Source organism: Lagenorhynchus albirostris, chromosome 20, assembly GCF_949774975.1.
Source record: "Lagenorhynchus albirostris chromosome 20, mLagAlb1.1, whole genome shotgun sequence".
Lineage (NCBI taxonomy): Eukaryota > Metazoa > Chordata > Mammalia > Artiodactyla > Delphinidae > Lagenorhynchus > Lagenorhynchus albirostris.
Window position 1 is genome coordinate 30,164,626 of NC_083114.1, and position 107,409 is coordinate 30,272,034.

The following is a 107,409-nucleotide window of genomic DNA, read 5'->3' on the forward strand; positions in this document are numbered from 1 at the left end:
TAGTAAATTCCAGGAAAACTGGAACCTTACCTGTGTTCAGTGCTTTAACTTCAAGGTTTAAAACAGTGTTTGTTGGGACGTCCCTGGTGGTGCAGTGGTTAAGAATCTGCCTGCCAATGCAGGGGACACGGTTCGAGCCCTGGTCTGGGAAGATCCCACATGCCGCGGAGCAGCTCAGCCTGTGCACCACAACTACTGGGCCTGCGCTCTAGAGCCTGCAAGCCACAACCACTGAGCCCATGTGCCACAACTACTGAAGCCCACGCGCCTAGAGCCTGTGCTCTGCAACAAGAGAAGCCACTGCAATGAGAAGCCCACGCACCGCAATGAAGAGCAGCCCCCTCTTGCTTCAACTAGAGAAAGCCCGCATGCAGCAACGAAGACCCAACGCAGCCAAAAATAAAATTAAATAATTAAATAATATAAAAATTAAAAAAGAAATAAAAGTGTCTGCAAACTAGCAGATGCTTAATAAATATTTGTTAAGTGAATTCTTCCAGGACGATGATTGTGCTCTATCCATTCCCAGCACTTACTATAGTGTTTGGTGATTACAGGGGTTTCAGCATTTGTTCAGTGCTCTATCACAGGCTTCCTAGAGTACAGAGCTTAATTCGTACTACATATCCCTTTTCCCAAATCAGGGGAAATACGAAGGCTGCATGCAATTAATGCGATGTTTTCTCGGGGGAGATATCAAAACCTAAACTTCTATGGGGTTGTCAGTACTGTATGTGATAAAGATGAGAGGGGCTCCATATAACAGAGGCAGGAGAGATACAGTCAGGAGGATGGACAGGCCAAGCTGGATTCTGGGCACGGACTGAACCCTGTCATGAGAGGGGAAAGTTTTCCCCACTCTCCCTTCCCTACTAAAAGTCAGAAGCCAGCACCCTCCTCCAGCAACCTTTCAAAACGGGGTCCTAGGATCTTCTTGGTTTCCCTGAGATGGTAAAGATACAGACAGTGGGCTTCGCTGGTGGCACAGTGGTTAAGAATCTGCCTGCCAATGCAGGGGACACGGGTTCGAGTCCTGGTCCGGTAAGATCCCACATGCCGTGAAGCAACCAGGCCAGTGCGCCACAACTACTGAGCCTGCACTTTAGAGCCCACGAGCCACAACTACTGAGCCCCCATGCCACAACTACTGAAACCCGTGTGCCTAGAGCCTGTGCTCCACAACAAGAGAAGCCACTGCAATGAGAAGCCCGTGCACCGCAACGAAGGGTAGCCCCCACTCGCCGCAACTAGAGAAAGCCCGTGCACAGCAACGAAGACCCAACGCAGCCAAAAATAAATAAAATAAATAAATTTATAAAGATACAGACAGTGACACCAGAAGCCACCTACAGATTTGTTAAACTTTATTTCCTCTGAGTCTCTGGGGAGGCAGCAGGGATGTAAGGCGAAGTGGCAGTAGCTGCAGGGGCCTGAGCAGAGCTGGTGCTGGGAGGGGCTGGCATAGGCAGGACGAAGAGGCGGCGTTTAAATATTCAAGGCTGAAAGCCAGCTAATGGGTCTCCTTCATCTGTCTTTGGATTTTGTGCAGCATCTCCTGCATCCGTCGCAGCTGGAACAGGCACATGAATCAAAGTGGGGCCTTTCAGAGAGTCCTATAGATTTAGAGAGGTGCCCCCAACCTCTAATCCCTTCAGCCAGGGCCTTGGTAGCCCCGAGGTGTGATGGAGTCTCTGGGTAGAACCACTAAGCCACCAATCCAGGATCCAGATATGTACCAGGGCCAGGGATATTCCTATTCCCAAACCAAGAGATACTGAGGGTTGTGATTAAGCAGGGGTCCTCTCAGGCTGGCAACTCCTACTGCCCCACCCAACTCTCACCTCCTCATCTTTCTCTCGGATCAGCCTCTCGGTTTCTGGATCTGCCACTGATGGGACAGCAGGAATGGGGAAGTCGGTACCACTCTCTCGAGTCAGTTTGCTGAGGGGGAGGGGAAAGGGGGGTTGGTAAGGCTAGGGAGACCCCAGCACCCGCTTGGATTGAGCCCAGAGCCTATAGAACAAAGGAAGGGCTTTGTCTCACCCAAGGCTGTGTCCCAAACCCCACCCCTGCCAGCTCTGTCCTGGCCTTTGGCCATACTTGCGATTCCGTTCTTTCACCACCAGGCGGGTCATGCTCTGGATGCACTGTGCCCGGTAGTTCTCATAATGTGTCTCCCGGGTCACGTCCTTCAGGTCCTGCATGTGAGTACGCACCAGCATTGTCCGCAGCTTCACAAAGTCGCAGTGCCCTGGGTTTTCCACTGCACAGCAAGGCTAGGGGTCAGCCAGGCGCATGGGTACAGGAGAACCATTGAGGGCAAGGAGATACCCTGGTCACAAGCTCATTGCTTTACCTTCCACAATGCCCCAGGGGTAGAGCCGGCCCCGAACTCGCCGCCCTCTGGCCTCTACGACAGTGTTGCTGCCAATTACAGCAAATGGGATGCTTTCCTGGAAGAAGTTAGGGGTGTCTGTCAACATCGCCATTCTCACCTGTTCCTTTCCACCTTTATCTTCATCTTCTCTGGTTCATGCTAGGAAACCAGGGTCCTCTTCCACCCCAATAGCCCACCCTTATATAGAATTCTACTTCTCTTTTCTGCCCAGAAGAAACAAGATGGGAAAGGGATGCCCTGGGGTGGCCCCACCTTTAGGGCTTGGTCCTGTAATTTGAAGTCCTCATCCTCGTCAGAGTCACAGTCTGGGAACTGGTAGACCTTGATTCCAAAGTGCTCAATCTCCTCCCGGATCTGGCAAACACATGAGGGGCCCATAGTTCTGGGGACCCCATCCTTTCCAGAAGCCCACCTGCTCCCCTCCCCCACCAGCTTCCCTCACTTTGCGTTTCTTGCGCTCCACTTCCGGAGGTGTCAGTGTGTCCGCCTTTGCCAAGATAGGCACGATGTTGACCCGCTGATGCAGGGCCTTCATAAATTCAACATCCAGTGGCCGGAGCCTGGGGAACAGGAAACTGTGACCACCTGCTAGTGGCAGCCCTGCCCCTGGTGCTCTTGGCCTGTTCCCTTGGCAACACCCGGTGATGCCAGGAGCCTCAGGCTCAGACCATACCCGTGGCCGAAGGGCGAGATGAAGTACAGGCAGCAGTGCACCCTGTTGTCTTGGATGTTCTTGCGGTTCAGGCCACTCTCATCTCGGAAATACTGCTCAAACTGCTGGTCGATGTATTCTGCCACAGGCTTCCAGCTGGGGCAGGGACAGAGAAGCAGAGAAACTGGAAGTGAGGGCTGCCTAGTGAGCTCTGGGCCTGCAAGGAGCCCACGCCCCGAGCAGTCTTTTCAAGACTTTGCTATTCCCCGACTTGCTTGAGTACATCATCGGGGAGGTACCTGGGTGGGTCAGGGGTGCATCTCAAACACCCTGACAGAAAATCAGACTAAGCACACAGACAGAGGTCAATAAATACTAGCTTGATGAAAGGAAAAGAGCCCAGATGACCAAAGAAAGCAATAAGACTAGCAAGGTGCCGGCAGGTGAAAACCAACTGGAGGCCAGGGCAGCCCTAAGTCAGGTTCGCAGTTCAGCCTCAGAGCCTTTGTTCGTGTGGTTCCATCCTCTCCTCCACCTCTCCAAGCCCACTCCATCCTTCAAAGCCATATCCAAGAACCATCTCTCCCATGAAGGGTCCTGTGACTATAGCAATGCACACTGCTCTCCCCTTCCCATCACCACACACAGAGGTTTTATATATATATATATATTCAACAACCTCAATTTTCAAGTCTCTTGCTCTTCTGTTCTTGAGTTTCATCCTCACTGATAGGTGCCCTGATGGGTGGCCATTATGAGCATCATTATTCTCATTTTATACGTGAAGAAGCTAAATCCAGAGCTGCGAAGAGACTTAATCCAGATCACTTTAGCTAGCAAACTCTCTACCCACTCAGGCTCCTGGCCTTCTGACTCCTAGTTCAGTGTGTCTGCCACCACAATGCCCAACCCACTTACTAAGCTAAGTTTTTACCTGATTGACACGTTAGAGACCTGCTGCGCCCCCCACTCCCCCACTCCCATTGCCACTAGACTGTAAGCCTCCCAGTGACAAGGATTATTTACACTTGTTCTGCATCCCTTAAAATGTCCAGCACAGGCTGGACACCTCATCTGCTGCTTCACTAAATGAGAACACGTGGTGGTGCCCTGCAAACTGTGAGGTGCCAGGCAGGTGAAATTATTATTATTATGAAAGGCAAGAGGAGGTAAGTAGACTGATTGAAGGAGGGAATGATACTTGCTACAGTAGGAGGCAGGTGCTGGTTGGGGCTCGAGTTTCAGGGCGAGCCCAGTTTGCTGAGACGTAGTCCCCGATCCGGAAGGGTGGTGATGACTGGAGACCACCTCAATCCAGCAGGACTATTTACAGAGACCATGCACCATGTACCAGCACAGTGTGTGGCAAGAATATAAGAAGTGGCCCTCCCCTCAAGGCTTAGATCATGAAGTTGAAGATGAACCAATGTGCTGAGCCGAAAGTCACATGTTGTGATGATCAAGCACAAATGGAGGGGATAGTGGTTCAGAGCACAGAAAGGTCCGTAAGGGTCTGATCAGTCTGTGAGGCAATTATCCAGGGTCAGCTTCCTGGGCGTGTGACCCGTGCAGTCATACCGGGGCCCTGCGCTCAGAGAGGCCCATGTTTGGTTTATTCTCTGCTGTGGCCATGCTGAAATTCTTAATCATTTTGAACAGGGGACCCCACACTTTTATGTTTCACTGATCCTGAAATTATCATCTTAATATTCATGAGTATAATGTACACAGCCCTGTAAAAACTGTATGCTTTTTTGTTGTTGTTGTTGTTTTTGCGGTACGCGGGCCTCTCACTGCTGTGGCCTCTCCCGTTGTGGAGCACAGGCTCCGGACGCGCAGGCTCAGCGGCCATGGCTCACGGGCCCAGCCGCTCCGCGGCATGTGGGATCTTCCCGGACCGGGGCACGAACCCGTGTCCCCTGCATCGGCAGGCAGACTCTCAACCACTGCGCCACCAGGGAAGCCCAAAACTGTATGTTTTTAATGCATATTCACATGCATCTTTCTGGGTTGATTTTCAGATCAACTGGGTGAGGTGGTAAGGCCAGCATTTTTCAGTTGAAGAAATGGGAATGTGGTCATTTGCTCAAGATCACGCAGTTCCTAAATGCTGCATCAAGATCTGAACTCTCAGTCTAGGTGTCTGAGCACCACCCTGCCTAACTCCCTCATCAAAGGCATCACCATTTCTCTTGTCCTTATCACCCATTCTCCTCCTCATCTACTCAGGTCTGTCTGACTGACCATTATCTAAGCATCCTTCTAGTTCCTGAAAAAAATGTCAGGGATGATTGCGGTGGGGCTGGTAAGCCACCTTTTATTTTGGCAGGTGGCCTAGAGGGTCCCAGGAGTTTAAACAAAGTTCCACCCATGCTCTCCCTTTGCCTCTTATTTCTCCCCTCACCCCTCCCTCCACGCACTCTCACGTCTTTCATAACTTGCTTGTAACACCTAAAATGTTGCTGGTGAAAGGAATGGAAGGAGGGAGGGTGACAACTACTGACCACCTACTATGTGTCAGGCACTGTGCTACACGTTTTCACATGTGTTTGCTTTCTTGAGGCTCTTCTTTCCTATCTGTGTCCTCAACCCCATTCTAGAATTGTGGGTCAAATCAACGGAACATTAGAGATCATCTGTTCCAAGGCCTTCCCTCTCACTTTACAGAGACAGCTGTCCGGTAAAGGGCAGTGGCACGCTCGAGGGCACAAACCCCTTCTTCTTGACAATTGTGGGTGTGTCTGAGCCTATGTGCGCCCCTGTGTGTGTGTACGGAGTTGGTGGGGGTCGGGGCAGGGGCTGTGCTTGGTCAGACATACCACTCTGTGTTGTTGACCGCATCCCCAAAACCCGGTGTGTCCACAATGGTGAGCCGCAGCTTCACACCCTTCTCTTCTATGTCCACTGCATGTTTAGTGATCTCCACTGTTTGCATGATCCGCTCTGGAGAAGGGGGAAACTGAGGCCAGGGCAAGGGCAAGGGCCTGCCCAGTCAGGACACATCACCCACCCCAGCCAGTGCTGCCCAGACTGCCTCACCCACACTGCCCCCCTTCCCGCCCCCAGGGGCTGCCTGGGGGCCTGTTCTCTGGGAACCAGCAAGGAGCACATTTCCCAACACAGGAAATGCCGGTGGCTGTTGGCTCTGGCCCCAGCCTCTTCTCTGCTCCCGGCTCTTTTCTCGGATTCCTGGAATCCTTTGGGGGTCAGAGACTCACTCCAAGAGCAGGACTCTGGTCCCTGCCCTGCTTCGGCACCCAAATCTTTAGGGAGCTGGCTGGTGGGCTTCCAGGCCAAATAGGCCTACAGAGAGATGCCAGCAGTCTCTCTAGGAAGCCATGGCTTCCTGCGTGCTGGGGAAGGTCCCATCCCTCAGAGCCTGCAGTCAGTTCGATTTCCCAAGTCAGCTCTGCCTGCCTGTCTCCATGCTCCTCTCCTTTCCTCACCTTCAGCACTGAGGAGTTTCCGGTCCCGGTACAGATCAGTGAGGAAGAGGCTATTGACGAGGGTGGATTTCCCCAGACCAGACTCTCCTGACAGAGGAGAGAGGACAGAGGCACCAAATCAGATCTGTAACCAAGAGGCAACCCCGCCGGACCAAGGTGGCGGGGTTGCGGGGGCAGCTGCTCTCTCATCTAATTGGGAAGAGACTAAACTACAGCAGAGCTGGAAGAGCTCGTCCAGCCTTCTCATTTGGATGAGGCCCAGAGAGGATAAGAGATTGCCCAAGGTCACACAGAGAAAGGCAACTACTAGAAAGCTGAGGGTTAAATATTCTTTGTACCTTGTCACCACCCCCTCTCCTGCAACATATACATACTTTTGGCCACCCGCGTCTCCCAGCTATTTTGCAAAAAGGCACAGCCCCTGGTTTTCTCCTGCCCTACCCATGCCCACTCCCCACATATAGACCATCCCCACTTGAGACACCTCTTGCCCAGCCCTGCCCTGCCCCACCCCTGCTCTACCTGCCACCATGAGGGTAAAGTCAAAGCCTTTCTTCACGGACTTTCGGTGGACTTGATTGGGAAGGGTCGCAAAGCCCACATACTCCTTGTCATCCTAGTGGACGAGAAGGCAGAGTGCATCAGGGTATAGGCGGAAGAACCCCAGGACCCAACGCCAGCCTTAAAGAGCAGAGTCAGCCTCCTTTGAGGCCCCACCTGGTGCTACCAGCTGGGCTCCCGTCCCTGCTGGTATTGTCAGTTTCCAACATACCTGGGGGGTGACACCACAGAGTTGGGGCCAACACAGGACAGAGAGGGGCTCCAGCTCAGCACGCACATGCGTGCGCACGCACACACACACACGTGCACGCACACACACGCTCGGGCTCCCTCTCCTCCCTCCCTGGGTCCTCCTGCACCAGCCCACTGAGAGGCAAAGGCAGGGCTGGACGCTCTACCTCAGAGGAGTCATAGGGATCGAGCTTGCCCCACGGGCTGCGGGGCCGGGCTGAGGGGCTGAGAGGGGCTGAGGCAGAGATGTACTGCTGGCTGTCAGAGGGCTGGGGCCACGAAGGGGGTCTGAACTCCAGGTCATCCTGGCAGAGGTCCGAGGCCTGGGGCCTCGGCTCCAGGATTTGGGGCCTGGACACCCAGGTCTTGGCCTCTGGTTGGTGGTAGGTCTCGCTTCCTGGGAAATCCTTCACGAACTTGTTCAGTTCTGCATCATCCGCGTCCTCCAGAAAGCGCTTGATCTGAGGGTTCGGGGTGGGGGGAGGTAGGCGGGCAGGTGGCAGGAAGGGAAGAATGAAGGAGGAAGACAGGAGAAGGCGAGAGGGAGAAAGGAAAGCACTTATGGTTACAAGGGAAAGAAACTGCACAGGCGGCCAAGCCAGAGGAAGCGCTCACCATCCCTCCCGCAACTGCTCACATGCCTCCCTGGTGCAAGGGTCCAAGACGTCAGGAAAGGCCCTGGGGTCCAGCAGCAGCCCTGGGCAGCCCCCAGAGCCCTTGCAAACTGCTCCAGTTTGGGAACTGAGTAGCTCCAGTCCCAATGGTCCCTCTCAGCAGGGTGCTTGTTGAGGCTGCCCTTCCAAGCCAGGACCAGGGACTGCCCCAAAGGCCAGGAAGTCAGGCTGAATGAGCGGGAGCAGACAGAGGCATCAGAGCCGAGAGGAGACTGTGGCTCAGGACTCAGGAGAGTGCAGACAGCCAGAATGGGGTAGGGGCAGGAGGGAGCGAGGGAGGGGAGAAGGGAGCTCCCAGCCCCAGGCAAATCAAGAGCCAGCAGGGGTCTCTTCACCTCCTGTCACTGCAGGCGCTGAGCTCTGGGACTGAGGTGCGGACTCTACTGGAGGTGCTCACTCCCCAGGACTCACTGCCCAGAACTCAGTACAGCTGACCTGACCCCCCTTATTCCAGACACTGAGCCACACAGAGCCTGAGCCTGGGCCCCAGGAGCGAAGGGGAAACCTGCCAGTGGATGCTGAGTGTGGGGGAAGGGGAGCTGGGAGGGACCAGGTGAGGGAGGACGGCAGCACACTTCTGACAGCCCCCAACTATGAGGGATGTATAGGGGGAAGCACCTGCAGCTGCCCCTTGCCCCCTGTGCCCAGAGATAGGCTTTAGCCTGCAGTGCGGGAGGGGGTCTGGTCTCAACTGTGAACCGCACGGGTGGTAGGCAGCGAGGGGCTGGCTCCTCTGTGGAGACCTGCTCCACTCCATCTCCAGCTGGGAAGGCAGGTCACTGCCCCCTGCCACTCTGACCCTCAGCTCCAGACCCTAAAGCTTCCTCTCTCTCCTTTGGGGCCAGCCCCCTTTGCGGAGTGCCTGGCGGTGCTGGGCTCAGCTCGGGCTCACAAAACCCACGTGCCTCCCCCAGACAACGGACAAGGGCCGGCTTCACAGGCTGACTCACCCTCTGGGAATCAGCCAAGCCAGCGGGGGCTACCCCAGACCACGGTGGAGTCCCAGCCAGGGTGAGGGGAGATAACACGGCCGTGGTCTTCCTGCAGGCCCTCGTTTTAACAAAGGGAAGAACTGAGGGATGCAGTCACGCCGACAGGTTTATGCAGAGGGAAGGGACTAGAGGGGGAGGCTAGAGGGGAAAGTCCCCTAGGAGCTACTTCCAGGTGGTCGCCTCTCAAGTCCCCATACCTGCTTATAGCCGTAGTCTCCAGGGCTTGCCTAGACAGGAAAAGGGGCCTTTAGACGGAAACTGGAAACAGCAGGTAGGGGCCAAGTGGCCAGAAGAGACAGTCCTGAGGCAAGCCTGACCCAACAGGCTTTTTCTTACCCACAGTATTTGTGGGGGCCGGTGGGGTGACCACACATCCCAGTTTATGTTTGTTGTTCTGGCATAACTGCCCCTTTTCACTCTGCAAAGTGTCCCAGCCTGGACGATTAATTATATGGCAACAGAGAAGGGATGGGGCTGGGGGTGGCAGCTGAAGAGTCTGGGGAATTCGGGGAAACCCTGCCCCTCTGCACAACCCCACAGTGACGCAGCAGTCGGTCTGGGGGTCAGGCTGAGGGTGGGAGAGAGAGGACTGCACTCCGCCTGGTTTCCCCAGGGGCACTGAGCGGCGGGGCTGCAAGGAAGGGAGAAAGGAAGGCACTGATGGAGACCCCCAGCCCTTGCAATCTTCAAGTAGAGTCGCCAGGAACCCAGTACCACTCTCCATGCCAGGGAGCTGCTCATCAGCACGGAGGGGCCCACAGGGGCTCTAGACAAGGAGTTAGGACACGAGGGGCCTCACCTCCTGTCTGTCCTTCCCTGCCCCCGGCTCCGCCAGTGACCAAATCATTTTCTGACTTTGAGCCCCAATCCCAGACAATGCAGGGGGAAGACAGGGCGGGTCCACCCATCTCCCAGAGCAGCACCTTACCCCAGCTTCAGTTCTGTCCTCAGGGACAGAACTGCCTTGCCATCCCAGTGAACGGTCCATGTCCCACGCTTCAGACTCCCTGTCAGCAAGCTCTAGGTCTAATTTTATCTCCCAAGAAAAGTTCCTCACACACAGAAACAGCCTGGTCTTGATGCTCTTGTTGGAATCCAGCGTCCTGACTTGCTCCTTTCCCTTTCTCTCTGACCCCCCTGTGTCTGTCAGGGGCCAAAAAAGCCTGTGGAATGTCCTTCCCCAACCCCTCCTCCTCCCTTCCCGTGGCTCCCACCCTCCAAGGACAGCTCAGCTGCAGCAGGATCACTCGTTTTTTCTGCAGTCCCCTCCTCCTCTGATTGGCTGCTCCGTGATGCCTGCCCGCTGCCTACCCCGATGGGCAGAGCACCAGCCTCCCAAGTCTGTCTGCAACACAGGCTCTTGATCCACTTGGCCTCTCCTGTAACCCCCAAGGATACTGAGGCCTGTCAGAGGGTTGAGACCTGTCACCAAGGTGACCTGGTCCATCAGTACGTGGGGCAGCTACCCAGGAGACTCCAGTCCCAAAGGATTCCAATCTCTTTCACCTTAACTTCAAGCAGTGCTGAAGTAGTGTGGGGTGTCCTATAATCCCCTGGGTGTATGTTCTCTTAGGAATGGCCCCACTTTTCTTCCCAGTGTCCCTCTGTGTTCTCTCAGTGGAGAAGCGCACTGCCTTAGAAATCCGCCCCTAGATTTCCCTGCAGAGAGTCCCAGCCACAGAGAGGCCTTTGCTGCAGGGATTCCTTCCATCCTAGGATACCTGACCTCTAACTCATGGGGACCTGTATCACTTTCATCACCCCATCACTTTCAGAGAGTCAGCAGGGGAGCTGCTAACACTTGGTCTCTGAGGGGCATGAGTTCAGGTCAAGGAGAGGCTGGGATCCCAGAGGCTTCCAAGTTGCCGATTAGGTGGGAGACAAACTGAGGGACCTAACTGGGAGCAGATGGAGCACTTGACTAGGAGTCAGGAGGCCAGTGTTTCTGGTTTGGCTAGAAATACCCTTTGTGATTTTGAATAGTATCTTAATTTCAGGGCCCTAATGTCCAATTGTGAATGGCCCTTCCTTGCCTCCCAGGAAGGCTGGGGAAAGAAAGCACTCCCAGATGACAGATACCTCAAGCTGCTTTGAACCTGGGGAGAGAAGGTACATCTCAAGTCACAGGATGGTTATTCATGTTAGCCAAGTCCTTCTTTTTGCATGCCAATTCAAAACCCCTGGGGCTCCTGGGCTGGGGAGCTCTCCCCACTGATCTCTGAAGCAGCTGGATGCCTGATCTCCTTTCACGAAGTGACCCTCATAGAGAAGTCTGGCTTGACATGAACCCCGTCAGCTTAAGGACTGGGCTGGCCTGAGGCAGGGGCCTGAGGCTGAGGACGCTGGTGCTGACAGGGTGCCTTTAAATACAGAGGAACAGGGTGGCCTCAGCCAAGCTGAAGCACCGAGACCTCAGCTGAACTGAACTTAGTGTGTGGCAGAAGAAGCCCCTCTCGGCCCCTGCACTAGGGACACTTGGCACTAAGAACAATCAGCGCTCCCCCAGGCTTCCATCCCTGGGACAATCAGTCTGTCCGTCCCCATGTGAGGAGAAGGATGGGGGCAGGGATAAAGGCAGGCACCACTTGGCCTCTCCCAGGAAACCCCCCTTTGGGGAAGGTCACAGTGTCACCAAGACTTCCTGGCCAAGACTTGGGCCTCGGCCTGGACACAGCTTGAGAGAGAAGAGCCCTAAAGGCTGGCCTTTCTAGACCTGGAAGCTTCTGATTCCACAGGGCCCGGGGAGTTCCTCTCTGGAGGCTGCCCACAGCCAACATCCTGCCCCACAGGCTGGTCACGGATCTCCTCCTGCTGTAAACAGCCTGTGCTTCCCAATGCAGAGGGCAAAGGCTAGGGGGCTTCCAGACTGGGAGGAGAAGCTGGCATAGGGCCTGGAGGCCCTGACACTCAGCATAATGTGCTTGTGGCAGGCTCTGGCAATGATGGCAGGAAAAGAGCTTACACCCTCACGGCCAAACATCAAAACTTCCTACCTGGGGGGTCTTCAGGGTGGTTGGCTGGGGTTACTGTTTCTCCTCCCACCACAGGCAGGTGGCAGGAATGAGTTCCCTCCACCCTCCATCACTGCAGAGGGACCTGGTTTGGGGGGAGGGGGGAGGATGCAGCAGGAGGAAGATTCCCCATGGTTCCTGTCTCAGAGGCAGAGGGATATAGCTGATTCCACGGGATAGGATGGTGGCTGGGCCTCCCTCTCTCTGAGGTCCCTGGGCAGATGGTGCTGTGGGAAGGGAGGGCCCAAACGTCTCACCATCCCTCTTGGCGAGGCAGGCAGTGTTTGCGGGCCTCCTGTGTGTGTTTTCCAAGGAAGTTGGTGCTGGTCCCTGAGCCTAGGGTAGGTGGGCGAGGAAGAGTCACCCAGGTAACAGCTGATCTAGGCAAGGGTGGGGACCCTCACCTCCGCCCCTGCCTGACTCACTCACCCCAGCCCACCAGCGCGTCTCGGCCGGCGCCCCCTCCCCACCCAGCACGGACCCACCCCTCCGTCTAAGAACGGGGCAGCACCCCGGTGGCCGGGGCCCACTCCGTGTCCGCTCGCATCAGAAGAAGAAACTTGGGAGCAGCGACGCAGCGCCGTCCGCCAGCCTGCCTGTGCCCGCGGCAGGCGACAGCGCCTCCCGCCCCGCACAGCCTGGACTGCGGCGCCGCGGGTCTCGGCGAAGCCGCCCGGGAGCGGCGGGCCCTGCGCGCCCGGCCCCGCCCCGCGCCCGCCAGCCTTACCATGGCTGCAGCCCGGGCCGGGCCGGCTCCGCCTGGACAGCGCCCGAGCGACCCGCGGCCGGAGCTGCGTGCCGACCTCACCACACCGCCTGCCCCCGCCCGCCGCCCAGAGAGCGGACCGGCCGGGGGCGGGGCCCGGCGGCGGGGGGCGGGGCGGCGGGGGGCGGGGCGGGGCGGCCCCGGGGCGGGGCCTGCACCTCCGCGGCGCGGGGAGCCGGCGTAGGCTGGGCAAGGGGTGGCCGGCCCGCCGTGGGGCTTTGCAGCTCTCGACCCCCGGAGACAGAGCGCGGAGAGGCGTTCGAGACAGGGCTTCTCTGGTCACTTGGCTCTTCCTCACTCAGGCCCTAAAGAGTGGCCTGCCCAGGCAGCGCAGCACCGTGGGGGCTTGAGCCAGTCCCCAAAGAAAAAGGAAGGGCCCACCTGGTGTCCCCAGGAGAAGAAACCTTTGGAAGGAGAGGGGGGTTTGCCTCACAGGTTGGGGAGAAACGATCAGTTACCCCGGAGAGTCCACAAGGTTTGTGGGAATTGAACCCAGCTGATGTCCAAGTTACTGATTGTCCATACCGTCTGTACACCTCCTAAGGTGGAATGTCAGACAATCTCCACCTCCAGCCAAGCTGTGAGGAAGAGACAGGAGGTTCCCTTCGTGCAAGAGCCTACATTAAAGATTAAAGAGGATTTGCTGCATAAGTTATCCGGGATCATCTGTTGGAAGAATGGAAGGGAGAGGCTGAGTGGCCTTTCCGGGGAAGTGAAGCCTTGCCTGTGGCTGTGGAAGGCGGTGAGGGCCTCAGGAGAGGCCATGCTGGGCAAGCAGGTGAGATGCTGTGGGAACAGAATCCCCAGCAGCTTTAGAGGCATTAGAGGCTCAGAAGGGTCAGCAGCAGCTAGGAGAACATAGATGCTTAGGGGGTGGGGAGTTGGTGGGGATTTCCTGAGCTAATACAGGTCTGAGCTGGTCAGGCTTCTGTGGAAGTTTCCAGCAGCATGCCCCTCCCTGACTTCCAAGAGTCCTCTTCCAGAGCAGACTGACTGGCTTGAATACCTTTTAGACAAAACTGAGGCCACAGGCATGGCCCCCTCCCTCTATTGGTAGAAGTGCTAGAGGCCTGCCTACACTATTTCAGTGTGATCCGTGACCCAGTGGTCTTGGTTGGGATCTGTCAAAACTCGGCAGAGAGAGGGAGGGGGCCTGGGTACCACAGGTGAGATCAGGTTCAGAAAACATGGGACTGCTATTGAATATTTGGCAATGGTGGGCTGGAGGATAGAAGGGGTGTCATTGCTTAAAGAAGTGCAGGGAGCCCGGGTTCGATCCCTGGTTGGGGAACTAGATCCCGCATGCATGCTGCAACTAAGAGTTCACATGCTGCAACTAAGAAATCCGCATGCTGCAACAAAAGTCCTGTGTGCCACAACTAAGACCCAGTGCAGCCAAAATAAATAACAAATAAATAAATTAAAAAAAAAAAAAGAATACCTCTTGGATGCTTCAGTCTGCAAGGCCTGGACTGTGAGTGCTGGGCCCAAGGGAGAAAGCCTATGTCAAGGAAGACAGGCCCTATCACAAAGGCTTATTTTCCACAATCATAATGTCCCTCCTTCCCCCAGTTCTGGCTGCTGCTCAAGTGTAGACACAAACACATCTCAGCTAGCAGCTCATCCTCAGCTGCAGCTGGAATCCCAGCTCTGCTCAGGCACCTGCTGCCCAGACCCCAGAGAGCCCTGTGTTTCCTAAGGCACGTTGGTGCCAGCTTGCTTTGAAGGAAGTGAGGCCCCAAAAGAGGGAGGGACCATGGAACTCATGGTCTTGATGGTCACAGGCCCAACATGAAGCATGGGCTGGGCAAAATAAAAGCCTAACGTAGACTCTGGGTCACTCTACCTATACAGCCCCGCATGCTAGCCCTGTAGCAATTCAGGGGTCTCCGTGAGAACTTGGCCCGGGAGTAAGTCCCCATGCCAGCTCTGGCAACTATCTCACTGCCTGAAAGTCCCTTCCCCTCCCTGTGCTTCTGTTTCCCCCGTTGAGAGAGAGGATTGTGCTACCCTCAACTCCAGCTCTCATGTTCTGTATTGGGACAGGTAGAGTCTGACACTTGGTCAGAAGCAGGGCTGAGATATAGCAGCCCTTGTGTGAGTCACTGATCACTGTGTGCTCTGTGCCACCACCAGCCAGCAGGTTGTCTGGCCAACCTTACCTCAGTGCCCCTCAGCTCTTGGAGTTCTGGTTCTCTCTTGAAATTCAACATCCCAGGAGTTCCCTGGTGGCCTAGTGGTTAGGATTCCAGGCTTTCACTGCTGGGGCCTGGGTTCAGTCCCTGGTTGGGGAACTGAGATCCTGCAAGCCATGCAGGCAGAAAAGGAAGGAAGGAAGGAAGGAAGGAAGGAGGGAAGGAAGGAAGGAAGGAAGGAAGGAAGGAAGGAAGGAAGGAAGGAAGGAAGAAAGAAATTCAACATCCCACCAGGCATTGATGTCCTTGACTAGGGTACAATTTCCGGGGCACTGCTGGGGTCGGGTATTCAAGCCAAGCGTCTGGAGAGTCGACACACACCTTGCACAGAGGGTGATTCTTCTGGGAAACTCATATCAGCAACCACGGCCCCAGTCTGCTGTCCTGGGCCCCCTCTACTTAGATCAGGCTAATATGGTCTTTACGGAAAACCTCCTGGCCCCCCCTCCACTGGACCTTTCCTGCCCGCGCATGGGTGAAGGGTATATGGCACAGTGATGGCAAACAAGGATGCTGCACTTGGGCCAAGCCAGGGCCCAGGTCCAAAGTCAAGAATAAAGAGTAATTACCACCGGAAATCAGGACTTCAGATCTGCCTGACTAGCAAAGGCCACATTTGCCTCTCGGTAGCAGTTTCCCTTAAGTGGTGCAAGAGCTAATAGTACCCCTGCCCCAGAGGTGTTGAGTCAGTGATGATACAGTCAGAGAGCCCTGGTGGAGCCAAACGTCTATCTATCACTGGCTTGTGTCTTTCAAGGAAACCTTAGCCAGTCTGTCCGGCAAGGTCGGTGCAGAGGCAAGAAACCAAAATACCCTAAGCCTCACTCCTTCCCTTGTTGCTCCCCAGTGTCCCATGATCCTGGGGCAGGCACGAGATGAGGGCAGCAAGGTCAGGGAACACGGTGTTTCCTGGCACCTGCTGAACGGCCGCAGCAAGGGACAGTTCCAGAGCCAGCAGGGTGATAGAAGCCAGCCAGAGGGCCCTTCCAACATCCTCTCTGCGGCAGGACAGGGCACAGGAGGCTCAGGGATGGAAGGGACTTACACACCTCCTAATAACACTACCCCCTGCGTGTCTGACTCCCTTCAAGTCCCCCTCCCTTGACCTTCCAGCCTCTGCTCGAATATCTTCCATGGCCAAAAACTCATTGGCTCTAACAGCTGCCCTTCAATCTTTGGGTGGTGAGTTACCACCACCTGAGCCAAAGTCTGTCTCCCCCTGCTGTTGACCCTCCAAGGGCCTCCATGCTGGAAGCTTCGCTGACTCGTTGCCCTGGACTTTGTTTGTCCTTTGATATTCACTTCCTTCCAAGTGATCCATCTGTATACTTTTCTCTCCAAATTAACCACAAGCCCCTCAAGGATGGGGAGTATGTTTTCTATTTTAACCTCTACTCACTTCAACTCAGTGAATATGTCACCAGGCCTCTGCCCCCAAGAGATGTCTGATCGATATGGATTGACCAAGAGGAATCATTGCTTAGTTTCCACTCTAATTCTGGAGTACAGACAAGCCTTGAGGCTATGGGCTTCGCTGACCCATAACCTGCCCTTCATTCTGGCTGTTTACCAGCTCACGCTGACCTCCCAGCCTCTCAGTTCAAAGGCAGAGACCCAGATGTTACCCCCACTACAACCTTTCCTCTCACAATTCTTGATATCTAACGGTGCTACTGAAATATCAGGAAGTTATCTCCCAGGAATATGTGACTACAGAAAAAGAGTTTATACACCACACAGAAGAGTTTATGAACCCCTGGGGCAAGATGCTCCCTAGAGCGCTCCAGGCACTGATGAGCAAGCCCTGGGCCTCGGTGTCTTCATCTGTGAAATAGGGAGAAAAAGTCTACCTCATAGGTTTGCTGTGAAGATTCACTAAGGCGATACACTTAGCGCAGGTATAATCACTAAAATGAATGGCAGCTATTATCTCAGCTAACACCGAAATGATCAACACCAAACTAGCAACTGTCAACTGTGACTATTTCAAATGCCTTCCCTCCGAAGAATGAGCATGTGCATGTGTAATGGGTGTAGAGGGATGGGAGAGAAGACTTAGTCTAAAGTGACATTGGAATGACCATGCTGCCACCAACTGTGGAGTCAGCTTCTCCAGCTAGACACCACTCTATCTCTAGAAAACAGGTCTTGGTCTCAGACTTATTGAACCCAATTCCCCAACACAGCCACTGTTGAGAGCCCTGGAGCTAGATGACTTTGCCGGTGGTAGGTGTGCCAAGGAAATGACTGGCTGACCCAGTCCTCCCATCTACAGTGTCAGGGTCTGAGCTTCCCTCAGGAGCTGCCTTGCATTCTGTCCTCCTCCAGGCCTGCATTCAGCCCCCAAGGTGCAGCTGTCTCTTGCTTCTCCCCTCGTGGCAGCTGGGCCAAAGGCAGCTGAGCAGAGGAGGGTGAAGGGACATGATCATTTCTGTCACTCAGGACAGCCTTCCTCTGGCTGAGCAGCTGTCAGATGGCTTCTGCATTACAGATTTTCTTTCTCATCTGCGTATGCACCTGCCCTCTGAGGCCAAGCTGCCCAGTCTACTCAGGCCCACTGTCTCTCTTCTTACCTGAAAAACCCACCACTTTAAACAGCACCGAACTACTCTGATAGAAATGTGTAATGTTGGAGATGGGTTCCTGGCAGGGAACCAAGTAGCTTCTGGAAATACACTAGAAAGTCCAAAATGGATGTGGCTGGTTCTTCCCTATGTGTGCTCATGCTGGGCAGAACAAAAAACTGAAGGGATTCTGCCATCAAGCTCGGGAGGAAGGCATAGCATTTTCCTGCCCTCATTGTACGGACAGAGGGAGCAATCTGCCCAGGTCTCCCGGTGGAGGTAGGACATTACCCCCCTGCCCTGTGCTTCCAGAGGCTCTTGCTGAGGCATACCACACCATCTGCCCTAGGGTGGCCAACTGTCCCGGTTTGCTCAGGACTCAGGGAGTTCCCAGGATGCAAGACTTTCAATGTTAAAGTCAGGAGCACCCGGGGCAAACCCTGATGAGTTGGTCAACCTAGCCTGTGCCCGAAATAGCAAGTCTGGGCCAGAGGTCTCCAGCCTCCCATCCTGCTCTGGGCTTGACTGCCCACGATAGCTGCAGTGAACAAGGTACCATCTGACAGGAAAAGCAGCGGGGTAGCGAGGGTCAGGCTGCTGTGAAAAGCCTCCCAAGGTGCCCTGCCCCATTTTCAGCAGCTCTGCTCCATCCTTTCAACAACCCCCTTCCCTTTCAACTATGAGCCTCTTTACAAAGCAAGAGAAAATGAGGGGGTAGGAAAATGATTCTGGGGTTCCCGCCAGACAGCCCATATCCTAGGATCCTGTTAACATCCCCAGGAATACGGAGCCTCCCTGTGCTGCTCCTAGGCTCTGGGTCCTTCCTTGCCAAGTTAGTCTACCTGAGCAAAACTTCCCCGTGACTCAGGAGCCAAGAGGAGGCTGGCCGTCCCATCCCCCAGGGACAAATGACATGTCACCCTTAGGATACTGAAGCGTGCCTTAGGTATCACTGAAACAGCCTCCTCTTGTTCCTGGCCTGTTTTCCAGAGTTGATTCCTTGCATAATTGATAGAGCAGGGAGTAAACCACCTTGTCCCCTGACAGCACATCCAAGGGTGAGTAGGTTAGGTGCCTTGAGGACACAGGATCTTGGGACCAGGGCAGCCCCTCCCAACAAGAGCTGCTTTATTCCAGGGAATTCCCCAGGGTTGTGTGAGAAGACAGCCCCCGCTGACCGCAGAGGGCACCCTCAGGACCTTCCTATTGAGCTTCTGCTAGTTCTGGTACCAAAAAAAAACCCACCAGGAATGTTTCCCTCAGTCCAGCATAACCTCCTCCGGGAAGACTCCAGTCCCTAATGTCCCAAACCAAGGATGAGAAGCATCTGTCTACCCTGCTCCTTAGACAAAAAGGTCTTGAGGGGCCGCCTGGGAGGAGGCTGAATCACGCTGCGTCCCCAGCTGTGGACCCAGAAGGGCTTGTGAGGCTCAGCAACAAACAGGCTGCCATCCACGAGCCAGGCGCCATGGCTGGGCCACCAGAGAATTCCTGCCGGGAATGGAATCTGGACCAGACTCCACAGTCAACCATTCCTAGATGAGAGGAACCAGAGGCCTTGGACACCAGCACCACAGAGTCTTCATCCTGGGACTGCCTGTGGGCCATGCAGCCTAGGGAGCAGTCTGAGGAAAGCCTAGCTCTTGCACACCCTGTGAGGAGAGTACCGGGCCCACCTCCATGCCACCCACTTCCAGAGATCCAGAGAAGACCAGCAGGCCCCGCTGCCTGGGAGTCTTCTCTTCCCAGCTTCTGGGGAGCAGCTCTGCTGCTGAACAGGCTGGAGAGCTGCAATTATCGAGACAGGATAAGAGCTATTTTGAGAAGGAGCCGTCCTGCTGCCAAGGCTTTTGACTTCCTAAACTAAAACAAGATGCATAAAGAAAGAGGGCAAGCTGGAGGAAAACAGGGAGGAACTTGCTCTGTCAAAAGCATCACATCCTGAATGAGGGGAAATACTAATCCCTTCCCAAAGGTATAGGTTTGCATCAAGGGGTGAACAAGAGGCTGGCTGTTAAGATATCCCCCACCCCGCCGGCTTTGGGAAGGAGTGGGTAACCTGACCGCCTCCCCGCAAAGTCCCTGCTGACTCCCTCTCTCCTAAGACCCTCCAAGGGCACTTATTCAGTCTGTTGCATTCATTTGAACATTTGAGCACGGACTATTTCATACTGTTGTTTCAATGTTTCCTGCCCATATGTCTTATCTCCCCATCCAGATGGTAAGTTTCTCAAGGCCAAAGAATGTGTGTGCGAGGCTTCAATGGTTTCCTCAATAGTGCCTAGCAGAGTGCTAAGCATCTGAATAAAAACTCTTTATGGAAGGAAGGGAGAAAAGGAGAAAGGAAGGAAGAGAGAAAGGCAGGAGGGAGAGAAGGATTTACTGTCTTGCATGGAGATAATCTCTAAAAGTAGCTGCTCCCACCCACAGCTGAGCCCAGGGCCCAGGGCTAGACAAGCAGCCATGGCAGAGGGGGGTGGCAGCCGCATTTCTGGCACATCCCCCGCAGCTGTTCTGGCTGTTGTCCCCTGCCACACGCACATCTCATTTGTCTTTTGCACCTGTAGTCAACTGTCCATCCTGGGCTAGTCCATTAGAGGCCATGCTGGACTTTGGGTAAGGGAGAGATATGGCAAGACAAAGAACAAAGGCAAAAGAGCTTGGACTATCTTATCAAACATGGACCAAGAAGAATGAAAGTACTTATAGGAACAACGCACTGTGAAATCAGGACACGCTTTGCCAAATTCAGGACACAGGGCTGCCGAGAGCAGAGTTCACCTTGTGCCTTTCCAAGTTGAGGACTCAAATAGTGTGTAACCCAGAAAAATGTCCCCTTTCTGGAGTGCCCTAGGCTGGAGAGGGGAGAGCCAAGCGGGATGGGTCCAGCCTATGGCTTCCCAGACAGCCTTCCCACAGAGCACTTGGCAGGATTCATCGTTTGCCAAAAGGTGTCTACTCCTTCTCTCCAGCGTTGCAACTAGCTCTGGTACCTTCATGTAAATGCCCCTCTGGGGAGATGCAGCCCCACAGGTGCACAGCTTGGCAAGTGGAACACAGGCTAGATTTCAGCCCCTGCTTCTCTGCCAGGTGCCCTTGTGCAGTGAACAACCTGCCCAACCATAGGGAGCACCTCTGTCTGTCTCCTTTCACATCTGCTTCCATTAAAGGGTAAGAGAGGCACCTGGATAAGGGGGAGCACGGAAAGACGGGAAGTAACTTCCCAGGGGCGTTCTTACCTCCTCATCTGTCATAATGGAGAGAGTAGAAGCCAGGCATTCCCAGGGGGTCAGCAAATGGAACTCAGAGAGTGCCAACAGGAGGGGAAAAAGAGAATTTTACTAAAGATGTCCAGTGAACTTGGGCACAACCTGGCCCAAATCCCTTCCTAGTCCAAAGTGGCCCAAATAACAATGGCTAGCATTTACTGTGTGCTCACTGTTGCCAGGCACCATGCTAAGTGCTTTACGTGTAATAGCTTGGTGAGTCCTTGCAGGAACCTTAAGAGGAAGCCATTGTTCCTAATAACAGATGGGGAAACTAATGATTGGAGAGGTAAAATAACTTACCCAAGGTCACAGTCAGAAAATAGTGGACACAGGGCTCAAACCCAATAATAAAATTCTAAAAACCTCTCCTTTATGGATCTTTGCTCCCTCTGAGGGGCAGGACTGCTGGTGGGGACTGGACTGCATTCCCAGGGCTCTCTCCTCTCTAGGAACGTCCTCATCTAGAGCCCTGGCCTCTCTTGTGCTCATAGGGCTGGAGCATGTTTTGGTCCATAACGCTTGAAGCAGGAATTCCTTGCCACTAAGATGCTCTGTATTAGGACTGGTTCCCACCTTCCCTCCTATCAGAGAGGTCAAGAGCACAAAGTGAGTGTGGGGGGAGGGGGGTCAGACCCTGGGGATTCTCAAGTTGGCTGGCTGCAGGACCCACTGATATCCTCACCTAGACATCATCCCTGGAGAGCCTGCCAGGGCGGCAGCCAATAAGTACCTCCCAGATCCTGGGATGGGGGCTTGAAGAGGGTTCTGAGGAAGCAGAGACACACGTGGGGATACCCCCTCAACCTGAATAAGTTTGGAGTTAGCCCTGATTGAGACCATGAAGCAGGTCACTTGTGTTAACGGGGCTTTTGATGTTTGCTTTTTATCACATGGTAGGTAAAGACCAGCTAATCTGAAAGGCCATGGGCTTAAATCGTTCTCCATTCCAAAAGTGACTCCTTCCCATTAAAAGGAGACTCTTGAGAATGAAAAAAGTTTCCAAGTCCCAAAGGAATGACTCTAATGGTAGAATTTTAGGCAAGATGAGACGTTCCTCTGCCCCTTCAAGTCAGAATCCCAGCACGGGCCATCCTAACAGATCTGGCTCTGCGGATACAGAGCCACCCTCCCAACTGTCCTCCTGCCTCCCAGCCCCCCAGAGTGGACCCACAGGAGGGAAAAGCACAGACCTTTTAGCCACCAGATGACACGATTGTACATTTCCTCAGAGACATCTGAAAGTAACAGAGATTGTTGCTCTTTTTTTCTCTCTGTGGGATACACGCCCCCTCCCCTCACTGCTTAACATCTCCCTTTCTAGCTCCACGTTTCTCCACACAAAGGTGCCCTCAGCGCTTGATGTCTCCAAGAAGCTCCTCCAGCCTGAGACTAAGTATCACATTCCCACCCTCCCTCTCCCTTTTTCCCCACCCTCTCTTTGTGCCACTGTTAATGCCTCTCCCCCCTTGGAAGTCTAAGTCCCAGCTCATTTATGGCCCACTTTGTGGCCAGAATATTTACCTGAGGACCCTATTCTCTTTACCAGCTCAGTCCTTTATCTTCACTCTCGGGAAGTAGCTTCCCACCCTGCAAACCACTCTCTACTACCTTCCATTGAAAGGCTAAGCAGCGTTGCCTGGAAGAGTCAATGCCTGACTCTGGCCCAAGCATCGTCATCGATGTCATTAGCTTGGAGCTCAGAGAAGCTGGTGGGGAAGGAATGGAGCAATGGGCTCAAGGAGGGGTCTAACTTTGGCTCTGAAAGGAGGGCAGCTCTGAGGCCCAGAATGCAGAGGGAGAACTTCTTGCCCACCCCAGCATCCCACCTCACTAAATTGGGGCTGCACCTGGGTAGTCTGCTTCTTCACATACCCAAGAAGAAAGCACTAAACCTTTGAATGGGTTGTTTGGAGGTGTGCTTGCGGACCTGTGACACTTCCCTCAGCGGTTCCGGGCTTGGAGACTCCTTTGGTGATGGTGGTGGTGATGGACTTGGCTTCCCTCTCGGGGACATGAGATCCTCACAGAAAGGGCTTGATTCCATTTCAAAAAAGGACATTGAAGGGTCTACGGGAGAAGGGGACTTAGGCTCGGAATCAAGTGTTATTGGCTGGCTTTGGGGCATTTCAACTTCAGGGTTGAGTAAGGCCCACCATGAGGAGTCTGGCCCATATCTCGGTAAGGACCGAGGGGGTAAGGGCCGAGGGGTCAGTTCCAGTTCTGCATGGACAGAGGGCTTTCCAGAGGGCTCTGGATGCCTAAGTGTGGGTCCTGAGGACACATAATTACTTTTTGAGGGTCTTGTGGTATGCTGCTTATAGATGGGCTCTGGAGTGACAAACGTGGAAGATTTGCAGGGGCTCTCAGACATGGCTTGAGATGTCACACGGGAAGCTGACTGTCCCCCGGGGGAGATGGTGACCTTGTGGCCACCCTCACTGTCTCCTCGGATTGAGGACTTCACGTTGGGCTCCACTTCTGATGATATTAAGACCTTTGGGAAGGACTTGGTTTCAGTGTAGACAGAATGCTTGCGGATAGACTCAGGCTCTGGGAGCATAGAAACTTTGCGTCCACCATCCAAATCTTTAAGGAAGGAGAGTCTGAGGGATGATTCCAAGTTCGTACTTGTATGCAAGGCCTTAGGGTCTGTGTAAATTGAGTTTTGACAGCCCATTTCAGATTCTTGGCCAGGGGTTCGTCTCTGGGTCGGTCGAGAGACCGTACAGACGCGGCTGCCGCTGCGTTCCGGGCTAAAGGGTCTCCTTGGAGATCTGATATTAGCAGCAGTCAAACTCTTTCGAGTGGGTTCAGTTTGGACTGCTTCATCCTTTGGATAAACCAAAGGCCTATGGGGAACTCTGACCCCTTGTGGGTACTGGACCTTGGAGGGTGGGTCTTCTTCTAAGATTGTGAAGTTGTCCTTCTGGTTGACAAAACTCAACCGGCGAGAGGATTTGGCCTCTGGAATTAATGAGTAGCGATTATTGTTATCACGCCCTGGTTTGCTCTCACCCCATCTTCTAGCTGCTTGCTCTCTGGATGTACTAACATTCTGCTGGATCTGGACGGCATGGCGGTATGCTTCAGATTTTGATCGGATCTCGGTTCGACAGCTGGGTGCTCCGGAGAGGCCTGGCTCTGAGTGGGGGGTGATAGATCCAGGGTACTCTGAGGCTAAGTGGGGAATGGTGGAATGCCCAGCTTCTGATCTTCGATGGGCTGAAGGGATCATGGAGGCCGTGCCACGCCGCTGGCTTGAGGCAAGATCGTATTCGTGTCCTCGCTGAGGGGTTGTGTTAGTAACCTCGGCCCCTTTCTGTGCTGAAACTGCGACCTTGGACCCACCTTTATTTGTCTTGACCATAGGATAGATTGAGCCTCTGTGGGTAGAGCCCATATTTTAACGGCTGGCTTGTATTCAGGGTCCTGATGAAGCCTGAATATTTACCCTCAGTTTTAAAACCTGCTGTTCTTGCACTCCCACAAAGGTGGCTGTTGCTCTCCAAGTGTCTCCAATAGTCCCCTTAGCTACCTGCCTGGTGATGTCATAAAGGAAGGAGCCTCCTATGAAATATTCTGGGATACAGCCACAATTCTTCAGATACTCTTACGTAGTAACTGCAAGGAAACTGTGGATTTGTCTTTGGAGCTGACACCACCAAAGCTTTGACCAAGTTCTCAGCAAAACAAGGATTCCCTGGTGTGTATAACGAAGGCTGTAGATCCTCCCTTACTCTCCCCAGGTTCTAGGAATTCCCAGAGACTCATCCAGAGAGAAGGAATCAGCCTGAACATGCTACTAAGGCAAGGCTACTCAAATCAATCACGCTGTGTAGCCCCAGTTTTAATAAGGTGCAAGGTACAAAATTGTCCCAATTTGGTTTGGAACTGCACTATATATAAGGCAAAAAAATAGAACTCCAGCTTTTTACAGGTTTCATGGGTGATTTGGTTGGTCCTGGGGTGAAAAGCCGGGTTGCTCAAATCCTAAATTCTCACACATTCTTGGCCCAGGAGTGAGTGTAGGATTGTAGAAGGGATTTGGAGTCAGTCATCGGTTTCAATCACAAACGGCTACTTGTGTACCTTGGACAAGTTACTTGACTTGCATGAGACTTGGTTTCTTCATCTGGAAACCATTGCCTGGTAGGTGCATGTCCCACAATAAATGTTAGTGTCCTTTCTCATGATTCCCTCCTTTCAGCTATCATGATCAGCTGGACTCCAGTCCTTTCTTGATTTGAAGAGTGACTTTCCAACTTGGATGAGCATTTTGGATAAGAGAGAGACACTGTCATCTTTCTCTGCCTTTCACACACTGGTTCTCCCAGTCTCTGACACAGACCCTACCGTATCCAGCATTTCACAGTTGACCCTGAAGGGTCATGGCAGTTATGGGATGTTCAGAATCACTGTTTCTGGATCTTTATATTCAGACTTGATTAGAGACATAAAGTTAAAATTTTTAAAAATCCACTTTTTTTTTTGGACGCAATGTGCAGCTTGCGGGATCTTAGTTCCCCAACCAGGGATTGAACCCAGGCACCGGCAGTGAACGCACCAAGTCCTAATCACTGGACCACCAGGGAATTCCCGGAAAATCCACGTTTTTATGTATCAGGAATCTCAATAGATTGAGAAACTATGAGTTACTGACACAGGGCCTATTTAGCCTTCTCTCGCTCCCGAGTCCCAGGTCCTTCTCTCACTTCTGCTCCCTGATTCCCACCTGCACCCCAGACTCAGGAAAGAGCAGCAATGTTTTGTAGTACATAGTTTTCACAGTGCAAGTGTTTCATCGTCTTGGTTAATTCCTAAGTATTTTATTCTCTTTGATGCTATTATAAATGGAATTGCTTTTATAATTTCCCTTTCAGATGGTTCATTGTTCATATATGGAAATGCAACATATTTTGGTATGTTGCCTTTGTATCCTGCTACTTAGCTGAATTCATTGATTAGTTCTAATGTTTTTGTGTGTGGACTCTTTAGGGTTTTCCACATACAAGCTCATACCATCTGCAGAGATAATTTTACTTCTTCCTTTCTAATTTGTATGCCTTTTCTTTTTCTTGCCCAATTGCTCTGGCTAGAACTTCAAGAATTATGTTGAATAGAAGTGGTGAAAGCAGGAATCCTTCTTTTCTTCCTAATCTTTGAGGAAAAGTTTTCAGTCTTTCCATACCATGGAGTATGATGTTTGCCATGGGCTTTCAAATATAGCTATTATATTGAGGTAATTTCCTTCTATTCCTAGTTTGTTGAATGTTTTTATCATGAAGGCTGTTGAATTTTCTCAAATGCTTTTTCTGCATCAATTGAGATGGTCATGTGGTTTTTTTCTTTCATTATATTGATACGGCATATTACATTGATTGATTTTTATATATTGAAACATCCTTGCATTCCAGGAATAAATCCCAGTTGGTCATGGTGTATAATCTTTTCAATATGCTGCTGAATCCTGTCTGCTAGTATTTTGTTGAGGATTTTTCCACCAATGTTCATAAAGAATATTGGTTTGTATTTTTTTCTTGTAGAGTCTTTGTCTGGCTTTGGTATCAGGGTAAAACTGGCCTCAGAATGAGTTAGGAAATGCTCCCTACTCTGTAGTTTTTTAGAAAAGTTTGAGGATTTGGTATTAGTTCTTCTTTAATTTTTTTTAATATATATTTATTTATTTGGCTGTGCCGGGTCTTAGGTGCAGCATGCAGGATCTTTGTAGCAGCATGTGGGCTCCTTTAGTAGCAGCATGCAGGATCTAGTTCTGCAATCAGGGACTGAACCCAGGCCCTCTGCAATGGGAGTGTGGAGTCTTAGCCACGGGACCACCAGGGAAGTCCCTCTTCTTTAAATTTTTGGTAGGCAGTCCAGTGGTTAAGATTTCACACTCCCAATGCAGGGGTCATGGGTTCGATCCCTCGTTGAGGAACTAAGATCCCGCATGCTGCACAACATGGCCACAAAAAAAATAATAAAATAAAATACAAAAAAAATTTTTGGTAGAATTCACCAGTGAAGCCATCAGGCCCAGGACTTTTTTTTTTTTTAACATTTACTTTTTTTTTTTAATTTATTTTCTTAATTTTTTTGGCTGTGTCGGGTCTTAGTTGCAGCATGTGGGATCTTCATTGAGGCATGCGGAATGTTTCATTGCGACGCATGGGCTTCTCTCTAGTTGTGGTGTACAGGTTTTCTCTCTCTAGTCATTGCACACAGGCTCTGGGGCTCATGGGCTCTGTAGTTTGTGGCACGCAGGTTCTCTCATTGAGGTGCGCAAGCTCAGTAGTTGTAGCGCACGGGCTTAGTTGCTCCATGGCATGTTGGATCTTAGTTCCCCTACCAGGGATTGAACCGGCATCCTCTGCATTGGAAGGTGAATTCTTTACCACTGGACCACCAGGGAAGTCCCCAGGACTTTTCTTTGTTGAAAGATTTTTCAATACTGATTCAAGCTCCTTACTAACTGTAGGTCTACTCAGATTTTCTATTTCTTTGTGATCTAGTCTTGGTAGGTTTTCTGTGTCTAAGAATTTGTCCATTCATCTAGGTTGTACAAAATTTTCTTTGTTGCATATAATTGTTCATAGTATTCTCTTATAATCCTTTTTATTTCTGTAGAATCAGTAGTAATAGTCTCACTTTAATTTCTGATTTTAGCAATTTGAGACTTTTTTTTCTTAGTCCATCTAGCTAAAGGTTTGTCAATTTTGTTGATCTTTTTGAAGAACCAACTTTTGGTTTCACTGGTGTTCTGTATTGTTTTCTATTCTCTATTTCATTTATCTTTGTTCTAATCTTTATTTCCTTTATTCTGCTAGTTTTGGGTTTAGTTTGTTTATCTTTTCCTAGTTCCTTAAGTTATAAAGTTACATAGTTAACTTGAGATCCTTACTTTTTAATAAATATTTATAGCTATAATTTTCCCACTTAGTACAGTTTTTGCTGTGCCCTGTAAGTGTTGGTATGTTGTGTTTTTGTTTTAATTCATCTCATAGCATTTTCTAATTTCTTGTGATTTCTTCTTTGATCCATTGGTTGTTTAAAAGCGTGTTAATTTCCACGATTTTTTGAATTTTCCAGTTTCCCTTTTTTGTTTGTTTGTTTTTTGTTTTGCGGTACGTGGGCCTCTCACCGCTGTGGCCTCTCCCGTCGCGGAGCACAGGCTCCGGACGCGCAGGCTCAGCGGCCATGGCTCACGGGCCCAGCCGCTCTGCGGCATGCGGGATCCTCCCGGACCGGGGCATCGGCAGGCGGACTCTCAACCACTGCGCCACCAGGGAAGCCCCCAGTTTCCCTTTTGTTATTGATTTCTAACTTCATCCCAATGTGGTAAAAGAAGAGACTTCGTATATCTATCTTTTAAATGTTATTGAGATTTAATTTGTGGCCTAACATATGATCTATCCTGGAAAATGTTCCACGGGTACTTAAGAAGAACGTGTATTCTGTTATTGTTGTTGGGTAGAGTGTTTTGTATATGTCTATAAATCTACTTGGCTCGTTGTGTTGTTTAAGTCCTCTGTTTCCTTACTAATCTTCCGTCTGGTTGTTCTATCCGTTACTGTGAGTGGGTTTTTGAAGTCTCCAATTATTATTATAGAATTGTCTATTTCTCCCTGAAGTTCTGTCATTTTTTCTTTATATATTTTGACAGTCTATCATTAGGCACATAAATATTTATCATTATTATGTCTTCTTTCTGCATTGAACCTTTTATTAATATATAATGTCCTTCTTTGTCCCCTGTAAACTTTGATATAGTCAACTGTCTGATAGTATAGCCACCCCTGCTCTCTTTTGGTTACTATTTGCATGGAATACCGTTTACCATCCTTTCACTTTCAACCTGTTTGTGTCTTTGGATCTCAAGTGAGTCTCCTGTAGACAACATAGAGTTGGATCATGTATTTTTTTTTAACATCTTTATTGGAGTATAATTGCTTTACAATGGTGTGTTAGTTTCTGCTTTATAACAAAATGAATCAGCCACACATATACATACATCCCCGTATCTCCTCCCTCTGCATCTCCCTCCCACCCCCCCCATCCCACCCCTCTAGGTGGTCACAAAGCACCCAGCTGATCTCCCTGTGCTACGCGGCTGCTTCCGACTAGCTATCGGTTTTACATTTGGTAGTGTATATATGTCCATGCCACTCTCTTACTTTGTCCCAGCTTACCCTTCCCCCTCCCCATGTCTTCAAGTCCATTCTCTAGTAGGTCTGTGTCTTTATTCCTGTCCTGCCCCTAGGTTCTTCATGACCATTTTTTTTTTAGATTCCATATATATGTGTTAGCATACGGTATTTGTTTTTCTCTTCTTACTTCACTCTGTATGACAGACTCTAAGTCCATCCACACCTCACTACAAATAACTCAATTTCATTTCTTTTTATGGCTGAGTAATATTCCATTGTATATATGTGCCACATCTTCTTTATCCATTCATCTGTTGATGGACACTTAGGTTGCTTCCATGTCCTGGCTATTGTATATAGTGCTGCAATGAACATTGTGGTACATGACTCTTTTTGAATTATGGTTTTCTCAGGGTACATGCCCAGTAGTGGGATTGCTGGGTCGTATGGTAGTTCTATTTTTAGTTTTTTAAGGCACCTCCATACTGTTCTCCACAGTGGCTGTATTAATTTACTTTCCCACCAACAGTGCAAGAGGGCTCCCTTTTCTCCACAGCCTCTCCAGCATTTATTGTTTGTAGATTTTTTGATGATGGCCGTTCTGACTGGTGTGAGATGATATCTCATTGTAGTTTTGATTTGCATTTCTCTAATGATTAGTGATGTTGAGCATCCTTTCATGTGTTTGTTGGCAATCTGTATATCTTCTTTGGAGAAATGTTTATTTAGGTCTTTTGACCATTTTTGGATTGGGTTGTTTGTTTTTTTGATATTAAGCTGCACGAGCTGCTTGTAAATTTTGGAGATTAATCCTCTGTCAGTTGCTTCATTTGCAAATATTTTCTCCCATTATGAGGGTTGTCTTTTTGTCTTGTTTATGGTTTCCTTTGCTGTACAAAAGCTTTGAAGTTTCATTAGGTCCCATTTGTTTATTTTTGTTTCTATTTCCATTTCTCTAGGAGGTGGGTCAAAAAGGATCTGGCTGTGATTTATGTCATAGAGTGTTCTGCCTATGTTTTCCTCTAGGATCATGTGTTTTTATCCATTCTGTCAATCTCTGTCTTTTGATTGGAGAGCTTGATTCAATTACATTTGAAATAATTCCTGATAAGGAGGGTCTTATTTCTGTCATTATGCTACTTGTTTTCTGTACGCCTTATAGCTTTTTGTCCCAAATTTCCTGCATTACTGTCTTTTGTGTTTAGTTGATTTTCTGTAGTGAAATGTTTAAATTCCTTTCTCTTTTCCTTTTGTCTATTTTCTTTAACTATTTCCTTTGTGGTAACCATGGGGATTACATTTAGCATCCTAAAGTTGTAACACTCTAAGTTGGATTTGTACCAGTTTAACTTCAATAACATACTAAAACTCTGCTCCTTTACATCTCCATCCCCACTCCTTTCAGTTGTTGATGATACAAAATTATAAACTGCATTTAAATGCATTAGTCCCTCAAATTATGTAGAAAGCAAGATATGGAGTTAACAAACCATAGTTACAGTAATACTAGCATTTACACTAATAACTGCTCTTTTTTCCCTTAAACGTATTAGTGTCTTAAATTATGTAGAAAACAAAAAGTGCATTTACAAACCATTGTTACAATAATACTAGCTTTTATAATTACCCATGCATTTACCTTTATTGAGATCTTTATTTCTCCATGTGTCTTTGAGTTACTGTCTAGTATCCTTTCATTTCACCTTGCAGGACTCCCTTAATCATTTCTTACAGGGTAGGTCTGGTGCTTACAAACTCTCAGCTTTTGTTTATCTGGGAATATATTAATTTCTCCCTCACTTTTGAAGGACAGTTTTGTCATATACAGAATTCCTGGTTGACAGTTTTACTCTTCTAGCAATTTGAATATACCAACCCACTGTCTTCTGACCTTAAAATTTTCTGATGAGAAATTGTCTTCCGATAATCTTATTGAGGATTTCTTTATATGACTATTTGTCTCTCTCTTACTGCTTTCAAGATTTTCTCTTTGAGAACAAACGTACGGACACCAAAGGGGGGAAAGCAGCGAGGGTGTGTGTGTGATGAATTGGGAGATTGGGATTGACATGTATACACTGATGTGTATAAAATGGATGACTAATAAGAACCCACTGTATAAAAAAAAAATTAAAAAAAAAGATTTTCTCTTTGCATTTGTCTCTTTAAAGTTTGATTAAATGAGTCTCAGTGTGGGGCTCTTTGAGCTCATCTTATTTGGAGTTTATTGAGATTCTTGAATGTTTATATTCATGTATTTAATCAAATTTGGGGAGTTTTCAGCCATTATTTCTTCAAATATTCTCTCTCCCCCTTTTTCTCTCTTCTCTTTCTAGGACTCCCACTATGCATATGTTGGTCTGCTTGATGGTGTCCCTTAAGGCTCTGTTCACTTTTCTTCAATCTTTTTTCTTTCTGTTCCTCACACTTGATAATTTCATTGCCCTAGCTTCAAGTTTCCTGATTCCTTCTTCTGCCTGCTCAAATCTGCCTTTGACTCCCTTTAGTGAATTTTTCATTTCAGATATTGTACTTTTCAGCTCCACAATTTCTTTTTGGTTTCTTTTTTTCTATCTCTTTACTGATATTTCACTTTTTTTTTACACATGATTTTCATGACTTTCTCTACATCTTCCTTTAGTTCTCTGAGCATCTTCAAAAGTTGTTTTAAAGTCTTTGTCTAGTATATCTGTCATCAGGTATTTTTCAGTGACAATTTCTGTTGATTTATTTCTTTCCTTTGAATGGGTCATCTTTTAAATTTTTTTTTTTTGTTTATGCTTTGCGATTTTTTTGTTGAACTGGACATTTGAATCTAATAATGTTATAACCCTGGAAATCACTTTTTAGCAGGGTCTATAATCCCCCTGCTCAACCTCCAGCCTTCTATCACCCTCCCCACAACTTACTTTGCTCAACCACACTGACCTTTTGCTGCTCCAGTGTGGCGCTTCCTGTGGGGTCTTTGCAGTTGCTTTTCTCCTTGCTGGAATGCTCACCCACCAGAGTCACAAAACCTGGCAACTTCTTTTCATTCCAGTAGAAGCTCAAAGGTCACTTCTTCAGAGCAGCCTTCCCTTGAATATCTTTTCTAATGTTAATTGTCCCCCTGTGGAATCGTTATCACTTTAACTTATTTATCTTCTTCATAGCACTTATTACTAATAAAACTATCTATTTATTCATCTAATGGCTGTAGACTCAAGGAGAGGAGGATTTCTGCTTTGTTCACTATTTCTCCAGCACCTAGAGTGGTGCCTGGCACAGAGAAGTCATTCAAAAAACATTTGTTGAATGTGAGACTGGATGCAGTAGGCCACTTGAGGAGGCTGTTGCAGTGGCCCGAGAGTTACTAGTGGTCAGATGAGGGTAGCAGCAGCAGAGACACAAAGAAGTGGGTATAAGGGACATGTGTTTTGGAGGTTGAAACAAAGAAGTCTTTTTTCTTTTCCAATTTTTTTTTATTGAAGTACAGTTGATTTACAATGTTGTGGCAATCTCTGCTGTACAGCAAAGTGACTCAGTTATACGCACACAGACATATATATATACGCATATATATACATACGTATAGTTTGCATATATATATACATACACACACCCCACACACACCCCCACACACACATATATATAGTTCACATCGACCAACCCGAAACTCCCAGTCCATCCCTCTCTTGGCAACCACAAGTCTGTTCTCTCTCTGAGTCTGTTTCTGTTTTGTAGATAGGTTCATTTGTGTCATATTTTAGATTCCACATATAAGTGATATCATACGGTATTTGTCTTTTTTTTTTTTTTTTTTTGGCTGCACTGGGTCTTTAATGCTACACACGGGCTTTCTCTTTGTGGCGAGTGGGGGCTACTCTTCGTTGCGGTGAGCAGGCTTCTCATTGTGGTGCCTTCTCGTTGTGGAGCACAGGCTCTAGGCACGCAGGCTTCGGTAGGTGCAGCATGCGGACTCAGTAGTTGTGGCACATGGGCCCTAGAGCACGCGGTCTTCAGTAGTTGTGGTGCGTGGGCTCAGTAGTTGTAGCGCACGGGCTTAGCTCTCCATGGCATGTGGGATCTTCCGAGACCAGGGATCGAACCCATGTCCCCAGCATTGGCAGGCAGATTCTTAACTGCTGCACCACCAGGGAAGTCCCTGTCTTTCTCTTTCTGACTTACTTCACTTAGTATAATCTCTAGCTGCATCCATGTGGTGGCAAATGGCATTTTTTTCTGTTTTATGGATGAGTAATATTCCATTGTGTATATGTACCACATCTTCTTTATCCATTCATCTGTTGATAGACATTTAGGTTGTTTCCATGTTTTGGCTATTGTGAATAGCGCTGCTGTGAACACTGGGGTGCATGTATCTTTTTGAATTAGAGTTCTGTCCAGGTATATTCCCAGGAGTGAGACTGCTGGATCATATGGTAATTCTATTTTTAGTTTTCTGAGGAACCTCCATACTGTTTTCCATAGTGGCTTTACCAACTTACATTCTCACCAACAGTGTAGGAGGGATCCCTTTTCTCCACATCCTCTCCAGAATTGAAACAAGTAAGTCTTAACACATTACTGACCAGGTGATTTTTGCAGAAACTAATGCTTGTGGCCATAATATGCCTCGGGCCAAACATGTGTTAGTGATTGATATTTTGATGTAAGGAGTGAAGGAATGGGAGGAGTCGAGAATGACTCCTGGGTTTCTGGTTTGAGTGGCTGAGTGAACAGTAATACCATTAGTTGGAAGGGGAATTCTGAAGATGAAGAAGGTTTGTGATTAAGACCATGGGTTCAGTTCTGGGTACTACCAGTAAGACACCTGAAAGAAACCCAAGTGGAGACACTGAATACATGGGTAGCTATATGGGCTCAGAGAAGAGGTCTGGTCGTAAACTTGCAATACAAATCTGGAAGTTGTCAGCATATAGAAGCTAAGTGAAGCAACGGGTGTGAGCAAAGTCTCTTAGGAGGAAAGCTTGAAGTAAGGAAAGGTAGAGGTGAAAGGAATGTAAAAAAAAATCCCTTTTAAAATCACATCAAAAAAAAGAAAAAAACCTTAGGAATAAACCTGACCAAGGAGGTGAAAGACATATATGCTGAGAACTATAAAACATTAATAAAGGAAACTAAAGATGATTCAAAGAAATGGAAAGGTATCCCATGCTCCTGGATTGGAAGAATTGTTAAAATGGCCATACCACCCAAAGCAATCTCCAGGTTTAATGTGATCCCTATCAAATTACCCATGACATGTTTCACAGAACTAGAACAAATAATCCTAAAATTCATATGGAACCATAAAAGACCCATAATTGCCAAAGCAATCCTGAGGAAAAAGAACAAAGCAGGAGGCATAACCCTCCCAGACATCAGACAGTACTACAAAGCTACAGTAATCAAAGCAGACTGGTATTGGCACAAAAACAGACATATGGATCAATGGAACAGAATAGAGAGCCCCAAAACAAACTTAGGAGTTTTATGGTGTCATGTCTTATATTTAAGTCTGTAGGCCCATTTTGAGTTTATTTTTGTATATGGTGTGAAGGAGTGTCCTAACTTCATTGATTTACATGTGGCTGTCCAACTTTCCCACCACCACTTGCTGAAGAGACTGTCTTTTCTCCCATTGTATTATTCTTGCCTCCTTTGTTGAAGATTAATTGGCCATAGGTGTGTGGAAGAGAACACAGGCAAAACATTCTCTGACAAAAATAAAATCGTACCAATGTTTTCTTAGGTCAGTCTCCCAAGGCAACAGAAATAAAAGAAAAAATAAGCAAATGGGACCTAATCAAACTTACAAGCTTTTGTACAGCAAAGGAAACCATAAACAAAATGAAAAGCCAACTTAAAGACTGGGAGAAAATATCTGTAAATGATGTGACCAACAAGGGCTTAATTTCCAAAATATACAAACAGCTCATACAACTCAATAACAAAAAAACAAACAACCTAATTGAAAAATGGGTAGAAGACCTAAACAGACATTTCTCCAAAGAAGACATACAGAGTGCCAACAGGTATGTGAAAAGATGCTCAACATTGCTAATTATTAGAGAAATGCAAATCAAAACTACAATGAGGTAGCACCTCACATTGGTCAAAATGGCCATCATTAAAACGTCTACAAATAGCAAATATTGGAGAGGGTGTGGAGAAAAGGGAACCCTCGTACACTGTTGGTGGGAATGTAAATTGGTGCAGCCAGTATGGAGAACAGTACGGAAGTTCCTTAAAAAACTAAAAATAGAGTTGTCATATGATCCAGAAATCCCACCCTTGGGCATATATCCAGACAAAACTATAATTTAAAAGATACATGCACCCCTATGTTCAAAGCAGCACTATTCAGAATAGCCAAAACATGGAAACAACCTAAATGTCTCAACAGATGAATGGATTAAGAAGATGTGGTACATATATACAATGGAATACTACTCAGCCATAAAAGTGAAAGAAAGAAAGAATGCCATTTGCAGCAACATGGATGGACCTAGACATTATCATACTAAGTGAAGTAAGTCAGACAGAGAAAGACAAATACCATATGATATCACTTACATGTGGAATCTAGAATATGACACAAATGAACTTATCTACAAAACAGAAACAGATTCACAGGTATTGATAACAGACTTGTTGTTACCAAGAGGGAGGGGGGTGGGGAAGGGATGGATTGGGAGTGTGGGATTAGCAGATACAAACTACTATATATAAAATAGATAAACAATAAGGTCCTACTGTATAGCACAGGGAATTATATTCAATATCCTGTGATAAAACATAATGAAAAAGAATAAAGGAAAGGATGTAGGTATATCTGAATTATTTTGCTGTTCAGCAGAAATTAACACAGCACTGTAACTCAGCTATACTTTAATAAAGTAAATTTTAAAAAGAAAAGGTAAAGGCAGAACCCCAAAGGAGGCTGAGATGGAATAACCAGAGAAATAGAAGGAAAACCAGATTGTAACATAAGGGAGCCAAGGGAACAGTCTGAGAGAGCAAACTGGACAACGAGGCCAGAAGAGTGTCCCTGGGATTTAGGAATATGGAAGTCATTGGTAACGTTAGGATTGCCTGAGAATGGAAGGAGCAGAGTTCAGATTATAGTGGGTTGAAGAGTGAGGCGGAGGTGAGGCACTAAAGACAGCAGGTGTAGACAACTCTTTTAAGAACTCTAACTGCAGTGGGAGGAAAGAGATGGGGCAGTGGCTGGAAAGGGACGTGGGATCCAGGGAATACTTTTTTTTTTTTTTTTTGGCCGCACCACACGGCATGAGGGATGCTAGTTCCCTGACCAGGGGTCGAACCAGTGCCCCCAACAATGGAAGCACAGAGTCTTAACCGCTGGACTGCCAGGAAAATCCAGGGAATACTTTTTAACAATGGGAAAAATCCAAGTGCGTCAACTGATGAAAAGAAGCTAATAAAGAAGGGGTTGGAGATACTAAGAAGGGAGATAATAACCTGAGAAGGATAACTCTGAGCAGACAGAAGATGAGACTGGCCTTGGATGGGAAGAGAGACACTTCCTTCAGTGTAACGTGGAGGAAAGTATCAATAGAAAGAATACATGTAGAAAAGGTCCACCTCTAGTTTAGGGTAGACTGATTTACCTACAACTGTTCTACCTACAACCGTTTACCTACAACTGTCACAGAGACAGATGTGACTACTTGTTAGTAGTGTTGGTGGTGGGAAGCTGATTTGTTCCCATCTGATGGCTAATTTCTCTGTAAAGTTGGAGGTAAGTCATCTGTTAAATGTTGATGGGAACTGAAGAATAAAAGTTTGAAATAACAGCTGCTGAAGAGTAGGAAAAGCAGCATACTAAAGAAAGCCACGTGCAGGAAAAGCACCAAGTATATAAAGTACCTGGCACATAACAGGTGCTCCATAACCAATAAACAATATCTATCAACATTATTATTGTTAACATTGGCCAATATTACATAGTCACTGGCCAGACAGAAGAGTCTACTCTGTAGACAAAGGATTACAAACCACGTCAGTGCGAGTCTGTAGCCTTTATGAATACTAATAGATCATACTGTAATTTCATATCTTACCATTTATCATGATATGTCTATTAGCTCTTACATTTTTATGTATGTTGGTTTTGTCTCACCATATAAAGCTTTTTGAGAGGAAGTACTGCATGTTACTAAGTCTCTGTATCCCTCAAAGTTTCGTATTATTTGTAAAGTAATTTGTCATGGGTTTCCTCTGGTTACAATGGCAAGCCACTGTTTCCTTGCTTTAAAATGGTCAAATAAACTTGTACCTTCCTGTTTTATTTGTGCAGGGTAAAATTTTGGGGAGCTAAGAACTGTATGAATATGACCGTCCACAAGAGGAACTATCCGGTTTCACAAACAAAAGACCTACTACCTACAGATAAAATGTTAGCTGGCTAGCACCGCACAAGAGGCTAAGTTAGAGAAAATATTGTGATCTTTCTTACCATAGTTTCATTCTTCTAAGACACTAAGGATGTGAGGTGTAAACTGAAATATACAGAGACGATGTTTGTTCACCTTAAAGAGTTCAAAATATTTTGGGCTTTTATTCCTACCTACACTTTTATCATGTAAGTCAATTGTAGCTGGAACGGGAATATGGCAATCCCGGTGAAGAGGAGGGCAATATTTCTGTAATAAAACATGGATGACTGGTGCCAGTTTGTACGATGGGTGGTAGCAGTAGTTATTTACTTGTCAAACTTTATAACAGAATTCAAAACTTCTTTGCGTGGCAGGTCCTCTCCCAACAACTAAAACACAGAAATATATCTTACAGCTGAAACCTAACTGATATTAAAAGGAAACATTTTATTATATAACAGGAGTTGAAGTGTTTGAAAATTTATATTAAAAAACCAAACACCATTCTGGACACAACGAGAAAGCTTTACAATCAAAACTACCGTTTACTTTTCAGAAATCTGACTGAAAACAAATGGTTAAATGTGCTGCAAACAAACAAGTCATTCTGTCTATTGTGGCGGCTAAACAAAGTGTGAGCAATGGAACCACTGCCCTAATGGTGACTGAAGCAGACGAGGGAAGAAGGGAGCTCATGAGCAGGATACTCAAACGCAGGCCAGGAGTCCATCTATGGTCCACTTCCGGTCAGTCTGGCAAGTCACTCTGATCCAGCACGATTATCCTGAACAAAAAAGGGAGTTTCGAGTTGGTGTGATGTTTCTTAAAGACACAAACAACAGCCTCTTTTTATTCAACTGAATTCAAAGGAAAGAAACTTTGATCTTTATAATCAAGCGAGATTATGATAAGCTAGTGTATCATGGAAATGTAAAGCATTTCGAGAACAGCATCTTCTGTACTCCCTCCATCTAAAACCGTTCTTGTGGGACCTCCCTGGTGGCGAAGTGGTTAAGAATCTGCCTGCCAATGCAGGGAACACGGGTTCGATCCCTGGTCTGGGAAGATCCCACATGCCGCGGAGCAGTTAAGTCCATGCGCCACAACCACTGAGCCTGCGTGCCACAACTACTGAGCACACGCGCCACAACTACTGAAGCCCACGCACTCTAGGGCCTGTGTGCTGTAACTACTGAGCCCGCGTGCTGCAACTACTGAAGCCCGCGTGCCTAGAGCCCGTGCTCCGCAACAAGAGAAGCCACCACAATGAGAAGTCTGCTCACCGCAATGAAGAGTAGGCCCCGCTCGCTGCAACTAGAGAAAGCCCACGTGCAGCAACGAAGACCCAAGACAGCCAAAAAAAAAAAAAAAACCCTTCTTGTGCTGTCTACCAATTATGTAATCAAAGTTGGCATTAATTTCCCCTTGTATTTTAATTAACTATAAACATTAGCATTTTTAAAACTGAGTAACTCTGAATTCAAGTCTTTGTCATTAATGTTTATTTAGATACTGGTACATGTTTAAAGTCTATTCATGTTGTCTATAAACAATGGACTTTGACTTACAAACATCTGACATCTCATTACCTGGATGGTTCGGACCAACCCAGTCGCTTCCAAAAACAGGGTTTTAGTTCCTCTTGATAGGAGGAAGAAAAAACAACTTGATTACTTCCTGGGTCAAAGGGTGAGAGCATTCAGAAGTCACATTAGTACTCTCTCTAGTTTAGGGTGGACTGTTTTCTCTCCATCAATTGTTTTCTTCTACAGAGATAGAATCTTTCTAAAAACACAGATACTGGGCTTCCACTCCTAACATCCTGCAGCTCCCTGTCATAGCAATGGACACAAATGATGCTAATTTCACAAAGTCCCTGCATTATGTTCCCGGTGAATTCAATACTAGCTGAACGCTCACACACTCTGGGCCTTGTGCCAGTCAGGGTCCTGGAGGAAACAGAATGCACCCCCAGGCCCTTTAATGAAGTGACTACTTACAGAGGTGTTGTCAGAATTAAGGGAGCAAACAAGGTATGGCAAAGCATCCAGCAACTAGCAGCAGTGGGAAGCCATTATCACCCCTAAGTCTGAAGAGACTGGGGTTGGGGGGGGAGAGGCGGGGCAGAACAGTTACTGGAACCCAGTGAGAGCTAGAACTGGGAAGGATGGGCTGCACCATAGAAGCTGTGCTTGTTGAGGGACATCACTTCCACACAGAGATGAGGTGCTGAGGTAGGCAGTAAGGCAAGTAATATCCTAACTATCTGATCTTCTGCTGGGCTCTCCCATTGGCCAACAGGAAGCCGGCTGGCCAGGAAGCCCAGCAGATTCAGTTCACAAGGGTCAGCATCCTGGGGCACAAAGCAGGGCAGAAAAAGGAGAAGAATGAGAATGGACTGGGGAAGGGATAAAAGGGATACCAGATGATCTGAAAGAGTTAATGACGCTAACTTCCTGAGTAGGAGGAACTTAAATATAGGAGGGCATCATTTGTGAATGGCGCCTTAAAGCTCTATCAAAACAGTTTTGAAATTAAGGTTTGTACTTTTCACATTACTTGTAGACACCACTTAAATTCCACAATTTATGATTTCTTATCTTTTGAAGACACATTTGAAGGAAAACGTCTTTCCAGACAATATGAGCCTGGCTGAAGGCTTGCTTTAGAAATAGAATTGGCTATTGTTACTGTTTTGTGATAAAGACATAATTGGCATTTAACAGAAAACCTGGGCTGAACTACAGGGGAAAAGTGTAGGAGGATTATGTATAGCATCTGGGAAACATTTCTAAATAACTTTGATGCTCATGGAAGCCCAAGGACTCCAGGCTACATTGTAAATGAACATCCAACTCACCTTCTTCAGAAGTCCCTAAAAAGCTTTCTGATTTCCTTCTCTCTGGCGTGATGCTTTCTTCCCCTTTTCTCTTCTTTTCACCAACTTCTTGATCTTTGGTATTTGTCTCCCTTCAATGACAATGACTTTGGTCATTAAACCATGTGCACAATGGCCAGGGGAACAGCACTGCACTCCCAAGGAAATATGATAATAACTAGAGCTAACTGTGCGTTCCCTATGGAAGAGTTCAAGTGCTGTAATGTATATTAACTCATTTAATTCTCATCACAACTATATAAGGTAGTTAAGTGATGAGAAAACTGAGGCACAAAGAAGTTAAATTAATGCCCAGTAAGTCCTAGAGCTGGGATGGACCCAGGAAGTCTGACTCAGACGCTGCTCTCAACCACTAGGCTGTATTGTCCCAAAGGAAAAAAGCATTTCACTTATGTTGTAATCGGTGTCCTTTTTACAACCACATGTATTTTTATTACCTTATCTTCATTTCCTAAAACTCTCAATATCTAACTGCAGTATCTAACAATTGAAGACCACATTTGTCAAACCAGTAAGCAGAAACCAACTCCCCACTCAACTATAAGCTCCTTAAGGGCAGAGACATCCTATCCCTCTGCATCTCTAGCCCCTAGCACAGTGCTCAGCTCACTGACAGTGCTCAACAGATGATGGATGAATCAAACTGACATGGTTTAGGGATTTTTCTTCTGTTTTCATCTGGTGGATATTCAAAATAAAATATGCAAAGTGAGAGAGAAACTAAAGCCAGCTAGGGTGAAAAGGATTTTTTTTCCTCCTAACCTCTCATCACTAATAGAATCACAGGCTCTAAAGTTGGAGGAGGTTATCTATTACCTCCGTCCAAATGCCCTGGACCAGAGAGTCATGCAGCCTACGCTCGGGTGGGAGGAGCTGCTGTTAAAGTTAGTGTAGAGGCAGCTGTTTCTCTATCAGATTGCTGTGGCCATTAGAAAGCTTGTGCTTTACTGAATAAAACTCTCTTACTCTGCAGTTTCTAGTCAGTGGCTCTGTCCTTTGGGGCAGAAGAGAGTAAGCTGACTCTCTTCACTTCACAATATTTCAGGTATTTGGGGGCAGCTATCAAATTCTCTACCCCATTTGCTCTTCTCAGACGGAGCCCTCCCAGCTCCTTCAGCTGTTCTCACATGACAAGGTTTCCAGACTTCTAGCTGTTCTGTGGCCACCCTCTTCTGTTTGTTGACCGTTAAAATGTGACACCCCAAAGGAGCCCCACATGAGTTCTAGAAGTCCTCTAGCTAGCCTAAGACATCACCGTGACCTGGGCTGTACATTTCTGTCTGTTCAGCATCAGTGCTGCACTGACCTTTTCAGCAACTGCATCAAGCTGAGGTCTCATGGAGTCGCTGTCCATGTCTTCTTCAGGGGGAATTTCTTGAATTCTTACCACATCTCAAAATGCACGCTAAATGCTGGGCGTATAAAAATAAGACGTACTTCCCATCTTCAATGAAATTACAGGTGAGTAGGAGCTTCCGATCAAAAAATGCTCCATTAGGTCAGATCTCTCACATTCTATACTTTTGGATCTAAATGCTCACTTTTATCTTTCAGAGAAATCTAACATTTCCACCTGTCAAGACCATTTTGAAGCCACAGTTTATCTGCCCATCACATTAGCATTTATCCTTAGATTTGTGTTATCTGAAAATTTGATAAGCATGCCTTTTCTGATTTAATTCGAATGACCAATGAAAATGTTGAAGGTGACAGGGCCTAGACACAGCAATTAGAGGCCTGTCTCTATACTAATATCAGTCTGCTAGTCAGTATCTTGAGCACTGTGGGTGGCTGGAGGAAGAGGAGGGAGACAGAAGGCGGGGCTGGCTTATCTAGAGCAATGTAACGCCATCACCAAACATTCCTTCTCCGAGGAGTCCATGTACTTCCTAAAAAACTAAAATCTATCTTTTTCAAAAAACTGAACTAAAATCTAGTCCCCCTTCCTAAAAAAGAAAAAAACATGATCCCCTGATGGAGAAGAATAACCTTGCCGAGCACTTGGGGAGACCCTGTAGCTCCGTGCTGTCCTCAGGTGGCTGCAGCCATCTTTCCAGGTCCTCATCAAGCGTAGAGTGAGCTCTGTGCAAGGGCAAGTGAAGAGAATTGAGACAGCAATCATTCCCCTTCTCCCTTGACAAGGAGGCGTAGCACTCTGGAGCGGGAAAGGACCTTCAAACTCCTGCTTTCACTATACACATGAGAAAATGAGAGCTCGGTGAGACTGTACCTGGAGTTGTAGTGGTCACTCAGATCTGATTTAAATGTGCACCAGAACCCTCCTTTAGCCTCTTGACAAAAAAGCCCAAAGTGTGATATTAGACTCTGTCTCAATTCTAGATCATTACATCAATTTCCACCTGAGGCTAGAAATGTACACTCATTCCCACAAGTTTTTCAGATTAAGAACTGCCTCTGAGGCTACTGGATGCAGAGAATGTGTTTTCAGAAGGCCTGAAAAGTCCCAACCATCTGAAAAAATATCTTCCACTCTGGCTTGGTGCCAAGGACTGAGATGACTGAGCATCTGTGGGCATCTACCTGTGTCTAGCATAGCCAGCCCTTTTGAAAAAGGAAGAGACAATGATAATAGTAGCTAACTTTTGATAATGTGCAAAGCACTTCATATTTGTATAACCAAATGTAATTTGGCCTTCTTGAGCTACTCTTCTTTTGCCTTAAATAATGGCTAGATATTTACCGAAGGTGTTTGGGGGAGATGGAATGAATGGAGTTACGTCATACATTATAGACAAAAGGTTCATAAAACTTTTAAAAGTTTACCTTCCTCCCCCTTTGCCTCTTTGTCTTCTCTGTCTCACCCCCACACACACACCAAAAAACCCTCTCCCCACTTCCTCTCAGGTCCCAGGGCTCTAGTCTCCTCATTTCCTGTCCAGGTCTCTCTCTTTTCCTTCCTTGTGGAGAATAGTTTAGCCCTTGAAGAGTGTGACAGAAACTGGATTCACTACCCAAAAGTTATTCATAACACTCTCCTCCCTTACCTTCCTCTTCTACAGCAGCTGAAAGCTAAAAACTCAATTTCCAGTCTCCCTGGCAACCAAGGGTGGCCATGCGTCACATCTGGCCAAGGAGATATAAGTAGGCATCTGCTGAGAAGGGCTTCTAGGAAAGCTTTTGCTTTCCAGATAAAAAGACATAAAGTTGGCTAGACTATTCCTTTGCCCCACCCTCTTATTTCTGCCTGGAGTATGGATAGCAGCCACCTTGTCCAGGAGTTGACAAGCCTGAAAACAAAGGCCAACATGCTATGTCTGGTAGAGCAGAAAGCTCAGAAGAGCCTAAGTCCCTGGTAGCATCATTGAGCTGCTACCCCAGCCATGCCCTGCCAACCTCCGGGCTTCATGTCATGTGAGACAACCTCATTTAAACACGATGGTGGGGTTTTCTAACGTTTGCAGCTGAAAGTATTCTGCAGGGCTTCCCCAAGGATTTGCTGGTCCAGGGTGAGGATGAAGCAAGTGGTGTAAGTGTAGATCCATAGCCTCTCTTTCTTTAAAACGTAAACATTTTGTTCATCATGGATTTGGTTTTGCATTAGTATTGATTTTTAAAAATATGGCATCAAAATAGTACTTTTCTTGACTTCTGAGTTTTTTGGTGCCTCCTTCAATTTTGTGCCCAAGGAGTGTGTTGCACTCACCTCCCTCCAGTCCTGGCCCTGAGTAACAGTTCGGACAAAGCAAGAAATGTTAGGAGGCAAAGGAGGTGATCTGAAGTGGTTTACCTTACAACACAGGTCAAAGGAGAGCTCCAAGTCAAGAATGGAATTGGGTTTCTTGAGGCAAACTTGTGTTTTCAGACTGAATTGTCTGGATGGTTGCCTCCATCTTCTCTTATTTGGCTAGAAAGATCTAAAAATTCTCTTTAAAATGCTTTGAAAGAAACTGAAACCGATGTTTGCCTCACAAAATGAAGTAAAAACAAAAACAACAAACGACAACTTTACAAGAAAAAAATAAATAATCCTATTAAAAAATGGGCAAAGGACTAGGATATTTCTCCAAAGAAGATATATAAATGGCCTTCTGCATATGAAAAGATGCCCAACATCGCTAATCATTAGGGAAATGCAAATCAAAACCACAATGAGATATCATCTCGCACCTATCAAAAAAACAGAAACACCACCACCCTGGTGGTCCAGTGGTTAAAACTCTGCGCTTCCACTGCAGGGGGCACGGGTTCAATCCCTGGTCGGGGAACTAAGATCCCGCATGCCGCTTGGCACAGCCAAAAAAAAAAAAAAAAAACAGAAAATAACAAGTATTGGCAAGGATCTGGAGAAAGTGGAAGCCTTGTACACTGTTTGTGGGAATGTAAAATGGTGCAGCTGTTGTGGAAAACAGGATGGCATTTCCTCAAAAAAATAAAAATAGATTTACCATATGATCCAGCAATACCACTTCTGGGTATATATCCAAAAGAAATGAAAGCAGGGTGTGTTGAAGAGCTATTTGCACACTCACACTCAGAGCAGCATTACAGTAGTCAAAAGGTGGAAGCAACCCAGTGTCCACTAACAGATGAATGGATAAACAAAATGTGATACACACACACACACAATGGAATTCAGCCTTAAGAAGAAAGGAAATTCTGATGCATGCTACATGGATGAACCCTGAAGACATTATGCTGAGTGAAATAAGCCAGTGACAAAACAACAAACACCGGAGGGAGATGCAAGAGGGAGGGGATATGGTGATATATGTATACGTATAGCTGATACACTTTGTTATACAGCAGAAACTAACACACCATGGTAAAGCAATTATACTCCAATAAAGATGTTCAAAAAAAAAAAAGAATAGTGAAACTCAGAGAAACAGAGAGTAGAACTGTGGTTGCTGGGGACTGAGGGGAGGGGGAAATGGGGAGTTGTTGTTTAATGGGTATAGAGTTTCAGTTTTGCAAGATGAAAAAGTTCTGGAGATCAGTTGCACAACAATGTGAATATACGTAGCACTACTGAAATGTACACTTAAAAATTTTGTGTTATATGTATTTTATAACAATTAAGGACTTTTTAAAAAAAAACAAAAAAAGCCTTTTAGGAATAGGGGCTATAAGGATAGTATGACAAAAGACCATTATTTCCTTATTTGTCAATATCAGAAGAAAAACTAATATAAACTAACACTATAGTTTTTTCAAACACTTTAAAAAAAAAATCCAGCTTTTTCTGTTACCTCTCTGTATCCTCTTCTAGATCCTGAGTTTCTTTGGTCCAAAGCATACTGCTGTCTTCTTTATTACTGTTAGTTTCTTGTTCTTCTAAATGCCTTTGATCTAAAAACAGTTGAAAGACTTAACTTTAGAACAAAAAAAATTTTGAGAAAACCTGCCTTAAAATGGAGTGCAGGACTTCCCTGGTGGCCCAGTGGTTAAGAATCTGCCTGTCAATGCAGGGGACATGGGTTCAATCCCTGGTCCGGGAAGATCCCACATGCCGCGGAGCAACTAGATCTGTGCGCCACAACTACTGAGCCTGTGGTCTAAAGCCCGCAAGCCACAACTACTGAGCCCACGTGCCGCAACTACTAAAGCCCGTGCGCCTAGAGCCTGTGCTCTGCAACAAGAGAAGCCACCGCAGTGAGAAGCCCACACATCACAATGAAGAGTAGCCCCCCGCTCGCCGCTACTAGAGAAAGCCCGTGTGCAGCAACGGAGACCCAACACAGCCAAAAAAAAAAAAAAAATGGAGTGCAAAAAATTAAGGCTAATCAGTGGACCCTGAAGTCTGCAATGCACGGGTTCCCCTCTTCCCACAAGAGCAGGGGGCCAGGTGGCAATCTGCAGGGCGCCTGTATCCACAGCAGCTGCTTCTGAGGTCTGGGGAGCTCTTTGCCAGGCGAAACGGCAGGAAGCCTTGCCTGTGCCAAGGCTCGAGAGAGACAGAGGAAAGAAATGGCACATAAAAGAGGAGGCAAGAGTCCCTGAAAACAAATTGTACAGATTTATTCTGGGGGGCCACCCTCTTCCCATTTGTTAGATGTTTCCAGATTGGAGCCAGGGAAGGAATTTGGGTGGGGAAGGGTAGTGCCCTTTACTGTATGCCAGGCATTTTACATATGCTATCTCATTTCATCCTGCCAGCAGTCCTATGAAGGGAAGGAGACTAACATTTGTTAAGTATCTTACAACGTACCAGGCACTATGCATGCACATCATTAGGTAGGAGTTATCATTCTCATTTTACATATGAGGATAACTGAAGCTCAGAGACATTAAACAGTCTGTCATACCAAAGTAAGTAGTGGAGTCAGAATTGAGGTGGAGTGTGCCTGACCTCAAGGTCCACACTCACCCAAATGTACCACTGTGCTTCCAAGGACAGTTACAGCAAAATCTGATGAGAAAGAACTGGGGATTTGGCTTACCACTTGCAGTGATGCCCAGATGACTTGCTGTGTTCTCATCCCGCACTGTGGATGGGGCCTGCTGCCGCTTCAGGTGCTCTGTCACAACATAGAGCAGAAAGCAACTTATTTCTTCTTTTGCATGTCACATCATCCTCTAGGGCAGTGGTTCTCAAACAGTACTCCTCAGACCAGCAGCCTCAGTATAACCTGAGAACTTGTTAGGTATGCAAATTCTCAGGCCACATCTCAGGCTTACTGAATCAGAAACTCTGGGGGTGGGGATGGTGTAGCAAGCCCTCCAGGTGCTTCTGATGCCTGATGAAGTTTGAGAACCACTGCCTTAGGCATCCAATCCCATGTAACACTAAAAATAAAAGTAAAAATAATGATGATGGGGGCTTCCCTGGTGGCGCAGTGGTTGAGAGTCCACCTGCCGATGCAGGGGACATGGGTTCGTGCCCCGGTCCGGGAGGATCCCACATGTGGAGCGGCTGAGCCGCTGAGCCTGCGCGTCCAGAGCCTGCGCTTTCGGAGCCTGTGCTCCGCAATGGGAGAGGCCACAACAGTGAGAGGCCCGTATACCGCAAAAAAAAAAAAAATGATGATGATAGGTAACACTTGCAGAGCTCTAAGTGGCAGGTACTATTTCTAATTTGCATACATTAATTCAAGATTAATATTCACAATTAATCTTCACAATACCCTATGAGATTGATCACATTGTTGTTATTCTTGTTTAACAGATGAGGAAATTAAGGTAAAGAAAGGTTAAGGAGGGACTTCCCTGGCTGGTGGTCCAGTGGGTAAGACTCCACGCTCCCAATGCAGGGGGCCTGGGTTCAATCCCTGGTCAGTAGAACTAGATCCTGCATGCATGCCGCAGCAAAGATCCCGCGTGCCACAATGAAGACCCAGGGCAGCCAAGATAAATATTTTTTTTAAAAAAAGGAAGGCTAAGGAACTTGCCTAGAATCACACAGATACTAAGAGGTGTAACTGGACTTTGAATTCAGGCAGTCTAGCTCTAAGGCTTATGCTCTTAATCTCTACTTTATATACTCTCTCAAAAAGTTGGTAAATTCAGAGTAGTCCAAATCTTTCCCTATCTCTGTTGGCCTAAAGTACACATTTTTGATCTGGTCTGTAGAGAGACAAAAGGCAAAGAATAAAATTTCCAGTTCCTAACGAATTGATCATTAGACTAAGACAAGCGTCTGCTAAACTCAGTGCAGTGCTTCACGTGTGTTAGGCGCTCAGTTTCCTCAAAGTGCTCCCCAGAGCCCACCAGAGAGACAGCTGGGAGGCAGCCCAGACGGGACCCCTGGGCCCACCGGCCCGGCCCTGTTGTGTGCAGGCACAGGTCTTGCCCTTCTAGCAGGTCAGGAAGCAAGCGCTCCCTGGCAGCCCCTGGGCATCAAGGGGCCCCATAAGGTCATTTAATATAATCTGAAATGTTTAAATCCATTTTTATCTTTGTTAGAGGTAGTCCCTTGTTGATCTTACAAGATTCTAAAGGACCCTCCCCTTTAGGCCCTGGACGGAAGCCTGGAGTTGTGGATGTGTGCCCTTCAAAAGAGTAGGTGTCAGCTCCAGGTCACTCCCCAAAGCTCTCCTGAGAGGAAACAACGAGAGTGATGATAAACAATCAGGTAGGCACACCCGTTATTAGGAGAAACTACTCAGGTGCCCTCTGCCCTTTATCTTTCTGGAAAATTACTGACCCATCTCAAAGTACAAGACATCGCCTAGAAACCTGGCCCAGATAATTCCCATAAGCGAAATGAGGAAGAGTTTCTGCAGAGCACACTGGGGTACAGCAGTGCCAAGAGGCCGGCTGCAGAAACCTGGTGACAGCTGCTGAGATGGGGGTGGGGGTCCACACTGTGACTGCAGAGAGAGGAGAGCAGGATCCAGAGGAAGAGTATCGCTAAGGTCTAACTGCAAAGGAGCCTACAAGTACTGTCCTAAGCCGTGACCAAAAAACAGACGGCACTGAGAATCTACCTGAGCGGGACACGAGGGGCTGACCTCTACTCTCACAAGCAGTAGTTCCATGAGTATGTGAAGGAGAGCAACTGGAGGGGAGGAATTTGCAGGGACCCCTTAGGGGGTTCCAGGGGAGGCAGACTGGTGCCGGGGTGGGAGCCCTAAGAGCCAACAACCCTGTGACCCGCACAACCCTGTGGCACTGGGCGAGGGGTGTGGTGAGGCAAGAAGGGCCTATGACTACAGAAAAGAAAGAAACCGAGGGAGGCTTTGGCAGCTCTGACCGGCTCCACCCAAGTTTGTAAGGCCAACAAGCCAGGGGATAGGGGTTGGGTAGCCTAGACCGTATCTGTCCATTGAGTCATTCAACTCCCTCTTCCTGATGAGACACAAAACCTCAGAGACCCTGAAAATCAAGAGATTCCCCTTAGGAAACTCCCTACTGTTCCCATACCAAGAACTGTACCATCAGAGGTCTGATGAGATGTGCCCTCTGAGAGTGAGGGGCTGGTCAGCCAGGCTGTCACGAAGAGGGCAGTCAGTCCTCCCTGGAGAAGCAAACCACCTGCCCCAAATGTTTCTATCACCATGCTCCATTTACTTTCAGCATCAGCTCAGCTGGGCAGGCCAGCTGATCAGGTATCCCTCAGTCTCTGCCTGAAATGGAAAATTCTGCAGGTATCCCTAAAATTGAGCAGGTATCCCTCAGTCTCTGCCTGAAATGGAAAATTCTGGTCTCATTAGGTCCTGTGCCACTGACTTCCCTGCCCTCAGGAAAGGGATTCATCCACAATGCCAATACCTTTAATATCTCCTGCTAATGGCAAAACAGAAAGCATGGGGTGTTTGGGCCTGAGTTGCCAGACTTCAGTATAGCTGAAGTATGGCTAGTTTGGTTCAAAAAGGAGCTAAGAATTCTTTTAATAAAACAAGTTCATCATAATAAACCACTTGAATGTTGTTATTTCCTCTTAGAATCATTACCGTAGGCCCTTTAAGTAACAAAATGACAACAGACACAGACCAATTATCCTGGCCAGGCTTCAGTAGTAGTCTGAGGCCCATTTTATTGGAAAACTGTCTCTTCCAGAATTCTGTACATTCAATCAAACCTTTATAGGGCCTTCGGTACTAGTGCTCTCACCTGAGACAAAGAACCATATGTGGTCAGTGACCATAAGAAGCAGGGCCATGGAGTATATTCTGCATTGAGCATGCCTTACCGATTTCGTCAAGCAGCTCCTGAGGTGGTGGTGGCAGCTCATCAATGTGATGTTGCGAGATGGCTTCTACTAGTTCTTAAAAAAGATAAAGGAGAAAGTGACTTACTGCCTTCCTAGACCTGAACTAGGTTTTCGAGGCTTCGACGTGGATTTGACTTAGGATTTCTCAATGATGAAACAAGCTAAGATGGGGAGAAAACCTCTTATATTAACGGTCCTAATTGAGACTTCATATGTGAAAGGCTTTACTCTCCCTTTTACTCTAAACCCTTTCCTACATCACACCTCACCTCAGTACCACTTGATCTGTGCCCCTCCCCAAGGATATTTGAGGGAGGTGAGGTATAAATTCTTACTAAGAGGCTGGGGTTCCAATTTGGACCAAGACTGCTGGAGGGATATAGAAGCTCTAGACCCGTCAAAATGAAAAAGTGGGAGGCCTTTCTCTATAGATTATCAGGCCAGGGGATATGGGAGACCATACTTAGGGCCTTCACGTAAGGGCTCCATTATAACATTAACCAAAACCCCTCAGCATAGTTCACAATATCTCTATCCCCCTGAGGGAAATTCTGAGTTGTACCAAAGACACAAGACAATAAGATTAATGGAGCAAAGGCAATTACACCTCAAGAGCTGTTAACGCTCTCATACCCTTTGATCTGGAAATTGTCTTCTAAGACTCTATCCTAAGGAAAAGATTTCTGTACAAAGAGCAAAAGTTGGAAAACAACATAAATCTTCAACATAAGGGCATGGTTAAGCAACATAAGTAGAATGGACTACTATGCAGCCATCACATATATTTATGAATAATTTTTACTGACAAGTAGAAATCCTAAAATATATCATTAAAGAAAAAGAAGCAGGCCAGAGCTGATACACTATATGATCTCAACTATGCTAAGAAAAAGAATATATATATATATATATATATATACAGCCCCCAAATATATATATATATATTCTTTTTTATATATTTGGGGGCTGTGTGTGTATATATATATATATATATATATATATATATATACCAAAATACTACAAGAGGTTAAAAAATGATGGTAGAGGGACTTCCCTGGCAGTCCAGTGGTTAAGACTTCGCGTTCTAATGCAGGGGGTGCAGGTTTAATTCCTGGTTGGGGAGCTAAGATCCCACATGCCTCGAGGCCAAAAAACCAAAACATAAAACAGAAGCCATGTTGTAACAAATTCAATAAAGACTTTAAAAATGGTCCACATCAAAAAAAACTTAAAAAAAAATAATGGTAGAATGGTCGTGGTTTTCTCTTTTAAGCTCGTCTGTATTCTCTAAGTTTTCTATAATGAGCATGTTTTACTTTTATAGTCAGGGGAAATTAGCATTTTTGTTTGAATCTGCTATAGCCATCAAAGAAGAGATGAAGTCTCCCTTAAACTGGTTTACTATTATGAACTTGTATTTTAATATTAAACACAGGGTACCTTTTGGCAGGCTCCTCCTCTGAGTGGCACGGGATGATGTGTCAGGTGCCTTGGCAATGCTGGAGGAACCAGCCCCAGTAAATGCAGGCAATCTTTTCTACAAGTAAGACATAAACATGGTAACCGACACGTGTATTAAGCTAAAAAGGCCTGTTAAGCTCAGTCATTTCCAAGATTAATCTTGTGTATCACTGATGGAAGAAGCTACTTGTTTTGTTGACTGAGTCAAACATTCAAACGTTATCTCCTCTCGGAAGCCTTCCCACCCCCTTTGCCTCCACAGCGCTCAGTTTTTACCTCTGTGTTACATCCTGCCAGTCTTTCTCAACAGGCAGTGAGCTCCTTCAGGGCGCGGACTTTCCTAGTCACTATGCCTAGAAAAGGGCCTGGCATAGTGCCTGGCACTTAGAACCTGCCCCATTAACAGTTTGTTGAACAAGAGCATAAAATTCTTTATTTCCCTACTTCAGAGTGAGACCTTTTGTGAGTCAAATGCCCAGAGAAGATGACAGTCGATTTTTCACTGAGGGCCAAACAAGTAATCAATCTGCCTACAGAAAGGTCAGTCAACAGGTTTTTAATGAGCAGAACCAAGTAAGGAACTTTCAGTTTTCTTGAAGAGACTACACATATGAAGTATGAGGGAGAGAGAGAAAGGAAACCAACAAACAAACAGCACGGGGAGGGGAAGGAAGCAAGGAGAAGGTACCATTAAGTGTTTTTACTGCAGATTATTGGTTCAGGAGTTCAGAAAAGGTAGAGATCAATCGAAACTCTCAGAGAACGAACCAGAGGAGGCGTCAAGAAGGAAGCAGAACTCAAGCCTCCTCTTAGTACGTAAGATATGGTTAGGTAGAAATAACAATGCAGATGAACAATGCATCATAAGCTATCGCAGCGGACGGATCTTTCGAGAAATCGACAAACATTACCTCTGGGGGAAGAAAAAGGGCACAAAAACCCGGATCCATTCTACAATACAGACTCAGAGAGGAGCCCCAGGGAAGCCTGGAGAGGATCCAGCTTATTTCTTGCTTTCTTTGTAAAACAGACACGGAGAAATCTTGGCCTTTTGGATCACTGACGCCTTTGGACTCACTCCAAGAGTGTGCAGCGCAGAGTCAGTATACTTACGAGATTAGTCAGTCTTGAAGGAAGAGTTTCAGAGGAAGTAAGAAGGGAGTCTAGGCTCTTTGCTTTCTCTCGGACAGTTGTAAATTTATCAGACAAAGTTTGAATAGATTCTTGACTCTTCCAGAACGAGGTAGACCCTGTTTTAACCTGAAACGTGATACTTTCAAGACAGTCCTTATACTGACTAGAAGCTGAAGAAATTGACCCTGTTGTAGAAAAGAGGGCAGTTAGTGTCTGAATCCTTTACATTATTTAAAAACAACAAAAAGAAGCCCCCACAAAACTCTATACCTGGAACAGGGATTTTCCAAATTGTCAATAACTGAAATAATCACTGATCACTGATGATAGTCTCTAAACCTGGGAGAGACTACAGGGAGATTATTTGAACCACAAATATACTGGAAAAAAGGACACTAGAGAGAGGATATTTGATGCTGGCTGTATGCAGTTGCAGGACCCAGAGCTATGTATGTTTAAGCACAAGGTACTGTTTTAAGTTACTAACTCTAGAGAATCCAATGTATTTGCACTAAATTCAACAGTGCTTCAAGTACAAAGTAGACTCTGCATTTGCATGTCTCTATTGCTAGAGTTTAAAAATCTCCTTATAGCTGGTTAATCACCACCACCACAGCTACCTGGCCTCCCATGGGATTATCCCCTTCAGCTCTGACCCTAAAGAAACCCCTCTGTACTGTGACAAAACACTGTGGGTCTGCTCCTGCAGCCTGGCTTCCCATAGCCAGTGAGGCAGGGGCTGTTAGTCCCTTTCCCAGAACATCCCCCTGCTAGTTATTACCTGGGCTGAGCGGAGTGCTGACACTAGTAGGTGCGTGGTTTATTTTGGGTGTTTTGCATGAGACTTCCTTAAAAGAACCGCCTTGTTCATAGGAGATACTAGACAGGTCTTGAATGTCTGTCAGTGATCTAAAGAATTAAAAGCACAGAGTAACTGGGAGATGTTTACAAAAATCAAACACTATATTCCTAAGAGGTACTTTTTAAAGATGCTCTTCACAAAAATCTTTATTTGGCAAGTGGCCAAAATCAGAGAATATCTTAGAATATCCATAAGGTATCTATAAGATATGTAAGATATCTTAAAGAGAATATTAGAGAATATCTTAAAAAGAGATACTAACTTTAAACATATCTCAGCAGCTAAAAATAAATTCCATAGGTGAAAGTCTATTTATGTGGCAAACAGATTTAATCTACCTCAAGTATAAACTTCTATTCTTCTTATCACTGTGTTTCCTTGATTAAGATGCTATTACTTTAGATCACTCATCACAACAGTTTTTTGGTGAAAGAAGAAACAGGCTCACATTAAATGTATACATAAAAATGGGAAGAACACAGACTCCTACAAACAAGGAAATACTCTTCCCCTAAAACCAAGACTTTGCACAGAATCCTTAGGCAACTTTTGGTGGCCATACATGTCTTTCTCTTTCATTTCCTTTGGTGACTCCTTTAGTGTCTCCTCTTGTTCGTCTTCAATACTGTAAGAGAGAAAGTGAGAAAACTATGTAAATCCCCTGTCAGCAGAGTGCAATATCGTGGTACCAGGCACCAGTTACTGGCCCAGTGTGAGAGGCAGCTGGAAGGGCACTAAGCTCAAAGTGGAAAGTGAGGGTTCTGATCCTGGCTCTGCTACTGACTAGCCACATGTTCTCAGGGATGTCTGGGTATCTGTTTCCTCTTCAGAGGCTGAATAAATACTCTCTAAGGGTCAGCCCATCTGAAATCAGCCAACGATGCTACTGGCTGAGCAAGCTCCTGAGGAAATCAACAGAGCATGGGAACTTTGCTGTGGATGGATGATGGAGCAAAGGGCACAGCCATGGGGCCTTACCAACTGTGAAACAGCTTCTTGGCATGGAGTATCAGGGGAGGCCAAGAGAGGCTTGTGCCAAAAAATGGCCAGAGAAGAATTCTGAAGACTAACTTGACCTGCTTCTACTTTAACCAACATTTAAGATTCATTTTCAATATTCAAACACAAACTATAAGCCAGATCCCATGCTAAATCCTTCCAAATGTTTCCACATTTTTAATCTTTGCACAGTCCTGTGAGACCAATGGTATAAAGGAAAGAGCATGGATTTTGGATTGAGTTGTGACTATTAATTCTGTTCACTAAATATTTGTTTCTCCTGCTGAGCACAATGTAGGACAGTACTTTCTGGCCCTCCTAATTTACATAAATGGCCATATGACTTGTTTTAACCAGTGAAATGCAAGTGAAAGTGATGTGATTCACTTTGGGGCAGAAACTTTAAAAGCCTAGTGCACAATTCACCATGTTCCCTTTTTTCCTGCCTCAGTAAGAAAGGAAGCACAAAGACGGAGTCTCCCTCAGTGTGGACTTCTGATGGAAGGTAGAGTAGCACAGAACACTCCTGGTGATGGACGTGGAGCACGAGCACAAAATAAGTTTTTGTTGCTTTAAGCCACTAAAATCTGGGGGTTGTGTGTTACATAACATAATCTAGCCTATCCTAATGATATAGCTACTTACTAACTGTACAACCTAAGGAAAAAACCCTCTGCTTTCTGTATTGGCAAAATGAGAGGGTTGTTATATGAATTAGATTTGACAAAACGGAGTACCTGGCATATTGTCACTACTTAGGAAATACTAGCTATCATTATTATAGATAAGGAAACTGAGGTCCAGAAAAGAGAAAGTAAATTGAATGCTATTGTACCAGGCACTTCATCTCTGTTATTAGTTTTTGAATTAATCTTTTTATTTTGAAATAACTGTATGTATATTCACATGCAGTTCTTTTTCTTTTTTTTTTTAATTTATGGCTGCGTTGGGTCTTTGTTGCTGCACTCTGGCTTTCTCTAGTCGCAGCGAGCGGGGGCTACTCTTCCTTGCGGTACACGGGCTTCTCATTGCGGTGGCTTCTCTTGTTGAGGAGCATGGGCTCTAGAGCGCAGGCTCAAGTAGTTGTGGCACACGGGCCTAGTTGCTCCGTGGCATGTGGGATCTTCCCAGACCAGGGCTCGAACCTGTGTCCCCTGCATTGGCAGGCGGATTCTTAACCACTGCACCACCAGGGAAGTCCACATGCAGTTTTAAGAAATACACTTTACCCAGCTTCCCTCAATGGTAACATCTTGCAAATCTATTGAGCAATATCATAACCAAGATATCAACATTGATACAGTCAAGATACAGAACATTTCTACCACAAGGACCCCTCACGTTGCCCTTTTATAGCCATGTCCATTTCCCCCCCACTCCCATCTCTTTCTTAACCCCTAGAAACCACTCATTTAGTCTTTATTTCTACGATTTTATCATTTCAAGAATGGTATAAATGTAGAATCATATAGTAAATAACTTTGCAGGGGTTGCTGTTTCCACTCAGCATAATTCTCTGGAGACTTGTCCCAGTTGCTGCATGTACCAACAGTTCATGCTTTTTTATTGCTGAGGAGCATTCCATGGTATGGATGTAACACAGTCCATTAAACCATTCACTTGTTAGATAACATCTGGGTTTCCAGATTTTGGCTATTATGAATAAAGTTTCTATAAACATTCATGTATGTGTTGGGTTTTTTAAATATTTATTTATTTATTTGTTTGTTTTTTGGCTGCATCGGGTCTTAGTTGCAGCATGCAGGCTCTTCATTGCAGTGTGCGGGCTTCTCTCTAGTTGTGGCATGCGGTTTTTCTCTCTCCAGTCGTGGTGCGCAGGCTCCAGAGCGTATGCGCTCTGTAGTTTGCAGCACGCGGGCTCTCTCGTTGAGGTGCACAAGCTCAGTCATTGTGGCACGTGGGCTTAGTTGCCCCGCCGCATGTGGGATCTTAGTTCCCTGACCAGGTATGGAGCCCATGTTCCCTGCGTTGGAAGGCGGATTCTTTACCACTGGACCACCAGGGAAGTCCCATGTATGTGTTTTCATGTAAACATAATTCTTCATTTCTCTGGGTAAATGCCCAGAAGTCATATTATTACTTTTAATCTCTATGTCAACATTCCCAGTAAGAATTCTTTTCTTTTTTGAATTTAGAATCTTCCATTTATTCAATAGAATTGAAAATATATTATTTAAGAGAGGTGAAAAAATAAAACTCAATGTTGTCTACAGAAACTTTCCTTAACCAGATGGAATTTCTCTTTCTCATTTGTAAAAGTAAAAAAAAACAAAGTAGCTTTTTCTTTCAAAAGTAGTATGCACCCATGGTGGAACATTCCAACAGCAAAGAAGGTTATAAGAATAAAAGAAAAACCTCTGGACTCTCTCTCTAGAGTTAACCACTGTATAGACTTCCAGAAATGTCGACACACTACAAGGATTATAGGTATCTCCCTTCCCTCTCATTTTTACACAGATGGTATTAAATTACATACACTGTTGTGCATTTTTTTCAATTAACAATATGTCCAGTGATGATTCTTATTGCTATTTTACAAATGGGGAGCTAGAAGAGAGGGGTTGAGAAATTTGACCAAGTTAGAAAAGCAGAGTCAGGATCTGAATACAGATAACAACTTTTCACGACGCCTCACAATTCTGCTGAACAAGTCCTCACAAAGCTAAGCTGCCCAAAGCTTACTGTTATAACATGGTGGCTATTATATTTGAAGAAGAGCAACATGTAAATATGGGGCATTACCATCAAATAACATTACTTCTTTGAGTCTGAAACTGTGAATAAAATAATAGCATAGGGGGCTTCCCTGGTGGCGCAGTGGTTGAGAGTCCGCCTGCCGATGCAGGGGACGCGGGTTCGTGCCCCAGTCCGGGAAGATCCCACATGCCGCGGAGCAGCTGGGCCCATGAGCCATGGCCACCGAGCCTGCGCGTCCGGAGCCTGTGCTCCGCAACGGGAGAGGCCGCAGTAGTGAGAGGCCCGCGTACCGCAAAAAAAGTAAAAATAAAAAAAATAATAATAGCATATACCTTTGTATAGGTTGGAGTTGAGACCTGGTCAAAATTTCAGCTTTCTTTCCAAGGTTTTTTCTCATTTGGAACTTTTCTTCACCTGAAAGAATAAAGTACATGCATTTTTTAGTGAATTTTTGCCAACCCAGATGATTACTTTCATTCTCGAGAATTTTCCTTGGTCTGATCCAGAATAAGAAATAATCTACATAAACAGAGTGCTTCCTAGTTGGGTTTGGAGTGAGCACTGTAGAAGAGGTTTTTGCTCTGAAAGTTTATTTCCCTTGCTCAGAGGGGAGAACTATATTCTGACTCTCAGAATACAATCAAGCCATTTACTGGCCTTTCAGTTATAACTGCACAGTTATTTCTGGAGACAAATGTTGTTTTGTCTTTTCAGGAAGGCAAACTGACCTGGTTCCTGTCAACAGACACCAGGGGGCGTTGAAACCAAGAACTGTTTGTTCACTAAAGATTCCAAATAGAAAAGACCACTAAGAGCAACTAAGAGCAACTAAGCCCCTGCACCACAACTAGTGAGCCCCCGTGCCACAACTACGGAAGCCCACACGCCTAGAGCCCGTGCTCCGCAACAAGAGAAGCCACTGCAATAAGAAGCCCGTGCACCACAAGGAAGAGTAGCCCCTGCTCGCCACAACTAGAGAAAAGCCTGCGTGCAGCAACAAAGACCCAGTGCAGCCAAAAATAAATAAAATTAAATAAATAAATGAAAATTTTAAGAAAATGAAAAGAAAAGACCAATGTTCTGGGCATTCCCAGAACATTAACTGTGTCTCTTGGACACCAAACACCACTTAATGAGTGGGGATGGGGTCTTGAGTACTAAGGAGCTAATTCAACTGTCTTCTGTTCTCGTTGGCCTCAAGCATCTGAAGTCACTCCTCCCCAGCTCTTAGTAAGGCCTCTGGACACACGGGGCCAGTATCCATTTTCCTTTCCACCATTACATAGCTCTGGTTTATAGAGAAGAGGACAGACAGACCAGCCTGCCCCGCTGGCAAATGCTCATGATCCGCCTGCCATTCTTTAGGTCCAGGAGGTAGTCTGGTAGGCAATGGGAGGCCCACTATAAAAGTGCCACCTTCAGCAGAAGCCAAGCTACTCTGAAACCCCACCAGTGGAGAAGCCTAGGGGTTCTTCTTCTTTCCACCCCTTTTCAAATGCCTAGAAAGCGTAAACACCTGGAAAGCATAAATGAATTCCTAATAAGCACAATTTAGACCTGGAGGGGAATTTAGAGATTTTAGAGTGTAACTTTCTCCTTTACTTTACATGGAGGGAAAGTGGGGCCCTCAGGTGGAGTGACATGCCCAAGGTAATGCACAAAAAAAATCAGTGGCAGAACTGGGCTTGGAACCCAGCATGTATGCAACTTTTATCCCTGTTGTATTGCCTGGTATGGAGAGGATATATTGATATATCAGAGCCCTAGTGAAAAAGGGGGAGGAGAAGGGCTAAAAGGAGGAAACAGAGTAGAAATCAGAGGCTTCTACATGTACTTTAGATGTTTGTATCCAACTAGCCCTGGTTTTCTGACCTGCCTGCCCCATAACTTCTCTATCCTACTCAACTCTCTTCCAAACACTAGTGAAGTGGCCATGTACAGGTCAGGCTCACACAGAAAGTGATCATGGGCAGAGGCTCCACAGAAAGAGCTGGGTGGCCAGAGACCCAGGTTTGGGAACTTTAAATACATATTGTCCTGAGAATTTAACTGTTCATCTAAAAGCTTACAGCTTCTTAAAATGCTTGTGCCTGTGACGGGGGCCTGCATCAGGTTAGAGATGGCAGCTGGAGTATGCAGCAGGAGGAAGGGAGTATGGTCGGAACCTAAACCCACCCAGCCTGGGTTCAGACTGTTGAGACACGACCCTGGACCGAGCTACATGGCTTGGTAGGTGGGTAACCCTGGTTTTAAAAATGGATGGTTGCATACCTTAAAAGAGCAAAAGTGCACAATTTTTAAAATGCCTGTATCAGAACCTGTGGTTCACTTATATCTTGTCTTGTGTCACACCCCAGCTGCTGATCCAAGGTTAATTTACCATGTAACGGGAAGCAGTCGCTAAGTTATAGAGAACCCAAGGCCTCCCAAGGGAAGGACGCTACATTCACTGTACTGTTGGCTATTATTAACCCTTTGCTAAGATGCCAAGCAACCAAAGGAAAATGATGGTGGAACTCTGCCTTTTGGGGAAGAGAAGGACATGGAAACCTAGTTCTGGTTGTCGCTGTGTCAATAACTAGCTGTGTGGCCTAGGTCAACCCCTCAGGTCAGCTCAGCAAAGATAACTGAACATCTGCTATGTGCCACAAAAGAGCCTGAAATCTAGGGAAAGAGACTACAGGGGGAAAGTAGAAGCAGCAACTGCTATAACGTATGCTATAAGAATGCAAGGGGAGGTATAAATAACATGATGTATGGATGTCATGAGACTAGTGAGGGGCAGGGGAAATCACTGAGCCTAAGTTTTCTCATCTGTAAAATGAAAGGCCTGGAAGGTTATTTCTAAGGACCTTTCCAGCTCTAAACATGTGTGATCTGACAGAAAGTAAAGATGAGGGACTCTCAAAGGAATCTGCCCTGAGGGCTTATTACCAGAGGCTTGAGGTCGGGCACAAGCATGTTGTATTCCTTCAAAGTCTTCTTCAATGGGACTTGAGGTCTGCAAAAGAATGAAAGAGCAAAGAAAGGAGGGTCACTGGAGGCAGACATATCATCAGAAGGTGGAGAGAGAATTTCTTGATGTTCTTAAACCTTGAAAATCTTCATAAGGTTCCTACATCTTCTATAGAAAAAGAACAAACCTTCATCACAGACATTAAGCACTTATTTGTACTATGTGTTCTTCCTCAACAAGCCCTCCCCCACCTCCCATTCTGAGGTGGAATCGGGTGACTTTTCCCTTCATCATCCCCTCCTCACCACAACCTTCCAACAAAGATGTTTTGATTCCTGGGAGCTTTATCAGAAAAGCCAAAGAAGGTAGGAAAAACGGCCCAGACTGCAAAGCTACTCTATGGGGTGACAAGTCAGAACACTGGTTCCTTTGAGGGGAGGCAGGGAGTGGGAGGAAACACAAGGAGGTCTTTTGGGGGATCAAGAATGGTCTATTTCTTGATTTGGGTGCTGGCTACATGAGTGTGTTCAGCATGTAAAATTTCATGAGCTGTACACTAAAGACGTGTGTAGTCTTCTCCGTTATACTTTTTATATACATCTACATGTTACATGTATATACATATGTATGTTACATGTATATACATATGTATGTATATATACTTTATACATTTCTATTAAAGATTTTCTTAATGTCCCAGTCCACCGTAAAACCAAGAATGTTTAAAGGATTAGTAATGGAAAATTGCTCTAATTGAGTTTTCAGAAGCGCCAACAAGTGGAAACTACGCGTTTTGATGCATCACTGAATTCTTCTTGTCAGTCAAATGTTGTGACTGACATGTACAATCCTCTCTTTCCTCTTCCGTACCTTCCATATTGGTAAAAGAACCCCAAAAAGTGGCAGGTTAGGGGACAGGTGAGGTAAAAATAACATAAGTAAATAAGAGAATCCAATAAGTTTCATTTTATAAATGAAAATACTCTGTACAAACAGGTTCTTGCAAAAGCTAAGCAGATCCCAGAGAAAGCCCTGTGTACTGGACAGCCTCACATTCACTGCTGACACTGTGACTCTCTTCCTGGCTCTCTTACCACTAAATCTGGCCAGGCCAGGGCTAATTCCCTACATCTGCGTTTGCCAGTTCTTCACACAGAGGAATAACAGCAGGCTGCCTTCTCTTCCCTTCAGGAAGGATGTGTGCATTGGGTAACGTGAAGGAAAGTGTTTTGAAAAAAGAAGTACAAAGTGCTGTACAAATGCAGGAGCCACAATTTTGGGAGAAATTGCTTATGACCTTCATTATCAAAAATCTTATTTTTCACGTGTTTTTTCAAAACACACAAAAACACTGATAAATTGACATTATATACTTTTGTAAGCTATTTTTCTTAATAAAAATAATTTTAAAGGAATAAGGCAACAGAAAAGCTGAAGATGTACTTTATCCTGAACTGTAAATTTTTACCTCTAGGGGCTTCCCTGGTGGTGCAGTGGTTGAGAATATGCCTGCCAATGCAAGGGACACAAGTTCAAGCCCTGGTCCGGGAAGATCCCACATGCCATGGAGCAGCTAAGCCCGTGCACCACAGCTACTGAGCCTGCGCTCAAGAGCCCGCAAGCCACAACTACTGAAGCCCTCACGCCTAGAGCCCGTGCTCCGCAACAAGAGAAGCCACCGCAATGAGAAGCCTGCGCACCACAATGAAGAGTAGCCCCTGCTCACCTCAACTAGAGAAAGCGCACGCACAGTAACGAAGACCCAATGCAGCCAAAAATAAAAAACAAACAAATAAATAAATTTATTAAAAAAAAAATTTTTACCTCTAGAGCCAAGTTTTCTTGAGCAGTTGAGGAGTAAAAATATTCATGGTCTGCAGTTAAAACTTCATCTGTTATGTCTTCAGAAGACTCTGGTGAACAAGTTGGTTGCACGGACTGATCCTATTAATAAGGTAGGAAATCACTTTTAAGTTGGTGTTTATTGTAAACAAATCCCTTTACAGCTGGATGCAGTGTTAATGATGGGGTATCAAAAATTACTCTGTGGTCGGGGTGACACTCTCTGAGACCTTCCTGCCTACTTGCACCTCTGGCCCTCCTTCCCCACTGTGAGCTGTGAACCCCCTGGAGCAAATGTGACAAATGACAGTCCTGAATCTCAACATCCTTACCTGCACAGTGGAAGTGGGGGGAGGCTGGGTGACCTTTTTGCTCTAAAATTCACAGGAAGAAAAAAGTCCCTAGACAACTCAAGCTGGGGACTGAATTTAAACACCCTGATCCTCAAGAGCCTAGATACAGTCCATGTGTTGGCATTGTCCTCCAGGCTGAGGCTGCTCAGAACTGGGACTCCCTCAGGTATTCCCGTTTAAAGTCAAGTGAAGAAGCATGACTTTGGGGCTTCCCTGGTGGTGCAGTGGTTAAGAATCCGCCTGCCAATGCAGGGGACACAGGTTCGAGCCCTGGTCCAGGAAGATCCCACATGCCGCGGAGCAACTAAGCCCATGTGCCACAACTACTGAGCCTGCACTCTAGAGCCCGTGAGCCACAACTACTGAGCCTGCATGCCTGGAGCCTGTGCTCCACAACAAGAGAAGCCACTGCAATGAGAAGCCTGCGCACCGCAACGAAGAGTAGCCCCCGCTCTCCGCAACTAGAAAAAGCCCGCGTGCAGCAACAAAGACCCAACACAGCCAAAAATAAATAAATTAATTAAATAAATTTATAAATAAAAAAGAAGCATGATTTTAAAAATAGCAATGCAATCTCAACAATAAAAACAAAACAAAGTAAGTTATTTCTTCAGCATCTCCACTCTACCCCTTCCTTTTTTGCTCTTTCTCTACATTCAGGCCCTGATCACCACATGGCCAGACAACTGGCTCCTTTCCTCACCTTCAGTCATCCCTTTGCAGAGGTTTTGTGGTTTATTTCCTTGGACATTGCTTTTGCCATACTTCCTCCTCTGTGCACTTAGCAGCTGCTTTCCTCAACCTCTCCTGTCAAACTGAAATTTCTCAGGCAAGCTTGGCCTCCTATACCTTCCCCACTTCCCTGACAGAGCTGCTTCTCCAGCCAAGCCAGTATGCTGAATGTGGCACATCCTTCCAGCCCTCACATGGGAGAAAGAATAAATTGTCCTGTGAGTGGTTTGTGTGCTATGATTACTACAATAGTATGTTCTTCAAAAGACCTCTAATGTTATCACACCTGGCTTTTTACATTGTTTCATTCTCAGCTGCTGTTTATATTCTTTAAATGATCCTGGGCCCACGTCAATGGTGATTACAAAAATTCTGGTTCCTTGCTCTGGCTGGACTATGGCCCAACTGCATGCCTGAAGAATGCACTAAATCCCGGAAGCAAGGCTGTAACCCCAATGCAAATGCGAGGATATGACTGTATCCCAGAGATCTTGCTGAGGCAGAGGTTTCAGGCATGAACACCTTCCTTCCACTGAGTTGAAAGCTGAATTTGGGTCTTAGGTGACATTCCAGGTGAAGGTACTCCCATCGCAACCCTGGCCTTGCTTTTCCTACTTCAATCTGACCTGAGTCACGAGCTTTGGTAACTGACCGTGCTTTAAGAGTTAGTCTTGGGACTTCCCTAGTGGCGCAGTGGTTAAGAATCTGCCTGCCAATGCAGGGGACATGGGTTCGATCCCTGGTCCAGGAAGATCCCACATGCCGTGGAGCAACTAAGCCCGTGCGCCACAACTACTGAGCCTGTGCTCTAGAGCCCGCGAGCCACAACTACTGAAGCCCTCGTGCCTAGGGCCCGTGCTCCGCAACAAGAGAAGTCACCGCACTGAGAAGCCCGCACACCAAAACGAAGAGTAGCCCCCACTCTCGCCACAACTAGAGAAAGCCTGCGCGCAGCAACGAAGACCCAGCACAGCCAAAAATTAATTAATTAATTAAGAAAAAAAAGAGTTGGTCTTGTCTGGCCAACTTGACAGAAAGCTCAAGGGTCAGAGCTGAATGTAACACTTGTCTGTGTTTTCCCCAAGCTCCGATATACACAATGCTTTGAGTTGAACTAACTCAAAAAGTATCAGGCAGGGCTTCCCTGGTGGCGCAGTGGTTGAGAGTCCGCCTGCTGATGCAGGGGACACGGGTTCGTGCCGCGGTCCGGGAAGATCCCACATGCCACGGAGCGGCTGGGCCCGTGAGCCATGGCCGCTGAGCCTGCGCGTCCAGAGCCTGTGCTCCGCAACGGGAGAGGCCACAACAGTGAGAGGCTCGTGTACCGCAAAAAAAAAAAAAAAGTATCAGGCAGGGAGGAAAGACTTCTTCTTTCATGTCAGAGACATGAGGGCACATGCTCCAACAAAAAAGAACTAAGATAGATATTATTTCAATGTCATAATACATGACAACTCAGTTCTAGTAGGTCTTTGGGTTCGAGTTGGCTCTCCAGGCAGTATGACTCACGCTGTAAGACTTCTCAACAACCACAGGTGCATCCGAACTTTCTTGAAGGACTTCCCCATGCTCTGGCTGCTCATTTTTTCTGGGGGGCAGGTGCCTGGTACCTAATAATTATAACACAATCATTGTCATTTGGTGATATTCAAATGGCATGGAAGGGGTAAAGGGTGGCATGAGAGAAGAGATGTAGGCATATTCTGCCAAGGGTGGCCATGTTTCATAAGTCAAATCGAAGTGGAGACTGTTAGGCTAGTCTGGCCCCAGCACGTGGCCCTGGATCAGCCACCCTTTTGCCTACCCATTCAAGAGCGATGCTTGACAAGGAACAGATTTTAAATACCAAAAAAATCCAAACCAATAGATTTTCTACCTAAGATAAATAATAATTTTAGATGTACCTTCCTTTAATTTGCAAACAACTGTGAAACGATATCCCATGCCCTGATTGCAAGCAAATTACCAGGTAGAAATACACACTCTTCAGTTTTCACCTACAAATCTCTAAAAGTGATGACAGTAAATGTCGTTTGTCTCTAAGTTCCTCAGGCATAGACTCTCTGAGAGCCACTGGAATTTTTCTGGCTTAAAATGCAACGCAAAGAAGGGGGCAGTAGGGAGTGGCCTTCCACCAATGCCCTCAGGTAAAAGGTTCAATTCTTTGTGAGGTTAGACCCAGATCCAGGGTCAGTGCATGGAGATTATTTTACTTCCTTTGGACAAAGGAATCTGCTCTGGTAATAGAAAAACTCATGAATCTCTGGACTTCTTTACCTGTCTGAAGGACAGTGGGATTAGAAGGGTATGCTGCTTTCCCCTGGAATTCAGGATTCCCAGACAGGTAGGAAAGAAGACTAAAGGAAATATTCTAGGAGGTTTACTTATTTTTGAGAGCTGACAACTTGATAGAGCTCACCTACCCTGACTCGTCCAACTGAACTTACCGGTGAAACTTCGAGGCCCTGGCTGTCTGCCATGCTGGTCACTGTTGCGGTCACTGCTGTCTGTTTTGTCACACTTGCCATTTCCTCCTGGCTCATCATTTTTCTTGGGATGCTCTACAGCTTGCTGCCAATCCACGTGCTCAGGGACCTTAATGGGGGGCTGCAGCAGGGGATCAGGCCTGTTTTCAGCCTCATTTTCTAAAGTCACACTACTCTGAGGATGCCAAGGAGGTACTGCCAGCTGCCCAGTAGCTGCTTTCTCTGCCATTTCTTTCACCTCCGCTGGATGTAAGAGAAAGCAGCGTTTAAAAGATCACTGTGAATGCTGGAAACAAAAGCTTTAGATTCTTAAAGAGTTATGTCATATTTTATAGCTCATATTGTCACAATGATCGCGTTTTTGGAATTGCATCATCCTTAGCTTGGCCTGAAGCAGAGGAGAGGAGAGAATTGATGACAGAGTAAGGGAAAGGCAGAATTTCAGTTAGTTACAGTGCTTTTTGCTGAATTAGAGTAAAAAGTAACAGGAAACTTGTAGACGGACCTTCTTGCTGTGAAGATTTTATAAGAAAATGACATCTGAAGCCCCTAGTCTGTAGAGACTAATGGAAGGAATTCCATTGAGTCTGTCTAGCCTTTCTAGACCACGCTGAGCTCATATTTGGGGAGTACGCATGTATGTGTTCATGTGTGTTTTCACTCCCATTTTCTCTACTTTTGCAATGTCACTTAGCATTAGTATCAAAAAACGTAGATGCTGCATCCTGTTAAGCTTACAAGATTAGACTGATACAAAAGGATAACGCCCACAAAATATGTGAAAGTGACACTGCAAGCTCTCTACCTTAATAATGTTATATATTAAACATCTATATTGTGTGTTTTTACTGCATGTGTAATATAGCATACATACATATATATATATGTATACACATGTAAAATAGAAGAATTTCCTATATAGTATAGAAATGAATAAAGCACTTCTCTCTGCAGTGTGTAATCAGAAAGGTCTTGCTTTCAAAATGGAACGATCTAAAAAGAAAAGAATATGGGAGAACAATGCAATAAAGGCTGTGTACTTACAGATGACAACAAGGTTAGAAAGATACTTTAAATTTCATTTTGTTCAACAGAATCCATGACTTTATACTCACTTTTCCATTTTAAGTGTATCTCTCCAGCATCTTCATTATTTCTTGACTTTGTGTTACAGATTTTAGAAGACACAGATTCCATACTGATCCTGAATTGCATAGATTTGGAGGAAGGGAGTGAGTGGACACAAACACATCAGTTTGCCCAAGTTCCTGGCACAACCCCAAGCCCATCAACCCACCCGGAGGACTGTCCCCTATTACTCTGAGCCGTTCCTGAGAGTGCACTGACTCCGACCCACCACCAGGGAGCACTAGACTTCCCAACGTTCAGCCCACAAGGCTCTACCTGGAAGAGCCTCGGCCAGGGGCGGATGACGTGAGTGGTCCCTGTGGGTGGCCTGGCACAGTGAGGAGTGCACCACTGAGCTGTGTCGTTCTGGTTTGGGCACTGGACTCTCTAGGCCTTCCCTGGCTAAGAAATAAAAGGAGTGGGTTAGAAGATCTCGAGGTAGAAGACCCACAACTGAAACACAGCTGCACCAGACAGAATCCTGGTTACTTGGGCTGTAGCAGAGCCCTGCCACAATGCCACAGAACATAGGTGAAGGTTCAGTAGCTGTTCCTGCCCTTTGATCAGAATCCTCTGGTAATATGCACACCTGCGTATCAGTGATAGCACAATAGCTAACATTTGTAAAGATGGTCTTGAGGCACCAGGGGCTCTGAAGAACATTCAGAGATCTTCAGCCTAGTTTCACTGAGTTCGAGACCATGTCCTGCCACTGGCTAGCTGTCTGACTTTGGCAAACTTCAATCTCTCTGGGCCAAGGTTTCCTCGTCTGCAAAACAAGGGAGTTTCTTTTTCCTCTAAATATTCCATTATAATATATATGTTATCACCTATTAAACTAACTCTTTGAAAATGTGTGATCTATGGCATATATGTGAATTCCCTTTTATCCAGAATACCCCACTCTCCCACTGGATCAGAGTGCAGAGACTGTTGAATTGGAAAGGTCACATCCAATCAGTTTCTTTGAAGAGCAATTTGGCAATAGCTATCAAGAATCTTTAAAATGTTCAAACCCTCTGAGCTAGTAACTCTGCTTCTGAGAATCTATCAAGGACATAACCCAAAATGCAAAAAAAAAAAATTTACTGACAAGTCACTGTAGCCCTATTCATAACAGGAAAACAAAAAATAAAGAATAAAACAACCTAAAATTCAACAATGGGGGAAATTCAACAATTTCAAAGTAAGTTTACAGGATGTTTTTAATAACAAGGGATAACCATGTTCTAATATAAAGCAAAAACTGAGGATACAAAATTGCCTACATGTATATAATTACAATTTTTTTAAGCATACAGAAAGAGTAGGTGGATTGGTAGCAAAGTGTTAAACTTTTCTTTAGTCAGTTTTTTGTTCTCCTGGGGGAAGAGGGTGGAGCTGGGCGGGCGAAGCCACAACTACAGCTTTTGCTTTGTCATCCAGTGGCTATACTATCACCCTATATGCCTCTGTCAATGATGTGACTGTTAAACTGTCTGATGCCAGTTAGGTGGTTCTTCAATTAATTTCCTTTGTAAAGGTAAAATACACTAATCTAAAATGTCTGGGCATTTTCCTTGATTCTCCCTTAATGTACATATTTAACCAAAATGAATGGAACAGCAAATTTGTCATTAGTTTTAGTCACCACTGGGAGTAGGTACAAAATTTTCTTTCCAGGAGGACTGACTTCAAGCTGTGGATTAATGTTGCCATTTAACCACAGAAAAGGAAAACTAAATTGATATAATACTCTATCTTGAAAAACATTTATCGCTCCATTAATAATTCCTCCTATGCAGGGACTTCCCTGGTGGTCCGGTGGGTAAGACTCCGTGCTTCCAATGCAGGGGGCCTGGGTTCGATCCCTTATCAGGAACTAGATCCTGCATGCATGCCACAGCTAAGAGTCCACATGCCACAACCAAGAGTTCTCAGTGTCTGCATTATGCAACTAAGAGTCCGCATGCCGCAACTAAGACCCGATGCAGCCAAAATAAATAAATAATTTAAAAAATAATAATAATTCCTCTTATGCAAAATAAAATTTGTTTTACCTAAGTTCTTAAAAACCCAGCATACGCATACACTCTCCTTCTAGTGATCTGTGCTGAAACCAATTCATTTTGTTGATCTGGCTAAAAATCAGAGGCCGCAAGGTAACAATGATACTGTTCAACCCCCTCCTTCTGTCCCCCAGAGTCAGTGATGCTTATTTTGAACAACACTGGTTTTCACATAGTTTGGTTTCTGTAGCACTGGTGCATGGAATACTTGGCAATTCTTTTTATAAGAAAAACAATCTGGGGACTTCCCTGGTGGTCCAGTGGTTAAGAATCTGTGCTTCCAATGCAGGGGGTGCAAGTTCAGTACCTGGTTGGGGAACTAAGATCCCACATGCTGCGCGGTGCAACCAAAAAAAAAAAAAAAACCCACAATCTGGGCAGTTTCAGAAAGGCAGGATGCTTTACTTTTGACAACTGATGAGTTCTGTGTGGCTAACCTGCCAGCCACTTGATGTCCCCTGCAAGTCTCCATTATACCACTATTCTCACTTATGCAACGGAGAGAACTTGCCAAGATCTGTTTCTGTGTTACTATGCCTCATCTCTCACAATCTCTTTGTCACTAGACATATGAAGATCATTAAGTGGCCTCAGGGTCACATGGGAGTCTAAAGACATGGTGACACAAAGAACAATACAATGTTAACCCACCTGCTGGTATTTTGGTTCCTGTTTCTTTCCAAACTGTCCTTGGCTCCGTGAGTGGGCTGAAACTGTTCACTTCTGCTCTGTTTTCCAGGACCAGAAAGAGATGGCAGCTTAAAAATCAGTAGACATGTTTCAGTGCTTTGATGAAGGAATTCCTCTTCCCTTCTCTCTCACATTCTATATATATATATATATATATATATATATATATATATATATATATATATATATATATATATTAGTTTTTTCTTTTTGGCTGCGTTGGGTCTTCGTTGCTGTGCGCGGGCTTTCTCTAGTTGCCGTGAGTGGGGGCTACTCTTCGTTGCAGTGCACGGGCTTCTCATTGTGGTGGCTTCTCTTGTTGTGGAGCATGGGCTCTAGGTGCGCGGGCTTCAGTAGTTGTGGCGCGCACGGGCTTAGTTGCTCTGCGGCATGGGGGATCTTCCCGGACCAGGGCTCGAACATGTGTCCCCTGCATTGGCAGGCGGATTCTTAACCACTGCGCCACCAGGGAAGTCCCTTCACATTCTATTTTTAAAGCCATTCTCGCTAAGTGTGTAGAACTAACCAGACCTCTCTAGACAACTTCATTTTGCATGTTTCACATCTAGTAACGCACCTCTTAGCTGGAGGCCTATACATAGAAATGTTGGCCCCCAGGACTCCAGGCTGAACAGGGCACAAGTGGAGAAGGAGCAGACAAAATAGACATCAAAAATCCCCAAACTTGGACTTCCCTAGTGGCTCAGTGGTTAAGAATCCGCCTGCCAATGCAGGGGACACAGGTTTGAGCCCTGGTCCGGGAGGATCCCACATGCCGCGGAGCAGCTAAGCCCGTGCGCCACAACTGCCGAGCCTGCACTCTGGAGCCCAAGTGCCACAACCACTGAGCCCGAGCGCCACAACTACTGAAGCCCGCACGCCTAGAGCCCGTGCTCCGCAACAAGACACCACAATCAGAAGCCCGCTCGCCACAACTAGAGAAAGCCCGCGGGCAGCAACGAAGACCCAACACGGCCAAAAATAAAAATAAATAAATACATAAATAAATAAATTTATTTTTTAAAAAAATCCCCAAACTTTCCCCTATATTAATTAAGGCAGCAGGTTTTGTGGCAGGAGCCCCAGGCCCTGGGTTCTAATCTGACCTTTGCTCAGACTAACCTAAGAGAGCCTTATGTTTCAGTTTCCTCATCCATAAAACAGGGACAATAATATCTACCTAAATCCACCAGGGGGATGCTATGAAAATAAAACACAACAACAAAAAAAGGCCACAATACTTTGGAAATAGTAGAAGCAAAATAAATGAAAGTCTATGCCCTTTATCCAAAAGAAAGACTTTGGGATCTGCTTACTCCAATTTTAACAAACTTAATTATATATCCTAACCTATTAAGGCAACAAATGTGAGATTTGGGGATGGCAGCAAGGTGCCTAAAGGTGAGAAGATACATAAAAATGATCATAATCTCTCTGGAATATGACCTCCAAAGGCTCTTCTGTGGCGGCAGCATTATATCATGGAACATCACAATAACAGATGTTCAGAAAAATGTCATGGTCACCAAGGAAAGGCCAGTATATATTTAGAATATATCCAAAATAGGTATTTAGAATAATGGGAAGTTTATAATGTTTTCATTCAGTATGATTAAAAATTTGAGAATGGAGAAATTAAAAGAATGAATTTCAATTGTCTGAAAAAATCATTGAGGTGAAAATGCCTTACTCCTGATTATGCTAGAAAACCAGGGTACACTTTTTAAAGAACAATTGAAATACGGTGTAATTGTTTTCCCCATAGTCTCATGTACTAGTAGGTGGCTTCCAACAATGACTGTCATCAATTCCTTCCCTCCCTGCCATTTGGGAGCTGGAATCTACTTCCCTCCCCTTGAATCTGTGCTGGCTTCATGACTTTGACCAACAGAAAAGCAGCAGAAGTGACACTGTCCTAGTTTTTAAGAGGCCTGGCCGCTTCAGCTTTCACTTGGGAAGCCAGCTGCCATGCTGCAGAGAAGCTTGGGTGAATGAAAAGCCAAGCGTGGAGAGAGGCCCTCTGGGGGAGCCTAAGGCACCAGACGGGTAAGTGAAGCCTTCTTGGACCTTCTTGCCCAGCCCAGCCTCCAGCTGAATGCCGTCGAGGGGGTGATCCCAGCCGGTGCCACATGGAATGGAGGAATCACTCAGTTAAGCCCTGTCTTATTCCTGACCCACAGAATCATGAGAAATAATAAAACATTGTTATTTTAAGTCACTAAGTTTGGGCTTTTGTTGTTGTTGTCAGACAGCAATAGGTAACCAAAACACAGTATACAATAAAAGTTATTTCTAATGGTTTTCTAGCAAACTCTAACTTCCAACAGAAACAGAAAAATTAAGAATCTAAGTAAATTCTTTGTGCCTCCTCTTTACATAAAAACAAATGCCAAGGCTTTTCCAAATGTTCTAAGTGAGGACTGAAGCCTCACTGAAATTCAGCAAGGAACAGTGAAACAGCACGAGACTGGGAGTCAGAAACCTGCCCCTGACCAGCTGTGGGCCTCGGCAGTAGCGCAGCAAGGCATGGGGGTTAAGTGGGAGTCGTCTGCCCTGTGCAGGCCTAAGTGGGTGCACTGCAGGTGGAGGATTTTAAAACAATAATAAAACTCACCAAAAGCCTGCGTTTTATTACCATGAGCCAGAAACTCTAAATAATTATAGTAATAAGATCTTCCTTCCAATGGTGCTGACCTCTCCTACTCCACCCCGCTCTCAGCCACACCAGCGGACCTTGGAAAGTTTAAGTCTCTGAGCTTGAGCTTCACACTCTGTAAAAGGATGGGCTCGATCCACCTCTAAAATTCTGATTCAAGAGGCAGCCAGCTCTGCATGTGTGAACTTGTTCAAATTCATTCGTTTAGTCCTTCCCTCAATGACTGTTTATCAAGTACCTTCTACGTGCTAGGCCCCCTTCTTGGTGTGGGGACACAGCATGAGTAAGACCTGTCCTTAAGAAGCTCATGGAGGAACCACTCTTCAACTCATGGTTTCTCACATCATCTGAGGCATCTTCTTTGACTATCGAGTCCCTCTGTCCCCCACTGGCGTCTGAAATACTCATAGTAGAGCTTATAGTTCATTCATCATAATATCCCAGGGTCTAATAAATAGCCTCTTGCTCTATAAATGTTTGTTGAATGAGTGAATGAATGAATGAATAAGCAATTTAAAATGGGGATTAATACCTGCCCAAGATACCATATTTGGTGAGCTGAACTATATAAAAGTGTCAATACTTGATTATTTTAACCTATAGAACAACAATTTCACATGGTTCAAACGTCTCTGAATTTACAGAGAAGGACATGGGCTGTGTGCTGGGTTTGGAACAGGAGGTGAAGAGTTATCTATCTTGGGCTTCCCTGGTGGCGCAGTGGTTGGGAGTCCGCCTGCCGATGCAGGGGACACGGGTTAGTGCCCTGGTCTGGGAGGATCCTGCATGCCGCGGAGCGGCTGGGCCCGTGAGCCATGGCTGCTGAGCCTGCGCGTCCGGAGCCTGTGCTCCGCGGCGGGAGAGGCCACAATAGTGAGAGGCCCGCGAACCACAAAAAAAAAAAAAAAAAAAAAAAAAAAAAGTTATCTATCTTGGAATTCCAACCTAGAGGCCTTACTTCCCAAAGCCAAGAGGACCCCACTGTGAGCTGGCTGTGCTGACATCAGTCCTTGCTCGCAGGTCAGGGGCAATGCTGAGCCCGGCTCCAGATCCTGCTTGTGCTGCCCTGCCCCCACTTCTCAGCCTTACCTGTTGGCCCTTCTCCAGCTGATCCCTAGTGCTTTCTTCAGGGACTTGGGGGAAAGGGGTGAAAGGTGTCCAGCCACAGCTGCTTCTTTTCTTGGACCTTTTGCCAAAATGTTCTCCTTGAAAGTCTCTCATTGTTCTTGGAGACTTTGCTAGGGTCGGGCAGTTGCCCTCAGTGTCCGGCTGCAGGTTCCCTGGCAGCTGCATGGCAGGAGGAATATAGCTTGAAGCTTGGGGGCCCAGGGCTGAAGGCCAGTCATAGCCGTTTGCAAACTCTCTTGAGGAAGCCCACAGAGACCTGCCCTCCTGCTCCTTCTGTGTCATCTCAAGCTTATCTATTTTCTGTTGAATACTCCTCAGCAAATTGGCATTCTGGTGCATTAAGGTCTGTGAAATCTTTAGATTCAGCACACACTTACTGATGTACTGCTCGGTCAGGGACCTGTTGCTCACGTTGCCCTTGGCTCCTCTGGCTGGCTCAGGCAGGCTGGGTGAACTCAGTGAACCACTCTGCCAGCCCCAGTCCTCAAAGGAGAGCTCCGTGTCAGCTTCTGAAGAGCTGCTGTCTTCATGGGAAAAACAGCATGCCTCTCTCTCCATCTTTTCCAACTCTTCTTCCATGGACTTCAGTTCATCTACCTGGTTTTGTCTGGCCCCCTCAAGAGATGAACCAGTTCCTGGGGGCTCTTCCTCTTTGTCATCTCCCATGTCCAGGCAGCCTGAGTAGATTTCGTTGATTTCGAAGCTGCAGAGGCTCGCCTGATCTGGGCTGGAGCTCCTGGCCTCTTCCCCCACAGAGCAAGCAGGAGAAGCAGCGTCTTGGTTCTGTGTCTCCTGGGCCTCCAGACTTGGGTCTGGGACCAGAGGCTCTGGTGTTGCTTTCTTGGTGAGAGTGGAGTGACCCCTTGGTGAATGAAGCTGGCCACCTGCTGAAAAGAGTAGCAACATGCAGCTGATTAAAGTGATTGCAGCAGCTTAGCAGCCTTGGCTTGTTGCTCCAGTAGCATGAGAACACAGAAAAAACCTTTTTATCTTCCCACTCCCTTTCCAGTTAGGAAGACTACCAGATACACACACAGAGGGTGAGAGGGTATTTCTAACTATTTTGATGTGGGTTGAGATAGAAAATTTGGGGGACTTCCCTGGTGGTGAAGTGGTTAAGACTGGGTGCTCCCAATGCAGGGGGCCCGGGTTCGATCCCTGGTCAGGGAACTAGATCCCACATGCATGCTGCAACTAAGGAGTCCACCTGCCACAACTAAGGAGCCCACCTGCTGCATCTAAGACCCAGTGCAACCAAATAAATATATATATATGTATATGTAAGAGAAAAAAAAAAAGAAAATTTGGGAAGGATCAAACCCGGGAGGAAATGTTCTAAGCTTAAGTTATAGTATGTTCAAAACATGCATAACTTCAGGACAAGCAAATTACAGGCCCCTGAATCTTAGGACTAAATTCATACTTTACACTAAAGGTGTTTGAATATTCATGTCAGTTCAAGTTGTGCTCTTTGTGAGCATCTGATAAAAGAAGCTGAGACACTGCCCAAGAAGCCACTGCACTGAGAGAGATAATACTTCAAAAAATAACTCCAGGACTGACTACCCACCACCCCTGGTTGATGGTGTAAGCTCGCAGAGAATGGGTCGAAGGAGCCAAAGTAATAAGAGCTTGGAGGGCCATTCTGGAGGCTTCCAGGCCTGTCCAAAGAGTCAGAGAATAGTCACTTGGCTAGAATCCAAAGGCCTATGTTCCAGGTGCGTAATAAACCTGGAATTGTGAGCAAGCCACAACCTCTCTGAACCTTAGTTTTCGCATCTGGAATATGAGGGCATCAAGCCAGATGATTGCAAGGTCCTTTCCAGCTCAGAGCTCTAAGGTTTCCAAGTGTACTAAAAAGCAGTAAGGCTTTAGAAGAAAGGTTGGAAGGAAACACCAAAATGTTAACAAATTATTTCTGACGAATTAAATGTTAAGTAATCTTCTTTGTATTGTTTAGAATTTTCTATAATGAGCAGATAATAGTTTTAAATTTTAAAATCACCATTTTTATTTGTGAAACAATTAAATACATTCCTAAATCATACTAGAAAGAAACAGATTGTTACTGCACAGTTCTGGATCCAATCAAGGTGTATATGGAGCCCAAAAAGTTTAACTTAATAATTTTAAGGATCTTGATTTTTCCCTAAGGCATCCATCCTTCCCAGTATAAGTTATGAGTATAGTTTGGAGGAGTTGATTAGTTACAGCTCTCAGAACACATTCATGTCAAAACCTGTGGGTTTTGGCCATACCTGTGGGTTAAGGCCATACCTGCTTCCTTCAGCTCTTTTATTTGCAATGGATGTTCTGAAGTCACTCCTAAACAGACATTGACATCAGGATGGAGTTCATATCTCTGCACCCTGGGACTCTCAGTTGGCTGAGTTCTCTGGGCTCCAATAAAATCCTGTAACAAGGGAAGTACTGGCAAGGACATATCTGCAATCATCTGAATGTCAATGGTGTTTTAGAAACATATCTAGGTGTCAAACAAACCCTCCGTTACCCCAGTTGGGTAGACTGACTGTAGTCCTGATAAATGAATTAACTGTTAATTACCAATATTTAAAAAGTAATAACAGGGACTTCCCTGGTGGCACAGTGATTAAGAATCTGCCTGCCAATGCAGGGGACATGGGTTCAATCCCTGGTCCGGGAAGATCCCACATGCCGCGGAGCAACTAAGCTCGTGCACCGCAACTACTGAGCCGGCGCTCTAGAGCCTGCGAGTCACAACTACTGAGCCCGTGTGCCACAACTACTGAAGCCCGTGCCCCTAGAGCCCGTGCTCCCCAACAAGAGAAGACACCACAATGAGAAGCCTGCTCACCGCAACGAAGAGTAGCCCCCACTCGCCACAACTAGAGAAAGCCCGCGTACAGCAACAAAGACCCAATGCAGCCAAAAATACAAAAAAAAATAATAAATTTTTAAGAAAAGTAATAACAGTAGCTGTCATTCATTGAATCGCACTGTGTGCCTACAGGGTGTCCCTTTTATGTACTGACACTCCGCAGCCTCCCTCCACAATTCCCTGCTGCCCTCACCAAGTTAGGCAGTTAGAATTTTCTTGGGAACACAGAAAGGGTGTAATGAAATGAGGATTTCCAAAATATCCTACAAACTTGTTCTCTAGCTTCTTCTTGGTCTCTAACTCCCTATCCCCTGAGATAGGTAAGCAGAAATAAACTCCCAACAACTTCACAGCTTACCTTTAAGTCATTTTTCAGAATATACTGGATATCTTGAAGGTTCATAGTTCGGTCTTTCTGCTTGACCTGGATGCCTGACTTAACAATGTCATAGTAAGGTTTCGGAAGCCTGACATCAGCTTCTAAATAATTTCCCGACACTATGGTTTCTTTAATAACTGAGCCATCTAAGTCATCCCAGGGTATGCTGTCTGTTAAGGAAAAAGCCATAGGAAGGAGAGACATTAAGAAATCACATGAAATTGTCTAACCTTTGTCAAGTCACTCAACCTCTTTAAAATTAACTTCTTTCTGTAGAAAAACTACCGGAAGCCCAGTAACAAAGGAGAAACCACTTGACCCAAATAACAGGGAAATCCCTGCCACAGAGACAGGAAAAAATAGTGTCAGACTCATGTAGGTATGGACTCTCTGCTGGCAGACCTAGGGACCACAAGGGAATGTTTCCTGGTGTCAAGTAGGCTTGCCCAATACATTCATGTCATGGAAGGTGTGGTTTTTGCCTCTGAGACTGTAAACACTGCTAAATGGGGGCTGATTCTCACCCCCTTAGTGAATGTGGCATGTATGCCTTCACCTTAGAGTTCTATATGTTTGGAAGGGTTTCTATGTCTTTTAAGTGACACTGCTTATACATACGCTGGATTCTGGGTGTGTTTGATTTCACAGTTTACTTCTCAGAGGCCAGTCCTTTCCCCTCGTTTATAAGTTCTTAACATAGAGAACAGACTTGCGGTTGCCAAAAGGGATGGGGGAAAGGAGTTTGGAGTTGGTAGATGCAAACTATTACATTTAGAATGGATAGACAACAAGGTCCTAATGTATACCACAGGGAACTATATTCAATATTGAACTATAGGGCTTCCCTGGTGGTGCAGTGGTTGAGAGTCTGCCTGCTAATGCAGGGGACACGGGTTCGAGCCCTGGTCTGGGAGGATCCCACATGCCTGCCGTGGAGCAACTAGGCCCGTGAGCCACAACTACTGAACCTGCGTGTCTGGAGCCTGTGCTCCGCAACAAGAGAAGCCGCGATAGTGAGAGGCCCATGCACCGCGACGAAGAGTGGCCCCCACTTGCCATAACTAGAGAAAGCCCTCGCACAGAAACAAAGACCCAACACAGCAAAGTAAATTAATTAATAAACTCCTACCCCAAACATCTTCTTTAAAAAAACATATATATTGAACTATATTCAATATGGTTTTTCAATATGAGAAACCATAATGGAAAAGAATACAAAAAAAGAATGTATAATACATATATGTATAACTGAGTCACTTTGCTGTACAGCAGAGATTGCACAACATTGTAAATCAACTATACTTCAATTTAAAAAAAAAGTTCTTAAGAGGCACCTTACAGAGACCCACCCCTAAGCATTGACAGCAATATTCAGTTTAAAAACGCTCCTTGGATTAAATGCATTACCACTGACAGGCTGATAGGTGAGCTTTGCTGAGTCTTAAAGAACAGGTTAAAAGAGAAAGATTTCTGGGAGATCATCTTATACCTTCCATAAACCCAAAGAGGTTTCCTTAAAGAAGTTTTTTTTGCCTGTGTCCTGCATTTTCATAAAACTAAGTAACACTTGGGGGAAAAAAAATTCAACCTAAGAATAGGGACTTTGGTCACTGTCAATGAGCTCTTTGATCTACCTGTTAAAATCTCCTGTATGATCACAGAAAAGCTGTAGACGTCTGACTTCACTGTGGCTGCCTTCTGTAAGATCACCTCCGGGGCGGCCCAGTTGTAAAGCTGGGTGGGGAGGGATACTCGAGTCAGGTCCTTGTGTACACCTCCATCCCGGCTACGGAAGGAAACACAAAGTAGGGCTCATGTCTTAAAAGATCACTGTGATCACCATGCCGCACATGTGTGAAAACATTTGCCTCTGAAGCCTGACAACCTCCTTGAGCTTCCAGAAACCAGCTAGACCCTGAGCTAACCCACACTGCCTGCTATTCCAACGCCTGCAACTCCTTACCGTTCCTACCCGAGCAGGCCCTGCCCTGCCTCCCACCTCATCTGGCCGCTCTCTCCTGCTCACTCACTCCTCTCAAGTCACAGGGGCCCTCTTTCAGTTTCTCCAGCATGTCAAGTACATCACCACTTCAGGTCTGTGCACCGGTGGCTTCTTCTGCGTGGCATGCTTTGCCCACAGATCCTAGCACGACTGGCTGCTTCTTGTAATTAAAGTATTAGCTCATAACACATATATGTGGAATCTCAAAAAAAAAAAAAGGTTCTGAAGAACCTAGGGGCAGGGCAGGAATAAAGACGCAGACATAGAGAATGGACCTGGGGACACGGGGAGGGGAAAGGGTAAGCTGGGACGAAGTGACAGAGTAGCATGGACATATATACGCTACCAAATGTAAAATAGATGGCTAGTGGGAAGCTGCTGCATAGCACAGGGAGATCAGCTCGGTGCTTTGTGACCACCTAGAGGGGTGGGATAGGGAGGGTGGGAGGGAGACGCAAGAGGGAGGGGATATGGGGATACATGTATACATATAGCTGATTCATTTTGTTATACAGCAGAAACTAACACAACAATGTAAAGCAATTATACTCCAATAAAGATGTAAAAAAAAAAGTATTAGCTCAAAAATCACCTCCTCGGAGAGGACTTACCTGACCACCTAATGTAAAGTAGTCCCAATTTATTGGCTTCAGAGCACTTATTATCTGAATTTCTTGTTCATTGATTTATTGTTTATAATCTGTCTCCCCTCCACCAAAGTCAGCTCCACGAGGGTAGGCCACTTATCTGTCTCTTGTATCACCGTATCTCTAAACTTATACCAGGGCCTCAATGCTTACCTTTTGATTGAATGAACCTAAGACCCTTTCAAGAACCCCCTCAAGCCCCACCTGCTTTATCAAAGCCTTCTGAGACTCTTCCAGCTCTTCGTGATTGCTTCTTTTCTGACCTCTGCCCTCTTGGGAACGAGCCCTCTCAGTTTAGCACTCAAAGGTTCACTGATTGGCTTGAATAACTCAACTTCGCAACCAGGCTCTTTGAGAGCTAAGTCAGAGTATCCTAAATGTCTTCTGGGCCAAAGAGAGTCCTCAGGGTGACCAGCACTGACTTCTGCCCACAGCTGTCATGAGCATCAAATGAGATCACACGTGTGGGAACACTCGGTGAACCATAAAGCACTAAGCAAGTAAGGAATTAATATGAACATTATGGTAGGCATTTGGTAAAGACTTGGTGACTGCTGGTTGATAATTAAGAATTAAGTTTTTGGGAATTCCCTGGAGGTCCAGTGGTCAGGACTTGGCGCTGTTACTGCTGGGGCCCGGGTTCAGTCTCCCGCGGGGAACTAAGATCCTGCAAGCCGTGCAGCGTGGCCAAAAAAAAAAAATTAAGTTCCTAAAAAGCAAGTAACCAGAAGTTCTTTTTGCTGGCAAAGGAAAGCTTTTAGAGGATGGGATGGACTTCTCAGACTTTGAATAAACTTCCCTAAGTAATATTTCTTCCGGTAGAACTTTTGATAGATGGCAATGAGTTCAGGAAGCCATGAAGCTATAAAAGACCGTATTTTTGTTTTGTTTTCTCTCTTTTTTTAAAAAAAAAGATGGTACATTTAGACTCTTTAGTTGTATTGCTCAATAGGCAAGTGTGGCCTAGGTGTCATGTGAACAGCGTGGATACACATGCAAATATTATATTAGTATCACAGGAAAAGCAATGTCGTGTTTTATTGTCAGAGATATATTCTGAGGACCTAGCACACTTGGCTCTTCACCTTGTAGGCTGACTGTCCAAAGGAGACACTTACTGACCCTCTTGGGCCTCTCAGGCTGCCTAAGGCAAGGGACAAGTTATTTACAATCAGGATTTATATCCTTTCTCTTTTACTTCCACTCTTCTGATCCCTCTTCCTTCTCTGTTAACGCTAGTGGGGTGTAGGAAGGGAGTTTCTTTTCTGGCCGTCATTCCATGGTAGTTATTTTTCTGGGCTTCAGCTCTGACATCATTAAAATTACATTTGGCTATGGCTATGTGATACCACTTGCAAGGTCAATTCCAGCTCTAAAGATTCCATTAAGAAGGAGTTGAAGAATAGGAGAAACTGCTGTATCATTTTTACACCAAGAGATGGAGTGCTACTCTTAACGATGACATTCAACAACTGTACCGGCCTGAATAGAGTGCTACCAAAAATAAATGCAGAACTGAAAGCTGTTTTGTATTCTTGGGTAATCAACTCACATTATGAGCTGTCAAATGTTGCTGACGGACATTTCTGCCCAAAGTTCCATTCTGAGGTCAACAAGCCCAAAAGAGCTCACACTTTCCTACCCATTTACTTCACAGCCCCTCACTTGACCAGTCTGTGGACCCCAGCTTCTCGGTGCATCTCACATCTTTCCCTTCTATTTTGGTTCCTTGGTCACCACCAGGCCCTGCCCTGTGGCCTCCTGGCTGGTTTTTCTACCTTCAACCTCCAATCCGTCCTGCCCCTATAAGCCAGGAAACGTCCTCTACCACCTGATTCTAGCCACAGCTGGGTAACCTCAGACCACCTCTTCACCTCTCTGGGCCCCAGTTTCCTCTTCTATAAAAGGACAGCGTTGGGCCTGGCCATCTCCAAAGCTCCATTTCACCCTAGGATTCACATTTCTACTGGAGAGCTCAAGTCAAAGAAACTGTTATACCTCCATTTCAACAACAGATGGCGCCGCATCACTGGCAAACAGCTTGGGTTCTGTCAGCCTTCTTGAAAAGCCTGTTATCAACGGCAAAAATGTCCAAATCCCTTAGCTTCTACTGCCCTTGAATACACAGCCAAAGTGGTGAACCCTGTTCTGAATCATTTCAAAGTTTCCCTTCAGCTAGACTCAACCATTCACTCAAATGCTTCCTGAGCACTTACTGTGTGGCAGGCTTGAGGTGGGTGCTAAAGATGAACAACTCACGGTCCCTGCCCTCTCGGATGGAGCTCGCCATCTCGGGGGGCAGAGACACTCGGCTGCAGGGGAGTGAAATATGCTCAGTGAGGTGGGGACAGGGCTTCAGTATAGGCTTCACAGGGTGTGGTGGGAGACTGTGTCAGAAGTGAGTTTAAAAGGATAAAAGGGAGTGTCAGGTACTCCGGAGGCAAGGAGCAGAGCGCTGGGAAATGGCGTGGACTGAAAGTGTCTTCAGATGGCCAGGCAGAGTGGGAGGTGATGAGCATGGCACTGTAGGCGGAGCCCGACCTTGGAAGGCTTCTCACCCTGCAAAGTGCCGGGACTTAATCTTCTAGGCCATGGGAGCCACTGGGATTGAGAATGGACCAGATCTGAGACTGAGCCACTCAACTGGCGACAGCTGTTTGGCCTCCACCGGTTCCCACATGGAACACTGCTCCAGTCACACCCTAACTGTTCCCCTGCTTCTCTCTCGTCCCGTCACAGCCCCTTCTCCACATGGCAGGAGTGAGGGGGTCTGCTTAACCTGTAAATTTCAGCCATGACACCATTCTGCTCAAAAAAAACATTCACAGCATCCCCGTGTTCTTAAATTCAAACTCTTTGCCAAGGTCCATGAGGTCAAGCACAATCTGGTCCCTGCTCCCCTCTCCAGGCAGAGAGACCAAGGGCTCATGCGGTCAAGGAAGTGAGTCTTTCCACTTCATTCATTTAAACAACATGCTGAGCTCCCACTTATTCTAGGCATCTGAGACATGGCAGCGGATAAAACAGAAATCCCTGCCCTGGTAGAGGTTTTCATGTAGTGAGAGAAGTATATTATGAACATGTGAGCAGCAAAGACCTGCTGAGAGACTCAGAAACAAAGCCTCAGCGATGGTGGTAGGTGAGGACCAGGGTAAGTGGAGGTAAGCAGATCTAAGCCATGGGTCTGCCCGTGGCTGAGGCCTCACAGCAGCACAGGAACAACCTGGGCCTAGGGCTCAGAGCTGTGGACGACAGCAAGGAAGCACAGGGGAGATCCTCTGCTCCCCAGAACCTAGGGGCAGGAGATAGGAGCCAGCCCTCAACTCTCAGGAGGACTCTGACTCCTGCCAAATGGGAAGTGAAGCCCATCCACCAACCCTTGAATAAGGGCATTGTTTTTTGTCACTGCTTCCCTCACAGCACTGATCCCCACCCATCGGGACCAGGACCGCAACGCTCACCAGCACCCATCGCCTTCTCGCTCCTTCCAGGATGCACAGCTGTGGTGCATTTCCCAGCCTCCCTGCAAAGAGGTGACTTGGCTCTGGCCAATGTAGAGTGGGAAGCGACAATGCACACGCTGCAGGTAGTCCCTAAGCCCCGCTGCGTCCCTCCAGGCTTGCTCTTGCTCGTTGACCAGCATGCAGAGAATACAGTGGGGGGACTGAGGCCTGGGGGATGGTGAAGCCACAGCAGGGAGGAACGTGGAACATAGTGAATGCCGCCACCACCCCCTCACACACACACACACACCAGAGTGCAATGTGAGTGAGAAATACTTCGGTTGTGTGAAGCCACAGAAAATTTTGAAAACTTATACATGCTGGCTAATGTGTGCTCATGCTTGTTAAATGTTTATTAAAATGAGAATGTCCTGAGCAGAAATAACTTCCCCAAAGTCCCTCTAACCTTGGCTGACAGGGCAAGGCATTGGGAAACCTCCTCCTCCATGGATAGCCAGCTCAGCCCCCCAATGAGGAGTCAAGCCCAGATCAGATTCTCTCTCTATAGCGAAGCACCCCCAGGGAGATCCTGATTGGACGTCATGATTGAGGTACACCCACCTTTCCATCATGTACTCCAGGTTGGTCAGCCTCGCTTCCCCTGTGGAGACGATGTGGATGGCGTAGGAGCTGAGGGAACGGTGGATAAAGCCCCGAGAATGCAGGTATCTCAGGGCGTCGGAGGTCTGGAGTAGCAGGTGCACGATCACCTCCATGTGCAGTATGGGGAACTGGGCCCGCTGCAAGCAAGAGATCAACCACCAGAACAAAGGGGACTGCGGCCCCCGACACTGTAGAATGCTTTGTAGTTCCCAAAGTCTTTTCAACTGATCTCCACGACAGCCACATAGTGTGCCCATTTTATAGCTGGGGAACCTAAAGCTCAGGGAAGTTAAGTGATCGGCTAAGGTCCCACTGACCCAGGGCCCCTGGCTCCAAACCGGGGTTCCTTTCTCTCAGCCAAGCTGCTTGATACCGTGAAAAATGAGGAGAAAAGTCCTCAAAGCCTGGTACACACCTCCAGAGTGGGCCTGCCACCACCAGCAATGCACCTGCCCCGCTCTCCATCCCCAGCCAAGCCTGTGCTGCGGGAGAACCTAGACACGTAAAGGACACTCCACCCCCTACCACAGTCAGATGACCTAGAAAGTTCATCCTAGGAGGACAGAAATTCACTCACACCAAAGTACCCAATCATAACAGGTCTCTCCCCAGAGAAGTGGCATTTTAAGTTAACGCCCTCACCCAAGGAGAGGAAAGGGAACTAGGACACTAACAGGAGGTGCTCAGGCAGGAGGAATGGCGAGCCATTTCAGGGAAGAGCCCTTCCTGGAGGGTCTCTTCTCACTCCAGCCCAGGGTCTTTAGAACAAAGTCATGGAGAAAGAAAAACAAATCTTTCAGGACCTCTCTGAAGCCACATGTCAGCCCAAAGCATGTTTCCCAGGGAGTCTGTGGGTCAGGGAATATGTCCCCGCCTCCACCAGGAAGTCTGAAAAGGGAGAGGGGACTGATAAAGACTTGCATATAAAGGTCCTGCAGGGCACCAGTGAAAATACCGGGAAGTAAGACCAGAGGCTGTTTGATTATAGTTAGCTAAAAGTGTGGCTATGTGATTTCTGGGTCTACTGAGCTCTTAGATGTCTGATAAAAAAGCAAGACAAACAGTAATACAATCATACTCGTTCCAACGTGCTCATCAGCCTTAAATGGTGTGTTATATAGCTCCCACAGAGTAAAGAATTAAGAGGTTTCTCAACTCTTCTGCTGGGGGAGAAGGAAGAGGGAGGAAGGGAAGGGAGAGCTGGGGCGGGGGGTGGGGGGGAGCAAGGGAAAAACCCAGGGAAACGGCCATTTACCCGTTCATGGAGGACAGAGAACAGCGTGCCGATGGTGACACGCTCGTACACGAGGCGGGTCTTCTGCAGGCCCTGGGACAGGCACACAGCCATCAGCTGTAGCAGGTGAGGGTGCCGCAACTTGCTGCAGAGGGAAGGAGGCTTCTGATGAGGCAGAGGGAAGAGGACATGATGGAAGATGGGCGCTTTCCTTTCTTCTTGGCACCCTGAACGCACTCCATACAAATACTATTTGCACAGAATGTTCTTCCAAGAAAGGGGGATGGGGTGGGAGTAGGGGTCTCTGTTGGTGGAACCCTTGACCTTTCACTGATCAGAACCTGAGGGCTTAGGGTCATCAACGACAATGTCACTAAGAGCTACTAAGCAAGGCACTTTATACACATCAACTTGATCCTAACAACCAGTTGCAAGAAAGGTATCATTACAGTTACACTCATTTTAGAGATGAGGAAACCAAGGTCAGGGAGATGTCAGGCCCAAGGTCATAGACCCTCATATCAAAATCCACGCTGTGGGGACTTCCCTGGTGGTCTAGTGCTTAAGAATACACCTTCTAATGCAGGGGACGTGGGTTTGATCCCTGGTCACGGAACTAAGATCCCACGTGCCACAGGGCAACTGAGCCCACGTGCTGCAACTACTGAGCCTGTGCACCGCAAAGGAAGATCCCGCGTGCTGCAATAAGACCCGACACAGCAATAAATAAATAAATATTAAAAAAAAAATCCATGCTGCGTCTATGAGCCCTTCCAGCCTCCTTGAGTCCCTTTAGGATGACTTCTCCAAAAGGAAGGATCTGGCTTTACAGGAGTTGAGTGATTTCCTCAGGAGAGAACTCGATGAGCCAGGGCCTATTCCAAGGCCTCAGCAGCCCTGGTATGAAACTGAGGATGGATTTCCTGCCCCTTTGAAAGATTAACCCCTGAGCCACAGGAAACCTAAGGTACTGAGACCCATCAGCGTGTCCTCAAAGGAGAGACATGGTTCCTCAGACACGTGGGTCTCCAGCAGAGCCATGCTCTACGAAGATAGTCTTGCACACGCTGACCTGATGGGCACAGGGCCCAAAATAAGGTGGGCCTCAGGGGCTGCAGAAGAGCCCGCCAGGCCTGAAGGCTGCACCTCAGAGACATGTGTCATGGGGAGTTGATCAGCTGACAGAACTGAGCCCCTACCACCCCCACACTCAGGCTATTCATGAGTTCTTCTTTCTTGGCAGCCCTGGGAAGTCAAATCAACCTACAACGAGGAAATGCTAAGGCTGAGGGGGCTGGTCTCCACCCTGAGGCACAGCCCTGCACAGCCCTGAACTTGGGTCTGAAATGCTCTTGGGTTTTCTTCTCACCTGCTGTGCTCTAGCTCAGCAATTAACAAGTCAGCCAGCCGCCGCCTGCGGCAGTGCGGGTGGGTGGGAAGATGCAGCTCCTTCGCTGTGACCCTGCTCCCGTTCCACAGCAGGCTACAAGGGCAGGAGAGAGTGGGAGCAGAAGGGAGTGAGCAGCCTCTGCTTCAGTGAGGAGCTCTGTAGCCAGAGATCAGAGAAGCAGTGTTTATACAGACTCTGTAAAGCCCCCACCCCAGCACTGCTGGGTCCTCCCTCCTTCCACCCCCGGGGGCCTAAAGCACTTCAGGGACTTAGTGCAGGTGGCAGGAAGTCACTGAAGGATTTAAGGGAGGGAGGGACTTGATCAGGTTTGTATTTTAGAAAGACAAGGGTACCAGCAGCATGGGGAATGGGAGGGCAGTTAGGACGCTAGCCTGGGGGAGGGACAGTGATGACGTGGGCAAAGGCCACAGCAGTGGACAGAAGAAGAGGGGATGTGACAACAGATCTGCGGCACGGGCAGGAAAACAAGAAGCATATCCGCAGGGGATGCAGAGCCTTGCGGGTCTGTGGAGGCCTTTTTAGAAGGGTGTGACTTCTAAGCAGGGAAGAGGCAGCCAGGTTCAAGGAGGACAAGAGACCTGGGCCAGGACAGCTCCTGTGACCCCGCAGCAGGCAGGCCTCTGGGGACTGAGAACGTCCCAGGGGCTTTCATCACAGCCAAATCCTATCACTGCCGCCTCCGCTGCATTTGGCTGGTGAGAGCCATGCAGGGCTTCAGTACCCTTTGACCTGAGGCCAGACAGTCACCCCTATGCTGCCTCTAATTCTCTAGAGAGTAGAAAGGTTGAAACACTGTCATGAGTAATCTTTCAGAGCGGTTGTTCTCAACAAGGGGCCATTTGGCCTTGTCTGTAGACATTTTGGTTGTCACAATCACAAATGTAGGGGGTTGACGGGAGGCAAACACAGCTGCTACTGGCATCTAGTGAGTAGAAACCAGGGACACTCCTAAACATCCTACAGTGCACAGGACAGCCCCCAACAATAAAGGATAACAAAAATGTCAATGGTGTCCTGGCTGAGAAATCCTGATCTAGACATCTGCTTTTCAGTGTGTCCTTGTGTTTGGGCAGAAACCCTCCACACACAAGGAAGTCACTAAAGTCCATCCTTCCTGTGGGACTAAGTCTCACCTCCACTGGCCAGCTTCCACTTACTTGGTCATGACCATGTAGGGGCCACTGAAGAAAGAGAAGGCGGGCTCATCGTCAGCTTGAATCACTTCCTTTTCTCCAATTACTGGAAGAGATCCTAGGTAAGCCAGCTGCGTGCCCCCTGTGAGATAAAACTGAAAGCAAAGCACAGCTTCAAATGGTGGGGAAAAACTCCAGAACTTTACCAGCCAGCTAAAAATAGAGAGAGCTGCTATTTATCAATTTGCTGAATACCCCTATGCACCGGACATAATTCTTTTTATTATCTTTAATCTTCCAAGAGGCACTGCAAGGTTGTAATACCCTTTCCCTTTTGCTAGGGAGGAAACCAGAGGCTCACGGAAAGAGGTCAGATGCCGGCCTGAAGCACCAGGCCTCAGGCGCCTCTTGAGACACCCACAGAACATGCCTGAGGGCTTCGCTGGGAATTAAAGGATCATTGTCTAAAACTCCCCAAATCTAGCCCAAAGGCGTTCAAGAGAACTCTCCAAGGTTTTCATCATTTTTCAGTAAGGACAAGAACACTAAGAGGTGGTACTTGTCCTGCAAGAGCAGTAAAGAACAAAAAAAAAACACTTTGGAGAGGGAGTATTTTAACTTTCCATAGGAAGGAAGAGTTGGACACAGTTGTGGGCCCTGGCAGGGCCGGGCGATTCCCCAGTTAGTCCTGCAAACATTGAGTGTTGGTAGCAACCTCTTACCTTTCCAAAGCCAAAGCTGTAGATATTTTGGGCAGAAATGACTCCAGCTTTAGGCAGTCGGTTAGGAGAGCCATTAGGGCTTCTAGAAATATTTAAAAGAGGAGGAGAAAAGTAAGGATTAACTACCCATATCTAGAGGAACAACGCTGAACCAAGCTGTCAGAATGCGTAGTTGGTTTTGTCTTTACTACTTGACAGTGGAAGTCAGCCTCTGAGAGGGCCGCAGTGATTCCCATTTCCTGGTATTCATGCCCTTGTGTAGCCACACACAGGTCAGAGAGGGCTGGCCTGTTAACCTAATGGAATACTGCAGAAATGACGGAGTGGTGTGAGTTCCAAGGCCAGACCCCCGGGACTTCTGCCCTGATCTCTCTCGCAGCACTTGCTCTAGAGGAGGCCAGTTGCCATGTTGTGAGGACACTCCAGCAGCCTAATGGGGAGGCCCAACACCCAGCACCAATTTGCTAGCCATGCAAGTGAACCACCTTGGAACTGGATCCTCCAGTTCCAGATGACTGCAGCCCAAGCTGCATCTTGACCACATCTTCATGAGAAACCCTGAGCCAGAGCCACCCAACTCAGCCATTCCTATTGGAATGGCTGAGTTGGGTGTAGCCATTCCTGACCTACAGAAATTATGTGAGATACAAATATTTATTGTTGTTTGAAGCCACTAAGTTTGGGATTAGTACAACAGATAACGAACAGAGATGGTCAAAGTTGGAAAGAATCATAAAGCATACCTTGTCCAACTTTCTCATTTTACAGATGGGAAAAATGGAGCCAGAAAGGGGAAACCTGCTGGCCTGAGGTCACAAAACAGCAGCAGGGACTAGGCTTTGGCTCTTTTAGAAGGAACTTGGTCTGCCAAGATCCTAACGCTGGCAGGAGCGGAGGTGTGAGAGATGGAAGAGCTGAACCAAGCATGGGCTCCAAGGCCAGATGGGGGATTTGGGAGTTTAACCTGATAGCCTTGGGGAAGACCCTGAAAGGGTTTTAGCAGTGAGTGGCACAATTCGATTTTCATTTTTAAAAGGTCATTCTGGATGTTGAGTAAAGAACCAAGATGGACAAGAGTGGCAGCAAGAAGAGCAGTTAGGAGTAACTGGTCCTCGAGGGAATCGTTAACTCATCTTGCATGAGAAGCATCCAGGTCATGAGAGGAAAACCAGGACTCAGTGTGCACAGAATGGGATGCGGGAGCCTGTGAAGAGTGTGACAAGTCTACTCACCCTGATCACAGAAAGAGATGCTGTCAGAGAAAATCAAAATGGAAAGAATTTTCCACATATAAATCCTAAGTCTTAAAGCCCAGGGAACTTAAAATAACTCTCCTGAGCATGAAGAGAAGCCTGGATGGAGCTCACCTCCTGCACCTGTGATGGGGACAAGGGGAGGCTGCCCACCCAGGTGGCAGCAAGTCTTACACCAGCTTAAAACAGCCCAAGGAACCTTAAATTAAGCATTTGTGTCTTTTGCAACCTTAGGATATAAAGGATGCATGTTCCAATAAAGGAACACGTTTTCCATGGTTCCGAGATGACAAAAAAAAAAAAAGCTAGCCAGCTGCTCTGCTAAGAAAGTGTTTTCTGCTGGGCAGCCCAGGCCTGAAAAGTTCCTTCCTTCCCTGCTAACCATGGAGTGGTTCCCACTGGAGCCCAGAATTCATTTCCCCCAGACGTTCCTGGAAGCCGGGGGACAACTGAAGGTTTTCATGGCAATGTCCTCTCCCTCCAAGCTCACCCCTTTGGGTGGGCCAGTTGCTGGAAGGGACCATTGTGGAGGGGACCGAGGGCTCCCACAAGGAAGGCGGGGGTGATGCAGAACATCCCAGTCTGCTTGAGGCAGCACTCACCCCTGCATGAGGCCCCCAAACCGGGGCAGGCCACAGATGAGCCGCTGAGGGGAGTCAATCTTCAGGAGGTCATAGGAGAAGCCCTGGATGATGGCCTGCATGTGCGCGGCACAGCGCTGCATGAACTCCACCATCTGCAACACACGGCAGAGACAGTCAATGCCCACACAGCTAATGGCCACCCTGGCCTTCAGTGGGATTGGAATGGTCTGAGGGGAGTGCTCTGAGGAGACAGAAGCCCCCCACAGGGAAATCTCTGGAAAGGGAAGGGCCCAAGTGACTTCCTAAAGATATGGAATGAGATATGGAATGAGATTCCATATCCTAAAGACATGGAATGAGATTTTCAGGGAGCTCATTTGGCAATAATTGCCTCCAAATCCTTCATTCAACGGATGAGGAAACTGAGGCAGGAGGAGTATTTTAACTTTTGTCCAAGGCCCAATAGCTATTGAGCAGGAGAACCAGAGGGAAGGGACTCTGCCCATCTCCCCCTTCCCTCCACGTGCCCTTTACATTTGTTAGATTATTTAGCCCTCATTAAAACACACTATGCCTGCCAGCGAGTGGCTACAGACAAGTTACTTAATGTCAATGCACTTCAGTTTCCTCATCTGTAAAATGGGGACAATAATAGTACCTACCTGAGAGGGTTGTTGTAAAGATTAAATGAGTATTTAATTTAATTCAGAACGTCTGATGCACGACAAGTGCTAGTTAAGGGTCAGACGAAATTACAGTTGTTCTCCCTCCCCACTGAATGGATGACCAGAAAAGTTCACTAGACTTGCCCAAGGTTTACAGTTGGTTAACTTGCTTCAACCCAGGCCTGTGTGTCCAATGTCAATGGCAAGGCCACTACAAGTCCTGTGCTGCCCCAGGACCAGCCTCTGCCCCTGGGCGCCTGACTCCCAGCCCTGTGCCCTGCCTTGGGTGTGCCTGCAGAGCGCGCCCACACTTACCGCGGTGCCGCGCTCCTTCCCTGCTGCCAGAGCCCAGGTCTGCGGGCTCTGACCCCTCTCATCATGGAGCCGAAGATCACCCCCTGCATCCAGCAGTTTGCTGAGGATCCACTGATTGCCTGAAAACGCTGCTGCATGGATAGGAGTGCTCCCATCAAAGCAGCGGCTGGAGATGGGGGAGGGGTACAATGAGCGTCCATGGCAACACTCTTCCCCTTCCATGGGTAACACAGGGCTCCTTTTCTACAAAGGCAACCTTTGGTGATGAGAACTGTAACAACACCATTTGTGAGGCCTAACAACACCTATCTGGGGCCTCACAGAAGCTTTATATACATCCCCCTTTTCCATGTTTACCTCCACCCTTCAAGGCAGTATTATTTCTCAATTTATAGATGAGGAAACGAAAGGGCAAAGCCAAGATTCACACCCAGGTATGGGTCTGGTTCAAAATCCAGTGTTCTTTCCCCACAGCCCCCTGATACTGGCTGCCCTGAAGCAATTTCTTCATGTCTGTAGCGCCCTGTGGTCAGGCTGGTGAAGCACAGCCTCACCAGAGACCACCTCATGTGAGAATGTCTCTACCTCCCAAGTCCTATGGTGAGGCCCATAGACCTTGGCATCAGCAATCTGGTCAAGCATCTACAGCTCAGAAAAATTTAACCAAAACCAGTAAACTATCTGAGACATGAAGGGACAGCCTTTGTGAGATGTAGAGATGTGATGTGTAGCTGTGGTTTCCTAACCTGGTTGCACGTCAGAATCACCTGCAGAGCTTGCTTGCTCTTTTTTTTTTTTTTTTTTGGCCACACCCAGCAGCATGCGGGATCTTAGTTCCTTGACCAGGGATCAAACCCCCGCACTCCCTGCAGTTGGGAGTGTGGAGTCTTAACCACTGGACCACCAGGAAAGTCCCAGAGCTTGCTCTCTTTAATTTAAAACGAAACACAAATGGTAGGAGGAAGCAGAAAGGGAAGGAGAAGAAGAAATAAAATGAAAAAGGAGATAATAAAGATAAGAAGAAAGTCTCCCAATTCCAGACCCATACACAGTTCTCCTGCCGAGAGGCAGCTACTGTTACAAGTTTTTGTATCCTTCCAGAAATTTTCTATGCATATACAAGTAGGAATAAGAATATGCTATATTAGGAATTCCCTGGCAGTCCAGTGGTTAGGACTCAGCACTTTCACTGCTGAGGGCCTGAGTTCAATCCCTGGTCGGGGAACTAAGATCACACAAGCCGCATGGTGTGGCCAAAACAAAAAGAACGTGCTACATTAACTGTTATGCTTTTACATTTTTTCATTTAATAGTATATCTTGGAGGGAATTCCCTGGTGGCGCAGTGGTTAAGAATCCGCCTGCCAATGCAGGGGACACAGGTTCAAGCCCTGGTCCAGGAAGATCCCACATGCTGTGGAGCAACTAGGCCCATGCGCCACAACTACTGAGCCTGCGCTCTAGAGCCCGCAAGCCACAACTACTGAACCCACATGCCACAACTACTGAAGCCCATGCGCCTACAGCCTGTGCTCTGCAACAAGAGAAGCCACAGCAATGAGAAGACCACGCACTGCAACAAAGAACAGCCCCACTCGCCGCAACTAGAGAAAGCCCACGTGCAGCAATGAAGACCCAACATGGCCATAAATAAATAAATAAATAAAAAATTTAAAGTATATGTTGGAGAATTTTCCATATGAGAACATACAAGTCACCTCAATTCTTTTTTAACAGCTGCATAGTATTCCAATGTACAGATTTACCATAATTTACTTAATAAGTCATTGGGATATTTGTCAAAAATACAGATTCTCAGACTACACAACAGACTGAATCATAACCTGCAAGCATAGAGCCCAGGAATGTGTACTTTTTACAAGTTCCCCAGCTGACGCCAATGAGGCTGGCCTGTACCCAGGCATCTGGGAACCGCTGGGATATCTCATTGTGAGCTCTCCCTTATTGCTGGGTCTGATAAGCAGTCCAGCACACTGCGCTATGGGAAATGTAATATCCTCCTTGCTTTATTATTTTTTTGTTTATTTAGTTATTTTGCAGTACGCGGGCCTCTCACTGTCGTGGCCTCTCCCTTTGCGGAGCACAGGCTCCGGACGCACAGGCTCAGTGGCCATGGCTCACAGGCCCAGCCGCTCCGCGGCATGTGGGATCTTCCCAGACCGGGGCACGAACCCGTGACCCCTGCATCGGCAGGTGGACTCTCAACGACTGCACCACCAGCGAAGCCCCCTCCTTGCTTTAAAAATAAATTTGTATAATGTTTTACAGCCTTCTAATCATTCTTCCCATAAATAGTAAGAGAGCTGGGTAGGGAGAGAGAAGATATTATTTGTCATTTCTTGTGAATGCTAAGGAAGAAAAAAATAATGTTTTTTATACCCAACTAACCCTTACAAGGGAATCCAGGTCCAAGTGATATCAAAATGTGTATTGTTTTATTAATTTATCCTAGAGGTTGAAAACTGGAGGCCCACATATTGATTTGGCAACCCAGAGGCATGTTTTATTTGGTCCACATAGTGTTTATAAAAAGAATTTAAAGTAATGGACAATACTTAACACTTTGGGGATTTCACAATAAAAACTGGGATTTCCAGCCTCTTGGAAATTTGGAAGATTTGGCCTCCATGGCTTCCTTTTCTGCCCAGCTGCAACAGATGCTCCTTAGACAGAGCCTGTACCCACTGACCCCACTTAGTCCTGCAGGCATCTGACTCTGTGACCTCAATAAGCCCAGGCCATCACAGCATTTCCACTGAGCACTTAGGAATACAACTTCCCTCCAGAAATTTCCCTTCCCTTGATGGAACATATTTTTAAGGTACATGAAAGCATTCCTATCACAAAATAAAAAGCTACAGGGTCTGCCTTCTTCCTCTTGATATTGTCCTTTCCCACCTCCCCCTGGCATCATGGGGATTTCTAAAAAGGGAACTTCTTCAGGTGCTGGGCTCCTGGTCTCAAACCCTATCATTAACACAATGCACCATTATGGACCAGCCATTTAAACTTTCTGGAATATTAAAGGTTTGAATAATTTCTTCTTTAAAGAACCTAGCTCTAAACTTCCACAAAACAGATGCAAATGCAGATGACTAGAAAATGCTGCATTTTTGCTGAGGAACTGCAGGGCTAATATGGCCTCTCTACAAAGCTGTTATCTGCAAACATCAAGTGAGATAGCCCTTTATTTCTGAGTTTTGATATTAAACACTGATACAGTAGAGACAAATATGCAAATATGCAAGTCCAGAAAAATTCTGGAAGGAAACAGAGCAAAATTTGCACTGTGTTATGTCTGGGTTTCAAAATTCTCATGCTGATTGGTTTTTTTCTTTATACTTCTCCAAGTTTCCAAGGTTTTTCCCACTAAGCAAACAATCTTATAACAACATACAAGCTTTCAACATCAATATTTAAAAAAAAAAAATTAAGCGGCCTCCTTCTGTAAGATGGGAAAGCTATTTTATGACTTATGATTGTGTTTATTCTGGCATTCCTGTGAAAATCGGCTGGAATCATACAAACGCTCAAAATCTGTTTCTGGTTCTGTCCAATGGGAACTGTAAAAATACCTGCTGTTCCCTGTCGAAGAGCTGGTTGTAAAGCTTTAGTGAGCTAGTGCCTGGGAAGGCCCTGGAAAAAGCAAAAGTCCTCCACAAAGAGAAGAAATGTTCACTTGTCGTTGATTCATTACATTGTGTTGCTGTTCCATATTAAAATTTGGACTCAGATTCTTTTAAACCACAACTACAAAAGTCATCCTGACAAAGTGATGCCAAATATATTAATTGGTGAAGAACTTGGTTGTGGGGTATGTTAAAGTGCAGATCATACAAACTACAAAGCGCGGTGGAAATACATAAACAGTACTTGTTAATGACTAAATGAGTAGAAAGGCTCACTTATTTCACAGGGTCTAGTAAAACTGCTTAGAAAACTCCTTATTTACAGTTAAAAGCATGTTTCTGGTAATTTCCTGGTGGTCCAATGGTTAGGTCTCTGTGCTTCCACTGCTGGGGGCCCAGGTTCCACCCCTGGTTGGGGAACTAAGACACTGCAAGTTGCACAACCAAAAAAGTGAAATAAACAAAAGCATGATTCAACGTTAGGTAATACAAATGTATTTCATTGGCATAAATTAGTGAAAGTTCTTTTAAAATCTTACCAAATTAGTTTCCAAATACCTCAATTCATTTTAAAAACTTATTTTCTAGGTAGTGATGTCATTGTACTTACTGATTTGGATCTGATCCATAATCCACCAGGACATCAACTAATTTTGTAAGGCCTAATAATGCGGCAATAAAAAGCGCTGTCTGGCCCAGGGAGTTAACTGCATCGACATACACGCCTGCAAAGAAAACACCAGGATCAACACAAACACACAACAAAAATTAAGCTTTGTTTTTACAGTATTTTTAATGTATTACTAATGCAATTTCCCTTTTCTTAAGAAAAAGAAAAATGATAAACCTTCAGTAGTCCAAATAACACAAAGTCTCATATCAAAAGTAAACCACCATCTTTACCTTAAAGTGCTAAATACAGGAAAACGTTGCTAAAACATTTCACCACACGCTGCTACGCGGAAAAGGAAAAGCAAATTAAAATTGCTCTTCGTTTTAAAATTCACCAACAGCCAACAATGTATATCATACACGGTATAAAAAGCAACCCACAAAAAAAGCCCAACGTCACTACTCCAACCATTTGCTAAAAACAGACAAAAAGAACAAACCACAACACCACAATCTCACAATCTACATGCACTGCAAGTAAGAAAAATAACAAAACCCAACTCTCAATTATACCCACTTCAAAAAACTGAACTCACTCCTGACTAAACCACCACTACAAACCCGATACAGCAGTAACACTTTAAGCAACATGTAACAGCAATCCCGAAACACGATAATAAAACAAAAAAAACCTCCCTAACCGACTTACGGCATGTAACATATACGCATACCCTCTGACGCCTCCCGCAATATCAACCAAAATATGATGAACATCTATTCATAATACATTATTCAAACCGAAACCACTCAGACTGCGTTCATCTCCCTCTTACTCTTCAAAATGAAGAGAAGAACGATCATCAACGGCTAAAGGCAGCTGCAAACACAACACCAAGAGCCAACTTCACGCTCAGGAGAGAACGCTCATCTCTCTTCCTCGTGGGTTCGGGTGCTCTACACGTTCAGAGAAACTTCTCTAGTAACGAACTATAGAAATGATCCCTGAAAGTATAGTCTTAGCACAACCCTCTCTGTTTTTCCGAGGTGGAGGAAATGCACACATATTTTACTGATGGTTACTTTTTCTTACACCGCTATTCTTTTTGAATTGTACACTGGAATACGTTGTCTGAAGAATCTTTCCACTACCGAAGCCCGACAAAGCATTTTGAACCCTTCTACGTTTCAGAAAACATTTCAAGTTGTCAATTTAATTAACATACGGTTTTTAAACAGCCAATCACACGCCAGTTATTTCCAACCCCGCCCCGTTTCGCGCAGCAGTTCCGCAGCATCAAGATTACGTAAAACGCTTACGACTACAACGTGCGCCGCAGTTTGAGGACTCACCTCGTTTTAGCCTGGCGCTGGAAGTGAGATGTCTCACGAGAAAAACTTACAAGACAAAGTGGATGCTGAAAGCAAAGACCCGAAGCCAAAAACCTATGACGTTTGCAAAGCACACCATTTATGCTGTGATCAAAATAGCAAACATATAAATATTATTTGGAATTTTTTTCCAAACCAAGGAATATTTATGTAGATAAAAATTATCTTTAAATAAGCAAGATAATACATCATTACCCTGCTTAAAGCTTTAGTAGCTTCCCAACTCTTGGGCTAAAGATAGAATTTCTCTAAATAGTTTACAGGGACTTCCCTGGGGTCCAGTGGTTAAGACTCCGCTTCCACCGCAGGGGGAGCCGATTTCATCCCTAGTCAGGGAACTAGGATCCCGCATGCCACAAGGCAAGGCCAGAAAAGAAATACTTTACAAGGTCCAGCACAGCCTGGCCCACACGCACCTCTCCAGCTTTATTTTGCACCAAATTCCCTCCCCCTCACTTCAGCCATAATGAACCACGTACTGTTTTCCACATACTCATCGTGTTCCTTTGCACAAGCTGTTCTCTCCGCCAGGAACGTTAGAAACGGTGGATATTTCACCTAACTCTGGAATATTCAATAAACCAATACAACATGGTGCCTGGCTTGAAATAGTGGGAAGAAAGTTAAACTTCTCATAAAGCTTGAAAAAAACTGAAAAATGAGAAAACATTCAGTGCTGGAGAAGAGGTGGGAAAACACACACTCCTAAATGCAGTTGGCAGTGTGAACTGTTACAATGCTTTTGGAAAGCAATACGGCAGTATCTATTAAAAACCTGAACCAGAAATCCTGCTTTGAATATTAAAAACCCATTATGTAAAGATTCATTACAAAGTATTTTATCAAAGCATTGTTTCTGGTTATACAAAACTGCAAAAAAATAAATCTTAATATCCACCATTAGAGGCACAGCTGAATAAATTATGGTACATACAGACAATAAAATATTAAGCAGTTAATTTAAATGAATTAGATCTCTATCAATTAGAATAGAGATAGACAAGATGTACTATTGAAAGCAAAAATCTAATAAGCAGGCAGGCAACTTTAGGGAGTTCAATCAATGAGTGGTATTAGCTAAAATGATGGATTTAAAGCATCTAACAGAGTTTAGCAAGTAACTACTCTATAAATATTAAAAATTAAAATCCCAACATTCTTGTAACCACTAATAGGATTTAAGCTTAAAAAATAATCTATTTTGTGCAAGTAATACAGGTGCTTTCAGGAATGCCAAATTCAGTGGCACCCCATGTCTTGCTATGTATAGTACTGTAATCACAAGTGGGGTCCAGCTGCTCGCCGCTCAAAAGCCAATAAAGAGGCAAGCCTGGTGGACAGGAAAGTTTGCTTTATTTTGATGCAGGCAACGGGGTGGGGGGGGAGGTGGACTCCTGTCCAAAGGCCGACTCCCCCACCCCAACCAGTGGACAAGAGCTTTTACAGAGGGAAAGGACTACATGCAGAACCAGCACAGTCAGCTCTGACAGTCATCTTGAAATTGGTCATGCAGTGGTCTAACCAGTGCCATCGTGACTGTTTTGGGTACAGTTAATCTTCAGTTCCAAGGTTGGTTTGTTTCCATTTCTTTGCGGCAAATTATCAGAATTGTGGCAGCTTGTGTCACGACTACAGCCTGGTCATCATGTAGTTAACTTCTTCCACCTGGCTGGGGTTTCAGTATCTATAAGACAGCTCACGGGATGTGGCTCAGAATATTACCTATAACCCTCGAGAAGGAACTAAAGGTCCTTCACTTTGATTACTGACTAAACTATTATGGTTTTTCCTGTTTGACTGCTTTTCTTTGCTTCTGTATTTTATCACTCCTCTCATTAAACTTATTCTTTGGCTAAAGTTTTTCCACAGACAAAAGGCAGGCTGAGGACATCGGGGGCAAGGTCTATAGGGTCCTGCTCCGTTTCAGTAGAAGCTCTTTAACCTGGGATTTATGGCATCCTATAGTCTGGTTCCAAGCTGCCTTTGTCTTTACTTCCTAAAACATCTCGTACATAACCTATCCTTCAGACACAACACAAACACACACACACATACACACACACACACTAAACTACTTGCCATTTGTAGGCTCCTTTGTTCTTTTGCTCCTGTATAAATTCCCTCTGCTCCATATTCATTGAATAAACAACCAAATAAATAATTATAAACTTACAGTATCAAATTATCATCTATTTTCTTTAAGCATTAAAAACAAAACAAAACAAAAAACAGCACAGAGCCTCTGAATATCTGCTGATATTGCACAGGTTGATTTCTCATGATTTTGTTGTCTTTTCATGTTTCTTGAAATAAATAAGTGAATTTCAAAAAAAATGAGAAAAGCAAGTTGCAGAATGTGTTTAGTATGATACCACTTTCATAAAGGCAGGTTAGCAACTTTAGAATATATGTATATCTTTGATTCCACTGGTTAAAATAACCTCTTTTATTTCTTTATTTACTTTTTATTTTTGGCTGTGTTGGGCCTTCGTTGCTGCATGCAGGCTTTCTCTAGTTGCGGCGAGCGTGCGCTACTCTTTGTTGAGGTGTGTGGGCTTCTCAATGCAGTGGCTTCTCTTGTTGTGGAGCACGGGTTCTAGGTGTGCAGGCTTCAGTAGGTGTGGCACGTGGGCTCAGTAGTTGTGGTTCGCGGGCTCTAGAGCGCAGGCTCAGTAGTTGTGGCACACGGCCTTAGTTGCTCCGCAGCGTGTGGGATCTTCCCAGACCAGGGCTCAAACCGGTGTCCCCTGCACTGGCAGGTGGATTCTTAACCACTCTGTCACCAGGGAAGCCCCTGTTTATCCTTCCTTCTTCTTTTTTTGGCCGCACTGCACGGCTTGCAGGATGTTAGTTCCCCCACCAGGGATCAAAACCAGGCCCTCGGCAGTGAAAGCACGGAGTCCTAACCACTGGACAACCAGGGAATTCCCTGAATATATGCTGTTTAATAAGGGCAGTTTTCAAAGGCATTACCACCTCCAACACGAAATTAAGCCTGCTTTTACTTAAAGGGAACTATATCACATCATATTCAGTAGAATTAAGAGATTTTGTTGATTTTTCTAGCCCATGGTTCAATGACAAGTGTGACATATTAAGAGACCCAACATAAAACCAGAAGAGATTCCTACAGTAGATGTCAGGAAAAATATCTGATTTATTAGCCTGGAAAAATTTAAAAGGGAGTCTCAAAAATCAGAAGAAAAATGTTTAGATGAAGAAAATGAAAAACAAATCAGCATACTAGACTAACAAGGCGAATTTTAAATTGCATTTAGCTAAACAAGCATCATAGAAGAAAAAATCATAGCACTGAGGGGGAAAAGAACAAACCATCTTAAAACAACTAAGGATATATCACAATTATGTTTAAAGCTACTTTAAATCCATTTCCCTTGTAAACCTTCCTCTCCTATATATAGCTCACTACAAGATCTGTTTGTCAATCAACAGAGTATGAAGGCCCAGACATGTATCTATTTCCCTGCAGTATATTCCAGGCCTAATTTACCCAGGAAAAGTAGCAACAGCACAGAAACCCTTCATTCAAAAAGGCAGATGGAGGATACTAACTACTTTAACACCCATGAAGGCGGGGGGGGGGGGAAGACTCAATTGCCATAGACTGACAAAATCACCTTTAAGAATAACATGAAGAAGGCTTCCCTGCAGGTGCAGTGGTTAAGAATCCACCTGCCAATGCAGGGGACACAGGTTCGAGCCCTGGCCCGGGACAATCTCACATGCCAGAGAGCAGCTAAGCCTGTGCGTCACAACTACTGAGCCTGCGCTCTAGAGCCCGAGCCAAAACTACTGAGCCCACGTGCTGCAACTACTGAAACCCACGCACGTAGAGCCCGTGCTCCACAACAAGGGAAGCCACTGCAAGGAGAAGCCCGTGCACCGCAGTGAAGAGTAGGCCCCACTTGACACAACTAGAGAAAACCTGCGAACAGCAAAGAAGACCCAACGCAGCCAAAGATAAATTTAGAAAAAAAAAAAGTTATGAATAAAGTAACAAAAACTGTAGTTCTGTGGTGTTCTGCTGCTTTGGGGGAGCCGGAGGGATTCCCAAAATGTGGTAATTCTGTACATTTTTACTGAATTTTTTTTAAACTTTAGACTGATCACCTTTATTTTTAAACATCAGCACGTCTGTTTAGAGTTTATTTTCATTTTTTGTCTTTTTTGGCCCCGCTGCGCAGCTTTTGGGATATTAGTTCCCTAACCAGGGACTGAACCGAAGCCCTGGTGGTGAAATCACCGAGTCCTAACCACCAGGGAATTCCCGTAGACTATATTCGTGAAAAAATCACTTGCCACTTGAATACGAAAGGTTATGCACCCCAACCCCTACAAACAAAAACAATCACTTCAAGGTGGGCTACCCTTTTCTTTCAAAAAAAAAAAGCAACCATTTATACAGGACTTTAACATGTTCCAGATCATGTACTGACCCCTTAACTTGAATCACGCCGTTTCATATTGGAAATAACCCTAATCATCAAAAACTTTTAAAAAGCAAATACAATCAAAAAAATACCCTTTATCAACAAATGATTGGAGAAAAGGGATATGAGATAAACACAAGAGACTTGACTGACAGGGAGCAAAAACGCCTCTGTAGATTTCAGTTAAGAGATAAGGGTCTCCCAATGGAAAGGAACTCCTCTCAACAACCAGAGAACTTCAACACTGATTGAAAAATCACACGGTAAGCCACCCCAACCCTAGCTACCTACGGACTATCGCGAGACACAAAAAGTGAAGCAAACAAGAAAGAGAAACACGAAAAAAAGCCAGTCCCACTGTTCTTTAACGAGACACAACTACAAACGAACCCACTCAGACGGCGCTCTCTCCCTCTTTCTCTCCCTAAGGAAGAGAAGAACGATCATCAATGGCTAGTGACAGCTGCAAAAACAACGCCAAGAGCCAACTTCACGCTCAGGAGAGAACACTGCGTCTCCTCCTCGTGGGTTCGGGTGCTCTACACGTTCAGAGAAACTTCTCTAGTAACGAACTATAGAAATGATCCCTGAAAGTATAGTCTTGACCATCGCTTGCAAGTCACTGCTGGGTCTGTGGGAGCCGCACACTTTACACTGAGGGCGAGATCGTTTCCCCGTTCCTAAGTCTACTGGAAAAAAGAGAAAGAGCTCTTGCAATACAATCTTTCAAATGCTATCACTTACCAACTCATTTTAACATTTTAACTGGAAATGTAATTTAACAAGTTTTAAAACAGCCACACTTAATTAACATAATACTGAATGACAGCCAATGACAACCCGCGTCTTTAAAGCCCAGGAGGCGTTCCCTCCACAGATCTGGTAAAACCACCTCGCCCCTGAAAAGCTATAAAGGAAAGGGTGGGCCGTTGCCTTTGCTAGTGAGAACCTAGCTGATTCCATTGAGCAATAAGATATATGTAAGATATATATTATCTTAGCTGTTTCATTCAAAGCTGTCCTACAGGTTTGACTTTCAAACTCTGGTAAGAGGTCACCGTGACTGAGGCAGGGACAGGGGGACTGGGTGGCTGAGAACCAGTGCTGGAAGGCAGAACCTTTTGGCTTTTTACCACATGACCGTACTACCTGTTCACACTTTCTGAGTTTTTAAAAGACACCTGGTTGCTGCATCTGACATCATTTCTTCCCTCCACAAATACCTGAGTGCCAGCTACGACAATACTAGCTACCATTTATCGTGAGCTTGACAGGCACCGGTCATCGTTCTAAGCGCTTTAACTATGAGATCAATACAAGTATATGCCAGTTTTATGGACAGGGGAACTGAGGCACAGAAAGGCTAGGTAACTTGCGTGCGGTCTGTTAAACAGCCGAGCTGGTAGGTGTCACCTTAACCATCATCCCAGTTTTCCATGTTGTAAAATAAAGACACTCTAGGCACTGGGCAAACAGAGGCCCCTACTCACAAAAAGCTTACATTCTAGTGAGGGAGAGAGCTGACGACAAACACCCAAGAGGACCAGAGGATGAGGCACGCAGAGGATTTTAAGTGTCGAGACAGAGAGGGACTTGGTGGCTACTTTAGATCTGGGTGCTCAGGGAAGGCCTCTCTTTGGAGGTTGCATTTAAGCAGAGAAAACAACGAATGGAAGGCAAAGACCCAAGGAAAGGAACAAGGTTGTGTGTTTCAGCAACTGAAGACAGCTGGAGAACACAGGGTAGGAGGGAGGGGGCAGGTGCAGGCAGGCAGGCAGGTATCTGCGGATTTTCCAGGCAAGGCCTGCGGAGCCTGGATTTTAAGTGTGAAGGGAAGCCACTGGGAGGTCTGAAGCTGTAGAGACCACTTCTGAGGCCACTGCCACCGTGTCTGTAGGAGACAGCACGGTGGCTTGCATTTGGGCTCAGCAAGGAAGAAGGAGAAACGTGGGCTGTTCCGGAAGTTGAGTTGACAGGATGGGACTCACTGGTGGACTTGCTGCAGGAGGTGGGGTGGGGTGTCAGGGAAGGAGGTTTCAAAGGCTGACATGTTGGTTTGTGCCTGGAACAACTCAATGGATGGTGCTGCTACAGGGAAGACTGGGAAGAGACAGGGATTTCTCTTCTAAAGGAGGGGCTGCCTCACAATGGCGGAAGGGAGTGCTCGACTACCCTACTTGCTTTAACTGATTTAACCTTTAGAGCCACCCCACATGTTGATGCTATTAGTACTACACCTACCTGCTTTACAGAGGGACAGACTGGGGTCAAGGAACTTCCCATGAACCCACAGCTAATAAATAACAGACCAAGGAGTCAATTCCAGAGCATATACCGCTTCTCTCACAGCTCCTGACCTTTAAAGAGGACCAAGGACTAATTTAGGCTCACAGTGAAAGCCTGGCCACTGCGGATCCAGAAGGAGAAAATCATGGAGGAACTACATGGTGCATGGCTACAGTGGAAGAAAGAGAAATGGACTGCAATCTGGGGATGTGCTTCCAAGACCAGGAGCTTCAATAGCAGGGAAGTGGAGCGGGCACACCCTCAGGAGGTGCCTTTTCCTCACCTGCTGCCTAGGGTGATTAGTTAATTCCTTCTTTATTCTCAACTCTCCTACCCCTCCTCACCAGCCTCCCTCAGCAATGATCTTTCCTCGTACTTGGCAAAGAACTAGAAGCCCATCAGTTGAAAAGCCCCCAGTGTGGTCACATTCCATGGAAGAACCCACCTACCTCTGAACTCCTCCTCTTCTCTGGCTGACTCAAAGGCTTCCTGCCTGGGGGGAGCTGCTCCCTCCCACAACTCAATTTCTCCTGTTCCACTCAGTCTTTCCAACTGCATTCTCACTTGCTCTCCCATCCTAATTAAACCCTAAATGCATCCCCCCATCTTACTGCTTCCCCCAGCTGAATGCACACCCACCCCTATGCTCTCCATCACAGCCTGAGTTCTCCTGGGAGCTCTTTCCACCAACTGGCAAGCCTTCACATCCCTCTAGTGATCAATCCACCCCTACCTAGCCAGTTTCTGTTTCCGTTTCCCACACAGGGCCAGTGGATACTTTTCCATCAGCATCTTAATGTCTCATCTGCTCTCCATACACTTCACTGTGTCCCGCTGGGCTTCCATCAAGCACCCTCACGCGGTTTGCCGCCCACCTCTCTGGCTGCTCCTTCTTGGTCTGCTGTGGGAGTTCTAACTCCTTTGCCATACATCCGCTAAAAGTCAGAAATCTCTCCTAAACGTGCCCTAAACTGAACTCTACCATCACTGCCCACCCCATTGCACCACCTGATTCAGTTCCTCCTCCATTTCCCCCGTTAACACATGGAACCACCATCCACCCATCTGTTCAAGTCCCAAGACCCGGCAATTATCCTTGACAGCTCCTCTCGCCCATACCGTCAGTGAACCTGATGAAATAAAATGTTATATTTCAAGGCAGGACTAGAAAAAATTAAACATAAAATTCTGTGTGTGTGTGTGTGTGTGTGTGTGTGTGTGTGTTTGGGCCTCCTCCCTCCTTCCCAAGTGCAGTGTGCATCTGCATTACACGTTAATCAGAGCACCTCAAAGATGGGAGTGCCCGCTCAACCGTAAAGATCCATATTTTTTCTTCATTCTGACACCAGCAATGGGACTTCTTAAAAGAATAGAGTTCTTTCTGAACTCCATAAGGGGTCACGGCGTCTTGCTGCTTACTCTGTACAAGCTCACCTGGACTACCTGTTCCTTGGTGAACTTTATGTAAATTATCAGTATGTCATTTTGAGGTACTACAATTCTCTGTCTGGAAAACGTATATGACTGTGTCTTCGACTTCTAACAGCTTTCTGAAAATCTGCCTCTTGTGTTATAATCCTCAGATTGGCTCAAATAAAACTCCCTTTTTTTCCTTCTTGATAGTTAATTGAATTTTCGTCAACAAATCAACCCCCCCAAGTCCTGTCTACTTTACCACTTAAATATCTTTCATGTCTGGTGTTTCTCTATCATCACTACCATCTTCTCCCAGGTAGATGAATGCAGTAGGTGCCTAACTGGTCCTCACACTTGCCACCTCACCCCTCCCCATAAGTATCATCGCCACATAGCTTTTAGAGTGACCTTAAAGTGCACAGCTGATGTAGTCACTCTCCTTCAATAGCTGCCCACTACCCTTAGCTCTCTGCCCACCGTGCTTTGGCCAAACTCCGCCTTCTTTCATTCCTCCTCTGAGCTAAAGTCCTATAAACCCTAGTCCTACATATGTCGTATTTCCTTAGCTTGGACTGAGATACAGAGAAAGAAATCACCATAGAGGCCAAGACGGGATGTCTGCCTAGCTGTGCTGGGAGAGAGTGACTCGACTGACAGAAAGGAGAGTAGAGAAAGGGGAGGTAATTTTGTTTCAGTACCCTGGGGCTGCACCTGATGTGTGAAAAAGCTCATGACCTGTAAATCCAATCAGAAAACAAAAACCAAACTGCATCTGACAGATTCTTCCTCATTTCACTGAAAAAAATCACGGCTTACACAATAGTCAGGTCAGGATAAAGACCACATCTACTACACAGGTTAAAAAGCGTTGTGCACCTGGAACACGTGAAAAACAAATACAGAAAACGGCCCCCTAGCGGAAACCAATCATCTATATTCTGAGACAGTAACATAAGAAGAAACCACTGAGATGGTGTTCCCTCCCTCTACTTACTCCTCCAGAGGAAAAGAACAGTCATCAAAGGCAAAAGGCAGTTACAGAAGCAATACCAAGAGCTGGCTTCACACTCAGAGGAGAACCCGCCTCCTCGTGGACTTCGAGGACTCTACACAGGAACCTTGGAACCTCGTCCAGTAACAACCTATAGAAATAACTCCTAAAACCATAATAATGGCTTTAACCCCACAACTCTGCTGGGTCCGTGGCAGCCACATACTTTTTATGAATGGTGACATTTTTCCACATTCCCCTCGTTTCAGAAATATCATATTAAATGATTTTCTTTTCTTTCTTGCTTGCTTTCTTTTCTTCCTTTCTTCCTCTCGTTCTCTCTCTCTCCTTCCTCTCTTCCTTTCCTTTTTTTTTGATCACACCGTGCAGCTTACAGAATCTTAGTTCCCTGACCAGGCACTGAACCCGGGCCCTTGGCAGTGAAAGCGCTGAGTCCTAACCACTGGACCGTCAGGGAACTCCCAGGAATATCATATAAATGATTTTCAAACTGTTGTTACTGAGCCAAACTTGGGTCTACTTGCCCACACACAGTAAAGCCAGTTTACTGACACTTGGCTGTGGTGATAGACAGTGCAGCAGTTTACTGCAGGGCGCCAAGCAAGGAGTTCAGGCCTTTTAAGCACTGGCTACCTGGACTCCTTGCTTGGTTCCCCGCAATAAATGCTGCACTTTCCTTCACCACAAGCTGGTGTCAGTAGATTGGCTTTACTGCAGGCGGGCAAGCGGATCCAAGTTTGGCTCGGTAACAATTTTGGACTCAAGACCTTGGCGTTGCCAGCAAAAGGTCCCATAGGGTCCTGTTCAGTTACACTGTCATTTCATACACAACTTTAAAAAATTCTGAACACTCTTAAGAGGTTTTGTGTGTTTGTTTGTTTTGTTTTTTCCTTTAAGGAACTAAGACTTAGGGATTTCCGTCGAGGTCCAGTGGTTAAGGCTCCACACTTCCATTGCAGGGGGCGTGGGTTTGATCCTTGATTCGGGAACTAAGATCCCGCATGCTGCATGGCTTGGCCAAAAATAAAAAGGAAAAGGGATACTAAGACTTACAGTTCTTAATTGACCTATTACAGACAGACAGACAGACAGACAATCAGAACCTACTGCCTTTCTGTTTCTAAAAACACTAACAACACTGCCGGGACTAATTTAAGACAAAGGTGTGCTCAGGTGCCTCAGATTAGTTTTCAAATCTTAAATACTACAGGCGGTGTCTGTGGGTGAGATTATTTTATTTTAATAAGATTTATTATTTAAATATTACTATATTTAAATAATAATGATAAATATTAACAACAAAATTTAAATATTTAGATAATATTTAAATAATAATAAAAGATCTTCTTTTAACCTTTTAAGATCCTAAATTTCGATTTGAGCCTTTTGAGACATTCTGCTGGTTACTCACGTGAGTGTGGATGTGAGGGGTGCATATTGGGCTCACCTGGGTAAGTATTTCTCTCAAAATAATGTACCGGGCCAATCTTAAGTGTGGAACAAAGAAGTGTATTTTGAAGCACTTCTCTTCATTTAAAAAAAATATATATAGGGCTTCCCTGGTGGCGCAGTGGTTAAGAATCAGGTGGGCCCAGCTTCGAGCCCTGGCCTGGAAGGATCTCACGTGCTGGAGAGCAACTAAGCCCGTGCGCCACAACTACTGAGCATGCGCTCTAGGGCCCGCGAGTCACAACTACTGAAGCCTGCGTGCCTAGAACCCGTGCTCCGCAACAAGAGAAGCCACCGCAGTGAGAAGCCCGCGCACCGCAACGAAGAGTAGCCCCCGCTCGCCACAACCAGGGGAAGCCCTTGCTCAGCAACGAAGACCCAACGCAGCCAAAGATGAATTAAAAAAAAAAATTTTTTTTTGAATAAAGTAACAAAAACTGTAGTTTTGTGGTATTCTGGTGTTTTGGGGGAGCCGGAGGGATTCCCGAAATGTGGTAATTCTGTACATTTTTACTGAATTTTTTTTAAACTTTTAATTGTTATCACCTTTATTGTTAATCAGCAGGTCTGTTTAAAGTTCACTTTCATTTTTGGTCTTTTTTGGTCCCGCTAGGCAGCTTTCCGGATCTTAGTTCCCTGACCAGGGACTGAACCAGAGCCCTGGCGGTGAAAACACCTAACCACCAGGAAATTCCCGTAGGCTATATTTGTGAAAAAATCACTTGCCACCTGAATATGAAAGGTTATGCACCCCCAACCCCTACCAACAAAAACCATCACTTCACGGCGGGCTACGCTTTTCTTTGAAAAAGAAAAAGCTATCACTTCTACAGTACTTTAAT

At 46.2% G+C, this 107,409-nt stretch overlaps 2 protein-coding genes and 3 non-coding genes across 19 annotated transcripts; all 5 read right to left on the reverse strand.

The window, feature by feature from the left end:
• Positions 1–1,342: 1,342 nt before the first annotated feature.
• SEPTIN4 (septin 4) lies at positions 1,343–24,126 on the reverse strand. 8 transcript variants are annotated; one of them, XM_060133408.1, is made up of 14 exons: positions 22,632–24,126; positions 21,950–21,994; positions 20,730–20,737; positions 7,456–7,749; positions 7,019–7,112; positions 6,497–6,583; positions 5,870–5,993; positions 3,072–3,206; positions 2,841–2,958; positions 2,651–2,752; positions 2,357–2,453; positions 2,101–2,263; positions 1,842–1,941; positions 1,343–1,570 (listed from the first exon to the last, which is right to left on the reverse strand). In XM_060133408.1, the coding sequence occupies exons 1-14, from the start codon at positions 24,124–24,126 to the stop codon at positions 1,511–1,513; spliced, it is 2,922 nt and encodes a 973-aa protein (XP_059989391.1). In that variant the 3' UTR covers positions 1,343–1,510. The 8 variants fall into 8 exon arrangements, with proteins under 8 accessions (XP_059989391.1, XP_059989392.1, XP_059989393.1 ...); XM_060133409.1 differs by lacking the exons at positions 20,730–20,737; positions 21,950–21,994; positions 22,632–24,126 and adding exons at positions 9,152–9,181; positions 12,693–12,813; XM_060133410.1 differs by lacking the exons at positions 20,730–20,737; positions 21,950–21,994; positions 22,632–24,126 and adding exons at positions 9,152–9,181; positions 12,223–12,240.
• A 13,588-nt stretch (positions 24,127–37,714) lies between these two features.
• TEX14 (testis expressed 14, intercellular bridge forming factor) lies at positions 37,715–94,672 on the reverse strand. Of its 8 annotated transcripts, XM_060134015.1 has the most exons (32): positions 94,563–94,672; positions 90,304–90,469; positions 89,342–89,475; positions 87,487–87,568; positions 86,789–86,919; positions 85,590–85,703; positions 84,242–84,365; positions 82,945–83,123; positions 77,866–78,017; positions 76,211–76,401; positions 75,270–75,405; positions 72,954–73,879; positions 69,170–69,276; positions 66,747–66,872; positions 66,458–66,546; positions 65,304–65,585; positions 64,366–64,466; positions 61,754–61,873; positions 59,908–59,974; positions 57,306–57,387; positions 53,819–53,881; positions 53,176–53,303; positions 52,374–52,579; positions 51,240–51,336; positions 49,779–49,853; positions 46,588–46,665; positions 45,397–45,496; positions 42,176–42,268; positions 40,148–40,257; positions 38,877–38,964; positions 38,571–38,601; positions 37,715–38,071 (listed from the first exon to the last, which is right to left on the reverse strand). In XM_060134015.1, exons 3-32 carry the CDS (start codon positions 89,473–89,475, stop codon positions 38,048–38,050), a joined length of 4,236 nt encoding a protein of 1,411 aa, XP_059989998.1. In that variant the 5' UTR covers positions 90,304–90,469; positions 94,563–94,672; the 3' UTR covers positions 37,715–38,047. The 8 variants fall into 8 exon arrangements, 6 of the variants coding, with proteins under 6 accessions (XP_059989998.1, XP_059989999.1, XP_059989994.1 ...); XM_060134016.1 differs by lacking the exon at positions 38,571–38,601 and having other exon boundaries at positions 38,877–38,928; positions 72,954–73,876; XM_060134011.1 differs by lacking the exons at positions 38,571–38,601; positions 94,563–94,672 and having other exon boundaries at positions 38,877–38,928; positions 90,304–90,432.
• A 694-nt stretch (positions 94,673–95,366) lies between these two features.
• LOC132512388 (small nucleolar RNA U3) lies at positions 95,367–95,582 on the reverse strand. Its single transcript, XR_009538119.1, has one exon. It is a non-coding gene; the product is annotated as a small nucleolar RNA U3 (small nucleolar RNA).
• A 5,211-nt stretch (positions 95,583–100,793) lies between these two features.
• Positions 100,794–101,007, reverse strand: LOC132512386 (small nucleolar RNA U3). Its single transcript, XR_009538117.1, has one exon. It is a non-coding gene; the product is annotated as a small nucleolar RNA U3 (small nucleolar RNA).
• Positions 101,008–105,067: 4,060 nt separating this feature from the next.
• LOC132512389 (small nucleolar RNA U3) lies at positions 105,068–105,277 on the reverse strand. Its single transcript, XR_009538120.1, has one exon. It is a non-coding gene; the product is annotated as a small nucleolar RNA U3 (small nucleolar RNA).
• Between the last annotated feature and the right edge of the window lie 2,132 nt (positions 105,278–107,409).

Excerpts from the sequence above, each read along its gene's own strand:
- TEX14 (XM_060134015.1), bottom strand. The coding sequence starts at position 89,475 with ATGGTGGAGTTCATGCAGCGCTGTGCCGCGCACATGCAGGCCATCATC. Across the intron at positions 73,880-75,269 it reads AAAAGAGCTGAAGGAAGCAG|CAGGTGGCCAGCTTCATTCA; the intron begins GTATGGCCTTAA and ends TACTCTTTTCAG. Across the intron at positions 51,337-52,373 it reads CTTCAAGACTGACTAATCTC|AAAAGATTGCCTGCATTTAC; the intron begins GTAAGTATACTG and ends TCTTACTTGTAG.
- SEPTIN4 (XM_060133408.1), bottom strand. The coding sequence starts at position 24,126 with ATGGTCAAGACAAATAAAGGTGGGTCCAAGGTCGCAGTTTCAGCACAG. Across the intron at positions 6,584-7,018 it reads CTTTACCCTCATGGTGGCAG|GAGAGTCTGGTCTGGGGAAA; the intron begins GTAGAGCAGGGG and ends CTCCTCTGTCAG. Across the intron at positions 1,571-1,841 it reads TCCGAGAGAAAGATGAGGAG|CTGCGACGGATGCAGGAGAT; the intron begins GTGAGAGTTGGG and ends TGCCTGTTCCAG.